Source organism: Diabrotica undecimpunctata, chromosome 8 (assembly GCF_040954645.1).
Source record: "Diabrotica undecimpunctata isolate CICGRU chromosome 8, icDiaUnde3, whole genome shotgun sequence".
Taxonomy (NCBI): domain Eukaryota; kingdom Metazoa; phylum Arthropoda; class Insecta; order Coleoptera; family Chrysomelidae; genus Diabrotica; species Diabrotica undecimpunctata.
In genome coordinates this window covers 52,450,583-52,594,761 of record NC_092810.1, presented here as the reverse complement: position 1 = coordinate 52,594,761, position 144,179 = coordinate 52,450,583, and the positions used below count along the sequence as shown (strand labels likewise).

Here is a 144,179-nt window from a genome sequence, read left to right as displayed (position 1 = left end):
TACTGATTTGGGATTTATATGACCAGTTACATTGGTTGTTCTGATAACTGCCTCCAGAACTAGGTTGAACATCCTAGTTGATATTGCGTCTTCTTGTCTCACGCCTGTCCCACTCCCATACTAATCTAAAACAAGAGGGTCAGTTCTTTAATTTTTTTTTTTTTTTAGTTTTTTTATTATCTGAACTACTTCATAACTCGGATTATAATATAGGGGAAGCTGACCCTATAATATTATGTTGTCTTATTTTGTTATATATTGTCATATATTGTCTTATATTTTTAATATCTGCGTTTGGGTTTTCTTCGAAGTATTCTTTCTATCTCCTTATCTGCCATAAGTGTTGCCATTTAACCCTGTCGAATGCTTTTGGATAATCTATAAAGCAAATGTATAGTGGTGTATTGAATTCCCTGGATTTTTTTATTATTTGTCTTATGTGCAGAAGATATTCTCTAGTACCTCTACCTTTGGTAAATCCAGTTTTCCGAGTAGTATAGTGAGAATTGGAGTAGTTTATTGAGATTCAGTTTAGAAAAAAGACACAACTACAAAGAATTGTCGAAAAAAAGGCATATACAATTCTTGATATTTAAAAATATTCAGAACATATAAATATTTATATATGACATATAATAAATATTAGTCTAATACTGCTAGTGTATGAAATGTATAAGTACCAAGTTATTATATAGAGCCATCAAAAAAGTCCTTCCTGATATTTTAATAAATGTAATACAACCCAGAAGCAAGGTTAGGTGTCCTTCACGTATTACGTAACGCAATTTGGGGGTAGGGGTGTTAAAAAACCTTAAGGTGCGTACAACGGGTTACGTAACATTGTTTTTTTACTTAAATAAAAAATTACTATGTCTTATCAGATTTTATTATTATCCCTTATTTATTTTCTTATAATATGTCTCTACCTCTGTTCCCCATTTGTAATGTCAATCACTCCTATTTTTCTGTAAATCTTCTTTTTTATATTTTAACGTCAAATATAATTTTCTGCCGACGCCATCTATGGTTGAAAATCTCAATATCTAGGACACAAGACGCTTCTGCATAGTTTCATCTCTCAGACGGTGTAACACATAACATGTAACGGTGATTTGAGGTTAAATTGTGATACGTAAACATTTTTATCAATAACGTTCTGTATTCATGAATTTATTGTGTTGCATGCCTGAAATTTGTTTTATTATATCTGTAAGAATATTGAGTGAATATAATTTTATCACATATTTGTTTTACATCGTAGATTTAACAACCTAAACTTCTTTGTACCTACTTGGGTACATTGGGCAAAAGAGTATGCAATATAATACATATTTTTTTAGGTCTGAAATTCTACGATGAGTCTTCCTGAAATAACCACGTCTGCATTTTATGGAAAAAGGTAACAAACGTTTGCAGCAACTGTAAATGATATTGAAAGTGTAGAGATTACCAATAGTGCTGAAATAGATCTGGTAATAATTCCACCAAATGTTGACTACCAAACGGATCAGGAGGAGTTTGATGAACATGATTTGATAACAACCCAAATTCCTAACGATGTTACTTGAAGTTATTATTGACGAGTCCGAAGATAAGGATTACTTTAGAACGGTGGATGATCCTAACTACAATGATTTTGATAATAGAGATGACCCAGATGAAACAGATGATGACATTCCATTGTCCAAACGAATAAAATCATCAAAGAAGGAACTTACAGCTAACAAACTTCCAAAAAAAGAACTTACTGAAGAAGCCTGGAGATCCCAAATGGTGTCGTTAAACAGTGAATACGAGCATGAATGGTACCAATGGAAGCTATAAATGAATGGAAAAGGTAAAAGCTGAGCTTGCAGAACTAACTACGTCACAAAACTAAGTTTTTGAAAAATTATTTGATGATGAAGTTGTAAATCATATTGTAGAGCAAACCAATATGTATGTAACAGCCTCCAAGAATCATCATTTTATAATTACAAAAGATAAAATCAAAATTTTTGTTGGAATTCTTCTTTTTACCGGGTACCATAAATTATCCAGTGAAAGAATGTATTGGAATTTGGATGAAGATCTGTATGTTCCATTTATTTCCAACGCAATGAGCAGAAATAGTACGACCGCTTATGTATTTATTGAATGCTGAGTTTCAACAATGGGGCATTTTTCATGAAAATTTATCCATCGATGAGGCAATGGTCAAATACTTTGGCCACCATTCGGCGAAGCAATTCATCAAATCATAGCCCGTACGTTTTGGCTACAAGAATTGGATGTTGTGCAGTTCTCCTAAGCCTTGAGCTAACGAAGAACAGATGAAACCGAAAAAGTCTAAACTGCCACTAGGATCACAAGTTGTTTTAGACCTCCTGAGTATGATTACAGTTCTAACTGATCACATAATATTTTTTGATAACTATTTTGCGAGTTATGAACTTTTAGTGACATTAAAATAAAAAAGTATCAGAGCTACGGGCACAGTTCGTGATAATCATATCAAAAAATGCCTTTTTATACAAGGCAAAGAGATGAAAAGAAAAGATCGTGAATATTACGATCATTGCTACGATGCAGAAAGTGCTATATTATTTGTAAAATGGAACGACAACAATGCTGTAACCATGGGTACCAATTACACCATAGATACCCCTTGCACAAGTGAAGCATTGGTGTGCAAAACAAAAGAAAAAAGTAGCAGTATCACGACCTCAGTTATTCAAATCCTACAATTTATCAATAAGGCGTGTGGACTTACTCGGTCAAGGGAGAAATAATTACAGAAACTTCATACATGGAAAAAATGGTGGTGGGTACTCTTCACCCATATCATAAATGTGACAGTTGTCAATGCGTGGAAACTATATAGGATTACAAATGAAAATGACAATATTGTCCTCCATTACTGCAGAGCTTTCAACAAAGCCATACAAAGATGATCCACATCTATCAAACCATCTGGTTCCCTGCCAAAGAGTATACTGGATACTCCTGATAGCCATTTTCCTAAAAGAACCACGAACCCTCGAAGATGTCGCCAATGCCACATGAGAGTTCGATGGATGTGTGAAAAATGCAATGTAACTCTTTACACTGAGCAGAGAGAGTGTTTTAAAATATTTCATTCATACTTGATTATGTGTTTTTCATGTAGGTATATGTATGTATTTTTAATAAATGTTCTTTTGATCTGTATTCACTTTTATGTTCATTATTTCTACTGGTTATATATAATTATATTTTATAGATTTTATACTAATTTTCCCAGTGTACCTACTTGGGTCCACCATTTTTTTTTTTAAACCAAATTTAAAAAATGTACAAAATATTTTTTTATATAATTATGATCATATTTAAAAGCAACTCCTAAAGGATTTAGGTATTTTTAGTTTCTCTTTTGGCGGTGGGCATTAATAGGTTAAGTTTTTTTTGTATTTTGTACGTTAATAGTCTAAAGCAACTTTTATATCCTATAAAAGGTATTATTAAATCTTTAAACTATTTAATAAATACAATTTCAAAACGTATATTCTTTATTTTTGCTACTAGTACTAATAATATAAAAGAATTTTCATTAGATTAATTAAGATCTAATCAATATAATATTGAAAGGTTAAATACAATTTCTTACAACAATATTGTTTTTATAGCAAACATCCGGCTGATGTTTGTTTAGTCACTTACGCTTAGTTATAAGAATTCTGAGTAATAAGAAAGTATTGAATAATAAAATTATACAAATAGGCCAATTTTGTATGAATATAAATATGTGTTTACTTTTATGAATAAAGCTAAAGTTCACATCCTTTACGGGATAAATAAATCAATGTTTTTATAGTAAATTGTGTAAAAGCTAGTATAGGTAATTTACAGACAAGCCTGTAGATTTCATTAGGGGCAAGAATATAATTACATAGAAAGTAAACTAAATATAACTATAACACAATTAAAGTAGTAAAACATGAGAAACATAACATACAATGTGTAAAAGCCAAATGGAATAAATTCATTATTTAGGTTACTGTACATATTTATAAAAAATCCCGAAACACGTCAAATTTAAATTATAACTTGACATTCTTTAATGTGAAAATGCAACCCCTACCTTCAATCCCCTTAGAATGACAGGTACAACCCCCAATTTTTAAAATAGGAAGTATAGGCTTGTGATATATCGTTTAAAAGGTATTTTCATTCTCCATTCAAAAATGTTGTCGCTTTCAAGTTTATTAAGATTAATTAAGATAAAATAAATTAAAATCATGTGGTTACCGAAATTCGCTAAAATATACTCAAAACTTATTTCCCGTTTAGGTCTTGATAATGAGAAAGTAAACAAAAACCATAGCAATGTGGTTTTTAGATGGTAACCATTAAAAAACTTTAAAGAATTTCCGTGGCAACGTTATTTTAACACGTATTAGTAAATTGTTTTATTTAAGTTATCAGTATTTTAATTTAAGTAAAAAGTTCGTTCAATTCAATTCTGAAAAATGGTTAGATTAACGGAAATGTATAAAATAACAGTTTTACAAATGATTGGTTACGGAGATAACACCCGAACACAACAGGAAGTAACTCGCCTATTTCATGAAAAATTTCCCAATTTACCGCCTATATCCCAAGGAACAATAAGTAAAATAGAGAAGCAGTTTCGCGAGTTTGGTCATGTAAGGCAGATAAAAAAAGCAGCTGCCAATGCACTGAGTAATGAACTCAAATTAGATGTGTTGCTTGAGTTTCAGGAAAATCCACATACATCGAGTAGACAGGCATCCACTACATTTAATGCTAGCCATACATCGATAGTAAACCTATTAAAAGAAAATAAATTGCATCCCTATAAGATGATACCTACTCAGGAGCTCATGGAAGACGATTTTGATAGGAGAACTTTTTTTGTGAGCAAATGATGGACATGTTGGATAACAATATTATCCAATTAGAAGACGTTATGTTTTCTGATGAGTGTACTATTTCACTTAACGGTCATGTTAATCGGCAAAATTGCCACTACTGGGCCACGGAAAATCCTCACTGGATGAGAGAAGAACACACTCAATACCCTTAAAAGGTTCATGTTTAGGCAGGGATTGTAGGAAACAATATCATTGGTCCCTTTTTTATTGAGGGCAACTTGAATGGCAACAATTATTTGGCACTTTTTCAAAATGATGTCATTCCAACGTTGGCAAATTTATATCCTGATCCAGGAAACCCTCAAGTTCCAGCGAATACGATATGGTTTCAGCAGGATGGAGCACCAACACATTACCAACTTAATGTCCGGCAGTACCTCGATACAATATTTCCCAATCGGTGGATAGGGAGGCGAGGATCGATTGAATGTCCAGCGCGATCACCTGATCTTACATTATTAGATTTCTTTTTATGGGGATATGTGAAGAGCTATGTGTACAAAACTAAACCTTCTGATTTAAATGACTTAAAAGAACGAATAACGCTTGCGATTAGATCGATCACGCCTGTTATGTTAAATAATGTTAGAAGACAGTTTTATTTGAGATTAGGATGTTGCCAAGACGTTCGCGGTGAACATTTTAAACATCTACTTCATTAACATTCATAGTTCTTTTTCGTGTTCTACATTTTATTACGTTTTGCATTACATTTTAGTTTTTGATTGTATTGTAGCGAATTTCGGTAACCACATGATTTTAATTTATTTTATCTTAATTAATCTTAATAAACTTGAAAGCGACAACATTTTTGAATGGAGAATGAAAAGACCTTTCAAACGATATATCACAAGCCTATCCTTCCTATTTTAAAAATTGGGGGTTGTACCTGTCATTCTAAGGGGGTTGAAGGTAGGGGTTGCATTTTCACGTTAAAGAATGTCAAGTTATAATTTAAATTTGACGTGTTTCGGAATTTTTTATAAATATGTACAGTAACCTAAATAATGAATTTATTCCATTTGGCTTTTACACACTGTATAGAAACATAAAACATTTGACACACACTAAATGGTTTGCTACTGATCATAGGCTGTGATGTGAATGCGCAACAGATCAGATGAATAGACCGATTATCGTAAAGCTCTAACAGAATACAATAAGAATTGCGAGAAGAATTGCAATGAGAGTTGTGAGAAGATAAAAGAGACTGCAAAAATGTCAGGGTTCTGTAAAGTTCTATCCAAGAACCCTCAGACAAGTACATTTCAAGGAGTCAAGTGAATACATTTAGAGTGGTGAATAGTCCATAACTTACCATTCTAGAAAAAACTGAACTAAGACCAAGGAAGTGGTAAATTGGGGCAAAATCAAATATGCCATAAACTCATTTGAACCATATTAATTATCGGGTCTCGATGGTATTTATCCAACAGAAGGAAAATGATCTTGTACGTTATAGGTACATATACCTCTTTTTCTTCTTATTTTTATGTAGACATGACTAATTTTTAATGTACCTCTAGTAAGTTGCCGTTCCATCGTTTTTGTGGTCTTCCTACTGATCGTCTTACTATTGAGGAACCGTCTCTTGCCATCTTTACCACTCTATTTGTTGTCATTCGACTTATATGATATTTCCATTCTACTCTTCTATTTCTTACCCAGTCCTTGATGTTCTTCACCTTGCATCTAGGTCGTATATCTGTACTTCTAGCTCTGTCTTATAGTGTTTTACCATAATTTTTTTATCTCTGCTGTTTTGTAAATTCTGCCTTTCATTTTTTTATTATGTTTTATGTTATTTATGTTTCATTATCTGACCTCCCAGCTCCAGTTTACATCTTAGTAAATTTGCTGTTAAAAGTTATGTTAAAACGATGCATTTTGTCTTTTTGGGGAAATTAACATATTAAATTTTCTGGTGGTTTTATTAAATTGGTGTAGCAGACGTTGTAAATCATCTTCACTTCAAATTGTTTTTCTCCTATTTGGTATTCTTTCTTAGTTCATACTTTTTTTATTATTTCATCCATAATCAAGTTGAACAATAGAGGACACAGGGAATCTGCCTGTCTTATCCCATTGTCAGCTTCAATAGGGCCTTTGTCCACGGGTGTTATTGAATATATATTTGTGTTGATTTTTTTTTGTGGTGAAAAAATGTGTTGTTTATTCTAATCATAGGTTCTCCATTTTCGTTAAAATCCCCAAATATTATCATTTTCTCTCTTATTTGATCTACTACCTGTTGCAATTCGTCATGAAACGTTTCCCTTGTTGTTTGAGGCTTGTTATTTTCTAGGCCGTATACTTCACGATGTTCAGATCTTCGTTCTCCATTCTTATCTTTGCCATATATACCAATCTGGAAAAATGCCCAAACAGTGGGTTAGATCAACTTTCATAACATTACCTAAAAAACCCAATATAAAAAATGTTAAGTCTTATAGACCACCTCCTGAAAACTTAAAAATTTTACAAAAAACAATATCTATATACAAGTACTGAAAAGGCACTTTTTGCAATACAAGTTCTCTTTTAACGATGTAAAGTCGTGAATTGTGATATTGTGTGTTTTGTTGATTTTAAAAAGCATTCGATAGAGTAAAATATGACAAACTGATGAAAATTTTAAGTTTGCTTAATGTTGACAGCAGTGACCGCCTTATAATAAGCAATATCTATTACAAAAAATAGCAATATCATTCTACGGAATGGAGTCATGGACGTTGAAAAAGATTGATACCAAAAAATTAGAGGCATTTGAACTGTGAATGTATCGCAGAATCCTGAGAATATCATGGACCGAGAGAGTCACAAATGTCGAGGTCTTGAGAAGAATGAATAAAGAAAAGGAAGTCATATTTACGATCAAAAAACGAAAACTGCAATACTTGGGACACATTACAAGAGGCGAAAGATATGAACTGCTTCGAATAATTATGCAAGGGAAAATAGCAGGAAAAAGGTCCATAGGAAGAAGACGAAACTCCTGGCTAAAGAATCTACGGGAATGGTATAGCTGTAGCAGCAACGAATTGTTTCGGTCAGCAGTTTCGAAAATACGTATAGCCCTGATGATCGCCAACCTTCGGAACGAAGATGGCACTTGAAGAAGAAGAAGAATTACGAAAAAACTGCAGCCCCAGATAAGGACCAATTAACAAACAACATAAAGATAAAAGTGATGTTCTGAGCCCATTATGAATCTATTGCTAAGTGATGTAGATTAGGGAATATTTATAAATGCAGAACGACTGAACAAGATAGAATACACTGATGACACTGTTCTTTTGCAAACAGTCTGGAAGGTCTTTATACGCTTGTCTCTAAGGTAGTAGAAGTAAGTACCAGGTTTCAAACTGATTTTAATATAAAAAAAACAAAATACATAGTTATAAGCAAAATTTTGATAGCACCGGGATAATTATTAAAAAGCCGACAACCTATGTTATATCACGAACCACCTATATGAACTATTACTATTTGGGTGCAAATTTAAACGAACACTAAGTATACTGGACAGATATTAAGATAAGATTTGAGAAGACAAGATCAGTTTTCTTCAAAATGACAAAAATCTTTAACAGCCACGATATAAAATTGGAAATAAGTTCGATTACTTAAATGCTACGTATTCTCCGTTCTTCTATATGGAGTGAAGTCATGGACCTTAACTCAAGCATCACTGAAGAGACTCAAAGTATTTGAAATTTTGTGCTATATATGCTTGTTGATAGATAGATCCTGGACATACAAAGTTAAAAACGAAGAAGTTCAATACAGAATGGATAAGAGAGCGAACTAGTGATGACCATAAAACGTCACAAACTGGGATATCTGCGGAATATACTGCGTAATGAAAAACGATACGACCTAATTCGGACCTTCTTCTAGGTAAGATGTATTAAAAAAAATATTCAGGAAGAAGAATATCCTGACTTCATAACCTACGAAAGCGGTTTAACTTGATCATAACGTAAAGTAACTGAAACACCAATTACAACGTGGGGTCGCTGGTGACCCAGTCTTAAAATTATCTTCGGAAAAAAATCGACTATATATATATATATATATATATATATATATATATATATATATATATATATATATATATATATATATATATATATATATATAAAGTAGTATCGGAATGTTTGACTGTCAAACATTCCGATACTACTTCAGCCCTAGCCCAACATCATATTCAAACAGGCCACAAAATAGATTTCGAAAAAGCAAAAACCATCGCCCCCATCCGCTCCTTAAAATCAAGAATCATTCGTGAAGCTATCGAAATCGAAAAACGGCCTAGCAGCTTGAACACGCGCGATGACGCGAAACGATTGCCGGCAACATGGCGACCCCTGCTTCAGCAACCTCCGGTCGCTAAGACCGGTTGTCACTTGACACTGAGGAGTAGGCAGATTGAGACCTCAGTGCCGAGAGACAGTTCTTGCAATACAGAACACGATACTGGTGCGTCTCGAATGAGGGGAGTAGGCAGATTGAGACCTCAGTGCCGAGAGACAGATCTTGCAATACAGAACACGATACTGGTGCGTCTCGAATGAGGGAAGTAGGCAGATTGAAACCCCGAACTCGAACCGAACCGTATCACTCTTGATAATGGCTCCAAAATGGGTGCCGAAACGTCGAGTAATAAATTCTCAACGCGGTTCTTCCCGAGAACTAAGTAACTTTCATTCATCTGACCGCGGAAATTTATCCGAACATATATATACATATTCAAACTCGGAAAGTCCAACGAATGTCTCCCAAAACTTCACTACAACAGTAGTTGGCTTACAAAGGCGCCACCTGCTTTGGCGGCCGTGAACGAAAACGATATGATAATATCGTTTTCTGTATCCTTTGCGCTATGCGAAATGTGTAAAAGATAAAATCTTTTAGCGAAAGCCGCTATCGCTTTATTAAATTAAATGGCCAAATATATGGCCTAGGAGGACAAATTCGTTGAACTTCCCGTGCTCGAATCGGTATCAATAAAGTGTTATAATCATTTCGGCCTATCCCAGCCTCATCAGATACTTGGGCTGATACAATACACGAATTTGTCCTCCTAGGTCATATATTTGGCCATTTAATTTAATAAAGCGATAGCGGCTTTCGCTAAAAGATTTTATCTTTTACACATTTCGCATAGCGCAAAGGATACAGAAAACGATATTATCATATCGTTTTCGTTCACGGCCGCCAAAGCAGGTGGCGCCTTTGTAAGCTAACTACTGTTGTAGTGAAGTTTTGGGAGACATTCGTTAGACTTTCCGAGTTTGAATTTGTATCAGCTCAGGTGTCTGATGAGGCTGGGATAGGCCGAAATGATCATAACACTTTATTGATACCGATTCGAGCACGGGAAGTTCAACGAATTTGTCCTCCTAGGCCATATATTTGGTCATTTAATATATATATATATATATATATATATATATATATATATATATATATATATATATATATATGTTCGGATAAATTTCCGCGGTCAGATGAATGAAAATTACTTAGTTCTCGGGAAGAACCGCGTTGAGAATTTATTACTCGACGTTTCGGCACCCATTTTGGAGCCATTATCAAGAGTGATACGGTTCGTTTCGAGTTCGGGGTCTCAATCTGTATATATATATATATATATATATATATATATATATATATATATATATATATATATATATATATATATATATATATATTTATATATATATATATATATATATATATATATATTTATATATATATATATATACATACTTGGAATCTCAAAATTGATGATAATTTTAATGACATAATAGGCAGTGTACCATTTAACCATACCCAGACAGTAAAAACAATATTTAAGTCACTTCATCAAAATATTCAATTCACTGTCGAGTGTGAATGAGGGCAAATGACAACAAAATCATATTAGATTGGTATCAAAAATATACTGCCTCCGACAGATTTATAAATTATTATTCTAATCATCCTAGAAATAAAAAATTCAACACAATTATATCTATGAAAAATTGAATAACGACCGTTACATACAAAAAAATACCATACAAACAAAATTTAACAGATCAAATTGTCCCACTTTTGAAAACATTTCCTAGCATCAAATTAATTAAATACAATCCACTGCTTAATTCAAATTTATTCTTAAAAATAAAAGATAAAGCTCCAAATTTACTAACGAGTAACATAATTGACCAAATAAATCGTAAGTGAGTGTTAAAATTGTTACATCGGTCAAAGTCAACAATGGCTCTTGTACCTTAGTAGATCACCATTTGACAGAACGTAAATTTGACTTTACTAATATAAAAAAGTTAATAATTATTATAAAAACCGATTTTTCCTTGAAATGGTACACATTAACAACTTAACTCCAGGATCTATCAATTATTAGACTCACACTAACCATTTGAGTAATATCTACTGCAACATTCTCAGTAAAATATGGCATGATAGAACCTAACCTTTAAAAACAAACAATTAATCTTTTAGTTAGTCTATCTACAATTTTATTCTATTTCTGAATATCAGTCTTACAACAACTAACTACGTACCAACGATTACATTTGATAGATCAATTTAACACGCTCGTTATCCTTTCCCATTTCTCTAATATTAATTGCAATTTTCTGCCTTACAATATCAATAATACTACCTCTTTTTTACTTCAATTGTTCTATGTCAGACTTCACTCTATAAAAATATAATACTATTATATTGCATTTACCATAACTCCTAAATATGCCAAAATCAAATCAATATTGTGTCATTTAGATTAGAAGCGAATTTTAAATTTTTACAATAAAATTATTTTTCCGTCGACCGTCCATTTATGATTAATTTTAACACTCTCAAAATCATTGATTAATGACCCCTATTAATGAATGATTTTTTATTAATGAACGATTTCATTATAGGCAATACAACATACATTGCTTGTATAAATTAATTTAACCACATTTAACGCTCTATGATTGGCAGTTACCTGTGGTGTAGGCAACCAAACATACCTATTTATATTCTCACTAAAAAATTATTTAAAATGAAGTAGCCGCTTTAAGTAGGCTGTCTGTCATTGTATGTCATTATTTATAGTTAAGTAAATAAAAATTTAAACTAAGATATTTTTATTTCTGAAAAGTACGGTCGACGGAAAAGTTTTGTAACGAACTCGTGAATTAAAATCGCGATTAACAATCTCGAACATTATCGCGCTCGCTTCGCTCACGCGTTAAAATATCTCAATTGTTAATCGCCCTTATTAATACACTTGTTGGTTAAATAACTATTAATTGTAAGTAATAAAATAAATTTTTGCTTCGTTAACATCTAATAATTCTGATGACTTTTTCTGACAATTATTAATGGAGTACAGAATCAAACTAAGTGTAAATTAAAAATAAAGAATTTATACAGAATATTTAGTAGACAGAAGGTTGAGAGACAACTATTTTTATAATTAAATAATAATATAATAAATAAAAAAGTTAACAATTTAATAAAATCAAAAGAAAATGAAATAAAATAAAAAATAACGAACATGAGACATTTATAACGTCACATCGACACTCCTCAACAATAAAAAATAATGGTGTTCCATTTATCCAATCGTGGAAGAAATGTTACTATAATACTTATAGTTAAAACAACAAATTAAGTGTAATTTGACTTTGCTTACTCAGTTACAAATGAATATAAAAAAGTAACACATAAATATTCTGAAAACAATAGAGAAATCTAATAAGCACTACATACTTCACTTTCCCCCGCAAATTTGAATCCGCTTGTTTGCTACTCCGTGGTTTTTAATAAATACGTTTAATAGAGTTATTATTCTAGTTTATAAAAAGGAGATATGGCGTATAATTATGTTAAATTTATTTAAACAACGCGTAAATTGGTAAAAATTTATTTTTCTCGTAATTAGCACTGTTTAAATACTCGGGGAAAGTATCATTCCCTTACCGATTTAATCTGAAATTAAATTGAGATTTGTTAAGTTTAAAAAAAAAGTAAATAAGATATATACTAATATAGATACCTTAAGCTAGCGGGGACAAATGAGCGGAATCTAATTTAACCTACGTAGTATTTTTTCATTCATTTTTCACTAATTTATTATCAGTAGTAATATCCCTAGGACATTGATAACAGACGAGATAATTTCATGACAATCGAAAGTTCGTTCCTTTCGATCCTTCTAGAAAGCAACGAGCTTGAGAAATTTGTCATGAAATTATGAGGCATTCATCAATGTCCGAGGGATATTCGGCGGATAATTTTTCGAAAAAAAAAATCATAACTCAACATAACGAAACATTTATTTATTAAAAGTACAGTTAGTGAAAGTACAATTATTATAATTTAAGTTAACATTAGATTCGTTGTTTGACATTTTGAAATTTATTTGGATGAAGTTGTCAAACTCGATCGTGTTGTCATAGGGATTGAAAATTGCACTGAATGCAATTATCAGTCCAATGTTGACATGATTGGGTGAAATTACCCTTAATGGGAGCAAACATTACAAACTACCCTTAATGGGAGCGATACTGCTAGCTTACGGTTAAAAAATAGTACAATTCCAAAAATAATATTTATGATATACCACAGTGCTCTGCTGGTAATTATTGGCCCATCAACTACTTCTTATGAGAAGTCAGTAATTCTGTTGGGTTAATATTTAAGGTGATAAAAAATCTATTTTTACAATTTTACTGTACTCCTCTTGTAACTGAAAGTATAAATTGCTTGCCAGGTTTTTACTGAATTTTATCCACCCTCATAATTTTTGACCCTTAGGCCACAGTTAATGGGAAACATTCAACAAGGTACGTATTCACGCTAGCTAAGTGCAAAATATTTTTGGAAATACAAAAGTGCTCTGCTAGATTTTTACTAGATTTTTACCAGCCCAGTCATGGTTTTCGTAACTACCCTAATTAAAAACATTCTGAAATGTTACTCTGTGCTAACTAATATTTATTTTTTAAATGTATAAATATTAAAAATATGAAAATACTTTATTACAATAATTATAAATTTTAACTGTTTTAAAAAACTGACTCTGATTATAGTAGTGAGTATATGGCTAAGAGAAATCGAATCGTGAGCCCCTATTATGAATATAAAATAACTGAAATCAAGTTGAGTTTTAGTAAATACAATGGAATTGTTATATTTCACAGAATAATTACCAGGTAAGAAATATTCAAATTGAAATAATTTTATTATATAGTGAAGTCGTTTTACCCTGTCGTATTTCGGATTAACGCCCGAAAAATAATTTATGACTCTAGTTACAGCCACTCTGTTATGCTTTCCCTTTTCTACCTGCTTTGTGGTACCGAACCTCCTACTGGTCGGCAGTAGTACTTGAGGATAAGTAGTACTTGAGCGCTACCAAAACAATTTTTTATAAATCGTGAAAAAACGCAAATTGAATGCACAAGGTATTAAAATCTCAATCAGAAATATCATTTATGACATATACAAAGCAAAAGAACATGTTACAAGAAAGACACTTATTCAAAAAATTAAGGACAGAGAACTTTGTGATATGGGTTTGACCAGTTTATCAAAAGTATTAAAAGCTATGGGTTTTAGATACAAAAAAACCAATAATCGTAAAGTGTTGTGCGAGCTGTCCAATGTTGTTGGAAAAAGGTGGAAATTTGTAAGAAACTATTTAAAAAACAAGAATTCCGAATTTGCCAGACAATTCGTGTTTCTTGACAAAACATGGATTTTTGCGAAAGGAAATAATACCAAATCATCCTGGCAAGATGATTCTACCAAATGCTATTCGAGTACTAGTGCGAGTAATGGCGAAAGATATATTATATTGCTTGCAGGAAATACGTAAGGGTTTATACCCAAAGCTAGCCTTATATTTTCTTCGACAAAAAAAAACTAATGATTACCACGGAAATATGGACGCCGTAATTTTTGAACATTGGTTTGAGGAAAAATTATTAAAAAATCTGGAAAATCCGTCATTAATAGTCTTAGACAATGCTTCGTATCACACCATAGAGGAGGAAAAGTTTCCCACAAGCAGCTGGAAAAAAGAAAACTTAAGAAAGTGGCTGTCGGAGAAAAATATAGAACACGAACATCTAGTTTTAAAAGCTAAATTATTAAATAAGTGCAAAGAACACATTACTGAGAAAAAATTTGTCGTTGACCAAATATGGCACTAAAATATGGTCATGAGGTCCTAAGACTACCACCATATCACTGTCAGTACAATCCAATTGAATTGGTGTGGGGCATCACTAAAAACTACTATGATAAACATGCATGTAAGACCACCGACGAAGCCAGCGTTTTACAACTCTGGCAAGATGCACTAAACCAAGTCAATGGGGAACAATGGCGGAAATGTATTAAGCATACTGAAAAAAAAATTTTAGAGTCATATGAAATAGAACAAGTTATTGATGAAGTAAGACCTTTAATTATTCGTAATGATGATAATTATATCTATTACATTAATTACCTAATTGTCAAGGAGGGTCAGTACACGTTGCGCACCTATTGTTAAAAGCGCCCCTATTGTGCACCTATTGTTCTAAAAGATTAAAAAATTTGTAAGAGGAAAAAATTTCACGTACAGTGCATCTGTGTATCCGCTTATACGTATCGTCTGTGTATCCGCTTATACGTATCGTCTATGTATCCGCTTATACGTATAAACGGATACTCAGACGCACTGTACGTGAAATCAAATCTTAACTGTCTTTTTTCCTTTTATTCCGATATACTCTGTACGAGTACTAGAAACCAATTCGCTAAGGATTTTTGCTTAGTTGAAGAGATATGTTGTGGAATGCAATTTTTAGATTCCCCATGTCTCTAATAACATCTTTATCAATGTCTGTTTTGTCTTGCAATTCTTAGAAGGCACAGATTAAAGCAAAAATCTGAATTTGGTTTCGAAAATTAGTTTACGGATTTTAAAAGATTTGTATTTAATGGGTCTATCCATAGACCTGAGCGAAGAGCGCCAATTAAAGAGTAGGGGCTGCAGTCTTAATCGGATTTTAGATTGATACCGCTTTCTTCACTATTATTTAACTTTGGCAATAAATTGCAAATATAGCGCCTATTTACTGTCCCTGTGTGTGTTTTATGCTGAGTACAATATTTTTTGAGTAATTTTTAATAGTGAACACCAGTGCACATTCATCTACGCAAGATCCCGTCTATAGTTGATTTTTAATTTTTAAAATATGAAAACGTGCATTTTTTATACCGGACGTAAAAGTACGACTTTGAACCCCCAAAATTAGAACGTAAAGTGCGGAATTTATGCCCAGTGAGTTAGGTGAAAAATATGAAAATAGCAAAAAAATAGTAAAAAGTTAAAGTAAAAGTACAGTAGAAAAAAATTATTAAAAATACCTTTTATAATTTCGTTTTATCAGTTTAAAATTCAACCTAGCAGAATTTTTGGCTTCTTATAGAGGAGTAAACAATTGTCTTCTTCTTCTTCTTCTTCTTCTTCTTTCTCTTTATAAGCAATTCTGCTTGTTCATTTGAGGATTATTACCTCTATGAAAGATTGTCACTCCATCTTTTGCGCGGTCGTCCGATACTTCTTCTGCCGATTGGGCACTTATTTCTTGCTATTTTGACGACATGGGTCTCCTCCATTCTGCTTATGTGGTTATTCCATTCTTTTTTGATATTTTGTGTCCATTTAGTTATACACTGTACGTTACATTCGTTACATTTTCTTCTCATGTCTTCACTTCTCTTTTGGTATCTCAGCGTATTTCCTGTAATACTTCTCAGTACTCTCATCTCTGCCGTTTCCAGTAGCTTTTGCGTTGTGGCTGTGTCGGGTCTTGTTTCTGATGCCTATGTCATTATTGGTCTTACACTGGCTTTATAAATTCTTGACTTCATCTCAGTGTCAATGTGTCTGTTTCGCCATATACATAGTATTATTAAGGCATCTTGTCAGTCTGTTTGCTTTTTGTACTTGATCTCTTACTTCTTTTTTCTAGGTCTCCATAGCTAGACAGTGTAATTCCCAGGTATTTTATTTCCATTACTTGTTCAATACTGATGCCATCAATTTCTATTTTACATCTTTAATGTTAAATCTGTGAACCAGTATTTGCAGGTTATCTTCATCTTGGTCTATTAATATTGCGTCGTCTTCGTAACAGAGTATTTTGATCTCTTTGTTTCCCATTCTGTATCCTCTTCCTTTGTTAACGATTTTGATGATTTTATCCATGATCATTGAAGAGCATGGGACTCAATGAATCCTCTTGTCTTGTTCCGCTGCCTATTTCTATAGGTTCTGTAAGTTGTCCATCTATTCTGACTTCCATTTTGTTGCTTTGGTAGATGTTATTGATAGTTTTTATAATATTTAGGGGAACCTCTCTATTGTACAGAAGATGGACTACATCTTTGAGTCTTACTCTTTCAAACGCTTTCTTTAGGTCAATCAGACACAGAAATGCTGGTCTATTATACTCTAGTGACTTCTCAGTAATTTGCTTTATAACGAATATTGCATCTGTGCACGATCTTTCACTACGTAAACCCTGTTGTTCATCTGCTAAACTTTTTCTCCGATTTATTAGCACTTGTAAAATTTTAGTTCTAAGTTTTAGCGTAGTATTTAACTAGTTTATACTTCTGTAGTTTTCTGGCTGCTTTTTATTGCCTTTTTTGAATAGTAGAATTAGTTTGCTCGTTCTCCATTTTTCCGGTATTTTATTGTGTTTTATAATTTTATTAATTAATGTTGTTAATTGTTCTGTTATTTCTGATCCACAATATTTCAGTAACTCGTTTGGTATCCCGTCTTTAAACAATTGTGAAGGTGGTAAATGAAGTTTTTTAGCATACAGTGGTATTTAAAATTACTTTTTTTATTTTAACCTAAGCTACCACATGTTAGTTGAGAGGCGAAAAATTAGTGGTAATAAATTCGTTAAAACCTAGCAAAATACTCTAATATTTAAAAAATATATTTTTCTCTAATTTCGCTGGCTCAAATATTAAGCTAGCAGGAACGTTTCCAAATAAGATTGGGTTACGGGTACAAGATTATCAGGGTGGTTAAAGTTTAGTAAACAATTAAAAACAGTTTTTATTTCAGTTCCCCTTAAGTTTTAATCTAGAATTATTAAATTTTCATAAGGGGTAATTAACGGGTGAAAAATTACTAAGGTGGTAATAAATTCATAAAAACCTAGCAGAGCACTGTGCTCCGTGCGTGACCATGGTAGGGGTACCTTGAAACGAGCGTAGCGGCGTAGCGACGAAATATAACAAAATTGGACCTTTTGGATTTTTTTACGCATAAATTTTATCAAAAATGGGTGCAAATACATGTTGCGTATTTAATTGTGCTAATAATATCAAAAATAGTGAGTGTAGTTTTTATGGTTTTCCAAAGATTACATATAAATTACAGAAAAGAAAAAGATGGATTCGTGTTATTAATATGAAAAAGTAAATATCACATAATTTCATTTTTATGCAATTGAAATAGGAAAAATTTAAATAATTTATCTTAAATGATAATTTATAAGGCTTCAAGCTAACTGCAGCTTGTCTGATGACTTTAGCTTTTATATCATAATTTTTTACTATTATTGTTTTTAATTACATGCTCTTCCATATGCAAAAACTTGATTTGCCAGTACTAGATTTTTCCCTTTCTTTTATGTTTGAGGTTGAAATGATAAAGTTGATGAATTTTTAGAAACCCAGTTTTTAATACTAAATTTATTTTGTACATAAACTGAAAAAATATATTTAAAAAACTAATTATTATTACTTGTCAATTTCGTATCTATTTAACATATGTTTAACCTCAAATTTGGAGGTCCAAAACTATCAGATTAATGCGGTAGATGTCGCGTCAGTTGCGCACGAAGCGAATATCATAAATATTTTATCTTAAATATTTTTTTTCTGGAATTCTTCTAGTTTTAACCTTAAGCAAGCAGAATCGCTTCCCTTAAGGTTGGCTTGGTGGTGAAAAATGATTAGGGTGGTAATAAATTCGTGAAAAATGGGTGAAAAAATATTAAGTAGGTTAAATTGGATTCCGCTTATTTGTACCCGCTAGCTTAAGGATCCTTACTACTATACCTTTGTAGCGTGTTTCAGACAAAAAAAAACTAACAAAAAACATAAAAAAGCGTTTCGGCCAACAAAAAACTTAACAAAACGCTAACAAACACCAGCGACAACAAAAAAAAGGGACCAAAAACGAAAAACCTGGGCACGTAGGGCCCAAACACTTAGGCACCTTAAACACAATTTAAACACTTAAGCTCCGGACGTAGTCCGGAGCGGAGGCTTGAGGGCCAAGCAAACAGTTTTAGTTCCGTGGATTATAGGAATAAAGCGCGAAACGAATGGTCTGGACCATTGGAGCCGGGTGGACTGACTCCTGTTTTACTTAAGTTAATACTGTTGCCGAGAGGGGGCATTTGGGCCTGTAGGACCCATCGCCGGCTCTGCGGACTTCTTCCTGTCCTCGGAATTAGACCGGGTGTTGACCATCTTTGCTTGTCACTGATAAAATGGTTTAATACTTCTACTGGTATAAAATAACGGTTACCGTGACAAGTATCTGTTATAGGTAACAGTTCCAAGGAGCAGTTACAAAATAACAGATCAAAAATAGAAAACAGAACAGGTAAAATAGTCTGACTATTTATAGTATTCCTTGACTTACGGAAGGAATAACTTAGTAAACAAGAAAAATAAAATGGTATAAAAGTACAATGCAAAGAAAATGTTTCTAAGTGTTTCTTGACTTACGGAAGAAACAACTTAGAATGAAAAGTAAAATACACAAGATAAAAGAATAGAAAAGTGCAGAAATATTCCTAAGTGTTTCTTGTCTTACGGAAGAAACAACTTAGGACAGAAATACAGATAAATGAAATATGTAAATATGAAACAAGGTATGGAAATATTTCTAAGTGTTTCTTGACTTACGGAAGAAACAACTTAGAGTGAAAACAAACAAGAGAATCAAATATGGAAAAATAAGAATACAAATACTTATAAGTGTTTCTTGACTTACGGAAGAAACGACTTACAAATACGAAAAATCAAATACAGAAAAGATGTGGAAATATTGCTAAGTGTTTCTTGACTTACGGAAGAAACAACTTAGCATAAAATAGAAAATGAAAGAGACAAATGTATTAAGTATTTATTTTCTTAACTTAAGGAAGAAAATATCTTAGATAAAATATCGGAAATAATAATGCAACAATGATTATGAAAATATTTCTAAGTGTTCTTTTGACTTACCGGAAAAGAACGGCTTAAACGCACAATTAAAATAACAAGTCAAATATTCAGAGAAATATTTCTAAGAGTTCTTTGACTTACCGGAAAGAACTACTTAGACAAAGTACAAATCAAAATATAAAATAGAAAAAGCAAGATAAATATTTCTAAGTGTTCTTAACTTACGGAAGAACAACTTAGACACAAAATACAAGAAAAATAAACAATCAAAACAAATATAGATCAATATATTATTCTAACCTGAAAAGGTCTGAATATACAATAATGCTAAAATAAAATGGTATATAAAAAAATCAGAAATAAAACAATAACTTAGTAGGAACCATAATAGCACCGACTAGGTCTACAGTAGAAGAGGCAAGCTCGACTGACTGATGAGAGAAAATCTACCTGCTTTTATGTAAAACAAATCCTTTGTTTTACGTAGCGAAAGTGGAATTTCCCTGCATCGAATCAATTAGAAATTTGGATTTGGCCAACCTTGGAATTCCCAAGTATTTTGACCGATATCCAAATTCCTTGATGCCTCCGGCACGGCTGTCGCACCTCCGGAGGACAATACACCTCGCTCCAATGAATTGTTACACACGAACGTAATTCTGTGAACATGTCTCACAGGCTGGGTTTAATTAAATTATTTAAATTGCTTGCTTGCTTGAGCGTGTTTCAGAGCATTTACTAATTGGCTATTTATTCCCTTCGTGTCTAAGCTCACCAGGTTTTGACCTCCGTCCTTCGCATATTTTGCATATTTATAAGGGTTCTTTATCTTTTTACATTCAAGACCAGGGCGGATCTGTGGAAAATGGACTAAATTTGGATGTAAGACGTGGTATTTGGATTTTTGCAAAAATTGTCAGGTGATAATTTCAGTAATAATGTGACTTATCCTCTCTCTTAAATATGTCGGGAACAATAATAAAAAATTAAAATATTTCAAAATTACTAAAAACGATTTTTTTCTACTTTTCTTGCTTATATCTTAAAAACAATTCATTTTGGAGCAAAGTCGTATTGAAATAAAATAGCGGCAATTAAATATTCTACAATATACGGCTGGTTATTAATGGTTAATTTATTGTCTTTGCTGCGAAATAGCAATAAATACAAAAAAAGAGGGAGAAACAAGGCTTTTCTTATGTAATGTTTTTCAACAAGTTAGATTGGACTTAGGACCCTCATAATTCGTCTGGAAATTCTTTATAACATAGTAAAACAATACACCAAATTTCAATATCTAATCAATCTAATAAATTTCGCACAATAATTTTGCAATTTATTTCTTTTAATTAAGGTTTTTTTAACTTTTGCACAAAAACTAGACAATATAGATGTTTGCCAATTTGTTTACTTATAAAAATACACTTAACCTGTCTAACGTATTTTATGGAACTGGAAACGATATATTTGGACAGTCTCAGGAAAATTTCAAATTATAAACATTTTTTTGCCTTATAAACAAATAGAATATCTCAGTCACTATTAGCTTAAATTAAATTCAGAAAACGCCGTTGGAAATTCCTTTGCAAGACGTTTCTTACAAAAGAAAAAAAGTTGAATTACGAGTAGTGTTGACTGGCATTTGCAACGGAGTTATAAATAATAGGATGATAATCTGTAAACCATTACCTTTTTCTTTCGGAGCTCTGTCTCGATAAAAATTGTCATATCTTAAAGATATTTAAAACATATATTATAATAATAAAAACCATCGTTATTGCGCGTGAAAAATGCGAAGAGAATTAGGTTGAAGAAAATTGAATTTCAAATATTAAAATCAGTATACATAAAAAAATATTTTTTACGGCCTTCCAATAAAGAAATTTTCTTCATTTTTGTTTTAAATCGGCATAAATCAAATAGAGCCGTCTAAAAAACGCATTAACAAATGCCAGAGATGCTTTAGTTTTGTTATAGATAAATTAATTCATTATTAGTCCACTCTTCAGTGGCAAAAATGCCACTAAACCGCTAAAAAGCATACGAGCATGCTGAATTTTTCTGAGAGTGTTAATTTTGGGACCTCAAAAATATACAAAAAAATTTGCTAGTCATACTCCTGGCTTCCCCCTAAAATCACCCCCTTTGTAGTGCAGAAAACGGAAAAAATAGATTTACCAAGAATCTGTTGTAGACGACAAAATAATTTCAAATAAATAATGTAGCTTTTGAACCCGAGACCAGTTTGAACCAAATCTTCATTAGTACTTTTTGAGTAAAATAATCCGTTCTCTCAAACATGTCGCTTAAAGCGACGCTGCTACCCGTTCAAAATCAGTTTTTAAATTTGTCTCAATTCGACATCTTTTGGTTAGAGTATCCAATCGACAAAAATCAAAAATCTTTTTAAAAGTAAAGGTGTAGTGTTCTTATGTTACTTTTGTATTTTGCCGCAATTAAAGTCAGTTTATAAAAATAGTGTAGTTTATAAAAACGTTTGTCATATGAAAGTTTAAATTCGGCGTTTTTTAGGCATATTTCAAATACCTCACATTTGTTGCCAAAAATCAAAACCGAAATTTCATGTCATAAGTTTTGAAGAACGGACTTTAAGAATTAAAATTTCGTAGTGACCGGTTAATGGAAAAGTGATACATTTTATTAATCTCATCAGAATCGTAAAAAATGGCAAAAACCGCGCAACGTTTATTTATTTAACACTTTTATAGAAAACAATTTTAATTTTGGCAAAATTAAAAGCATTCTCCCCATTCGAGGTTCGCAGAATAATAATGAGTACCATCTCTCACAAAGCCCCAAGATACGATTTAATCGATGGGAGAATCCTAAAGCATCTACCAGGAAAGCAGTTCTCATGCCTACTATTATCTACAATAGAATGCTGCAGTTAAGCTAATTTTCAATCCAGTGGAAATATTCTCATATTATAATTTGAAAGACTCCTGCTAAATAGAATAAGCGAAACTGCACCACTCGAGTACATAATACTCGAACATCAGTTTGGATTTCATCAAATAATTCAACAATCCAACACTGTCATAGAATACAGTATTTCTCGATATTCAGCAGGTTTTTAATAAAGTCTGGTACAAGGGTTTGCTATATAAATTAAAATCTTTACTGCATAGCGATATGTACCTTATCCTGAAGTTCTATATTAACGAACGTTCGTTCCAAGTAAAAATCAATAATGATTTCTCAACTGATCACTCAATCCAATCCGGAGTTTCTCAGGGAAGTGTCCACGGCCCTCCCTGTACCTAATCTTTACTGCTGATATTACTTCTACAAATGACGTCACAGTAGCGACTTTTGCCGATGATACAGTCGTTTTAGTTTCAAACAAAGACCCAGACATAGCATCTGAACAGCTGCAAAATTACTTGCTTACATTAGAGAATTGGTTGACAAAATGTAAAATTAAATTAAATAATGCAAAAACAATCCAAATTACATTTACTAAGTTAGTCTAAGCAATGCCCCCATTCTTGCTATAGACGTTGTGAAATATCTTGGGTTGTCAAGATATTTCACTATCACCTGAAAGCAACACATTAACGCCACGAAAACCCAGCTCAGTATAAAATTAAAACAAATCAATTGGTTACTTGGCAGAAAGTTACAACTATCGTTGGAGAACAAAATACTGCTTTACAAAGTCATACTTCAACCAATATGGACTTACAGCGTAGAACTCTGGACTGTAGCAAGCCTTCAAACACAAAAAATTTGAAGACCTTTCAATCAAAAACACTACGTATGATACCAAACGCCACTTGGCATGTGAACAATGCAACCATCCAGACTGACCTATGAGTACCAACCGTAAAAGATGTCATATCACTTCAAGCCAATAAGACCAAAATTCGTAATTTAACGAATCAAAGCCAAATTATCAGTGAATTATATCAGCCACAATGGAGGAACGAAGACTGAAGAGGACTTGGCCAGAAGACTTTTTTTCACTTGATATGATGTATGTAAATAAGGACTGAAAAACAAAAACTTACCTTCTAAAAATTTTATGTATAAAACTCAGTTGAAATTCGGCTAGCGGCATTGGCATAGTCTGGTTTGTCAAGAACATAGCGTAGGCATTTCGTACACAGATATCTACTGTGTGAAAAAATAATTTTTGTACCATTTTGTAGTCTTCCTCATGCAATAAATGCTAATTATCATCATGTCAGAGCGGTCGACTGACTCCATTTGTTTATTGTTCTCATTAACACAATCTAGTTTCCTTACTGGTTCTTTAGTAGTAGGATCAATTTTGTTAAGAACAATCATTTTATTTTCATGCATTGTTGTTACCATCATAACATCACTTCTGTCTTTTCATTTAAACACCAAGCAAATGTCAGAATTTCTCCAATCTATTTCACCTTTTTTCAATTTTTCTTGTAAAGAAGGCATGCGAAGCCTTTTAGATCTAAAAGTCCCACAAGAATTTGTTTTATGTTCATACAAATAATGTGACAAGATTAGACTGCTATAAAAATTATCAGTAAACAGTGAGTGGCCTTTGTTTAGATATGGTTTTATAAGCTGAGACACAACATTTCCAGTGGCACCCAAGCCTTTGATAGTTTCTTCGGTAGAATATGTATTCTTCCCAACATAAACAATAAAATCCAGAACAAAACCAGTCTCGCAGTCACATTTAACATAAAGTTTTATACCAAAACAGTTTGGTTTGGTAAAGTAAAGTTTGGTTTTTATGTATTGTTTATGTATTGTTTAAAAAGAAGTCTTTCCTTAAATAATATCACACTCTCATCAACAACGAGGTTTCCAAAAGTATAGAATTGTAACTGAAATCTTTGTTTTATTTGTGTCAAAACCTCCTTTATTTTATACAAGCAATCTCCAGCTTTAGCTTTTGCATGTTCATTGTTAGAGAAATGCAAATATTTCATAATTTGTAAAAAATGCGGAGTACAAAAGAGGATCTTTTGACCAATTCTCCTTTCTGCTTCTTCTTCAGGTGCCATTTCCGCTACGGAGGTTTGGCAATCATCATAGCTATTTTAATTTTTGAAGCAGTAGCTCTAAATAGTTGTTTTGAGCTGCATTAAAACCATTCTCTCAGGTTCTTAAGCCATGAAATTCGTCTTCTTCCGATGCTTCTTCTGCCGTCTATCTTTCCTTGCATTATGAGTCGCAGGATGCCATACTTCTCGCCCCGCATCACATGTCCGAGATACTGTAGCTTTCTTTGTTTAATTGTAAATTCAACTTCCTTCTCTTTACCTATTCTTCTTAGTACTTCATTGTTCGTAACTCTATCTACCCAGGAAACCCTAATAATTCTTCTATAGGTCCACATTTCAAAGGCGTTAAGTCGTCTCATTGTGTCTAGAAAATTCTCCTTTAGTTCAAGCTTTTTGTTTCTGGACATAAGCATAGTCAATACAAGAAAGGTAAAGAACTCATCTAAATAAAGATGTTTCCATTTTTTTTGCATAGCATACCTGTTAATTTCATTAATTATATATTTGGCTGTATCCTCGGTAAAAATTTTCAAAAAATAATCTATTGCCTTTGGTTCTTCCGTTAAGTTCATCATGTCCTGTACTCCGCTCTGACTATCATCAAATTTATATAACTTGGGGACGAATGGATTTTTCCCCACTGGATTTGTATGTCACTATAATCTTCCCAATATTATTTTGATCGTTTGCATCTAAGTTGTCACAATTCTGTCACTAATATTTTTTTATATTATTTTTATGGATATATTGAAAACTATTCAACCGATTTAAGTGAAATTTGGTATCTTGCTATTATTTAGTATGCTTAATAAGAAAATGATATTAGTTTTACCACTATATATGTATATACGGTATACAAGTAAGGTGATAGCACCGCTTCCTGTGGCACTCCTGCTTCCACTCCGACTTCGGACAGGGGGCCCCTATCCAAACTTTGAACCTTCTGTTAGCCAGGTATGACGCAAGGAGACATGTCATCGCCTCACAGACTTTGTCAAAGGCTTTGCTGGCGTCTAGAAAGGCTGTTGACGTATACATTTTTTCGTTGTAACCTTTGGATATGAATTCTGTCAGTCTTAATACCTGTAGTTCGCAGAAATGTTCGCCTCTGAATACGAATTGAGCTTGGGGAATAGTGTCTAAGCCCTGTGATTTTTCGTTGAGTCTTTTTAGGATGACTCTTTGTGCAATCTTGCTTATTGATGATAATAAGCTGATTGGTCGATAATTCTGTGGAAAGGTGCCATTTTTTCCTGGCTTTAGGAAAGTGTACTATAGCTTAGGTGTACTATAATAGCTTTAGCTAGTATATTTTTCAGTGCTCTGTTTGTTATATTGTCCTGGAGCTTTCTTTGGGTTTGTTATCGTCATAAGTTGTTTAATCTCTTCAGGGAAGGTATGCAATATACCTAGTCTGCCCTTTCTTCTTTTTAGGTTTCTGGTCATTCTTTTTACTTCCTCGGTGAAGTCTAAGTCTTCGTAGGGATGTTCGTTGTTTCTATATGCCCTTTCTAGTCCATCTTTCATGACTTCCGCTTTTTCTTCTTCCGTATGTACAATACCATTTTCACCATGTAATGGTGAAATTGGTTTTTTGTCTTTACGAAGTCTTTTATATAGTTTTCAGAACCGGACTCATTTGGATTTATCTCTTGGATATAGAAGTCCCAACTTTCTTTTCTGCGATTTTGGAGTTTTTTTTCACTTCCCTGTCTAATTCGTTTGCCATCCTTTTGTATTCCCTTGTTCTTGTTTAGTGAGCTCTTTTTTCTAATCTTTCCCTTGATTAGTTTTTTTAGGACTTCGCTAATATCCCTAAATCTTCCTCTCTGAGTAGTAGTAATGGTTTCTCTTTTGACACTGGCATCGATAGCATTTGTTATTGTTTGTTCTAATTTTAGCACACTTTCTTCGAGCTCTATTATGTTGTTGATTGTGGGTATAGTGCCGATATTTTCGCTTACAATTTTTTTGAAGTTTGGCCAACTTGTTTTCTTTTTATTATGGGGCTGCAAATACTTTGTATTTATTGCGCCCATGGTCAAGACTAATAGATTCTGCGTCGAATCGCCTTCATTTATGGAAGTATTTCATATTGTTGACAATGTTGACCCACGTTGTGTAGGATTGCAAATAATACAAACAATTTTTATTAGTTATACGGAATAATGGCGAACGTTAAACAAACATAACAAACAATAGAACTTAGTACATACATATTGTTCTGAAGCCTTTTTTTTGTGGCATCTTAATGCAATTACTATTTTTCTTGAGAATAAGCTACAATGTAAGTTTAAAATATGTTTGTTGATGTTTCAATTTTGACTTCGGAAATCGTTTTTGAAATACAAAACATTAATAAATTAAACAAATTTTGTTTTTTGTTCCTTGGTAAAATATCCTTCTAATATTTTAACTTTATCTGACTCCAATAATTAATATTACCAATTCAGACATATATTATACATTTTAAAGTAGACGACTTTAAAATAACATTTCCAATATTGTTGAATTACGTTCCTGGGACGACTTTATTGTAAAATAGTTTATTCGATTACATAAAATTAACTTTAACTTGAGAACTGTCAGAAAAGTCAGAGCATTTGATTCTGTCTTTAAAAAGACAACCGCATACAATAATGACAGTCAAATTCCCCTGTTAGTGATTCCATAGTAAATCATGAGGAAAAAACCAGAAAAAAAACCTTACACTACTATCCCGATATGGTAAGTATTTGGTCTTACATTTAGTTTACTCTCAATAAACACCAAAGTCTGATTTTACATGTATATTATTTAAAAACATAAATAATGTATCCATGATATGATACTGAATTACTAATAAAGGTATTTTTCTTTTATTGACTTCCCCCTTTCATATGGGTAACCAAATCCTACTGCATTGTGCAGAGGAAGTTGCGACGCAATTAGTATCATTTAGCATAATTGGAGCCGCTTCTTTGATTGTTCTTTTTTTATCATCTGTTCCTTTTAGGACTATAGTTGAGTCGTTTCGTTGCACTTAAGCATTGCAATTTAAGATTGATGTTCACTTATTCTAACATTTAATGGTCTTGATGTTTCACCTAAATAAAAATGATCGCATTCACAAGATATTTTATCAATACAATTACAATTCTTTGTTCTTTCTTGTTCATTGTTAGGTTTGGTTTTAGATCAAATAGATCTAAATGTGTTTGTTGTTTTGAATGTTATTGAAAGTTGAATTTATTTCCTATACTTTTAGTTTTTCTGATAATCTTTTTATGTATGGTATGGTTATTTTCCTCGTATTATTCCTTGTGTATGCTGTAGGGTCTCGTTCTAAGTTGTTTTGTTTCAATCGGTGAATTGCTGAAAATTCCTTATTTATAAACGGTAAAGGATAAACATTTTGTTTTTTTAAAACAGATGTTGAACAAATCTAAATCTTCTCCTCTAAAAACGAATTTCTAAACAAAATTTAAAACCCACAGTATAGTAGAGATATGTAGATGATGTGTTCTCAATATGGCCGTATGGATCAAAGTTGTTGGATACATTCCTAAATGATATAAACTATAAATAAGAGACAATAACATTTACCATGGAAAAGGAATATAATGACAGACTACTTTTCCTGGAGGTTTTAATCTCTAAGAACGATAATGGATATGGGACTCAGGAGTATATAAACTAGCACACATAAGTTGTCACAATTCTCTAAGCTTACATCTTCATCAATTTCTTCTTCGGCACTGCTTTCTTGATCACTTTCTCCAGTTGGCAAATATTCACTCCCACCATCAGAAAATGGCTCCTCTTCACTATCAGAAAACTCAAGTGTGTCCACTATTTTTAGTTAATTAGCCACTTCCTGTTGGGGGTTCATTCACAATACGAAGAATAATTATTTGTAGTCTCATTATCAACTTTAATTCTTTTGCTCGAAGGCCCTGCGTTCTCATTGCACTACATTTTAGTTGCTATAAAAACTAAAACACGTGGCGGGTTATACTAAAACACGTGGCGACGTAGCGACCGGAAATTTCAAGTAATCTGTATGCTGCGTGTGCATCTTTCTCTCTAGCCATATATATCGGTCGGTGACTGATATAAACGACACTCGTCTGTGTGGCAAATTATGAGCTCACGATATATCCGCCAGTCGTCTACCTGCCAATTTCATTTTAAAATTTTGGCTGATTAATCATACACTGGTCTTTGGAGACGGATAAACATAGTGACATATGTATCGGTCAGTCGTCCGTGTGGCAGTTTTCTTTCTGTCCAATATATCGGTCAACCGTCCTGAAAGGGTTAACTGGCAAGTTATAGTCTTTTAGTCCTTACGCTTTTTTTCTTATTCTTTAAAATCAAGATGGCGCAACTGCGAAACTCAGTCGCGATTTTAAATTTGCACTACTATTGATCCCTCTTAAGGTTAGAATAAAGAAAATTGGGGCAGCTTGCTGTGCAAGGTCAAATGCTATCCCGACTGGGCTATAATGATTTTGATGTAATGTTGTTGTAATTATGTAATGATGTAATGATGTTTGATGTGCTTTGTCCACAGCACTCACATACAGAACATTGGGGCTTTAAAATAAATAAATTAAGACTTAAATTGTTTGAATAATTTTAACGTAACTAACTATTAATAGAGTTTATTTGTGATATTATTGAGTATCTGATGTGTAAAGATAAATATTTGCTATCACTGTATAAATAAGATTAAGATAACAATATTTATTGTTTGGTCTAGTATACTCTTCAGTATCACTTAAAAACATTAAGTCAATTTGCAAAATGTAGTAATGAAAATATGCTCATATTATAAGTTGTTAGCAATGACGTTGATACTCCGAATTAAGGAATAAAATTTAGTAATTTCCGAATACTGCATAACCAGGCAGATGAATACAACATGGATAGATATAGAAGAAATTACTCTTAAAAAATTATAACGAATGAAAACAATACAAATCTAAACCCAATGTCCACAGAACGTGAAAACTATAAAGTTTCCTATTTCTTTCTTATAGTTTGCCATCTTTTTTATGGTCGTCCTACTGCTCTTTGTTCTCTATTTTCACTGATCTGTTTTTTTTTCATTCCTTCTACATGTTTATTTCATTTTATTGTCTGTTTTGGTATATGTAGATCTATTTTTTTCATTTCCTATTCTGCCTCTTAGCGTTTTATTAACACAAATAGCTTGGAAGTAAATGGGATAAGTGCAGAAATGTCGAAAGCAACTGGGCATCTACTAAGCAAACAACTATCCAAACTAATTGGGTATATTTAAGAAAAATTAATTTGTGAGTAAAATAGGCTGATGCACATATTTTCCCAATTAATAAAGCAAACAAGATCCAAAGATTGCGTATAATTTTCAGAAAGCAGTACTAATTCCTATCTTTTGAAATGTTTTAACGCTACTAACTAAAATTAAGGCATTTAAAAATTTGGAAAGGATAAGAAATGGGAAATGAAATGGAAATAAGAAGTAATGAAGAAAATAGTGTGATTGACTTTACAGTGGCACAAAATGTGCTATAGTAGCGGGGAAGGGAAGGTCAGACAGATTTTGTGCTGTGTAGAAGAAGCCAGCTGAAAGAAGTTATAAATGAGATATATGTGAGACGGAAAGAAAACCATGTAGGACACCATAAAGTAAAATGGTGAAAGTTAAAGAATAAGGATTTGGCAAAAGTCGTTAAGAGTAGAGTGCTGGAAGAAATTGAGGAAAACGATATGGTAAATGACTGGTGGAAAGCCAAGAGCAAAGTAGTGGTAGGAGTGGGAAAGGAAATACTAGGAAAAACGTCGTGTAAGGGTCCTCCTAAAGACAAAGAAACTTGGTGCTGGAACGATGAAATGCAACAGAAGGTTAGGGGAAAGAAAGAGGTATGATGGGTCTAAGAGAGAGAAAGACAAAGATATATACAAGGCAGCAAAGACGGAAGCTGTAGCTTCTTCTTCAGTGTCTTATCCGGTCCGGATGTTGGCGATCATCAAGGCTATCATGGTTTTGTTGACTGCTCTGCGAAACAGCTCCGCTGAGGTCATCCCAAACCATTGTCGGAGATTTTTCAACCACGAGATACGACGGCGTCCCGGTCCTCTTCTGCCAAATACTTTACCCTGCATAACGAGTTGAAGAATTCGATATTTTTCTTCGTTCCGCATCACGTGGCCGAGGTACTCAAGCTTACGTTGTTTAATTAAATTAAGCACTTCTTTTTCTTTTGTCATGCGCTGTAGGACCTCAACGTTGGTGACATGGTCCACATAAGATATCTATATAAGCTGTATAAGCTGTAGCTACTGCTAAGGGAAGATCGTTTGCACAACTGTATTAAAAGCTGGAAACACCCGAGGGGACGAAAAGGTTATACAGCATTGCTAAAGCAAGAAACAAGTCATCAAAGGACTTCACGCACGTCTGACAGATTGAGTTTGTATGGAAAAGTAATAAGAAATGATGCTGAAATTAAGCAAAGATGGTATAAGTACTTTAGAAAGTTGCTTAATGAATTACATCAGAAAAGAGACAGACAAGTCGAAATCCCAAATGAGAATATAATACCGGAGATACCAAGCTATGAGGTTCTCGAGACATTGAAGAGGATGAAAAATGGTAAGGCAGTAGGAACTGATGGAATACCTGGAGGTGGAGGTTTGGAAGAGTCTAGGAAAGAAAAGGGTTGATGTTTTGTGGCAAATGATGAGTGGGATATAAGAGGAAGAAAGAATGCCCAATGCATGAAGAGAGAATGTGATGATATCGTTGTGTAAAGATAAAGGAAACATTCACGACTGTAAGAACCATAAAGGGATAAAGTAGCGCACACAATGAGAATTTGGGAGAGAACTGTAGAGCGAAGGTTAAGGGGAGAGACATCGATAGGAAAAGAACAGTTTGGGTTTGTGCCAGAAAGGAGGACAACGGATGCCTTATTTGCTTTAAGACAGTTAATAAAAAATACACCGAGAAAAAAGGAGAGCTACATTTGGTAATTATAGATCTTGAGAAGGCCCACGACACAGTTCCTAGATAAGAGCTATGGGGATGTATAAGAGAGAAATAGGTTAAAGCGAATGTACGTAAGACTCGTAAAGGATATGTACGATTGAGCGTACATCAAAGTAAGGACTTGTGTCGGGTTTACCGAAAGTTTTCCAGTGACGGTTGGTTTGCATCAAGACACTTCACTGAGTCTCTACCTGCTTCATCTTGTTATAATTGTGCTGACAGAAAATAATAGAGGTACTTCTCGGTCAATGCTCTTTGCTGTTGATAGATTAATAGAGAAGAGCAAAGAAATATTGGAGAAGAAGTTAGAGGGTTGGAGAAGGGCTATTGAAGAAGGAGGACTTAAGGTTAAGAAGTCGAAAACCAAATATATGTGACTGGAAAGAACAGGAGTAGTTGGGGACATCGAACTGATGATTCAGGAAGAGAAGATAGATGTAGCTGAAATGAAAATGTTACAGAAAGAGAAATGAGAGAGAGAAAAAGAAATGGTATCTTTTTGTTCTTTAGTAATTTTTACGTATAATTTTCAGTTATTTTGATAAAAAACACAAAATTTTTAAAATACTTTTTCCCTTATAACCATAATTTCTTTCAGAAAAAAACAATTTTAAATCGTCGGGTATATCTGCTGATATACAGATAAAGTGAATCGTATATGAATTACCTTTTGATTGCAATTAGGGTATTAGCACCAAGGGTATCATTGTGGTTTTTTCCAAAAAAAAATCGATCTTATTTTCATCATCGCTTAGTTTTCAGCCAGAGGGATTTAATGCCTTTTTATTTCTGTTTAAAAAAAATGTTGTTTAATTTTTTGTTCCAATAATAATTTCAATCTGTAATAGGATATATCTAGGTTTCTATTGGGTTCACAACAAAATTAACGGATCTCTTCGTTTTTTATAAATTTTATTTTAACTTCTAACAGTTTTTTTGATAAAATAAAAGATATTTGAGGTATTCGTGAAAAGCCGATTAAAAACGTGATTTTTTTAAGAAAATCTTTAAAACATTTTTTGCTTAAAATGTGTTCCCCCATCCATTTGTGGAGATATTTTTTATCTAATAGTTTCCACTCCCGAGTAGAGGTGATATTTATCCTCAGGGGAAAAGCACACATAAGTATAGGGTAGATTTTGCTTGTTGAAATATTCCCTAGCTACTGTTAAAATTTCAAGAAAATTGGGGGTGAAAACCTTGATAAACTGGACTATTTGGTTAAATTATTTTTCTTGTAAGATATAGGTACCGTCATTGCAATTATAATTGTCATCTTTCTCGGCATATTACATCATAATCTTTAGTTTTACGACATACATTTTTAGGTATTTTTTATCTTTATTAAGTTTGTACATGGCTTAACTACAACACGAAAGTTTAATCTTTAAGATTAGTTTAACTAAGTTAAGAATATTTAAATTTATAGCACACAGAGTATTTGAAAAAACTAAATGATTTAAAGATGCATACAATAATTTTAGTCAAAATATTTACATTTGGCTTATTTGAGGTACATAAGTGAGTGAGGTACATAAATAACTGATATTTTTGTCAGAATATTGTCAGCTTGGAAATGTGGCATTAAGTTAATTAATTACAATACCGCTGAAAGACTGAGCTAAATGAGGCCTACCAATTAGCTCCCAAAGAAAGTTGTGAGTTTTATTGTTCTGCATTGGCTTCCAACTTTCAGAGGTAGTTATATTGTTACCCATTGGCATCCATCGTTTCTGATGGGTCGTTTAATGGTTACAAAGGAATATAAATTGAAAAACATAAAAAACATTTAAATACAAGAGATGATGTGGATAAATTGTGATGGAATGAATTTGGTAAACTAAGGAACTCTATTGGTATTTATTTAGGAGCGGTATTTATAACAAATAAGTTCAATGCGTCATTTTTTTTTTATTTTAATTATCTCTTTAATTCATGTAAAATTGAAGCCTTTTCTAAATTCAATTATGTAAGATTTGTATATTGCAGCGCACAAAATGATAACATGATCCTTATTAAACATTAATAACTTTTCATTGTGAATGACGAACAAACAAATTTTTTTTAGTGAAAAATAAATTATGCGTAAATATATTCAACTGAGACGGCTGGAAAATTTTCAGATTATAAATACACAAGCCTTTATCACTTAAAAAGAAAACCGTATTAAAAATTAATAAATGTCAAAGCGAGAACTTTCATAAATACTGGGTGTTCCAAGATGTTTTTAACAGCCCATAATTAAGGAAGTAGTGGATATTTTTATTTGAAAATTGGGAAATGTTAATTGGACGTACAATACTATCAATAGGGATGTTCACTAATTTTTAAATATAGTTAAATTCAATAGATTATAAAATATATAAAAATATAGTAAACATGAAATTGTTTAAAAATATATATTTTTTAAGATAAATCAATTCTTAATTTTAATTTTGATGGAGGCTAGAAAAACGGCTCCTCGCAGAGAGGCTACGGTGTGTGACGTCAGCAGTCGTATCGACAACTTGTTGTGTATACGTATTTACGAAGTGTAACCAGTTCTTTAAGTATTTATACAGTGATAATGAAGCCAAATAAGTGGTGTTTGCTACAAAGAGAGGGAAAAACTAGAAAAGGCAGTTATTATGCAAGTTAGAAAAAAAAATAAATGCAAATATCTGTACCTCGGAAGGAATCAACACTATATTTATTTTTAAAACTTTACAGGAGAGCAGTTTTAAACTTTTTTTCAACAAAAAGTATTATTGCTGCAGCTATTTATTGAGATATCGAAACAATATTTTAATAGAACATTCTGTTTATTGTTATTTACATAATACATTTGTTATAATTAAAAACAAATTTGTTCCTGTGTTTTTTAACCCTTTTAACGGACATGGTGTTGTATCCATCTAATAAAGTTATTGTACTGTAAGAATTAGTATGGGGTATTCAATAAAAACTACAATCCTATTTGACTTTTACTGATAAAATTTATTTAACCATACAATTTACCTTTACAAATACACATAATACATCTATGTATTTAACCAAAATGGCATTTTAGGTACAAACCACTTAGTCATCCTCAAGTAAGTCTCCTTCTGGATAGTCACTATTAGTATTACTAGTAGGTATGCTTTAAGTTTTGATAAAAATCATGGCAAAATGTAGGAACATATGACAGTAATGCCAATAGATCGTTATACTTTTGTTGTGATATAAGTATTGGACTTTGTGATACCAGTTGCAAATCTTTTGGCAATGTAAGGTGTCGCCTTCGAAACTTAACAAGGTCAATCTCCTGGTTTTCGTCATGAAAATTACTTTTTAAAAACAGAGTTCCAATGCTGTTTTATTTAACTTGCTGTTAAACACAGTTTGACAGAAGAACACTTATTGTTTGTTAATGTCTCTTTTCTATTAATCAAAAGCGGATTTTAAGATGTTTTGACATCATACAAAGACCTTAAATTTTTAAAATCTTCTAGTTTCATATTATGTACGGTATATTTCATTGAGGTTTGTCTGACTAACTGCTGCCAGTCCCAGGGCGTGTAAATAGAAAAGTTTTTTCTGTTTCTTACTTTTTAAACAAGTATTAATGCTAACATTTTTATTCTGGCCGTAACATTTGTAAGACCATAGTATGATTTCTTCTATGTTACTGTCAGGAATGACGGTATCTGCCCATTTTAGTAATGCAGATGTTATTTCATTTCCACTACGAATAGTTTATCAGAACTTTTGTCTATATCAGACTGATCTTAGTTATCAAAACTCAAGGCATCTCTAATAATATGCTCTTCATTTAAAACATCATTGCTTGGTGTATTATTTGATTCTGAAATTAAACAAGGCGTATAATATTGGTTGTAAAAGATTTAATAATATTGCTAGTCTAAGGTTGGTATCAAATCACTACATTACCCGTTTGAGGTTATGCTTATTAATAATTTAAAAATAATGAGCAAAAAGGTAGCTTACCTGTAAACGCAGTAGAAGATCTCGCAGAACTTTTTAGTAGGTACTTTAAGAATCTTTCTCCTACGAGAATTATGGTTCATTTTTCTTATTATTAGTAACAAACCACTGTAAACACACCATAAATGGCAAAAGTATTATTAGATCACTAACAGTCTACCTCTCATCATAGAGATATGCGCGGCGGTAATTCACATGCTTAGAGGGACAAAACATTAAGTCCACATGGTGTTTTATCCCTCTAAGTAAAAATGGCCTTGGTGTTCTTTTAAAGGCCACTTTCTTTATCAGCAAATGGTTTAGGACCTAGTGCTCTATTCCTTTAAATAAAGTTATAAAAGTTAATTATTAGTCTGTAAAAGTGTCAAAATTGAAAAAATGGACATAGTGTTGTATCCCTCCGAGGTACAGATATAAAAACCTGTGGTTTGACAATTTTAAGTGAATATGGTGTTAAATTGTTTGGAACTGTAATAAAAATCTTCTCAGAATTGTTTTTAGATGTATTTAGACATCCAGGAACAAAACACCACTTATTTGGCTTCATTATCGGTGATTAAATACTTAAAGAACTGGTCACACTTCGTAAATACGCATACAAAACAAGTTGTCGATACGACTGCTAACGTCACACACCATAGCCTCACTGCGAGGAGCCGTTTTTCTAGCCTCCATCAGAATTTAAATTAAGAATTGATTTATCTTAAGAAAAATATATTTTTAAACAATTTTATGTTTGCTATGTTTTTATATATGTTATAATCTATTGAATTTAACAATATTTAAAAATTAGTGAACATCCCTATTGGTGATACATGAGATCTGTAACGTCATCACGGGCACTGTGACGTCATTACAAGAAAAAATTAAATGAATCAATTGAGTGAAGGTTATGTCAGATAAAAGGGTTTTTTATTCCCAATTCAACGGTGTAACACAATGAGGGTATTAATTTAAATATGTACGCTAAATTTTTAATTTAATATTTGTTTTGAACAATAATCAACAACATTCAGAATGTGAAATATTTTAAGCAGTTTGCGTGTACATGCCGCGTGTATCATCATCATTATCATTCTGGCTTTACAACTCTGCGTGGGTCCTAGCCTCCTCAAAAATTTCTCTCCAGTTGTCCCTATCCATCGCCTTCCTCCGCCAAGCCCGTACTGCCATATTTCTCATGTCTTTATCGATGTTATCAAGAAACCTTGTTCAGGGTCTTTCCCTTCTTCTCTGACCAATGGATCTATCAAGGAGCGTTTTTTTTAGCTGGGTCATTTTGTTCCATCCGCATTACATGCCCTATTCACCTCATATAACCTGTCTTAATATATTTTACGATATCTGATTCCTGGTATATTCTATAAAGTTCTAAGGTGTATCGTCTTCTCCACACTCCATTGTCATTCACTGCTCCATAGATTCGTCTTAGTACTTTTTTTTCGAATCATCCTAACATGTAGGGACTGGGCGTATTATTGTTTTGTAGAGTTTTATTTTTGTATTTCCCGATATAATTGGATATTGAGCCCAAAATATCATTTGTTGGCTGTGAAAATTCTGCAGATTATCTCTGCGGTAGTATTATTGTCAGTGTTAGGGAGCACTCTCAAGTATACAAATTCGTTCACTGCTTTCATGACGTCGTTTTCCAACAAGTGGTCATAGGATTCGTGATTGCCTGCTTATTTTCATATACTTCGTTTTCTTGGTGTTTATTATTAAACCCATTTTTGTAGCTGATTCTTTTAATGCTACATACGCCTCTCATACAGCGTTTTCCGTTCTACCAACAAATATTAATATTATTAGTATAGAAAAGGATTTGCACTGATTTATTATAAGTAGGTATATTGAACCAATGGTTCAATATATAATCATGGTACCAATGACATGAATATTACTTTTTCCAGAGCCAAATTAAACAGTATACAAGAGAAAGGGGCTCAGTGGCGCAGCCCGTTATTTGTTTGTACCAACTGATTTTATATTCCTAGCCCTTTTATTGCTGTGAACATTTCTCTTCTATTTACAGAGTCGTGTGTTGCTTTGTAGTTAAAATCAATGCCATATTCCAGTGTTTTTTCTAAAATTTGTTTCAGGGTTGCATTCTAATGAATTGTCGATTTATCCCCACTGAAACCAGCCTGGTATTTTTCTACTATTCGTTTTGCATATGGTGCCATACGGTGACATAGTACTGTGAAAAATATTTTATGCGCTGAATTTAGAAGCGTAATTCTGTGGTTAGAGCATTTACAGATATTTCCTTTTTTGTGTATGGTGCAATGTATTCTAATATTCCAATCATTTAGGAGGAATTTCTTTGTTCATATTTCTTTTATAAATTAAATTGCTGTAATGCCATTGTGGTATCGTGGCCACTTTCTTTATATAGTTCAGCTGGGAGATTATCTATTCTGGATGATTTGTCTCTTGCTAGCTTTTCAATTGCATCTTAAACTTCAAGAATCGTTGGTGACTCCTCTTTCCTCTCGTCTGTTTCCCTTACCTTATCTCTTTCATCTTTCAGGTTTTCTTCTTCTTCCTCTATATTAAGTGCCTGGTTAAAGTAGTCCACCCATATATTTAATACATCTTTCCTTGTTGGTAATAGGTTGCCATTCTGACTTCTGCATTGTCTTGTGGTTGCCTTTTTTTCTATGCTGTTGATGTTAAGTTTCTTAAAGAATGCTCTGAATTATTTCTCTCTGTTGAGGTTTTCTATATATATTTAAGTTTATTATTTAAGTGGTTTGGTTTTTTTCTTTTGTGTGTCCTCTTTTCTTTTCTTCCCTTTGTTTGGTAATACAGTTGTCCCAGTTCGTCGGATAAACATCTTGCCGCATGTATCATCTCTGGTGTAATCAGGGTACACGCTTGTCTAATTTTAGTTTTTAAATCGTTTACATCTGTAGGTCCTTCATTATAAACGATTCTTTTTAAGTAGCCCCATGCATAAAAATCTAAGGGTGATAGCAAGGGCAATCTCGATGGCTACCGGACGGGTCCGTTAGTTCCAATCCATCAGTTTAGAAATGTGGCATTAAGGTAATTGATTACAATACCGCTGTTATGTGGGGTGCGCCATCTTGTTGCTATACCATAACTCCTCTTTTGCGTAAACGAATATTCTCTAGTAACAAAGCTCATTTTTCAGAAAATTCAGATATCTCTCACCATTTCAATATTCTTAAAAAAATATGGACCTATTAAACGCCCATTAAATAACCCACACCAATCATTAATTCCCCATCTAGTTTGAAAGCAAATTTCCCTTAACCAGTGCAGATTTTCCACTGACCAATAATGTCGACTAATAATGGGGAGTTAGGATGATTCACATTCCCACTGTTAAGGAAACGAGCTTTATCACCACAAAACTCTAGTTAAAAAGTCATAAGTGTCTTGCATCATCACTTTCATTGTGGCGATTAAGGTTAGTCTTCAATCCTGATCGGAATTCATAAAACAAACATAGTTTAAATTAATGGTAATTATGGTTTTTTAAATCCTTTGAACTGTAGTTGAAGACACTCCAGTTTCTGCAGTAATGGACCTTATGGACACACGTGCAATAATCGTTACGTATACCAAGAAAATTCACCAAGTTTTGTTCGGTCTGTATTGATTCTGTGTTGGTTCAGAAATGAAGCGTGCCGCATCTTGTTCTTAACTATAGCAGAAGTTACATAATTGTTCGAAACATTTCGAGAATTTTTCCTACATTCTCCATAAATCAACAACATATCTACGTATTGATTTGGTGTAAATAGTAAAGGCATTTTTACTACTGTATCAACTGACGATATTTTAAAATTTCGTTTTAAAACTACAATGTACGTATTAGTGAGTGAACACAAGAAATCACATTAGCTGTTATTGTAAGTAGTTTTCAAAAACGATTTAAATGAAATCTCAAGGACAACTTGCTTTTCTTGTAAATTTGTAAAAATTATAAAAACATGCTAGTTTCAGGTTAATTTGGAGATGGCAAATGCGCGATTAAATTGAAAATTTAGAGTATCCATTAACATTAATACCCTCATTGTGATTGAATTTGAGAAAAAAAGCCTTTTGTTTGATCTAACCTTTATCCCCACGATCCATTTAATTATTTTCATTTTAATGACAGCACAGCGCCCGTGATGACCTCACAGATCTCATGTACACACCAATTGAATGGTGGGCAGCAACAATGTTGTAAGCGACAGATTGGGTCAAAGTGAGGTTTTAATGTAATATTGTTGTATATCCAAAGATCAATGCGAGTATCTTTCAATCTGGCTAAAGACAGTTTGCCTTCCCTGAGTTTTTCGTACCGCAATGTTGATATCCGTGCAAAACGTTGTATGTACGTCACTGTCAAACTACTATCACTGTAAAAATGGAGGTTAACGTGTCGCTGTCTACCCTTTTGCACATAAATTGAGGAGAAAACGCAAAATCAATATTAACCAGTGGAAGAGAAACATCCGTAAGCGTCAGAGTAATGCAAGTGAAGCATATGTATCTGCTAGAAACGAGAATGTACCAGCAATACCCCTCCACATAAGGTGAGTGCAACAATGTTGTATATTTTGTTAGGAAACGCATTTTTTGTAGCCTTATTATTGTCATCAGCTTTGTTATGATCTGTTTTTTTTTTATTTATTTACGCTGCAACCACGAGGGTTATTAGCGACCTAAAAAATATAATACAGGTAAAGGTAGAAAAAATTACAATAATTGATACAGTTCTGAGTCTTTAAGATAACTTATTGTGTTTTTTAATATTCATGTTTTTTCCTAAGACTTGTGATGGAACAGACATGAAGTCAACAGTGATCTTTTGATCCTTGTATATTTTCGAATAGATCCACTACTTGATCGAAGCTTAACAATTGCTTTTCCCTTTCTACATATTCTCTAACTGGTTCCAATAATGTTTGGAGATTTGGTATATTTCTTAAGTTTTTGTCATCAGTTTTGGTTTTTTTCTTTAATTGAAGCTTAGGTTTTTCAAAGTTTTCTTCGGAGGGTGGCGTGATTGCATCTTCTAGGGTTCTTTTTCCGGTTGCTTTGTTCGAAGTTACTTGGGGTTCGTAAGAATTCAAATGTGTATTTTTATTTGGAGGTAAGTGTTGACTTGTTTCGGGTAAGGTTGATTTATGTTTTTGGGTATTAGAGGATGACTCGGACGATGTAGGTGTTGCGATTGTAGTGTTAACTGACGAAGTGGTCAAATGTATGGATGTATTTTGTAGTGAGCACTGTTGGGTTTGGTTTATTGATAAATTTGGGATTGCTACTCTTTGTAATGTGGTTTGAGAAGACGTAGTAAGTGTGGAGGGAGTGGTATTTGAGATTGCGGGAGTATTTTGTAGATTATCTTGTTGAGTATGATTTATTGATGAATTTTGTCTTATTTCTGTTTGCATTGCACTATCATTGTGAGGATGGTTAGAAGGTGAAATATTTGGACAATTAGCTGCCTAGTGTCCAGTTAATTTGCATTTGAAACAATTTTCGTTTTGGGCTATAAATATGCGGTATGATGTTTGTTCCAACTCGATAATAAAAGATTCAGGTAGTACAAAGTTGTCTGGAAAAAGTGAAACGAAAATTTGTCTTCGGAAGCTTAGAATATGACTAAAGGTAGGATTAGTTGCTCCTATCCGTAGATATGATATGTCTGAGAGAGGATTTAAACCTAGTTTTATTGATTCATCCATTATTATTTTAGAAGGTATGCTTGGACATACATTGGACAGAATTAAGCGGACTGATGAAGTTATTAATCTTCTCGCTTCTAGTATATTTCCATTTACTATTATTTTCTTTGTTTCTGCTATGAATTTATCTACTAGGTTTTTGGATGATAGATATATGCATATTCTACCGTTTGATATACGGGATGCGAAAATTATATTTTTCGGTTCTATATGCTGACTCAATCCTCTAAGATAGTCATTAATTGTACAATTCTCTAGAGTGTTAAACAAAATAGCTTGATCTCTGCTTGGGATTAATATACTACGTGGTTGACTAACTGCTTTTGAGTATGATGCATTTTGTGGTAGCTGATTGGAAGATGACATCTTTTAAATGAATTTTAAAACCCGACTAAAACCGGTGCTGTTTTGCAGCTTTCGTTGTGGTACCAGTTCATGTAAATTGGATAATACTTATAACTGATTGCAGTTGTTTACTTAAATATATAAATCCAAATAGATGAAAAAAGTATATTTTATCTACTCACGATTCCAATATTCAGTATACAAATCACTTTCACTTTTATACTTAATTACTTTTCTTAAGTTATTAAACCGCTATAAAATTAACTTCTTTGCGAGCTATTTTAGATTAGACTCGAACATGATTTTGATTTTAATATAATTCACTATTTACATGTTCAGAACCGAAGAAATAATCGTTTAAATATTTAAATTTTTAAGAGAAACTTTGAAATGCGTCTAAACACTTTGACAGTTTTTTGACGTTCTGTTATGATCTGTGCTCGTCCGTAATGAGTGTATGATTTGAAATTCGGCATCTTTCAATAATTTCGATAACTTAAAATAAGTATTTTTATATTTTAGGAGAGACTATGTAAGTGCAAATCTGTTTGCGAGGCTGCTAAAATTAAAGGCCAGTTTGAGATCTATTCACAACATTTCATAGGCTGGATTATAATGCGCACCTGGCCAGTTGTATGGAACTTCAAGAGCCACAACGTAGACGGACTCCAGAGGACATCTTCAGATGACAATGTACTGTACGATACCACATCCAGATTGGACTGAAGAAATTACCAGTGTGCTAAAAAACTATATGTCAAGTATTTGGAATAACACCTCGAAGAATCCAACACATTCAGCAGAAGATAGAAACAGAGATGTTGCTACGTAATTAACGTGGAAAACACAATAATAGGCCTAATAAAATTAACGAAACTGACAAAGAACGTATAAGAAGACACATAAAGTCATTTCTACATCAAAAAAATCATTATAGTCGCGCTGCATCTACGAAGAACTGCCTTCCTGCTGAATTAAACTTGAAAAAAATGTACAAACGATTTTGTGAAAAATATCCGCAATGCAATGTTTCCCGGCGCACTTACACTGCACATATTTCAATCAGACTTTAATCTGCGCTTTGGTCTCCCTCGCGCAGATACTTGTACGTTTTGTGATAAAATGTATCTCAAGCTTGTGGTTACTCCAGACGGTCCAGAAAGAAATGCTATTCTTGTTGATAGTGAATTCCACCATGCACGTACTGAGGCTGGATACAAAGCATTGAAGTTGGATGCTGAAAAGGCTAATCCACAACTCGTTGTACTCTTCACTGATCTTCAGCAAGTGTTGTACTGTTCAACATTGACTTATTCTCCAGTGTTCTACCAACGTCAGTATGCCACTTACAACTATGATATTCACGATGCAGGTTCAAACTATGCCACTATGATGTTGTGGCATGAATCTATTGGTAATCGTGGTTCTACAGATATCGCTTCAGTTTTCCTGTGTTACATAAAACTTAACTTTCGTCCATTGAACTTAGGAGAAATAAAAAAATAGATATTTCACTCAAGTAGAACAAAAGTTCTTAACTAGCGGTCGCAGCTGCTTACCTTGCGAGTGTGACTTTTTGCTCATAGAAAGAAAGAAAAAAAGAGCAATGGTGAATATTGACACTCTTCGACTGGTTGGCAGTGATTGCCAACTCACGTCCCAGCAAGCCCTTCAATGTGTACTACATGAAGCAAAAAGACTTCAAAGACTTTTCAGCTTGTGAGAACTGCTTATGGAAAGATCCCAAATGTAAGATCACTGAGTACCGTTGGTTCAAAATAGATAGCGCTGACCCTACGAGAATAATGGCTAGAACTTTTCACAACGTCATGCAACCTTGACAAACATTCTCACTTGTGAATAAAAAATTGGGTGCACAACGTATTAGAGCAGTCAACTACCAAATTGATGTGTTGCCAAATGCGTATACCGGGTCTATAAAAATAACAGAAGAAAAACGCAAAAATCTACTGGATATGTGTCAGTACCTGAAATCCGAATACCGAAAGTTTTATGAAAAATTAAAATTACATTATGAATTGATTAGAGTTTATTAGTAATATTAGATACTTTTCCTAAAACCTAAATAAGCCAAAACATCGCATAGTAATCAGGTGTAACACTGTTATAGTATCCATCCATTGTTGCCGGTATATTTGTTTCAAAAAATGTTTTTCTGCTTACTCTGTGTAAACCTGCATAATTTGTCTGTGGCGCACCCATGGGGGGGGGGGGGGTTTTGGTGGTTAAACCCCCCCCCTCCGGGCCATATAAAGTAAACAATATTTAAGGAACAGTAGGAAAATATAACTTGTCTTTCACACACAATACAAAAAATTCAAAACGCTAATTGAATAATTAAATTACCACTTTAAATATGTAGAACGCAATAATTATTGTATAAATACACAATAATTAATAATATTATATTTAGATATAGATACCTAATATAAGGCTTATGAAAAAGTAGACAGAACGAGTCTGTTGCGAGTAGCATGCGCCTACAGGACTGTATCTGCGGCGGCCTTGTGGACTATCACGGGTTGTGTTTTTCTGCATCTGTTAGCAGTAGAAAAGAGACATATCTATGAAAGAAGAAAGCATTTGACAACAGCTATAAAAAAAAGAGGAAAGAGAAATATCAATGGAAAGATGGCATGAAGAGTAGAACAACAAGGAAGATGTTGCCCAGTGGACCAAGATGCTGAACTCGAGCTTAAGGGACTGGGTAAAAATTGTCTGTTTTAGGGTGTATCTTCATAGGTTCAGAAAGACAGATACAGATAAATGCCTATACTGCTAATATTCCGACAATGTTACTCACATAATGCTGGAATGTAATAGATGTACAGTGGAGAGAAACAGAATGAATAAAGAAATAGGTATGAACCCTATGACTGTAAGACAGATGATCGTGAATATGACAGGAAATACGGAGGGGTGGAATAGTCTTCACAATTACATCCGAGCAGTCATTAAAAAGAAAGAAGAAGAAGAGAAACATTAACCGGGCCAACGACATAGATAAGATCTAATTACTATTTTAATGGGAATAAGTCGCAATTGAAGTTTAAAATAAGTTTATTGACGTTTGAATTTTTGATCTTTGATCTTGCACTGATAACTTGTTTATACTCCAACAATTAATAGAAAAAATAATAGCGGTTGGTACCGAAGTACATCTAGCCTTCATCGACCTAGAAAAGGCTTATGATACAGTTCCAGAACTTAAATTGTGGCAAGCTTTACAACAACTCAACATTAGTCCATATTTTTAGGAATAATCACAGAAGTATTCTTGGATAACACTACTTACCTAAAAATCGGATATAGACTATCAGAGCCAATAAAAGTAACTAAAGGACTAAAACAAGGATGCAGTATGTCACCCTTACTGTTTAATTTATATATTAAGGCACCCCTTCAAAATTGGAAAAACCACTGCCAGGGAATGGGAATCCCTATAGGAAATGACGTACTGAACTTTGCAGATGATCAAGTCGTCCTAGCTCAAGATTCTTATGAACTAGAATTTATGATAAAGCGTCTATACAGAGAATATTTAAAATGGGGATTACAAGTTAGCATAAAGAAAACAGAATATTTCGTTATCAATTCAGATGCAAGGTTTGAAGTGTTGATAGACGAGGACGTGGAAATCAAACAAGTGGAAACATTTAAGTATTTAGGTGCACTCATTGCTAAGAACGGCTTGGGAGAAACTGAAATTAAACACCGAATTAATCTGAGACGTAAAATTGTAGGATGTCTGAACTCCTTATGGTGGGTAACAACATTTCCAAAAGAAACAAAAAAAGAGTAGGGTAAACCATGGTTGAATCAGTTCTGTGTTATGGCTCTGAAGTATGGACAATTAATGCAGAACTGAAGAGAAGATTGATGGCAGTTGAAATGGATTATTTGAGAAAATGTGCTAGAACATCAAGGCAGGAAAGGAAGACCAACGAATCTATAAGAAATAACATGAATGCTACAAAAACGGTCATTGACGGAATAGAAACAAGAGAGAAGCCCCCTGGAAGAAGAAAAAGAGGTAGACCTTGACACTCACGGAATAAAGGAATTAGAAGAGCGATGGAATCCAGATATTTGTAGGAGGAGCATGCCTTGGACCGGGAAGATTGGCGGAGGAGAACGGGAATACGACGACAGCCGTCTCCAAAATGTATTGTATTTACAAGTTGGATTTATGTCAAACGTTAATAAACTTATTTTAACCTTCAATTGTGGCTTATTCCCATCAAATAGTAATTACAATAAAATGCCATAAGAAAATAGCTTTAGAACAATAGATAAGATCTAGATAAGAGAAGGGAGTGTTACAGCCTTACAGCGACCATCCCACTTTAGGAGTGCAGTATGTGCGACAGTCAACTGCGCACAAGTAAGAGAGGGTGATTTTAGTTGGTAGGCAGGATAATAGATACCTGAATCTTTGGCACTGCTATCTTTAGTACTTTAAGTTAAACTAAAACCCAAATTTTAGGAGCTCAAAATGGAGTTAGCATAAAAAAATTTCAAACCCCCCCCCCCTCAGACAAATTCTGGGTGCGCCACTGTAATTTGTTTACACATCTATAACTAACTTGAAGTTAAGTGAAATTGATTTTTTTTTAGTGCTTATTTTCATAAATAACTTGTCATTATGTTTTTTTCACCTCTTGCATAATGTCAATTCTGTCTCTTACGACATTGTTGCGGCACACCATTCAATTATGGATAGTATTATTGGTCCAATTGACATTTGCCAATTTTTAAATAAAAATATTTATTACTTTCTGCATTATAGACTTTAAAAACATCTTGAAACACACTGTATAAATAAGATCGCTCGCAACTTGCAACGTTTGTTTAATTCAAATATATTTGATGTAAAAACATACTCACTAACGTCAAACGTTGTAACATTCCTTGTTATTTATTGAACAGTACTTTTAGTCTTTATATTTTGTGAAGTAGTTATAATCTACTTCAATAAGAAGTGTTAATTATATAGACTTAACGTTTATATATTCACATCTCATACTGTTCAAGTCATCAATGTTTACCTAAAAAAGCTAAAATCATCTATGTTTGCTTTGCTTTGACTAACGTAGTTATCCACTTTTATGAATTTTATCATTTTTTTTGGGAGGTGTTAGGGGGAAGCGCGGGGCTAGGAGTGGTAAATTTTTTTGCATGGTGTTCCAAAATTGATATTTTTAGCCAAATTCAGCTTATTTGTCTCGTTTTTAAAGATCAAAAAATATGTTTGATTACATATTTTCAGTAGTTAAAGACTCTACTGCTCCACGGTTACTCATTATTTGTTTTTTAATAAAAGATTATCATGAGCATCAATAGAATATAATAAAACGCCAACTGGAGAGATAATAAAAATATACGGTGACGTTAATAGGCCAGTGTGTATTGACTAGACCAGCGGTTCTCAACTACAGTGTCGCGACACACTGGTGTGTCGGAAGAACCTATCAGGTGTGTCGCGAGATTTACGAATACGATATTTTTATTTATATTTTTTTACTTGTTATAATATACCAATCATGCATTCAACCATTTTGTTTAACTATTAGGTATATACCACGTTATACCAATCAATAAAGTGCCAATCCGTAATTGTTTGATGAAAAGACATTTGCAACAAAATCATCAAAGCGTTTCCCAAAAACCGCGTGAGTATTTTCAACGTCTACGTTGTTCCATTCAATCATCCTCAGTTATAATGGAAAAACGAATAAAACTCCCAGATAAGGCACTTTTAGCATCATATAAAATTAGGCCCGGAAGCTGTTGAACAAATATCAAAGGTACCTTTATCAAATGACACAGTCCATCGACGTATATTAGATATGTCAATCGATATTCAAAGTAATGTTAGGGACGTATTGGCAAATACACAATTTGCTTTACAACTGGACGAAAGCACGGATATTTCGGGAAAGGCCCAATTGATATCTTTTGTAAGATTTGTGCACGGACCGAAAATTATTGAACAGTTCCTATTCTGTCGTGAATTGGAAACAACAATCACTGGAACTGATATATTTTCTACTGTTGGCACCTTCTTTCAGGATCAAGGACTTAAGTGGACGGATTGTATTGCGATATGTACAGATGGTGCTGCTGCAGTAACGGGAAATGTCAAAGGATTTTTAAGTTAATTAATTTAATTTAAGTTAATAAAGGATTTTTAAGTCAAAAGATTTTTAAGTTAAAAACCAGTTAATATTAATTACTCATTGCTTTTTACATCGAGAAGCTCTGGTAGTAAAAACTACGGATGGAAGCCAACTGGGTGAAGTTATTCATACTGTTGTTTCTATGATCAACTATATCAAAACTCTTCCGGTATAATCAAGGGTGTTTGAGAAACTTTGTAAAGACATGGGCGCAGATCATAAAGTCTTGTTATTTCATAGTAAAATTCGTTGGCTTTCGAAAGGAAAAATACTAAACAGAGTTTTAGAACTTAAGGACGAACTACTCGAATTTTTTAAAACAGGAGATGGCCAAAGTGGTTTTTGTAAAACCCTTCTTTGGTGTGCTAAGTTGGCTTACCTTTCTGACATTTTTAATAAGCTAAATTCTTTGAATGCAACTATGCAAGGACGAAAAGAAACCATAATATCATCAACTGATAAAATAATTGCGTTCTTCAAAAAACTTACATTCTGGAACTCGGTTATAGAAAAAAAACGATTTGACTGGTTTTCCCGAAACCTCTATAACTTTAATTAATTTGAAATCTGAAGAACAAACTCTACTAAAGGAGAGGATGAAAGAGCACTTATGTAAGTTGCAAGAAGGGATAACTAAATACTTTCCCTCTGTCTTGAGTGCTAACTGTGAATGGTTAATTGCATTTGACGAGAACAACGTAAGAAACGCAGAATTAATCAGTCCTGAAAAGAAATACCTTATTGAAGTGTATTCTGACACAGTTTTAAAATCAAAATTTAGAGAAGTAGCTCCGGATGTTATTTGGATTTTAGTTAAGAATGAATACCCGGAATTAGCAAAGAAAGCAGTATCACTTTTACTGCCGTTTTCGACCTCGTACTTATGTGAATCTGCATTTTCTGCGATGAAAAATATAAAATCTAGCTACCGGTCTCGACTACTTGATGTGGACAGCGAGATGAGAGTGTGTCTGTCTACAATTCGTCCTCGGATAGATATACTTTGCAAAAGTCATCAGTTTCAAATTTCACACTAATTTTTTGTATTCTTTATGTTTTGTTTTGTGCTTGTTATGTTCTTACGAAATAAAAAATAATATGTTTAATATATTCATCTGTACTTACCTACCACTAGCAAAAATTTGTACATATAAGTGTGTCGCGAATCTGTAAGGAGTACGTTAGTGCGTCGCTGAGTAAAAAAGGTTGAGAACCGCTGGACTAGACGACGTGCAAGCACAGAATATTAATTTATTAGCATTTGGTTTATTTGAAACGGTTACCAAGATATGTTAAAATTGTGATACTTACAACGATTTGTATATACCTACATCTGAACCCCTAAAAGTCATACGAAAAAGCTGAATTTTGCTGAGATTGTCAAGTTTAAGACTTCAAAACTCCTACTTCTACCCCAGGACTTTTTTTCCTAAAACCGCTCCTCGTAGGGAGCGAGAATCTGTACGCCGTAGCAAAAAATGTTTTTAACAAGAAATCGAGCTAAGCTAAACAAGAATTTTGGATAAGAACGTTAATTTGCACTTTTTCTGTAAAATGAACTGTTCTCTCAGAAACAACGTTTGAAGCGACCGGCGATTTTAAATGTGTACGCGTGCAAAATCAATTTTTTAAATATTATTTATATCAACTCGATGGTGAAAATTTGATACCTTTTCATCAAAGTGTACAATCCACAAAAATTAAAAGGAGTTTTAAAAATGAAAGGTGCAGCGTTTTTAAGCAATTTTTGCATTTTGCAGTAAAAGGCAAAAATCGTTAAAAATAGAAAACTTCTTAGATCCGTATCTTGCTCCAAATTAGTCCTCGAACCTTCTAAAATAGACCGTTTTAAAGTTAATTATTTTTTCTTTCTTTTTAATTTGCCATTGCATATACCTAAAATTGCGTAGAAAATATTTTTAATAGACGTAATAGAACAATTTTTGCGAAAAAATATGAAAAATTACCCAAAAATGGTGTGAGTGCAAACTTTGAAAAATCGTATTTTGGATACTGTGAATCCTACAGACTTCTATCAAATGTCATTTTGAAGAGTAGGAATAAAAGTTTTTTTTTTGTACAGCAATGCTTAAGACTATATCCCCCTGCAAAAAAGTTATGGGACAAAAAAGAAAAATCGCATGTTTTTTTTTTGTTTCGTTTTTTTAATATATTTTTGTCAAAAAAAAATTATGTTTTACTTTATAAGTTAACATTTCGATAGAAAATTTAATTTTAAATAACATTTCTGTACATTATATATGTACGCAAACCGCATAGAAATTCATCCAAATGCATGTGCATATGGACATTGCACCCCTTTCTCAAAAACGCACCTCTTTAAATAGTAGCACTCCACGGATTTTTCATTTTTGGAGGTCCATTGACCAAATGAAATAATTAAACTCCTTTAACATTGTAGTTCTTTTCTAAAGTACATAATTAATGAACAATTGTCTTCCCATACCATAGTAACACTTATTGGCATGGAATATTCTTCTTTTGATTACTTCTCTCATTGTTCATAATAGTTGTCTTTAATACCTTCGACCGTATTTTCTGTTGGTGTGCTGGTATATTTTTAAACACTATATTTCTATACTTTCCTCGTATTCTCATATTTCATAAACTATTTCTGGCAGCGAATTGACATATCAAATTAAATTAGAAAACGGGGTAGAGGAAATTAATCATAAAATTAATGTTGTCTTTCACCGTTTAATGTGCATAAACGCGTCCTTCATCGGAAGATGAATGCCCCTCCTGAAAATGAATTAATCTGATATGATTGCCCCTCTATCTGTCTAAAAAGTTATCAAAGTTTACACAAAAATAAATTAAAAAATGAATCATTGACAGTTTGGGAACTGGAACTTACTACTAAAAGTATATCACCGCATATCTGAGAAATTCCCAAAGATTAAAATGGGATATTGACTTATCTGCTAAAAATCTTATTTGGTAAATATATAGAAACATATTGATTCACTGTTCATGCTTGTGTTCACGTTCTTTATCAGGAATTATATGCCAATTTTTTATATTGAAAATTTGTTAGATATTATACTCTGTATAATCAATGTGGTTCACTAGAAATATATAGGATGCTTAATAAGTTTTGCGGTTCGATAAGAAAAACACAATTTTTTTTATTTACAAACATTGTCGCATCAACCTCTGAGGTTAATTAGCGACATATAAACATATACATGAGATAATTGACTTATAAATATTAAGTTGTATATTAATCTCTTTAAGGAATTTAACTTAAGGAATTGTTCAATTTTACATTTTTCTTTTAAAATTTCACTTGTTGATTCGATGATCGGTGATTCGGTCTGTCTTCTCAACTGGTATCTTGGACACTTTACAATTTACAATTTACAGAAAAACACAATTTTTTTTATTTACAAACATTGTCGCATCAACCTCTGAGGTTAATTAGCGACATATAAACATATACATGAGATAATTGACTTATAAATATTAAGTTGTATATTAATCTCTTTAAGGAATTTAACTTAAGGAATTGTTCAATTTTACATTTTTCTTTTAAAATTTCACTTGTTGATTCGATGATCGGTGATTCGGTCTGTCTTCTCAACTGGTATCTTGGACACTTTACAAGGACATGCTTAACACTGAGTGGAACATTACCATTGTCAACAAGTTGAACTGTCCCACTGGTTTTGCCACAAATTTTCAACCTTCACTTTAACAAATGATTTTAAGTCATTTAGTACTACATCTCTCACTTCACTTGCAGTTTCACTGTTTCTTGCTTGTTGGGCAATGTGATCAGCTTCTTCGTTCCCTTGAAGTCCAATGTGTGAAGGAACCCATAGAAATTGTACAGTATGGTTGCTGTTTTATATGGTAGCTAGTTTTTTTTTTTTTTTCATTAGGAGGGCAATTGGATGTGTTGTGTAAAGCTGGTTAATGGTATTGATGGAACTGATAGAATCGGTAATTATCAGAGGTTTGAATATATTACCGGAGTTAATATGAGTGAGAGCTTGGTAGATGGCATATAGCTCGCCCGTATGTATGCAGCTTAAGCATGGAAGTTTATGCTCAATTATAATATTTGAAGTAACGACAGCTGCCCCAACTCCGGTAGATGTTTTAGAGGCATCTGTGTATACGTGATGGAAGTTAGAAAATTTTGTAATTTTTTTGATGAAGGTATTTTTGATTAAGGGGTAGGAAAAAAAACACAATGTTATGGTTTTAAATACACTTTGTTATTTAATATAGTCTTCCTGAACATTAATAGACTGCTTCCAACAAGATTCCAATTTTTGAATTCCATACCAGAAGTGAGAATCTGGAAGGTCTGCAAAATATGCTTTCACAGCTCTTAAGACCACATCATTTGATGAAAATCGCCTTCGACGCATAAATTTTTTAGGTAATAAAGCATATGAAAGTTGTTAGAGCTAAAATCTGCAACAATTTGAAATTTAATTTTTGGATTTTACCGATTGTCAAAATGCTCATATGACACGTGGTGCATGGTCCTGATGGAAAAGGTTTTTTTTTCTGAAAACCGGGACTTTTTCACTAATTTTTTACCTTTAGTTGATTTAAAAGATTACAATAATATTCAGAATTTATTATTTTACTAGTTTTCAAGTAATCAACAAAGTTCCTTTCGCATCAGAAAAAACTGATGCTAAGAGCTTTTTCGCCGATTTCTGGACACGAACTCGTTTCGGAACTGAAGAACCAGATCTCTACCACTCTTTAGCCTAATAAATAAAATATTTGTAACAATTTTATTATTTATAAAGATAGAGAGTGTCAAATCGTACACTATTTTCAAATAAAATTGGTCGAATCACGTATAACACTTAATATAAGGTAGCATAATCTGATATTGAGACAATTCTCAAGAACCGTTCTGTCGAACGCGTCACCCTGTATAATATTTTACTTACATTTACTTACCGTGTAAAAATGTTATATCTTTTTCTTTTTCTGTTTATAAAGACATACCTCTGTTTGTTTTTCAATGTGCCTCCAGTAAGTTGTCGTTCCATCGTTTTCGTGGTCTTCCTACTGATCGTCTTCCTATTGGGGAATCGTCTCTTGCCGTCTTTACTACTCTATTTGTTGTCATTTGGCTTATATGACCGTTCCATTCTACTCTTCTATTTCTTACCCAGTTCTTGATGTTCTCCATCTTGCATCTACGTCGGATATCTGTACTTCTAGCTCTGTTCCATAGTGTGTCTTGACATTAATGTTTTTAAGTCTTTTCATCTCTGCTGTTTCTAACATCCTTTTTGTCCTTTCTGTGTCAGGTCTTGTTTCTGCCGCGTATGTCATTATTGGTCTGATGACTGTTTTGTAAATTCTGCCTTTCATTTCTGTCCCGATATTTTTATTTCTCTATATTGTTTCATTCAGGCAGCCTGCGGCTCTATTTGCTCTATTTGCTTGATATTCCACTTCAGTTTCGAGCTTTCCGTAGCAATTTACATCTTAGTAAATCTGTTGTTGTAACCATGCATTTTGTCTTTTTTGGGAAAAATTAACTTGTTAAATTTTCTGTAGGTTACATTAAATTGGTGCAGCAGACGTTGTAAATCATATTCACTTTGAGAGAGTAGTATTGCGTCGTCTGCATAGCAGATTATTTTAAGTTGTTTTTCTCCTATTTGGTATCATTTTTTAGTTCCCTATCTTATCCCATTTGCCAGCTTCAATAGGGTCGGTTAGTTCTTCTAATTTCACTTTTATTGTGTTGTTAAAGAAAAGTGTTATATAAATAATATAAATAATATGATTTATTATGTGCACACATTTTTATAAAATGAATAATCGTTTTAGTATTTATTTTATTTATAATAAAACAAATATTGATATTGTAAACCTACGTCTTTAATTAACTAGGCTATATAAAATTTATCTGAAATATGTACTTGATTATGAATTTGTTTTAAACTATTTGGGTATAAAATAAACTAATAAGAAAGTATATTGTGCAACAACTGCAAAAAGATATAAAGGATCACGGCACTTTTCCTGTGTAAAAGTCAATTGTTCTTAAGTTAAGTGTCGGTTTTTAGTTCATTTGAATAATACGTAGGTATTTTTAAAATATACGGGATTTTAGTAAATATGTGCAAATAGCTTCGTGGAGTGATTCTGCCTGAAAAATAATGACAGTTTTACTAAATTGCTTAAAAAGTATTACTGTTTAAACAAATTACATGGTTTATTTAACAATTTAATTATTTAAATAATACATATTCGCAATGTACGCAAAAAGTACATACCAATTAAAAAAAGAATCGTCGAAATCCATAAACAAGAACCAGAGATACAGTTAACAACCCTTTTCCCCTCCAATTTTGAGGACCACATTTTTAAAGCTTTGTGAACGATTCCATTAGAATGCAATCTTTTTTGAATTTTGCACATTAAAACTTAAAAGTATGTTCTTTCAGATAACCCTAATAAAAGCTCTTAGTTTTTATAAACATAGCTGCTCTAAACTTAAAAAAAAGAGACTAACTTCGTCCCAAATTGTCCTGGCTCAACTTTTTTTCTTTTGAATTTTTAAAAAATGCAAGCTTTCTAAATATGAAAAAATTATTTTTTTGCAGACAATGATTAAAAAGTTATTCTAATTGTTTATAAGTAAAAAATCGACATGTTTTTGCAAAATTATTTTAGAATATTAAAAAAAAAATTTCGTTATTTTTTTTTTAATAATATTAATAAAATAAATCTTCTTCTTTTAGAAGTTGTCCGTACAATTGTAGCATTTCTATTTTCTTTTATATGTATTAAAACACCGAAGAATATTTTCAATGTATTTCTATTTCCTATCGTACATGTTAAAATACCGAAATGTTTTTTCAATCCTTTTGCATCGTTGGAATTGATAATATAAACATCTCTGGTCTGTGTACAATAATTTTTAATTGCCTTGTTTTGATCGTGATGCCGCCTAATATCGCGCGTCAAATAAACATCCACTTAGATTGCTAAGAAAGTATTGCGGGAAAGAGAATTACATCACTCTGCAATGGATCACCGAAGTGGTCACTTCATTGTTTCGAGTCCGGATTTTTTATAAATTCGTAATGGCTTTTCGCTTTTCGTTTTTCGTTTTTGTCATGCAAGACACGAAATAGAAATCAGTTGTCAGGAAGTAGAAATAGCCATAAATTCACTCAAAAATAGAAAGTCACCAGGACCAGACGGAATAACCAACGAGCTTCTAAAACACGGAGGAGAAAGTATAACCCTAGAGATGACAAAACTTATACAAAAACTAATATTGCACTGCAAGATACCAGACAAATGAAGAAACAGCATAATGATACCAATGTTTGAGAAAGGAGATAAAGAAGACCCCAACATAGAGGTATAAATCTACTAAACACCACACTTAAGCTTATTACAAAAGTCCTAACCTACAAAATCAATAAACTAACAACTTTATCTGAACAACAAGGATTCAGATCCGGAAGATCCTGCGTAGACGCCGTATTCAATGTTATACAAACCATCGAAAACATTTACTTCCATAATCGAATACAGGCAAAGGTAAATGAAAAACTAACACAGTGTATACCAGTACAAAGCGGAGTCAGGCAGGGTGACTCGTTAAGCTAACTTATATATATTTAGGGATTCTACAGTATTCACTGCCTTCCCTCGCTCAACCGTTTCCATCTCTCTCTGTTGTTCCATTCTCCATCGTTTAGTCCTCTCTTACTCATGGCGTCGTCTACTTCGTTCCTCCAGGATTTTCGGGGTCGTCCTCTTTTCCTCCTTCCTATGGGGCTCCATTCGGTTATTCTTTTTATCCATCTGCTGTCGCTAGCTCTTCTTACATGTCCATACCACTTTAGTCTTTTTTGTTCTATATATGTTAGTATGTCTGTTTCTATTGATGTTCTTTGCTTTATTTCGTCATTACTTCTCCTATCCATTCTTGTTACTCTGCAGCATCTTCGCAGGCATTCCATCTCTGTTGCTATTATCTTACTGCTGTTTTTCTTGTTTATGATCCAATTTTCGGCCCCATATGTCATAATACTTCGCACTAATGTTTTATAAATCTGCGTTTTTGTCTTCATATTTAGGTGTCTATCCCACCATACTGAGTTAAGTTGTCGGATTGCTGTTCTTGTTTGTCCTAATCTTTGTGTAATTTCTTCCTCTGTTGTTGCCTTTTTCGTGATTATAAACCCCAGGTATTTGAATTTATCCTTTGCTTTGATTGTTACGTTGTCATCAATCTGTAGATCTTCTATGTCTTCTTCACTTGTAGATAGGTACTCTGTTTTTGCGAGGTTAATATCTAGGCCAGCCTTGGTATATTCTTCTTGTAGTTTCTTCATCATGTAGCTGAGGTCGTCTTGGTCTTGTGCAATCACTACTTGATCGTCTGCAAAACTTAACGTATATAGGTATTCGTTCCGTACCGGTACTCCCATGCCTTCGCATTTTCTTTTCCATGTAGTTAAGGCTTTCTCTAAGTATATTTTGAATAGGGTTGGAGATGTGGAACAACCCTGCAGGAGCCCTTTTGTTGTGGTGAAGTCTCATATGATTCTTGTTCCCATTTTAATGGACACTTTATTTTCTTTATACAGAGCTTTTGTAGCTTCTATGAGTTCCGTCTGTATTTCTAATTTGTACATTGCCTCCCATAGTTCTGACCTTGGTACAGAGTCATACGCCTTTCTCAGATCCACAAATGCCAAGTGTATATCTCTATTTTTTGCTTTTTTCTTTTCCAACAGTTGTTCCAGTGTGTATATGTGGTCTATGCATGATCTTCCTGCCGTGAAGCCTGCCTGATCCTCCCCGATTTTGCCTTTTATCGCTTGCTCTATCTTTTCTCGCAGTATCTTCCCATATAATCTTCCTATTGATGATATTACGCTTATTCCTCTGTAGTTTTCGCATCGTTTTCTATCTCCTTTCTTAAATATAGATGTCATATATGCCGCCGTCCATTCCTTTGGGAGCTGTTCTCCATTTATGGCTTTCTGGAATATCCATTGTATCATCCGGTGTAATTTTTTTGATCCGTATTTTATAAGCTCAGGTGAGATGCCTCCAGGTCCCGGTGCTTTCTTATTTTTGATTGCTTTTATGGCCGTTCTCATTTCCCTATCTGTTATTTCTATTTCTTGTTGTAGGAATCTGCTTCGTCTTCGCCTGTTTTCTTTTCCAATGAATTGTGGTCTTTGTTCTGTTAATAGTTCCTTGTAGTAGTCCTTCCATTCTTTGTCCTGTATATTTCCCAATTTAGTTTTTTCTTTTGAGTTTTGTTTCAATCCTCTCAGTACTTTCCATGACTCCGAAGTTCTTGTACCTCCTATATATGTTTCAATATTTAAGCAGATTCTTTCCCATTCTTCATTCTTTTGCTGTGTTATTTGTTTTTTCACTTCTCTATCTTTTTCTCTATATTCTTTATAAACTTCATCGTTGTTTGTAGTCAGCCATTTTCTGTATAGTTGCTTTTTTTCTTCAATTATTCTTTTTGTTGGTTCATTTATTTCATTATAGTGCTGTTTATTTGTTATATGTTCTTTTTCCCCAAGGGCTTCGAATGCTGCTTGCTTTATACTCGCCTTTATATGCTCGTATATTTCTTCGATGTTGCCGTATCTAAATTCTATTAATTTTTGGTCTAGAAGTTGTTGGTATAGTTCTCTTATTGATTGTTCTTGGAGTAGTTCTATATTGTATTGTTTTTCTCTTATAGTGTTCAACGGTTCTTCTGTGGAGGGGGTCTTGTTATGTTTCCAATTAATGCCCATTTTTGCTGTCAGTAGTCTATGGTCCGTTCCACATTCTGCTCCTCTTTTGACTCGCACATTTTTTATCTTTATTGTGGTATCTTGTTTGATTATTATGTAGTCTATTATCGATTTCACCTTTCGTGTTTCTTGCGTCCATGTATATTTATGAATATTTTTATGTCTGAAGAATCCGTTGGTGATTTTAAGGTTGTTTAATTCGCATAATTCAATCAGACGTTCTCCGTTATCGTTTTGTTCATCCTCTCCAAATCTCCCCAATACTTTATCGTTTTCTTTCCTTCCGGTTCTGCCGTTAAGGTCTCCTGCTATAATTATCTCCACGTTCTTTTTAATTAGCTCTATTTGATTCTGGAGTTGTTCCGTGAAATGTTCTTTTTCTACTCTCGGAGAATCGTCTGTTGGTGCATATACTCCGAGTATCACTGTCTTTTTACCGTATATGTCTATATGCATTTTAATTATTCTCTCGTTGATTGGTTCCCATGTTCTAACCCTGTTCTTTCACTTGTTTTTGATTAGTATTCCTACTCCTGCCTTTGCTCTACATTCTTTATTAACTCCGCTCCAGCAGTGGATATGGTCTTCTATTGTTTCCGTTCCATTTCCTTTCTTTTTGGTTTCTGTTGTTACTAGTAAGTCGATGTTGCTTTCTTTAAACTCTTTGATCACTTCCGTCGCCTTTTTGTTCCATCCTTGTATATTGCATGTTGCACATATGAATGTTCTATCTTTTCTTCGTTTCGATTTTTTGGTTGAGCTTTGATAAGACTGGGTCTTCCGAACTCTTCGCGACATTGCCCCCCCCCCCGTATCCGATGGGGCTTCCTCTATCAGAGGTGTGGATTTCCACCCGGGGATGTGTTTCCGTATTTGGCTTTTTCATCTTGCGATTTTCGTTCTTCTTACCCTTACGTTTTTCTGTGTGTTAGGTTGCTAATTCCTAACGCCACAACCCCCGTTTGGAGGACCTTTTCTTCTTTTCTTTAAGCTAACTTCTCTTTAATATAATAATGGGCGAAATAATACAAGCAGTACGTAAAGGTCATGGCTATAGAATGGGGAACAAAGAAATCCAAATATTATGTTATGCAGACGACGCCGCATTAATCGCCGAGACAGAAGACGAACTCCAAAGATTAACACACATCTTCAATAGAACAGCCAAGAAATACAATATGATAATATCGGCAGAAAAAACCAAATGTATGACAACATCTAAATACCTACTACGATGTAAAATCGAAATTGATGGGAAGAGAATAAAGCAGGAAGCAAGGTTTAGATATCTGGGAATAGATGTAACTAGTTACGGAGATGTTGAAGAAGAAGTACGAGACAACAAAACTTAAATGCAAGTAAAGCAGCGGGATTTTTAATGACACAATCTGGAAGAACAAACACCTAAGAAAAGACACAAAAACAAGAAGCTAAAAGCAGCAATTAGCTTATATCCCTGGGCTAATAGGCTTAAACACATGTATTTTTAGTATTATTTAAATCTTCTTTTTATTAGTAAAAGCTTTCTTTACGTAGTATAATTAAGCTCTTACGTAGTATAATTTCAGTGTCATACCTATTCTGTTTTTTATTTCTAGTTGTTCTTTACCATCATTTTCTAAGTATACACCTAAATATTTTATACTATTTAGTTATTTTATGCTTATTTCATCGATTTATATATTTATCTGATGCATTTCTTCACTTACTATCATTAGGAAGGGTGGGGGAATCTTACGCAGAGGGTACTTATATCCAGAGTCGATTCAAATATACCGATCTTAGCTGGTATCATGTGCGCAAGTCCAAATGTATATCAGTTTTCGGACAGAGATGTCCTTACGAATTTCAATTGTCATAACTTTGTCAAGTTGCCTTTGTTAGAATTGATAGTTGTGGTCCCACTGCTTAAAACTGTAGTCATTACCAGCAAGAGATATATTACTGAGACTGTCAAAATATTCTTCAAACTGTCATTATGTAAAGTCAAATTATTGTGAGCGAAAATTTAGTACAATGGCCTCATACATATATATTGCTACACCTGACACCAGATATTAGAAATATTTTGCCATTGTTATTTCAGAGATAGCATATCTTTTAGTTCTTGTAATTATTAAATATATATTCAATGTCAAATCATTAACCTTGAAATTAACAATATCTTTTATTGTTTTGAAGAGGTTTCACCTAATTACACTAGATATAAAAGCACTTATTAGATAAATACTACATTTATTATAGTAAATTTATCCTGTTAAATAATTGCCTAGTAACGGAGACTCCATATTAAAATTGATACATATTAGGAACTAAAAAATAAAACCTTCCATTTTTCAGCCTAACAGTTCAGATTTTTATGTAAAAGATTTTTGATTTTGGAGAATTGTGAAAGTACGTGTGTCTTTCAGATAGCCAAGGTATCCAGGCAAAAGAATCGCATTCACTTTAATGTGAAATGAACTAGTGGTCGATGCATCGGGCTCTGGCCCAGAACAGAAAAACTAAAAGGCTAACGTAGCAGTTGAAAATTCTAAATGGATTTGCTACTTAGACTAGAATATCCTAGAATATGACGATACGTAATTTACTCTTTGTAGATTTACAAATAGAAAGTAAGTTAAAATAGTAAGAACTGAAGTTTACTTTGGATGGATACGAGCGGACCTGTTTGTAAATAAACGTTTGCAATTTATGGTCGATTTAAGTAAACAAAAACCTTTTAATAGTTGAGTTTTAAAAGTTCAATGATATAAAACAACGAGAATAAGACTGTGGGTAACATTTTTTATAATTATCTCATCTATACCACTTTTACAAATCAAATCCAGTTAGTTAAATATTAATCACCAATCCCAAAAAAACTCGTGTGGTCATTACTGAACTCCAACAAAAATTTTACTATTACAAATAAAATGTCGCAACCAACATCTAAAGACCAGTATTCATCCACCAGCATTCACCTAGATCTAGAGCAGCGGTTCTCAACCACCGTGTCGCGACATCCTGGTGTGCCGGAAGAACCTATCAGGTGTGTCGCAAGATTTACAAATACGATATTTTTATTTATATTTTTTTACTTGTTATAATACACCAATCATGCATTCAACCTATTTTTTTAACTATTAGGTACATACCACGTTATACCAATCAATAAAGTGCCAATCCGTAATTGTTTCCTCTCTGTTTTTAAAATTTAACCGACATAACTTGCGTTATGAATAGTTGCGCAAAGCGAGAGATCTTGTTTCTTATCTTTAAGACGGAGCAACACGTGACGTACGCTGACGCGATCTGATTAACCAGTTTTTGCTTTATGCTTTGCATTTGGAACAAAATCATCAAAGCGTTTCCCAAAAACCGCACGAGTATTTTCAACGTCTACGTTGTTCCATTCAATCATCCTCAGTTATAATGAAAAAATGAATAAAACTCCCAGATAAGGCACTTTTAGCATCATATAAAGTTTCTGAATTGATTGCCAAAAAACAGAAAGCCCATACTGTTGGTGAAGAGCTTATTTGACCGGCATGTAAAGAATTAGTTGCTACAATGTTAGGCCCGGAAGCTGTTGAACAAATATCAAAGGTACCTTTATCAAATGACACATTCCGTCCACGTATATTAGATATGTCAATCGATATTCAAAGTAATGTTAGGGAGATATTGGCATATACACAATTTGCTTTACAACTGGACGAAAGCACGGATATTTCGGGAAAGGCCCAATTGATATCTTTTGTAAGATTTGTGTACGGACCGGAAATTATTGAACAGTTCCTATTCTGTCATGTATTGGAAACAACAACCACTGGAACTGATATATTTTCTACTGTTGACACCTTCTTTCAGGATCACGGACTTAAGTGGACGGATTGTATTGCGATATGTACAGATAGTGCTGTTGCAATGACGGGAAATGTCAAAGGATTTTTAAGTTTCGCACTAAAGAAAAACCAGTTGATAATAATTACTCATTGCTTTTTACATCGAGAAGCTCTGGTAGTAAAAACTACGGATGGAGGCCAACTGGGTGAAGTTATTCATACTGCTGTTTCTATGATCAACTATATCAAAACTCGTACGTTGAAATCAAGGGTGTTTGAGAAACTTTGTAAAGACAGTGGCGCAGATCATAAAGTCTTGTTATTTCATAGTAAAATTCGTTGGCTTTCGAAAGAAAAAATACGAAACGATACGATACGAAAAAGACAAAAGGAGACCATAATATTATCAACTGATAAAATAAGTGCGTTCTCCAAAAAACTTACATTCTGGAACTCGGTTATAGAAAAAAACGATTTGACTGCTTTTCCCGAAACCTCTATAACTTTAATTAATTTGGAACCTTTCCCTCGGTCTTGAGTGCTAATTGTGAATGGTTGATTGCATTTGACGAGAACAACGTAAGCAAGGCAGAAATAACCTATTCTAAAAAGGAACAACTTATTCAAGTGTATTCTGACACAGTTTTAAAATCCAGATTTAGAGAAGTAGCTCCGGATGTTTTTTGGATTTCAGTTAAGAATGAATATCCAGAATTAGCAAAGAAAGCAGTATCCCTTTTACTGCCGTTTTCGACATCGTACTTATGTGAATCTGCATTCTCTACTATGAAAAATATAAAATCTAGCTACCGGTTTCGACTACTTGATGTGGACAGCGAGATGAGAGTGTCTGTCTACGATTCGTCCTCGGATAGATATACTTTGCAAAAGTCATCAGGGTCAAATTTCACACTAATTTTATGTATTCTTTCTGTTTTGTTTTTTGATTGTTATGTTCTTACGAAATAAAAAATAATATGTTTAATATATTCATCTGTACTTACCTACCACTAGCAAAAATTTGTACATATAAGGGTGTCGCGAATCTGTAAGGAGTACGTTAGTGCTTCGCTGAGTAAAAAAGGTTGAGAACCGCTGATAGCTAGAGAATACTGATAACTCCAATTTGAATAATACGAATACCTCCAAGCATACCTCTACATCAAGCTATAATCTTCAGCTCCGTTTAGAGTGCAAGACTTCAGGATTATCTACTCCAATTACGACCTCTGGTAAAACCAAAAAATATCATTTTCTGTAGAAGAATTCCACAGAACAGAATATGTATTTATCTAACAAATAAATCACTAGTTAATGAGTTCTTAACTAAACGTGGTCAAATTGTTGTAAATAATGAAATCATCAAAAGCATACAGCTAATTTCACCAGCGCATAGACTAGTAATAACAAATGAAAGCCCAACAATCCCATATGAACCTCTTGCAACCTTTCTAGAAAATATTTGATTAAAATTAGTTTCTACAATAAACTTTCTTAGAATAGGTGCATCAAAATCCGGAATACCAACGCATACTTAGCTTCAGAAGACAGGTTAACATCGCTCCTTTCTCAGAAGTTATTATACCTGAATCCTTGAACATAACGTATGAGAATCTATCATTTCGAATTTTTTTAGCCCTATATAGTCAACGTTAATTAATATGTAAACTGTCTGGACATGTTGCATCCCAATGTCCTTCCGATAATAGTAATCCTAATATTCATACATTACCACAACCCATACATGATACTCAGATCTCGCCAATATCTCTACTCGTCGGATCATCTTCTAATGACATATTCTAAGACAATAAATAATAGTTTGCCCAAAAGTTACTTATTAATAGAAAATTGTCCAAAAGACGATAATATTACTTTAAACACGCCAACTCTTGCGTCAAATTTAGATCGCACTGCTCAAACTGCAAATATCTCAATCAAGGAGAAAACTTCTTATTTAACAGCCTCTTCTCTTCAACAAAACGAACAGCTGAAAATATGTCATCAGCTACTCCAGAAAAAAGGCGCCACTAAATACTTTTACCTTCTCTCTTGCCAAAAAAGTCCATCGGAAAAACAAAACACCCAAAACTCCTGCTCTTCTCCCTCTATTATCAACAGCCAGCAGTTCAAACAAGTACTAGAAAGTACATAGGGATCAAAGGATGTTCTAAGCATTGCTAAAGACTTCATACAAGATATTCCAATCTTAATAGAAATGTTAGAAAAACCCACGTAAACACTAAGAAGCTAAAAACTCGTTGCACAAACCTAAAAAACAAATTACTACGGCAATCTGAAGAATTAAGTGATACAAAATCTGACATCATAAACCTAACGCAAGACACAAAATAAATACTTCTAAACAATTCCGAATTTTACCTCTTCTCAGTTATTTGGTAACATTCGAGTCATCCCAGTGGCACTTAAACGGGTACTATACCCATCTACATATGTTACAACATCTCATAGTCCTTTACTCTGTGGATGTATGCATTCTGGCAATTACACCATGTGCAACATATATATTCCTTCTGACCATTATTTGATCAGGGATGAATTACAATATATAATTAACCAACTCCCAACAACTTTCATTGTTCTATAGTAGAAGCCACGGTTAGAATGCAGTGTTGGTCTTACGGTGCGCAACGATGCACATCATGTCGGCACAGTGGTAGGTGTGTGGTAGTTTGGCAATAGATTGAGAATAAACAAAAAAAATTAATTCTATAAAAAATGTCCGTATACATAAAATATCTAATACCTCGTAAATACTTATATACATATAAACAAAACAAATACAAGTAGTTTACCCTATACGACACGATAAATATATATACATAAAATACACAAGATCATAACTAAAATGAACTGTCCGTACAGTACTAAAAAAACATCATCATCATCATCCAGCCCCATTTTCACATCCATTGTTGGATATAGGCCTCCTCCAAACGTCTCCAGTTCTCTCTATCTCTAGCTGCTGCAATCCAGTTTGTTTCTATTCTCCTTAGGTCGTCGGTCCATCGGGTGGGTGGTCTGCCTTGACTTCGCTTGTCGGCTCTTGGTCTCCACTCCAATAATCTCTTCGTCCATCTTCCGTCTTCCAAACTAGCAACATGTCCAGCACACCTCCACTTTTGTTTATTGATTCGCAGTATAATATCGTCTACGCCAGTTCGTCGGCGTATCTCCTCATTTCTCACGCGATCTTTCAAGGTCAGGCCCAGCATTGATCTCTCCATTCGCCTTTGTGTTACCCTCAGTTTTTCGGCAGTAGCTTTCGTTAAAGTTAGGGTCTCTGCTCCGTAGGTCAAGACTGGTAAGATGCATTGGGTAAATGCCTTCCTTTTCAGGTGAATTGGGGTATTTGTTTTAAAAATGTCTCTCATCCTTCCATATGCCGCCCATCCCAACGTGATTCGTCTATTTAGCTCGCAGGTTTGGTTGTCTCTGGTTATTCTGATTTCATGACCCAAGTATGTGTACTTATCGATTAATTCTACCTTGTTGTTATTGATCTGTATCTCTTCGCTGGGAACCATATTGGTCATCATTTTGGTTTTCTCGAAATTTATCTCCAGCCCAGTTTCTTGTAGTATGTAATTCAGTTCTTGGAGCATGTCTTTGATCTCTCCCAGATTATCTGACAGAAGCACGATATCGTCCGCAAAACGTAGATGGTTTAATCTTTCTCCATCGATGGATATTCCTTTCTGTTGCCATGTTAGTCTTTTAAATGCATACTCAAGAACGGTAATGAACAGCTTTAGTGACATGGTATCACCTTGCCTGACTCCTTTTTATCTTTATTTTATTAGTTGCTGAATGTAGACTTATGGTTGTTGTGGCACTAAAAAAACAAATGACCATTAAATCTGAGCAAGCGCAAGCTAGAATATCTTGGACATATAATGCGAAACGATCATAGATATAACCTGCTGCAACTAATATTACAGGTCTATGGAAAGAGGGGACCAGGAAGAAGAAGAATATCTTGGCTGTAGAACTTACGAAAATGGTTTTCCTTGACCACTTCAGGACTATTTCGAGCTGCGGACAATAAAGTTAGAATTGCCATGCTAAAATCCGTTCACAAACTGTTGAGAGCACGAAATGTGCCTCAAATTCATAAAACGGTCGTAAAATTTGTATCATCATATGCGTTCCTGAGGTGTTTATTCATTAAAATTAATGCGTTTTACATTTGTTTTCTTTTCCCAAATGTTTATCAATATTAATAATGTTTTAATACTAATATATTTAGCAAAAAACAATTAAAACTTTCACGGCTAATGTTGGTTATTATATTATATTAATAAAAATAAGAATTTAACCATCAACAATTTTGTAAATAAGAATACCTTATCTCTTTGGATATTTCAATACTAATCTTCTCGTTTAATCATTTTACTAGAAAACCTGGAATTCATATCCAAAGGTACTATTCGTTGCGAGATAATTAGGATGGAATTCCCCAGATTTCTAATAATGTAATGGGTATAAAGATGCCGGCTTTGGCCACGTGCCTTGTCTGTTCAGTTTATATTTGAAACTTAACTTGAAAGGGTGAAGTTATTACGAACGAAAACTTTTTTTGTTTAGTACGTTTTTGATCGCATGTAATTTACTTAATTTACTTAATTAACTTACTATCTCGAGAATATAACAAATTAACAATATGAACAGACTCTTTAGCGTCTATCTATTCTCTCAAAAGTATGTACACGGTACATCCTTTGGTTCAAGCTATTCAAAACTCTTTTGATAGTTTAATCTCAATGGGAGTACCCATAACCATGATCTGGATACCGTCTCATTTAGGAGTCCCTGGTAACGAACTAGCGGACCTCTTTGCAAAACAAGCTTCGTCTTCTAATATGGAGACTGAAAACATACAACTACATACAGATTTACAGTAGAATTTTAAAAATATCATCTAAATGTCTTGACAAGATCTCTTAATCCCTTCCAAGCTTCGTGATATCCATCCCAGCGTTAAAAAGCTTGAGTTTCCTTCCATGACACGAAAAAACAAAATCTTAATTCGCCGACTTAGAATCTGCCATACAAGACTAACTCATAAACATTTAATGACTTCCCAAGATCCACCTACATGTACACACTGTGGTAATATTCTATCTGTTAAACATATTCTTGTAGCCATTCCTCACTTTAACAACGAAAGAAAAAAGAATCTTTTGAGTCGAAACCTACAAAATATTCTCAGCTCGCCAGATCAATTCCAAATCCTTACTAATTTCCTCTATGAAACCAAGCTTTACCAGGAAATTTAGAAGAAAAACCATAGTTTCGAATTTGATATATAATAATTGTACCAATATTTTAATGTATTTAATTTAATGTACGTAATGTTACTGTATATTTTTGTAATGTACCTAATGTAAAAGTGTACGTAAAGCTAAATAAAAAAAACCTCTTTTCCAATTCCTTAACAAATGTAACTTAGGAAGTAAGATATAATGTGACTAAATTCATACTTTGTACACCTATTGTATTTTCTTTACCCCTTAATGGAAATATTATTGGAAATTATCTACTGTAGCAAAAAATTGATCTAAATTGCTTTTCATATTTTATGTAACTATAGGTTCTGCTCACACTACAAAAAAAAATCATAAAAGACTGATAATAAAAACAAGACATTAAGAAAATATTTTTATAAATTGAAATCTTTGTAATTAACTAAGCAAATAAATAATAAATAATGAAAAATGAGGTAAAATATGAAAATATTTGTTCATGTCTGTCATGTCAAAACACAAGGCTTAAATACTTAAAAAAATATTTTTCCAAAATCGGTTATTAATCTACGTATTTCTAAAACAATAATTGCTTAGCGACTTATTTAGCCGTTGATAGAGATACTAAGGTTAGTTTTGAAATCTCTTATTTAAGTGCGTTGTTAATAGTCTAGTCATCACCAATGTTTACCGAATAACTTTTCATCTATTACTTTCTATTGTCAATATAAAGTTCGATGACAAGCTTGTATATTTCCAACTTTTTTTGAGAAAGTTAATTAAGGAACAGTAGGCGGTACTGTAGAGTAGCGCGGAGCTTCATACTATGCTTTCAGTATTTTTAAAATTTAAATAATATATTTGTTATAATTGGTTTCAAATGAGTGTAGAGTAATAAATCATGAAGTGTCATAAAATTTGCCTGAATTTCGGTGTCTTTATGGGCGTAGGCAAATGGACGGATGTCAACTTCGTCGTCAAAAATTGATGTACCTCAAAATATCATATTTTGGATATTTTGTGATAACCAATTTTATTTAATTTTTCGATTAACTTATTCTTCAAACTCGTATTCCATTATATGGTCATTAAAGCTAATTACATTTTTATTTATAAAAACAAATTCACTTCCTTACTGAACGAATAAAAGCATTAGAGTATGACGCACCTCCTAATATTACTAAGAACTAAAATAAATCAACATGAAGACTAATAACGCGTAATGAGGTTTTACTTACACTTTCATTATAATCCCTCTTTTATTTTATTATTATCATTCAACATTCGACATTCGAGTTAGTAATTGTTACTACACCAATTAAACGTACAGTAATATTGTGATATAGAAATAGTGAAAAACAAAAAATAAAATGGCGACATTTACTCCAAAGAAAAGAGGTGTAAAAAATTCTCCGCTATCTGTTAGTGAAAAAGTTATAATTTTAAATGTATATGATTGCATAAAACACGATCACCCTAGTTTGTCTGTGCAAGAAAGTGTTGAGCGATGTGCCCGAATGACTGGAATTGGACAGTCCACGATTTTTAAATTATTGCGAGAAAGAAAGATATCAGGCCAGTTAAGTCCATGCAAGAGAAAATCAGGAAGACCAATAAAAATCTTAGGTGAAGACACCAAACGTGACATTCGAAGAAAAGTTCATTCGTTTTATTTTAAAAAGGAAATAACCACCCTTGACAAAATACTAATGGAGATAAGCCAAGATAACGATATTCCTTTGATATCCAGAAAACTTTTATGGAAAACTTTAAAAAGTATGAATATTTCCTGGGAAAAGCACAATCGAAAGACACTATTACTGGAAAGTGATGAAATCATTTGCTGGAGACGAAAATATTTGAGAACTATAAAACAGTACCGCAGAGAGCACAAGAAAATTTTTTATCTTGATGAGACGTGGATAAACGAAGGTTATATAGTCCAAAAAATGTGGCAAGATAAAAATGTAACAAGTGCTCGCCAAGCTTTCATAGAAGGCCTTTTGACGGGTATTAAAGTGCCTTCGGGAAAAAAGAAGAGGCTTATAATTGCTCACATTGGAAGCGAAGAAGGATTTTTAAAAGAAGGTTTGTTAAGCTTTGAGTCGTGTCGGACGGGAGATTATCATGAGGACATGAATTCGGATGTCTTCGAAGACTACTTCGGGGAAATGTTAAAATTTCTTCCAGCTGATTCGGTCGTGGTTATGGATAATGCAAGCTACCATTCAAGGCGCATAGAGAAGGTACCAACTTCAGCTTGGAGAAAGCAAGAAATTATTAACTGGCTGTCAAATAAAGGTATTCAGTTTGAGACGAATTCAATAAAGAAGGAACTACTAGCCGTAGTAAAACAACATAAATCTCGCTTCATAAAATATGCCGTAGAAGATGTAGCAGAAAAGTATAAAGTAACTGTGCTACGCCTACCGCCATATCATTGCGAATTAAATCCCATAGAACTTATATGGGCACAAGTTAAAGGATATGTTGCAAGGCACAATATCACATTTAAAATGAAAGATGTCAAGGTATTGTTTGATCAAGCCATTATGGAAATCACATCAGAAAACTGGCAAAAAGCAATCCAGCATGTTTTAAAAGAGGAAGATAAAATGTGGGAACTGGACAACTTGGTCGATCAGGTGGTTGACCCTATAATTATAACACCAGGGGATGATGACAGTTCTTCGGATGAAGACTATAGTGATGTAGAATTGTAATAACGTATCCAGTAAAGTTTTTGTAGTTTTTGTGAATAAATTGATTTAAACTCCCCACAAGTGTTTCAATATGTAAAGTTCATTCGTGTGTGTTTGTGAGTATTTCCCGATTTCGGTTCGTATATATTTTATTGTTACATTTTATATTTTTTTAATAACACTGTTCTGCTGTATTACATTTTTATTTCCTTTAATATGATTTTTAAGAATGCATATTCTTTTGTCAATTAACCCACTAGCGCGCCTCTGGCTCAGTGTTTATTTGTCGATAACAATGGACTAATCCCTTAAAACAGGGTGATACCTACCTGCTCTTTATGAAACGACAGAATTTTGCAATGCGGACGGAATTTATTGACGGATTATTGACGGATTACCCTGTAGCGCTTTTGAATACTTCATGAGATTTTATTACTCTACACTCATTAGAAATAGATTATAATACTTTAAGATGCTGTACTTTTTAATTTGGTATTTGAAACAATAATCGGAAATAGTCGAGTTAAAGCGACCGGATCCATCAATAATGAAGATCAATGTTTGGACTTAGCTGATCATCTTATTATTCTAACAAAAACAAGAAAAGAATTACAAAATGTTATAAAAAAATTAGAAAAGGAGGCAAAATATTTTGACCTAGAAATAATCCAGGAAAAGCCAAAGTACATGATACTCAAAAATACAGAGCAAAAAGAGAAGGGGCAGTTTATTGTCATATCTAATGAATCAAGGGAATAGAATTTCGAGAGATTGGTCCATTTTACTTATCTGGGAATTATTAAAGAAGAGAAAGGTCAGGAAGAATGGGAACTGTATGCCAGATTGCTAAAGGGAAATAAAAAGATGTAAAGCCTAAGACCACTGATGAAATCTAAATAATATGTATCGAGAAAATAAAGTTAAGGATATATAAAACAGTAATAAGGTCCACAGTAATGTATGGTAGTAAAGTATGGACAATAAAAAATGCAAATACGAAGAAATCGGAAAGATGGGAAAGAAAAATGCTCAGTGCTATATATAAAGGCAAAAACACGGTGGAAGGTTGTGTGCGACGAACAAACAGGTAGCTAGAGGAATTGTATAAGGAACCAAGCATCAGTCGCTTCATAAAAGCATAGAGAGTGAGATGGATGGGGCATGTGATGAGAATGGAAAGAAAGAGGATGTCAAAGATTATTCTAAAACGGGGCAAATCACGAAAAGAAGGAAAGGATGACCCAGACAAAGATGGTTCAGGAATTTCTCAGAGAAGAGAGAACTGATGGTTTGATATAAAGCAAAATATGAAAAAAATTCCATATTTTTCCTCATTTTTAGCAAATATCTCAAGGACGATTAGTTTAAGAATAATTTTGTATAGGACATAAAAATTTTGCATTTAAATTATACATAAGACAATGCTAGTTTTAAATCTTAAGAATTATTATTATTATTATTAAAAAAATAATAAAAACGCAAAAAACAGTTAAAAAAAAGGTTTTTCTTGTTATTTTATTTTTTAGACTAAAATCAAATTTAGGACCTTCATATTCCGAGACAGAAAACTCTTTAATTGTTTAATAATCACACAAAAATTCATTAAAATCGATTAAATAGTTTTTGCAAATAATTTTGAAATCTATTTTTTTTAATGACTAATTTTCAAAATTATGCAGGTCAAAAACCAAAAATTTTTAATAATTGAATTTTTTTACTATTGTTCTAAAGCTATTTTCTTGTGGCTTGTTAAAGTAATTACTATTTAAATGGAAATAAGCCACAATTAAAGGTTTAAGTACGTTTATTGACTTTTCAATTTCCACTTCGGAAATCGTTCTCAAAATACAAACATTAGTAAATTAACCAAATTTTGTTATTTTATTACTTGGTGAAAAATTCTTCTAATGATTTAATTTTATCTGACTAATTTATATTGACAATTCAGACATACATTATACATTTTAAAGTAGACGACTTTAAAATGATATTGCCAATATTGTTGAGTTGCGTTCCTGGGACTACTTACTGGGTAAGATAGTTCATTCGATTACATGAAATCATGGTTTTCCCTCATAATTTACTATGGAATCACTAACAGGAGATTTTTACTGTCATCATGGCATGTGTTTGTCTTTTTAAGGATGAATTACATGCTATAATTTTTTCTGGCGGATATTCTCAAGTTAAAGTTGATATAGTTGATAAAGTTTCATTGCATATTCAATTTCTTCTCGTATAATGTCAGGCCCAGTATCATCCTTAAATTCTTTTGGTGCTTCCGTTCTCTCTTTGTCTTCAAAAAGTTGTGCTATATATTATGTCCATCTCTGCATTTTTTTGTGTATATCTGCTTAAGTGCACCACTTTCATCTCTTAGTTGCCTAGTTTGAAGTGTTTTTCTCATTCCTGTTAATTCTCTAATTCTTTTATGCATGTTAAAAAAGTCATATTTTTTCTCAATTTCTTCTAGTTCTTGGCACTGCTCATGTAACATTTTCTCCTTAGCTTCTTTTATTCTGTTTTTAATTAATCGATCAGTTTCATTATCTCGATTTTCGATTTCTTTCATTCGATTTTCGATTTTCTTTCATTCATTAATCTTTTTATTTCTTCAGTCATCCAGTCTTTATGTTTTCTTTTCTTTGGTTTTAAGTTTTCATTTGCTGTTTTAATTATTGCTACTTTTATTTTTTCCCATTTCTGATCAATGTTATAACTACTTTTATTCAGTTCTTGGGCATTTGTTTGTTGAGTTTTTACAGTTTGTTCCTTTGTTTGTGGTTCCCTTTATCTCTTAATATAAATTCTACTTTGTGTGAGTTTTTTTAACCAGTTTCAATTTTGTTCGTAATGTGACTACTATATGGTTATGGTCTGAACCGATGTCTGCTCCAGGGTAAGTTTTGGCAGACAGTATAGAATTACGAAATCTTTGTCTAATGAGGACAAAGTCAATTTGATTTCGGATTATTCTATTCGTTGTATCACCCGGAGATTTTATGTATACAATCTTCCTTTTGGTAGCTTAAAAAGTGTATTAACTATTACAAATTCTTCCGTCTGGCAAAATTGTATCAAACGGTCACCACGTTAATTTCTATTTCCTAAACCATATTCCCCCACATATCCATCCACTCTTCCCTGGCCAACTTTGGCATTGAAGTCGCCCATTACTATTGTAGTGTGACGTTTCTTCATTGATTTTAAGACTTGTTCCAAATCATGGTAAAATAGTTCGATATCGTCGTCATCTTTATCTGCCGTAGGAGCATAAACTTGAATAAAATTTACTATACCTTTTTTAGACTAAAGTTGTATTGATAAGATGCTATCAGAATAAGGAGTAAAACTTCTCACAGAGTGATTGACCTTTTTTGCAACTAAGATAGCAACACAATAGCGATGATTGACCTGGTTGTTACCTGAATAATACATGGTTCCATTATTCGTAATTTGTTTGCCTGAACTTGGCCACTGTACGTCACTTATACCAAAAACATCAATTTGGAGATTTTAGTCTTATAAACAATTTAAATAACTTTACCAATTATCGATCGATTTTTTTACCTAAAAGGGTTTTTAAAAGGGAGTCTAAAAACGCTTAAAAAAAAGAAAAAATAAGATGATTCTAGAAGGTTTTTAGATCTGTTTTTTTAAATAAAAACCTTTACTATACAAAGCACTAATTGGATGTAAATGCACATTAGCTACAGACCACTAAAACTTGGTTAAAATGTCAATTAAAAGTAGTCCATCCGTCAAAAAAATTGATGGAAGAGCGGCCGTCGCGGGTAAATCGAACTTGATTTTACGCGTTCAAATTCCGTAGCGTTTAAAAATTTCAATTATCTCCGCTTCTATTCAACCAGTTTTAATGTTTTTTTAATTGAGGTCTCGCGAGCTAAAAAATTACCTATCGCACTTGCAAATACGTATTAATAAAATTGATAGGTCTTTTAAACAACCAAAAATTATTTACCATCAAACTAGCTTTATTTATCGCATATTATTAGTACGCTAACCACTACAGTGGCAAAGTTTTAGGACGCATTCGTTTTGGACTTTCCATGTTTGAATTTGTATCAGCTCGAGTGTCTGATGAAGCATGGATGCTGAAATGAGTCATAACACTCTATTGATACCGATTCGAGCACGGGAACTTTAATCAATTTTTCCTCCTAGGCCATATATTTGGCCATTTAATTCAACAAAGCGATAGCAGCTTTTGCTAGAAGATTTAATTTTTTACACATTTCGTATAGCCCAGAGGATAGAATAACACATCAGTGAAAACCTATCCCGGGGCTGACGCTCAATCGGATCACAACCCAGTGGTGGGTAAACTGGGAATCGAACTAAAACGTATAGAAGGGAAGCCTAACAAAACCAAGATAAACATTAGGGAATTAAAGGATCCCAACATTAAACAACAAGTACAGGAATCCTTAAGAAGAAACATTGGAAAGTTGAGTGAACCCGCACAAGACGCAGTTGCTACATGGGAAGAAATAAAAAGAGCTGTTGAAATGACAAACAAGACACTTCTGGTACAGGAGCGCGTAAAGAAGAAAGAATGAATGACGGATGAAATCCTTGATATGATGGAAGAAAGAAGACAACATAAATGCAAAAATCAAGTGAAGTATCAAGAAACAAATCACAGTATAAAAACAAAGATAAAGGAAGCGAAGGAACGCTGGCTGAAGGAGAAATGCGATGAAATCGAAGAGTGCGACAGAAGATATGACTACCACAACATGCACAAAAAGATCAAAAAATTAACTAAAAAAAAACCAATAATCCCCACCCGACACTAATAGACGCAGACGGTAACCTTATATCAGACGACTTGAAGCTCATTGACACATGGAAAGATTACGTAGAATGACTTTTTAACGATAAACGTAGAGCGACAGTGGACCAAGATGACGACATGACTGGACCCGAAATACTAAGGTCTGAAGTGGAAAAAGCCATTTCATCTCTAAAAAACGACAAAACACCAGGTCCCGACAACATACAGGGCGAGATCATTAAACTCCTATGCTAAACGGATGACCACTTCCTCGATTTTCTGACAGGCATTTTTAACACCTTTTACGACAAAGGGGAGATTCCGGAAGAATGGCTTCGATCGACCTTTGTAGCCATACCTAAAACACCAAGTGCAAAACACTGTGATCAACACCGCTTAATAAGCTTGATAAATCACATTACCAAAGTTTTCACCAAAATCATACACAATAGAATATATAACAAATGCGAAGCAAATATATCGGAGTCACAGTTCGGATTCCGAAGCGCATTGGGCACAAGAGAGGCGATCTTCAGTCTGCAAGTTTTAATAGATGCAGAGACATGCACAAGGACGTCCACTTGTGCTTCATCGACTTATCCAAGGCGTTTAACAAGGTCAAACATGATAAACTCATGGAAATGCTCAGGAAGATGCATATTGATGGCAAGGATCTGCGCATAATAACCAGTCTCTATTGGAACCAAAGTGCTGAGATAAAGATGGGCAACTTACACAGTGGGAAGATAGATATTAAAAAGGGTGTACGACAGGGATGCGTCCTCTCGCTGCTCCTGTTCAATATATACTCTGAACAAATCTTCAGAGAAGCACTGGGAGAAGTTTCGGAGGGTATCAAAGTAAACGGAGAGGTAATCAATAATATTAGATATGCTGACGACACAGTTATTATCGCAAATGACTGCAACGAGCTTCAAAGACTCATGCAAAGCATACACACAGCAAGTCAAGAATATGGTTTAGAACTCAATACAACCAAAACTAAATGCATGCTCATCAGCAGAACACAACAACCTCCGATGCAATTGACATTAAACAACCGAAAAATAGAACAAGTGGAGACATACACATACCTTGAAACCACAGTCAACACAAAATGGGACCAGTAAACAGAAATAAGATCACGAATTGAAAAAGCGCGAAACGCGTTTAACAATATGAAAAAGTGGTTCACAAGCAAAATCTCAATGGAACTAAAATTAAGACTGGTCAAGTGTTATGTCTTCCCGGTCTTGTTCTATGGAGCAGAGGCATGGACCACAACGGAAGCCACCCTGAAGAAACTAGAATCCTTTGAGCTGTTGATATATCGCCGTATTCTTCGGATATCCTGGACAGACCACATCACTAACGTGGAAGTAATGCAGAGAATAGGCAAAACCAAAGAAATAATCTTCGCCGTAAAGAAACGGAAGCTTGAGTACTTCGGTCATGTCATGAGGCATACTAAGTACCGGCTGCTACAGTTAATAGTCCAAGGAAGAATCGACAGTAGGAGGGGACCGGGAAGAAGACGACACTCATGGATGCATAACCTGCGACAATGGTTCGGACTAACATCGACCGAACTGTTCAGAGGTGCCGTAAACAAAGTCAAAATAGCCTTGTTAATAGCCAACGTCCGAAACGGATAGGGCAAAGGAAGAAGAAGAAGAGGACAGAAAAAGATTTTATTAAATCGTTTTCGTTCATGGCCATCAAAGTAGATGGCATCTCTGTATATAATATACAAAATTATTCTAAAACTCACGCATAGGAAATTCTCACTTGAAGTGATATTTTGGAGTGATTTATACAAGAAACTGTGCGATCTTATGCTTAACACCCAAAAATCTCTATTTTATGGAGATTATAGATTTAATGGAACAACGGTGAAAATTTAAAAGTACAAAAATCTAAAGAAACTTAGGTAGTTATTAAAACAAAAATTAGAAAAACCAAAGAAGAATAGATGATCACGGAAAGCAAGGAAATAGATGAAGCCTTCTGAAACGCGAAAGTAGAGAGTTTTTGTGTAAGCAAATACGTATACGTAACGTATCTTTTTGACATATAAGCATGCACATTAATGGTTGAAATAATGTATTTAGATACGTATTACCTAACGTAACGGGCTGGTACGTTACGTTCATACGCATCCCTATCGAGCCGAAAGTAACCGAATGCAAAAGGGGATCTTACCCGATTACCAAAATATAAAAACATCAACATTCAACATCCACATTTCATCAGCACACGTGGCAGGGGTTTTTTCCACATTTTCTGGTTAAGTATATTTGTTTTGATTTTTATAAATAATGGAAAGCAGTAGAAAATGACTTCGCTTCAGCAATGAAGATAATTTGCTTTTGTTGAAGGAAGTCGTAGGCCAGAACCCTTACGATCATCCAGAAAGGTGAAATTTAATCCAAAAGCGAAATAGATTTTTGCATTGTATATCAGACATGATATTTAAATTAAAGCGGCCGTATAGTCGTGCAAGATATAGAGAAGAAGCACATTTTCTATGTCCTGGTCTTCTTCATCATCAATAAAGGCACCTACATTTAATATCGCGTCCATCTACAAAATTAAAAATTGTTCAAAAAAATATTTGTTATTTATTTTGAATATCAAAAATAGAATTAAGTGACAAGGATAAAACTGGCACTGCAAATTTATTAGTTTATCACTAATTCGATGAGGGCAACACCATCGTTATGTTACGTGCAGAAATTAAACTCTCAATTTAACGTTCATCTTCTTCGATAAGTTAGTTCTTTACGTATAGAGAAATACGTTACGTTAGGTAGTTACAAAAAGTCCCTAGTAGGTTTTGTTGACAGAGCTGGATTCTATTTCTAGAACCCCTGGCTTATGCGGCTATTCTTTACGAAACTATCCATTGCAAATAAAAAGATTCTTTTATCTGACCTATACCTGTGTCAAGTTTAATGTCACATTTAGTTAGTAATATTTGAGTCGTTTAGTTTCAAAACCAGATACATCACTATTTTCACGAAATTAAGATTAAGTCGTTTTTGGCAAGTTAAAAGCTACATCCATGTACCTGATAAATCTTACGCTTCAAAAACAGATACTTCTCATTGATTTTAGCCTTTAAATTTTCGAGTTAGTTTCAAAATCAGATAAGTCATATAACGTCTATTTCAAAAGCAGATACATCACAGAAGTGAATATGGCTTGCGCACATTTAAATTACGTCATCCACAGCTGGATTTCTCAGCAATGTGTCAGTCATTATTACTCACAAGCTTGTGTGTGTTTGTGTTGCTCTTATCATCTATAAAGTGTTTTCTTCCTGTAAATTTAATTGCTTATTAAAATACAGTGCGAGAGTGAAAATAATGGAAGTCCATCCTTCAGAGACGGAAAATCCCCGGAAGAGAAAGCGAAATATAGATTCGTGGGCAAGGGAAGCAGTTAAAAAGCAACGGTAAGTTTTAGGTTAGGTTGTATTAAATTCTTTTTACTAATGTGGCTTTTGGCTTTCGCTCCGTAAAGGGCAATTAATTAGCCAGCATACTTCAGACAAGTTCTGCAATCGATTTATCTTACAGAAAATGCGTTTTTAAGTATTTAGGTTAAGTTAGCTTTTATTTGTTTACAGATATGGTCCTCCCGGTCCACCGAAGAATATAACTTGTCGACATGGAAAAAAAGGGTCAGCTTATCGTTGCGGCGAAATACAACGTTGTTATCAGTTAATATTTCACAAGAAATTTTACAGGACAAGTAGTGAGAGATCCTTAGACTTAAAAAGTAAACAAGACTCATTTGTATTAAAATACACGGATGCTTTCATTCCAAAAAAATCAAGATTTGTTACCAACACAAAGGGACCTAAATCAATGACTGTGTCGTATTTTATTTTCTGTAAAAATAAGAAAGACAAGATTCGTGTATCCTAAAAGGCATTTTTGCGCCGACACTTTGCGCCTATCAAAGAACGGGGTAACAGGTGTTGTAACTCGACATTCTAACTCTGGTACAATGCCTTCAGAGACTAGGGGAGGCAATAGAAAATACAAACTATATGAAAAGAAAAGAGAATCTGTAATAGCTTTTCGAAAGCCATTATTGCAGAAGTAAAACCTGTAACCGCATGTATTTAAGTTCGGATCTTAATATAAATAGGATGTTTAGGATGTATGATGCTGAAACGACTGACGGGAGTAAGAAAGTTAAAGATTCGTATTTTCGTCACATATTTCGTACAGTATTTAATATTGGTTTTGGGAGCCCAAGAACAGATGAATGCTCAACATGTATTTCCCTTTCTGAGAGGATAAAAAACGAAAAACATCAAAAGAATAAAGAAACACTAATGACTGAAAAAAGGTGCCATAAGGCTAAAGCATTTTATTCATTTTTAAAATAAAACCGGGAAGATCTCTTAATAATGTCATTTGATTGCCAGAAAAATCAAGTTCTGCCTCGAGTTCCAGATCAGAGTGCATACTATTCGCGACAACTGTACAAGTATAATCTTACTATAATCGTTGGTGATTCGAAATGTACACAAACTAAGGAAAATGTATACACTTATGAATGGAATGAAACCGATCATAACAAAGGTCCCAACGAAGTATGTTCTGCTGTGTACCATTGCCTAACGAATATCAACATACCAGAAACTATAAGAGTTGTTCGTTTAGTATCAGATGGGTGTGGGGCACAAAATAAAAATTTCTACATGATGGGTATGTTGAGTTTCTCGTTTTTGAAACATGCGCCGCAAGAAATCAAAACTTTAGAATACATATTTCCAGTTGTTGGACAATCGTTCTTACCCTCTGATAGGGTTTTCGCGCGAATTGAAAAAATAAGTAAAAAATCTGATGTTTTAATAATTCCCGAAGAGTACACCAAACTGTTTTCCGAATTTGCAACTATTATACCACTAACAGGAATAAATTTTGATTGGAAATTCACCATTGGAATGTTTCTGCGTCCACTAGGGTCGTGGCATTTTCAATTTAACCCTGCTAAAAGATTCATTTTCAAACGAAATATCGCAAACAATAATATTCTTGTTAAGGGTGAAGTACATTACAGAACGGATTTGGGTAAATACCAATCTGTCTGCAAGAAGGGAAAGAAAATCAAGGATATTACTCCTCCAAATCCTGTTAAAGTTGGAGTAAAAGTATCACCTTTGAAATTACGAGACGTATCTGCCTTACTTACAAAGCATTTTGGAAAGGACTGGCAGAATTTGGTGTCGCTGTCGTACTACAAAAGCATAATAATTCCAGGTCAGAATGAACAGCGAAGGATGCAGCAGGAAAATATGGGAGATCAACAAGAAAAAGAAGAACAGTGTGAGAATCCTTTGGAAGTTTCCAATCTAATTGTTTAGTTTTAACTGTTTCTTTAGTTTATACCCTAGTAGCTATTTGATTGAAAACATTAAACAGAAAGATTTTTTATTTTAAATAAGACATTTTTTGATATGTACCAAACATTTTCCTTATTTTTTAAAAAGTATTTAAATGTGTATATCTAAAATCTGTATTTAAAGTTTCAAAATAAAAGTTTAAAATAAATAATTTAAAAAAACCCTTTAAAAACCAGATGTATCTACAACGTTTGGTTTCAAAACCAGATTCATCCAGCTATAATAAAACACAGTCATAACTTCTTTTATAGAAACATTTCATGACCCTAAATATGGCAAAAAATACTATCCCCCACCTCTAACTGTTACCAAAATTTAGATGTTTTAATGTTTTATCTTCAAGTCCTAATCAATTTTCGTGTTTCCTGTAAAATTTCAATTTTATGATGTATCTGGTTTTGAAACCAAACGACTCATTTAGTAGTTACACATTTATTTAATTCTAAGAATCTGCTCAGAAATATGACCATTCCATGTTATGCAACGGATATCCTTTATTACATTAGCGTAATAACGGTGTCGAAATATTTTAAAAATAGTTTGATAAAAATTCGTTAATGAACATGTACCAAAATTACCTTGGCTCCTCTTTTTCTTTTTTTTTTTTTTTTATTTATATAAAAATTCTTAAATAAATATTAATAGCCAAATACGGATTTCTGGTACCTTTTATATCTACTAACTACTCAATTAAGTAATGGCATTTTTTATAAGCAAAAGGCGATTTATTTCATATAAAAATTGAAGCAATTAAGTGAATGAATATAAATTGGATTTTAAAAGATTTATGATATTATTGATTACATTTTGACGCAATCTTAAAGTCCAAAAACAATTATTAATACAGGAAAACCATAAAAAGTAAAAATATTTTTTAGGTTATCAAAGGATCAATCTAATAATGACTTACCTGTTTTTATTTATTTATTTTTAAACTCCTACAACAATCAATTGAATGTTTTGAAATGTATTTACAGTTTATTGCGGAAATAAATAACAGATCTCAGAATCTAATTTAAACGTTCAACTTGTTTTTAAGTCAATAAAAAATGTGCCTGAATAAAAAAAGTACGGTGATCAAATTTATTATACTTGTTGATAAAAAATCCGTTAATCGATTACTCTATACTGATTCATCCGTAGTGTTTACGTTTCTACTTCTAGATATATATTTTTTTTTCTCTTCTTCTTGCTTATTGATTTAGGTAAACTATTTGTTTATAAGGAAAGTCAGTTAAGATTTGATTGACGTATAGTGCGTCTGTGTATCCGCTTATACGTATTTCAACCTAAAAGGTATCTTCAGAGCGGCTATTCACAAACGCTCTGAACGTGAAAATAATCTTTTCTGTCATAATAGAGGCAACTATAAAATGGCTTCGATCTGGACACAATAGCGACATCTGATAAATAAATCCGTAAACTGATTTTCGAAACCAAATTCAACCCGATTTCTGCTTTAATCTGTGCCTTCTAAGAATTGCAAGGCAAAACAGACGTTGATAAAGATGTTATTAGAGACATGGGGAATCTAAAATTGCATTCCACAACATATCTCCTCAACTAAGCAAAAATCCTTTGCGAATTGTTTTCTTGTACTCCTAGAAAGTATATCAGAATAAAAGGAAAGACAGTTAAGATTTGATTTTACATACAGTGCGTCTGTGTATCCGCTTATACGTATTTCAGACGTATAAGCGTATTTTTATATACATTTTATAGTTACGTTTATTATGACAGAAACGATTACTTTCACGTTCAGAGCGTGTGTGAATAGCCGCTCCGAATATCCCTTTTAGGGTGAAATACGTATAAGAGGATACACAGACGCACTATACGTGAAATCAAATCTTAACTGTCTTTAATTTTATTCCGATATACTCTTTATAAGTACAAGAAACCAATTCGCTAAGGATTTTTGCTTAGTTGAGGAGATATGTTGTGGAATGCAATTTTAGATTCCCCATGTCTCTAATAACATCTTTATTAACGTCTGTTTTGCCTTGCAATTCTTAGAAGGCACAGATTAAAGCAGAAATCTAAATTTGGTTTCGAAAATCAGTCTGCGGATTTAATTTTTTGTTTATGTTCATGCATCTCTTCGTGCTTAGTTCATTATTTCGTGCTAACACAAAGCAGATATTTATTATTCACATTTTCTATTGTCTTCTTGTGTATTTTGCAAATAAATCTCGAAATGACTACAAGAAACCATATATTGCAAGTTAATATACTAGGTGTTTCAAAAAGGTATGTCATAAATTAAATCACGCATTCCGGGGAAAAAAATAAATCGATTTAATCCAACTTACCTTTGTACAAAAGTGTACACAAAAAAAGTTACAGCCCTTTGAAGTTACAAAATAAAAATTGTTTTTTTGCATTATCTCCTAAACTACTTGACATTTTGTAATAAAAATGAACACGTTACTTCCTTGTTCTGAAAGCATTTTTCATACAAAAGAAACAACAAAATCTAAGTGCACAGAAAAATTTTAAGGGGAGTGTGCAGCCCTAAATCTCCCCAAACTTTTGAGTACGTACGTTCAAATCAAATGAATTTTGCGGCATCGTTAGTTTAACACACTATTTTTAAAAAAAATTTTTGCTTTCCATAATTTTTTTAAAAAACACTTTTTATTGAGTTACGGCCCTTTTCATTAACCTTTAAAAAATTAAGTGCAACTAAATAAATGGCTTAAATAAATTAACAAGTACAAAAAATGTCTATAACCTATATAAATATGATATTGCAATAAATGTTCAAAATGACCCCCATTTTCTTCAATACACATTCAGTATCGTTTTAATAAAGAAAACCGAATACGCTGAAAAATCATATTTTTCTGACGAAATTGATTTGCAGCTTCAATTATTCTAACCCTCAATTGTTGTTCGTCCTCTATTGTTACAGAATACACTTTCTTTTTCATAAACCCCCAAAAGCAAAAGTACATTTGGTTAAGACCTGGACTTCTGGGTGACCAAGAAATAGGTGCGTCACGACCCCTTCCAATCCGCCGACCACGATACTGCCTGTAAAGGTATTCCTGGACTTCATTACTGTAATGCGGTGGAGCGCCATCTTGTAGAAACCAGATATTTTGCCTTATTGCAATATTCACTTTCTCCAAATACTCTTGTAAATCGTTTGCCAAGAACTGCAAATAATTATTATCACCATTTAAATTGTTGGGAAGAAATACTGGACCTATTAGATTGTTATCCACAATTCCTGCCCAAACATTAACTTTGAAAGTTCTTTGGTGATGAGTCGTTTTTTGGCGTGAGAATTTTCGTCGGCCCAAATGTGCTCGTTATGATGGTTTGTTATTCCATTTCTACTGAAGGTAACCTCGTCGGTAAACAAAATATTTCTAATAAAATTAACATATTGAGTGTTTTCCAATAACAACCAATCACAAAATCCAATCCTTTTAGGATAATCTTAAACCAATAACTCTTGAACCGTTGTTAAGTGATAGGGTTTAAGCAGCCTTCAAAGGCCTTCAAACCCTTATATGAGGAACATTTAGTTGAGCAGCTATTACCCTTGTACTTGTTCCAGGGACTTCTTCAATGATTTCTAAAATGTCTTCATCAGTTGCATCCATTATTGGACGACCACTATTATCAGCAACTTGTGGCTGGAATGTACCCGTTTCTCGTAAACGACGTTCAATGGTCAGAAATAGTCATCTATCGGGTGTATTTCGATTGGGGTATTTTACTGCATAACGCCTTACGGCTGCTGCACTATTTCCTTGACATTCACCTACGATATTCCCGATAGTTTATTGAAATCATACTTTAATCTGATCCAACTTACCCAAAGTTAAATGCATATCTGCCATTTCCTGAAATGTGTAGGCCATTGTAATATTAAAATTTTTAATATTAATCTTATTCACACAATAAATGATAGCTTGAAATTATTGACTATTATTGATGAAACTGTTTGTAATAATTATTGTATACGTAAAAACTAATTGTAATTTTATGGCCAACTAGGAAAAAACTAGTTTTTTGAAAAAGTGATAAGATGCAAAAAAGTTTTAAAAATAATGTGTTAAACTAATGCTGCCACAAAATTCATTTGATTTGAACGTACACAAAAGTTTGGGGAGATTTAGGGCTGCACACCTCCCTTAAAATTTTTCTGTGCGCTTAGATTTTGTTGTTTCTTTTGTATGAAAAATGCTTTCAGAACAAGAAAGTAATGTGTCCATTTTTATTACAAAATTTCAAGTAGTTTAGAAGATAATGCAAAAAAACAATTTTTATTTTGTAACTTCAAAGGGCTGTAACTTTTTTTGTGTACACTTTTGTACTAAGGTAAGTTGGATTCAATCAATTTATTTTTGTCCCCGGAATGCGTGATTTAATTTATGACATACCTTTTTGAAACACCCTGTATACGCCAGTAAATGACCGTTTTGGAGTGTAATTCTCCTCGACACGACGGATTTGCTTGATAATTTGGATTTAGGTTCCTTTTACTCTCTACTTCACTTTTGGACATGACCCAGGGTTGTTTTCACTTGGGGGGTGAAAGCCACACCTTCTCGGAGTTATAAAAGTAAGTCTGGAAATGGAAAAATTAACTAATTCCAAGCAACTTTTGTTCCATAGAGTTTTTTCACTACAGAATATTTGAAAATGATTGATAGCACAAATTTTATTGTACGTGAGATGATAACCCAATGTAACATCATAAAATAGTGATGACGATTTTATTGGATTTCTAAAATAAAATATTCAGCAATGTTCTGAAAACCTACACAAAAGTAAAAACTTCAAAATTTGTATATTGATATCAAAACTTTTTTATTAAAACTTGTTAAAAGTGTTAAAGTGCAAAAATTAGAGATGCATAACGTTTTCGATCTAAATCAGACATCTTTAGTGCATTCTGGTAGTACTTGTAGCTAACAGTAAAATTGCAGTGGAGACATCAATATTATAGTTTACATATTAATATTTAAAAATAAAATGCGACGCTAGTTCGATGACAATGGTTGTAAATGTAAATACTTAAAGAGCAACATGCTTCCTTGGTCGACTGGAACACGTGGTTCTTGTCAGTTAAAATGACACAGACCAACTGGCTGAAGTGACAGGAAATAAAATTCAGAATGACAGCATTAACATGACGAGGTAGTAGTCGATTTTTGGGTATGATCGAAAACTAATGTATTTTTTTTAAATATAAAATTTGTAATAGTACCTAATATATTATTAATAAATGTCTTCACATGAAATTAATTGTATTTAAATAATAGTATTTAGAGAAGGTCGATTTAGGGTAGTTTGACGGTTGACACATTTGGGGCTAGTCCTCATGTCTCTAGAGATCTCAAGGTCCTCATACAAATCCAACCGCAATGTGTTCCTATCTTGGATGTTGTGAATTAATTTGACACCGTCAGGAATGTTGAGGTGATGCTTGTTAACTTTAAAGTGATGAGAAAAAGCTGATGTATTATCTTTTAGAGTATTCTGTAGATCTAGTTGAGAGTGACCTTATAAGTCCTGCCAATGTAGGAGGCATCGCAATCAGAACAAGTCAGTCTGTAAACTCCACTACGGTTCATATAGTGTATTGTATCTTTAGTATTTGTCAAGAAGTGGTTAAGAGTATTTCCAACTTTAAAAGACATATGTGTGTTTTCTGAAGAATTAATTATAATACGTTTTATCTTTTCAGATAATGTGGGGTTGTGATATGTTAATGACCTGTAAATTGAATCAGAAGAAAAAGCTTGACTAAACCATTGTTGACAGTTATTTGTTTTATGATGTTGAGTTCTTTATTAAAGAAGTCAGTTGACATAGATGTGGAATCTGAAGAAGTCTGTGGAGGAAACTTCTAAAAGCAGCTAATTTGTGTGATAGAGGGTGATTGGAGGAAGAATGAATGACATGATCGGTCTGGGTGGGTTTACGAAAGATACCAAAGTCGAATTGATTGTTGAGTCTGGTAATAGATAAATCTAGAAAGTTAATGGCTTGGAAAGCTTCTACTTCCGTCGTAAATTTGATATTTGGGTGGATTTGATTAATTTTAATGAGTAGTTGTTGAGGTGAGTCATGATAACCTGAAATGAAGACTAAACAGTCATCAACATAACGAAACCAATGTAAAATTTCAAGATTTTTTATAATGTGATTGGATTCTAATAAAGACATCAGCCAGGAAAGGGGATAAGCAACTGCTCATTGCTAGACTATCAGATTGTTTCTTAAATTTATTATTGAATTGAAAGAAATCGTGAGATTTACATAATTCAAGGATATCTAGTATCGGTGAAATCATGTTGGACTGAATAGACTTGTTAACTAGGAGTGTTTTTACCAGACTAAGAGTTTCAAGTTTGGGCACTAAAGTAAATAAGTTGCTAACGTTAAAAGAAAGCATAGTAATGTCAGGATTGAGATTAACGAGTTGAAGTTTATCAACCAATTGATATAAGTTTATTACAGTAAAATGAGGAGTAAAATTTATTAGATTTTTAAGGTATTAAGTATGAATTTAGATCAAATAGATACTGGAGTGTTAATGAAACTGACAACGGACGAATGGGAATTCTAACTTTGTATATCTTAGACAAACCATACAACCTCGAAATAAGAGGGTTACCAGGTAGTTTGCTATAGGGAGCATCATGATTAGAAACAAAATAAGAATGTTCTTTGATATTATCTTTGAGTTTGGATATAAATCTCTTAGAAGCATCAGTTGGTATAAGAGTGAAGTGATTGTTATCTAGAAAAGATGAGACTTTATTGTTGTAATCACGGTCTAGAATAACCAAACAATTACCTTTATCAGCCTTAGAAAAAATTAGGTTGTGTCTAGAAATATTATGTTTGATGGATTTAAGGGTCTTAAGATGTGATTATGTTTGCTTGAAGAAAAGATTATGAGGAAAAGAAGAGTTTAGTTTATTAATGTGAAAATGTTTATTTTTAAAAATAAAAACCACGGTTTTTCACAAATAACGCAAAAAGTAAGTATTTTATCGAATAAAATATTTTTAGCAAAAATGTAGCTTATAAAAACAAAAAAAAATAGTGTATTGTAGGTACTTATGAAATCTGTAGATCTAGTAGAAGCAGAGTTGTAGTTTATAAAAAGTAGGTTCTTATTTGTCAAATTCCAAATCAAAATAATAATAAAATTTGGTTTCAAAGTAAACAAGTAAACAAATTATAAAAATTTTTAGAAAATGTATTTTTTTCAAAATAACAAAGAATATTAATGACACGAAAAATCTTAGAGAGTAAAAAAATATGGGTTTTGCTTTTTGGAACATTTTGGTTTTTTTTTTGTTTTTGTTTTTTTTTGGCAAAAAATCGTTAAGATATGGTTGTTCTATGTTTGCATAACTCGTTATTATTGACTCGTTTAAGCGCTTTCAACCAACACCCTTTCTTAAATAAGGGTAAAAAATATTTTAAATGATCTTATTTCCCTTAAAAAACTTGCAAAATAGTTTTTTTAATTACTTTATAACGTGCAAACAAACAAAGTTATAAGTGAAAAATCAATCACATATTTTAAGAGATATTAGAACGCGTATACTGAAGCATTGTAAGATACAAATAATGTGATATACATACAGACATACTTTCACTCATCCTTACAAACTGTTGTTTTCTTTGTAATCTCAAAATCTTCCAATAAATCCAACTCCAAATAGTTTTTCTTTCTACTAATGCCATGTAAAATGGATGAACCAGTATTGATGTTAAAATTGTGTTTACTAGATAATAAGTGTTGACCAAAACTTGAAGAGTTTGGTCTTTTCAAATGTTCTGAAATTCTAGTGGATAATTTCTAATGGTTCTACCTACATAAGAGGCATCACAATCATCACACTTTAATTTATAAATACCACTTTTGTCAAGTGTGTTCATCCTATCTTTGGTGTTGATTAAAAAGGAACCGAAAGTGTTGTGTGACTTGAAGGAAATTTTGATGTTTTCAATTGTAGAAGTAAAAAGTTTAGATATTTTATTGGAAATGTTGCTAATATAAGTAAAGGAGAAATATCTGATGTTGTTTGAAGCATTAGGTTGAAGAAAACATTGTGATGAATATGCAAGCTTTTCTGCAATTTTGAGTTTAGCTCTATTTAGAAGCTTATAATTAATGTTGGGATCATAACCATTATTGAAAGCAATTTGCTTGGGAGTGTTAAGTTCTAAATTAAAGTTATCATTAGAAAGTGGCAATTTGAGTAACCTATGAATATAACTATTGAAAGCAGCCATTTTATGTTTGGTTAACAACCCAACTTGTAGGTCACTTCATGTGTGTAAATAATGTACTTTAAGAATTATGAGATTTAAATTTTGTAGCCTATATTTATTATCTCCCGATTTTTCATTAAAGTGACACAATGACAAAGAGGAAAACACTCTAGAGAGTTATAGCAAAATATTGTTACAGATCAATTACATAATTTGTTTTAACAAATAACTGTTTTAACAAAAAATAATTAAGATAGCTAAGAAAATCAACATGGTAGCCCATATTTCTACATTCTACTCTACAAGTTTCAATATTGTTTTCATCTTTTTATTGTCTTTTGGACTACTTATTTTGTGAGGTCTGATTAAATGTAACTTATCCAATCCATTGCAACAATACTGACTTTACAAAAAAAATGAGAAACTTATTCTACCAAAACTGGTAGTACCGCTTATATCTTCTTATTTTAAGAACAATTCAAACTAAACTGCTTATAATTTTCCTATAGCATTGGCTTCACTGAACTACATTAATGAATAATAAATACTTGTACCTGCTAATGCATTCCAAAAATAATGGGATTCCAAAAACAAATAAATTAATATGTGCCATTGAACCTTGTTTTTAATTATATTTTATTGCTAAAAAGTATTTATTTTGTAAATTGTAAAAACGTATATTTCCGACTAAAGGTGTAAACATTTCTTGAGTGATATGATTATTTTAGTAAACGTATTATATATAGGGTGGTTTAAGGCTGGTAATGGACCTCGGAGACAGCTTGGGGTACCGACACTCACACTGTAATAAAACTAAGAAATGTCCACTGTTTCCCGAAGAATAACTCGAGGGTTCTAGGAATTGCACTCAGCTCTGCCAGCAAATCCTACTCTAGCCACCTCGAAGACATTATAGCGCACGTTCAGTTCTATATAGGGACGTAACTTCGAAAATTAACTTTTGTAAATGGCGAAAAACACTGTCAATAATTTTGTTTTTTTATTTAACGTCATATAGTAATACCTTGTGAATGGTTCGGGTGTAGTTCGATTGAACTTTTTAGGCGCGCTGCTAACAAAGTCGCAGTGGCCATGATGATTTCCAATCTCCGATAGGAGTGGCACGAGAAGAAGAAGAAGAAGTAATACCTAAATTATTTATCCTAGCCTAGGCATGGAACAGAATCGATATTGCATTAATTATTTGCACTTTACATTGATTATAGTGCAATTATATTATTGTAATATCCGGCGTAAAAATCTGGAATCAGATGCCTTGTCAGTAAATCTTTAAGATCAGTTTTCTTTTATTCTGACAGGGGAAGTATTTCTGTATAAGCCCGTTGGGCTCAGGGGTCGTGTTTCCGCTCCGGGCCTCCGATGTGGGACCTCCAAATTGGCATAAAAATTATAAACCAAAATTAGGAAATAAAAAAAAATATTTTAACATATAAAATCACACTCTGGTATATAACATAAAATAGTTTTAATGTTTACTTTATATTTTCTTTTATAAAAAATTAGAACGCATTGTAATACACGTTGCAGTCACATAAAAAGCTTATTCAAATATTGAATATGCAATGATATTGCAAATGCACTGGATTAATGCACTGGAAAATGATGGATTGGATCTACAATTGTGTAGGAGCCAAAGCTATGTTAATGAAATTCACTATGTCAGGCATCCATAGGTTTGTCCAAGCAAGGATCAAGGAAAAAAAACGCAAAATCATGCTTGTGCCTTGTGCAAACCAAGTCTCTCAATTTGTGTGGAGTTCATGCTTTGCAATCAACCCTAGCTGTGTAACGTTTTTTGCAACTTTAGAAAGTGTATATAATTTCTTCTTGCCCTCTCCACATATATGAAGGATTTTAATGAAAGGTGTATCTGTAAAACAGCTATCTGACACTAGATGGAGCTCCAATCACGAAACTGTGAAACCTATTTTAAAACATTTTTTATAAAATAGTTCAAATGTGTGATTTCAAATTTCTTGGATACCTTCATTTATGGGGGTACATTTTGCAAGAAGTAAACAGTCCAGAAAGGTATTTACACACGGAGTATTAAAGCCTTTAACCGAAGTTTAAAAGTCTTTTTGGAAGACAGTCGATATTAGTTGGTCACGAAGTCTCTCCACTTTGCTTCGGAGAAATGTGATGAAATGGGAATCTCCCTTGACAAAAACAGGAGACGTTTAAAAAAATAATGTCTGGACACACAGCCAAAGATGCTGGACTATCTCTCGAAAATAAAACTAAAAGATGTATACTTAAATGTTTAGACAAGCTACACCAAGAGCTTGGAACTAAAATGTAATGAATGGAGACTGTATTCGAAAAATTTAAAATCGTTCAGGTCGAGTATTTACTTAATAATTGTACACAGAATTCGATAAGCAAGAAATTTTTGATGAAATCAAAAGACTTTGCCACCATATAAAAGCTGCAAGAATAAATGAAGAGGCCAGAAATTGGACTACATTGAAAATGGCACAATTGATTCTTGATATGGACCTGATGGAATTTGTCAAAATTTCTTTGAAACTGTATGTGTCTCTATTGCTTCTAATGAAAGGAGTTTTCAAAATTAAAACTTATAAAAAGCTTTTTACCGTCCGCGATGAGCTCGACTCGGCTAAATAGTTTGGCAATGCTCTCGATTAAAAGTGAAGTAGCAAACAACGTCAACTTTTTTTTTCTGAAAAACACCCAACAACGTAATTAAACAATTTTCAGAAATAAAAATAAGAAAAGAAAATGTTTGTAAGTAAAAACTCTGAAATAAATTAAAGTATGAATATTAACAAAATAATCTTGTATTACCAATATTAACTCATGCTTTAATGTTTAAATAATGAATAAAACCAAACAAGAATAATTTATTAAAAGTAATTTTTAGCAGAGCAAAGGTAAAAATTATATTATATTTTATCTTTAGATTTCAAACATGTTGTATTTAGGTAGTTTCTATATGGAGGTAAGTCTTGGCTTTTTCTTATATTGGGGAGATGGGTCTCTTCGGTTACTTCCGCCCCGGGCCTGTTGAATTGTCGTTGAATAGTTTTCATTATGATATGAAAGTTTATAAAAAAATTAAGGAAAATAGTGTTTTTCCTCATAAGCAAGGATTTGTCTCTTCCCCTAAAACTACGTCTAGTTAAATGCTACATTTTCCCGATCTTACGCTCACGAGAACGAGACGCTCACGAGAAAACTAAAAGCATTCGAAATGTGGGTGTAGCATTCTTCGTATATCCTGGACCGAACATGTCACCAACATAGAGGTACTCCAAAGAATCGGAGAGGAGAAAGAAATCGTGAGCGCACAATAAAACAAAGAAAGCTTGAATATCTAGGCCACATATTGAGACACGATAAGTACCGTCTACTGCAATTAATTGTCCAGGCGAAATTAGACAGTAAGCGAGGGCCAGGCAGGATAAAATACTCGTAGCTCCAAAATCTGCGAAAGTGGTTCGGGCTCGCATCGGTCGAACTTTTTAGAAGCCCCGTAAACAAGATCAGAATTGCCATGTTCATAGCCAACGTTCGCAACGGACAGGGCACTTGAAGAAGAAGAAGAAGTGTTTTTCCACTTTTATTTCGTTCCATGGCACAGGCATACCTTCCTTGTCTTTATTGAAATTTGAACCTTTGCTGAAGATTTTTTAAATCACGAAAATCTGCATTGGACATTTCGTGTATAGTAAACACTTTTCCATTTTTTCTGTAGTGTTCTATTATAGATACAAATTGGTCAGGTGTGTAAATATGACCAGGTTAAGTTTCGCTTACCTGTTTTTCTATCAGGCTATGTACATTGTCCGCTTCCTTTCTTGTATGCCCTTTAATCGAAAATCGTGTGCTATTGAACGAATATTGAAATTTAAGACGGCATACATGTTTGGCTGTAACAATGAATTTATTTTTTGCTGACCACAGCAGTTGTCAGAATAACACGTCACGTCAACGAGTTCTTCAGCAATATTTTAGATATTCTAATATACACGAACCAATATCATTGGCTCCACGTCGCGGCGAGCAGTTATTTTTGTCAATATAAAACAGTAAACGTCATTGTAAGCATAAGTAGGTACCTGTGGCGCACCCAGGGGGGGATTTTGGGGGTTAAACCCCCCCCCCAGGGCATATAAAGTAAACAATATATGAAGAATAGTAGAAAAATGTAACTTGTCTTTCACACACAATACAAAAAATCCAAAACGCTGATTGCATAATTAAATTACCACTTTAAATATGTAGAACACAATAATTATTGTATAAATACGCAATAATTAATAATATTTTTCATTATATTTAGATATAGATACCTAATATTAGGCTTATAAAAAATTAGACAGAACGAGTCTGTTGCGAGTAGCATGCGCCTACAGGACTGTATCTGCGGCGGTCTTGTGGACTATCACGGGTTGTGTTCCTCTGCATGTGTTAGAGCAGTAGAAAAGAAAAGAGACATCTCTATAGGAGAAGAAAGCATTTGACAACAGCTATAAAAAAAAAAGAAAGGGAAAGATCAATGGAAAAATGGCAAGAAGAGTGTAACAACAAGGAAGATGTTGCTCAGTGGACAAAGATGCTGATTCCGAGCCTAAGGGACTGGGTAGATTGTCTGTTTTAGGGCGTATCTTCATAGGTTCAGAAAGACAGATGCAGATAAATGCCTATACTGCGAATATTCCGACACTGTTACTCACACAATGCTGGAGTGTAATAGATGTACAGTGGAGAGAAACAGAATGTATAAAGAAATAGGTATGAACCCTGTGACTGTAAGAGATGATCGTAAAGATGACGGGAAATACGGAGGGATGGAATAGTGTTCACAATTACATCCAAGCAGTCATTAAAAAGAAAGAAGAAGAAGAGAAATGCCAACCGGGCTAATGACAGAGATAAGATCTAATTACTATTTTAATGGGAATAAGTCGCAATTGAAGGTTAAAATAAGTTTATTGACGTTTGAATTTTTTATCTTTGATCTTGCACTGATAACTTGTTTATACTCCAACAATTAATATAAAAAAGAATAGCGGTTGGTACAGAAGTACATCTAGCCTTCATCGACCAAGAAAAGGCGTATAATACAGTTCCAAGACTTAAATTGTGGCATGCTTAACAACAACTCGACATTAGTCCATACCTTTTAGGAATAATCACAGAAGTATACAGGGATAACACTACTTACCTAAAAATCGGATATAGACTATCAGAGCCAATAAAAGAAACTAAAGGACTAAAACAAGGATGCAGTATGTCACCCTTACTGTTTAATTTATATATTAAGGCAGCCCTCCAAAATTGGAAAAACCACTGCCAAGGAATGGGAATCCTATAGGAAATGACGTACTGTTCTCCCTAAACTTTGCGGATGACCAAGTCATCCTAGCTCAAGATTCTTATGATCTAGAATTTATGATAAAGTGTCTATAGAGAGAATATTTAAAATGGGGGTTACAAGTCAGCATGAAGAAAACAGAATATTTACTTAATTATCAGTTCAGATGCAAGGTTTGAAGTGTTGATAGACGAGGACGTGGAAATCAAACAAGTGAAAAAATTTAAATATTTAGATCCACTCATTGCTAAGAACGGCTTGGGAGAAACCGAAATTAAACACGAAGTAATCAGGGACGTAAAATTGTAGGATGTCTGAATTCCTTATGGTGGGATCACTACATTTCCAAAAGGAACAAAAAAAGAATAGGGCAAACCATGGTTGAATCAGTTCTTTGTTCTATGGCTCTGAAGTATGGACAATTAATGCAGACCTGAAGAGAAGATTGTTGACTGTTGAAATGGATTATTTGAGAAGAAGTGCTAGAATATCAAGGCAGGAAAGGAAGACTAACGAATCTATAAGAAATAACATGAATGCTACAGAAACGGTCATTGACAGAATAGAAAGAAGAGGTTCAAAATGGTTTGGACATCAATTGAGAATGTCTGACAAACGTTGGCCCCAAAAACTTCACAAATCGAAGCCCCCTGGAAGAAAAAAAAGAGGTAGACCTCGACGGTCTTGAAATGAAGGAATTAGAAGAGCGATGGAATCGACAGGTTTGGAGGAGGAGCATGGCTTGCACCGGGAGGATTCCCGGAGGAGAATGGGAATACGGCGATAGCCGTCTTCAAAATGTATTGTATTTACAAGTTCGATTAATGTCAAATGTCAATAACCTTATTTTAACCTTCAATTTTGGCTTATTCCCATTAAAATAGTAACTACTTTAAAATGCCACAAGAAAATAGCTTCAGAACAATAGATAAGATCTAGATAAGAGAAGGGAGTGTTCCAAAAATGTCGTCAGCCTTACAGTGGCCATCCCACTTTCGGAGTACGGTACGTGCGACAGTCAACTGCGCATAAGTAAGAGAGGGTGGTTTTAGTTGGTAGGCAGATACCTGAATCTTTGGAACTGCTATCTTTAGTACTTTAAATTAAACTAAAACCCAAATTGTAGGAACTCAACATGGAGGTAGCAAAAAAAATTTTCAAAACCCCCCCCTAAGACAAATTCTGGGTGCGCCACTGGTAGGTACTCTGACTATACTAAAATCACAATCAAGATACACTCTCGAAGTCTCGAATCATGATTTACAATGTATATACATACATATATAAATCCCAAATCACGATTTACAAAAGTTATTACTTGTAAATCATGATTCGGGAGTGTTCCTCGTAACATTTAAGTGTCTTAGTTTGTTTATTTCTAGTGCATCTTGATTGTGATTTTAGTATAGGATTCTCAACTTGTGCCATCGTAAAGTTGTAAGCATTGGGTTTGGATTTATAATAAATAGCCAAAACATTCCATTTGAGCATTGAAGAATCGCCTGAAGATTATAAACTGCAACTTTACGATTTGTTTAAACCGAACATTTCGTTATGACGAACTACCGCATTTATTATATTTAGTTAGTCTTGTGCGTGCATTAGGACGCTATTATCAGCGTACCCATCTATGCTGGTTTCGTTAATTTTGATTCAACCTTGAACCTCGTCTAATGCTTTTTTGAATATAGACTCCGAATGTCGATTAAATAATAGCGGTGATAAGATGCAATCTTGTCGCACTACTCGTCGGATTCGTTTATCTTCGGATGTTGTGTGCTCTATTTCAATTGTTGTCGTTTGGTGCCAATATAGTTCTGAGATAATTCGCAAGTCTTGTTCGTCAATTCCAGTTGTTCTCAGAATTTTTATCATCTCTTGATGGTTAACATGCAGTCAAATCAATAAAACATGCATATACATATACATTCATGTCTCTGCATCGTTGTGTTAATACATTTAAGGCAAAAAGAGCTTGTCGTGTTCCCAATCCATTTCGAATTCCAAATTGAGTGTCACTCATCTGAAACTCACACTTCTTGTAAATTCGTGTATGAATGATTCTGAGAAAAGTTTTAAGGGCGATACACGACACGCGAGATATATAGTCCGATCATACGTAATATTCGATAGTCATCGCAGAGTGTATGTCATCGCAATGTAATATTACGAATGTTGATTATAGCCAGTCTAGTGGTGTTTTACCTATGTCATATATCTTATTGAATAGTGCTGTTATTAAGTCGAGGCTTTTAATTTCGTTGTCTGCAATTCATTTAAGTATTTCGACATTTATATTGTCTGGACCGGTGGCTTTTCCGTTCTACTGAGCATGTACTGCGTAAATAACTTCTTCTTTTGGTATTTTTGAATTTTTTCATTTATTCGATCATCCGTGGATCAGAAGAACAACGCCCATTATCGTCAAAAAGTGTCTTTCCAGTTTGTCTTCTGTACCTACAATTATCTCGTTATTATTATTTCTTAATATTGTTTCTTGCCTTTTTCTGTGTCTACCTGTCATCTCTTTCAGTTTTTTATGGACTTTAAAGGTGCCTTATCTTTCCTGAAGTTATTTAATTTTTAGGCATTTGGTTGATATCCAGTTTTCTTTAGCTTCCCTGCATTTTTTCTAATAATTTTATTGACTCGTTTGTATTCTATTGGGTTTGTTTTATGTTTTGTCATAATGTCGTCTTCTTGTATCTTTGTTATTTTCGTTTTTAGAGCAGTCCATGTTACTTCGACGTCTGTCTGTACAAAGTTCTCTAGCAGTTCTATTTCTTTCTCAACCTTGATACTTATTTCATTTTGCTTTTCAGGGTTCTTTATTAGTGAGACGTCTATTTTTTTTGACACTTTTTATCTTTTAACTTTAAGAAATCTTTTTAGTCTAAAATCTATTATAACTGGATTGTGATCGCTATGAATGTCAGCTCCAGAATAGTTTTTAGTAGATGTTATGTACTTCTTAAAATTATTATTAAGCAAAATGAAGTGAATTTGATTTCTAACAATTTTACTTTTTTTGTCTGCAGGCGATTTCCAAGTGTATAGCCTTCTAGAATGTTGTTTGAAGAAAGTGTTGGCTACTAATAGGTTGCTGTCTATGCAGAATTGTACCAGTCTATCTCCCCTATTGTTTCTGGTACCTAGACCGTATGCTTCTATGTTGTTTTCTTCGGTACCACCAATTTTAGCGTTAGTCACCCATAATCATCGTTATCTCGCTTTTTTTTGTCAGTCGTATTATTTCATCTATATTGTTAGAGGAATGAAATATATGACTGACTGCACAATTTTGTCCGATACGCGACATATATAGTCCGATATAATTTTGTACGGACTAATTGTCATCTTTTAAGCACCGACATGTGATAACTGTCAGACTTCAGAGGAAGTACCTACCATAATTGGCATCTTGTACCTGTCATCTGCCAAGAATCACAGGGAAAACTTAGAAGTTGACAAAGAACTGTGATATTTATTTAATATGTTGGGAGAGTTAAAAATATGAACAATTGGAATTTATTGTTATTGTATTATTAATTGGAAAATATTTATTAAAGAAAAAATTATGCGTGGAAAGTTAATCATTTTCAACAGGAAACATTTACTATTTTTTTTATTTTGAATAAACTGTAATTATAACTTAATATTAAGATTTTAATATTAAAAAGATTGAGATTTCTGTTTTTTTTTTTCAAGCATGAACAGAAAAAAGTAGATCTCACTAAGATTTTGAATGTTTGATTTTTTATTAATTACATGGTCTTCTTAAGCAATATATGCTATTTCTAAGAAAAGCCTTTTCTTCAATTTGTTTTCTTTTATTATAATTTTGAGAGAGAGCATCTTTCTGCATAGGGTGTAATATCACTTTTATGAGGGACAATTCCATCTTTTAGGTATCTCAAGGATTGACCAATATATTTTTTGTTAAAACCATTACATGGTATACTATACACTATGCCAAACTGGAGCTCTTCAGGAGTCTTGTCCTTTAATTTAGAGAAAATAGAATTTACTGTAAGTACTGTTTTGTTCACAACTAATTTCTAAATATGGTTTTAATATCTATGTTAGCTTAGGTTCGATCATCTGTTTAGTGTAAATACCTAAGAAAAAATCTAAAATAATAAAAGAATTTGCGCAATCCGTTAATCTGTTCACTGCTGTGGATTCTCCTCAGTGCTTCGATTTTATTGAATAACACTCGTATGAATGATATAATCCTTGCACTTTGTTGTTTTTGGCTCTCTTTAGAGCTTTAGTTATATCTTCCTCTGTGATTTCGACTTCGTCTATTATTGTTGTCACGGGGTCTTGTGGGATATACTCCGGTCTATTTTCTTTTAATCTTGGTAGCATATTCTGTATTATTGCAACCTAGATAGCATATTCTCTCTACTCTTTCTAACGGTGTATACTTAATTGTAATTTGTGCGGTTATGTTGGTGTTTGAACTAGTGATCATTATTGTTGTCTTTTCAAAATTTAGTTTTAGGACATTTTTGGATCACGTTTCTACAACATTTCTACATCATCCTTTGAAGCCCCTGTGCACTATCTGCCAGCAATACGGTATATTCTGCATATCTAATATTATAGTTTTTAAGCTGGCCATTTAGTGCAATACCATCATCTGATTCGTCCAAAGCTTCTCTAAAGATGTTTCCAGAGTGTATGTTTAAAAAAAATCGGTTGCCTGTAAAGTCGGTTTTACGGGCGAAGATTTTACGTGAGTAGTCTTTTTCTCGGTAGAATATTTATTGATATGAATATTATTAAATTGCACAATAGGAACAAGGAATTGCCGCTATAAACTCAGTTTCTCAACTTTTGTGTCAATCTAACAATTAATCAATCAATCATAGTTTACGATAATGAAATATTAGTGTACAATTATTTACCTTTATTGTTGTAGTTGTTGTAAATGACGAATCTACTCACGAATTGAAAATCTCACGATCTCACGATTAAGGTCTTACATCTTACGATTTTTAAATTTTTTTTAAATTTCAAGTGTTTCTAATAAAATGCATGGGAGGAAATCAGCTTTTTTTAGATTGTCACCTTGAAATATCCATAAATTGACTGTATTTTTGTATCAAAGTGGGCTACTCCAATTAAATCAATCAATATACACAAAATAATATAAACGTATATTAAACGTAAATGTATATTTTACCGCCTTTAATAAATATGAAGTATAGACTAAATTTTGTGTAAAGAACAAACATTCAACAGACCTAATAGTAAAAACATATTGATTTAAGTGTGAATTTGAGATAATGTGCTGACAAAATGTTAAATCCTAAGAAAACAAAATTATGTTTTTATGTATATTCATTATACTTAATACTCTTGGGTAAAATACCTCATATCATATATGTCTTTAGACACAGTTAATAATTTTCATTGAAGTTTAAACTATAAAGAATGTTTACAATCATTGCTCAATATTAAATGGATAAATCCATAGCAATATTATAAAAGAATATAGGTCCCTAGGTAATTTCCTAAAATTATATCTGATACTGGTGGTTCCCCCTAAAATAGGACACTGTAAGCACTCCACATTTTCATTACAGACACAGCTGACGATACTTTCAACGATTTTCAACTTTAGCGATTCAACGCGCCTAATTCTCTAGTGCCGCGCGTAGCGGACCGATCATGTTTGAGTGGGAGAGAGACGCAAGGCATTCGCCGGTCCGGCGGGCCTCTCTCTTGTTCGGTGACTCACTGTAACAGACGTTGTCACGTCAATAATACTCGTGACAGTATACAACCCTGTCGAGTGTCGAACTCCTTTTCCGACTGTGAAGATCTCGGACAGGTCATTTTCAAACAGCACTGTTGCTTTTTGTTTGACATATAAATTTGGGATAAGTGCTATATCCTTAGCATCGAGTGCTGATGTTTTTAAAATATCGATTAGTTTCCCATGTGGTACCGTTCGCGTCATAAAAAACTGGTACAACTCTTATAACCAAAAATCGTGTACGTTGTGTACGTTGTGTACGTTGAAAAAAGTTGTGTACGTTGATCTTGTCACATGTGTCATTCAATTTCTAGGGAACCGTTGCCAGTTCAACGAAAATATTATATGAAACCAGCTAAAAGCAGTGCTGTGCGACAGACCGCCAGTTTTGAGTATACTGAAAACTAAAACATCATCTCAATTAAGTACCCATATATTGATTTGTGTTTTATTATAATTTATGAAAATATTTCAATTCAAAAATAATGATAGATAATCAATCTAGACATAACTATTATAATAAAACATTATAGTCGGATATTGGATTTTAACTGTCACGTTTTGAAAAGCGTTTTTTCGCCCCGGATATTTTATAGTTTAGGTATAATACGTAGGATACAGTATAATATTAGTTTTTCACATTTATCGTTATTGTAATAAATAATAAATTAATCTTGGTAGTTTGCCTGTTACTTAACTTATTAACACAAAATACAGTTCGTGTTCGGTAGGTAATTGAAGTATAAAATTACAGTAGACGCATTCCAATGTTCCCTGTGCCAATACCCTATATAGGTTTAAAGATCCTTCAAACATTTTGGATATTAACTCAACCCTATCTCTGGTTATTAAATTTATTAAAAACGGTTTTTTGTTGTTAATGATAAAAATAATACCTATCTAAAAACTTTATACATTTTTGAATGTTATTTATTTTTATTTAGATTTGGTGCAATTCCGTTATCTGTGATGGCAACAACGAATTGATTCACGGACCGTTGTGTCCAGTCTGAACACAGGTTTACATTGGGAAAAAAAAAGTGTACCAGTTTTATATGACGGGAAGTGTACATTGTGAAATACCTTCTCTAAATTAATGAAACATGCATACCTACACGTAGCAGTTGACATCCCTGGCTCCCTGTATTAGAAATTGGAAACTGAAAAGTGCGTCCCTCGTTCCGAGTACGATTACGCCACTAACATATATGAACAATATTCAGTTATCCAAAAATTTATTATTTTGAGTTTCATGGTTCAGAACATAGGTGAACTTTGGACACGCATTGTATATCAAAGTTTTATTCACGTAAATTTAATTTGAAATTGTTCTACTTAAACTTTATTTCTACGAACTTCTTCTTTTTTAATATTACATCACAACAAACGATCAACCTCACGTATTAATGACGTTACTGTTGTATTACTCAAAGGTTTTTTTGTATTATTGTCTGTTAAAATTAAAAATGACCCTAATTTTGCCATTTTCATTGACAAACTAACCGCAAAATATCGTTGACAAGTTAATAGTGATGTTTATCGTGGCAGAAGGTAAAAATTGGGAATACGATTTAGTTCTGAGAACGTTGTAATAAAGTAGCAGTAAAAACTATGTAACAATTCTTTGTGTCGGTAAGCTAGTTATGTTACGCAAACCTCACTGTTATATATCAACTGTTATTATTGGGCAAAATAGTTGAAAAGAAAATATACCTTAAAATGACAGAGTAAAAATGACAATGAGTGTGATACAAATTTAAAGTATGTTCTGCACTACAATGTCCGACAAGTGTTTAATGTAGAACAAGAAAATAAAAGAGACAGTATTTGCTAATACTGTCTTTGGACCATGTGTTCCAAAATGTTTAATGGTCTTCCAGTGGCTTAATGCAAGAAAGTTGCCTATGACATGGCAGTAAATAAATAAAATAAAATATCCAATTTCATGGGACGCTAAAAAATCGGCATGACAAGACTGGTTCCATGGGTGTTTAAAAAGAAATCCATCGGTCAGTCAAAGAACGCCTGAGGGATGTAGTTTGTCCCGAGCTACTTCTTTCACAAGGGCAAATGTAGAAGTGTTTTTTGACAATTTTCAAGCAGTGTACAAAAATCCTTGCTTTGCACGAGTATTTAATCTAGACGAAACATGCACATGCACAGTTCAGAAGCTTCAAAAAATAATTACCGAAAAAGGAGCTAAGCAGGTCAGCAAGTGCACTAGTGCTGAGAAGGGTACTATTGTGACAACCTGTTATTTTCCTTGGTGCAGGAAGGCCCAATTGGTACTTGGTACTCTTAGTTTGGCAAATCCATCAGGCTGGATGACTTCTGTATTATTTGTTGAAGTTATTAAACATTTCATCAACCACTCAAAAAGCAGCATGCAATCGCACACTCTGACATTATGCGTCAATCACCAAAGTCATTTATCATTGGAGGCACTTAATTTGTGCAAAGAAAATGGAGTAACTATGTTATCTTTTCCACCACATTCCACCAATAATTTACAACCGTTAGACGTTGGAGTGTTTAAGTCATTCAAAACTACAATGCTGCAATAGATACTTGGACGATGCAGCATCCTGGACAAACAGCAAATATTTATAATGTTGCTGGTTTTGTTAATATTGCTCACAAGAGAGGAATGACTATATCAAATATCACCGCTGCTTTTAAGAAAACAGGGATTTACCCATATGACATACATGTTTTCACCGATGCCGATTATTTATGTAATTACGTTACCGATCGAATAATGGCGGACTTGCCAGCTACATTTCAGGAAAAAGAAAATCCATCGTCAGGTGATGCTCCTGCTGAAAAAATCAACAACTCAACAATGGAAATTGATGCAAATGCCAACTCCTCATGTTTCAATAACAACTCTCAAGACCAAAGTACTTCTACTACCATTAGTATTGTAAAAATTTCCTTCTGCGGACCTGAAGATTTTAGAGAATTTCCCAAGGCAAGGAGTAGGAAAAACAATAGAAAAGGTCGAGCAAGAGGAAAAAGTATGATAGCAACCAATATTCCAGAAATGACTACAATTGCTAATAAAACAGCGGTATCAATAGCAAAAAGAGAAATGGTTAAACGAAAAATAACACATTTTAATAAGGACACTAGGAAGAAATCTATCCAAAATAAATCGAGGAGGTTCAGTCTTCATCTCAAGAAGAAGATGTTGTCAATTATATTGAGACTAATGACGACTTGCACGCCATTGAAGACATTTTCATTCTTAATGAAGACAAATTCATAGATCTGGATAGGTTATTAAAAATGATTATGTACTGGTAGAATATAAATTAAACAGCCATAATAGTAAGTTCTACGTTGAACTTGTTACCAAAGCAAAGAATACGAGCGGAGATTTCGAAGTGAGGTTTTTCAGAAAAAAAAGGACATAACACCTTTGTAGAACCACCAGTTCCAGATGTATCAATAGTCGCTGAGAATAGCATTAAGATGATTTTGGAGAACCCGGTTCTTGCGGGATCAACCCAACGCCAAAAACAATTTATTTCTTTCGGAATAGACTTCACTAATTTAAATATTGGCTTACTACTATATTCAACGTTTGAATTATTATTCGTTTGATTTTATATTATTTTTTTTATTATTGGAATAAAACTATAGCATAGCACTTTTACTGGGCATAAAATATTGGCATCTTAAAAAATTGGGCATCTGTTCCTAGTACCGAAGGGCATCTTTTAAAACACATTTTAAACTGATATACCTACATGCAAAAACAGGAAAAATAAAATTCTCTATTCTTCCATTCATTTCTATCCATCGCATTCAACTTTCACCTATTCTATCTATCTACAATGGAAGACACGTGAAGCTAGACGAAACTAAACCGCATACATGTTAAAAAGATCATGAAAATCATGCCAAGATAAAAGCAAGTCTTCGGAGGTTTGGAGATGCATACAAAATCTAAGGAGGAAGGACATAAATACAACAAACCTACAAACTGTCAAAATCAATGTATTTAAAAGTCACTTCTTCTTCTTCAAGTGCCCTGTCCGTTGCGAACGTTGGCTATTAACATGGCAATTCTGATCTTGTTTGCGGCGCTTCTGAATAGTTCGACCGATGTGAGCCCGAACCACTTCCTCGATTTTGGAGCCACGAGTGTCTTCTCCTGCCTGGCCCTCGCTTACTGTCTATTTTTCCCTGGACAATCAATTGCAGTAGACGGTACTTATCGTGTCTCAATATGTGGCCTAGATATTCAAGCTTTCTTTGTTTAATTGTATTCACGATTTCTTTGTGCTTTCCGATTCTTTGGATTACCTCTATGTTGGTGACATGTTTGGTCCAGGATATACGAAGAATGAGTCGGTACACCCACATTTCGAATGCTTCTAGTTTTCTCATGAGCGTCTTCGTCACCGTCCAGGCCTCCACACCATACAGTAAGATCGGAAAAATGTAGCATTTAACTAGACGTAGTTTTAGGGGAAGGGACAAATCCCTGCTTATGAGGAGCTTTTTCATATTGCTAAATGCTGCTCTAGCTCGTTCTATTCTCGCCTTAATTTCTGTGGCCTGTTCCCATTTTGCATTTACGTTGGTGCCAAGGTACACATAAGATTCTACATAGTCAATTAGTATGTTACTTATCCGTAACTGTCGAGCAGGCTGTTGCTTCCTGCTTATCAGCATCCACTTTGTCTTCTTGAAGTTGAGACTCAGGCCATATTCCTCACTAACTGAATAAACTCTTTCCACTAGAGTCCACTGAAAGTCACTAGGCAAAAGAACTTCAAGAGTCCAGACCTGAATATCTCCAACAAACAACCAGAAGATACTAAATCTATGGACCAGAAATTAACCTGAAAGACAGTCTAACTGCCAAACTTATAAAAAACATGAAAAATAAAAGAGCAAAACATGGAATAAAAATTTCAGAACGCTTTCATTCTTATCAGACCATCAGCAGTAAAAACATCATTATCAATTGAAACTAATATAGTACGGTCTAATGACCCTTATATTACATATTGAATTTATTAAATTTTAAAATTAATGCGAGTTTGCTAGTATCTTTCTCGGGACTTATCCTTGTCTTTCATCTTATCATCTTTGTTTTGAGTAGGGATCTGTATGTTCCCTTAAAGTGAACATCGACCTAACGATACCACTATGGTTGCAGATGCAGAGGAAGGTCTAGACGAAAATAGTGGACGAAGTAGAATATAATAACATCAATATATGTGAAGGTCTGGAACGTGCAAATGCAGAGATCTTTCAAGAAAATTGGGAAATGACAATGTACATAATTTCATGCAAAATTTAAATGTGAGTAAATCTTGTTTATTGTACAGTTTGTTCAATAGATATATTTAAATTTTTATTGATTTAATTAACTTATAACTTTATTCATCACACCCGCATAACTAAATATTTTTATGATTATTTATATGATGCGAATATAAATATCTAGTATATTTTTATTTCTTTATTTTCATTTTGTCATATTATTATATAAGATTTTTAATATTTTATATCTATACACACGTGGATTGAATTTAAGATAAATTTATTATAAAGATATTATAAAGAATTTAGAAAGGAATTTAGAAGGAGGCGTAACTCAATCTCTTACAACGGCGGATAGATAAGCATGTCACCGACAATTGAGTGAACAAACTAGTACACGGTGTATTACGGATAAATTTAGGGCAGAAGATACTACGTATTGCCTAAATGATTACGGATCAGCAAAAGAAAAGACTGTAAAAATATACGTAGAATAAATTAAGGAAGTAGAATAGAAAGAAGAGCAATAAAAAAAATGTGTGTGAAATATTCAGATGTTTTTTAAGATTACAGGAACGATATCACCAGCTTACACAAAGTCATACGGATTATGTACCACACGGACAAAAAAACCGAAAAAATGTAAAAATAAACAAGATGTTAATGAAATTATTGAAAACGCAATATCCGAATTTTTATCACCGCCGCTTACACCAAAGAAAAGTAACGAACAAGACAGGAAATGGAAAGTTAGAGACTGTGGACAATTTCTTCTTTTTAAAGTGCTTTCTCATCAATGGAGGTTGGCTATTACAATTGCAAACCCTTCTCTGTCTTCAGCTGTTCAAAATTTAGCCCCGTCCATTGTCGAATGATTATTAGTCACGATAGTCTTTACCTTCCTAGTCCCCTCTTTCCCTCGATCTTTCCTTTCACTATTGGTTGAGCATATTGGTACTTCATATTGGTACTACATATCGGTGTCTATGAGATCTTGGGGATTCTCTGGTAGATCCACATTTCAATTGCCTCCAATTTATTTACGTTTGATGTAAAGGATCCACGTTTCAGCTGCATAGAGAAGAGTCCAGACGTAGAATTTTAATAAACATAGTCGAATCTCGAGTTTTATTACATAATCACATAGCATTCTTTTGATTTTTTCTAAAGACTTTCTGAGTCATTCTATTCTAGATCAAAAGTTAGGTTGCTATCGATCCAACATCCCGGGTATTTGAACTTGTTGAACTGCTCTAAAATGTGCCCATTTATTATGCAACGTTGAAGTACATTTTGGTTTTTTCAGATTGGCATCACTTTGATTTTCTTAATGTTGATTTTCATACCACACTGTTCGCAGACCGAGTTGATCCTGTCGATGAGTCGTTGTAGACCCAAGTCTGAAACCGCAATCAACACCGTATCTGATGCTGTTGATATTTACGCCATTCACCTGGACTCCATACTTGGAATTCTTCAGTGTCTCTTTAAATAGAAACATAATAAAAATTAAATAGTAGGGGTCATAAAACACTTCCTTGTCTAACTACTCACCTAATTTCTACTTCTGCGGACGTAGCCTGACGGACCTTTTATGCTTAATTAAAATGAGTGTATATGAGTGACAGTGCATCAGTATTCAAGTGATTTATTGACTAATTGACTAAAGACAGAAAATAGGGTTTTTTTACCTATATTTAATGTTTACTCTCTCGCCAGAGTCCTATCACTATGTATCCTAATTATACGCAACTTAAGGCCCCCGTATCCCGTTCCTATGATAGTTGGCCGCCTTTTTTTGGTTTACCCTTTCTCTACCTTAATTAATTTAATTTGAATACCGTCGAAGATTTTGTATGCATTTTCGTCCATCATTCTTATGATCCTTTTTTGCCCTGAGTCTGTGAATACGTACCTTAGTGGTAGGTATGTAGGTATTCCTATAACCTGTCCTATTAGATAATTTTGGGCTGTTTGTATCTACTTCCTATTTTACTAGCAGGTATGTTCACATGCGACAGAGTTGTACGTTAATGATGGCAGAATTATTATGTTGGCCATTTTGATTTTCGTCTTAGATCTTAATTTGCTCTTCTTGCCTATTAGTGAAGAAAGTTGACTTTTTAACGCCTTACCTTTAAAGGCCGATTGTTTCGATTTGTCCGAATCGACGGCCGATTTGTCAAGTATTACTCCTAGATATTTTGCTTGACTGGTCCATTCTACAGGGGTGTTTGCTATATTTATCTTTCTGTTTAATCTGCTTCTCCATTGTTATTACATGACGGCTAGTGTTTTCTCCGGGCTTAATGCGATTTTCCACTTCTTGCACCATCTTTGGAATTTATTTAGTACCCTTTGTACGTGGCCAGTTGCTGTATCCGGGTCTCTGTTGCTCGATGCTATCGCAGTGTTGTCCGTGTATAGGCTTAACAGTAATCTGGAATCTTCACAGGGTTCCGACTTCGGACAAGGTTGACCCTATGCGCACTCTAAACCTCCTGTGGCTAGATATGATGCAAGAAGACATCGCCTTACTGTAACCATGTTCAATAATTTTGTACGGCAAGCCTTTGTGCCAAATTCTGTCTAAGGCTTTACTGATGTCAAGAAAGACTGCTGCTGTGTACATTTTTTCACTAAGTCCCTTTGTTATGTATTCTATCAGTCTCAGTACCTGTAGCTCGCAAGTTCTGATCCAAAACCGAACTGTGCTTATGAACTCTTCCTTGAATCTAATTAATATTACTCTTTCGGCTATTTTGCTCATTAAAGATAGTAGGCTTATTGGATTGTAGTTTTATGGTAGATAGTAGTAAAAGTATCTAAATCGTAGCATGCTGTTTATTATACTTGTTATATGTAGAATTGCTTTCGCCGGCAGATTCTTAAGTGTTCTCTTTGTGATGTTATCCGGTCTTGGTGTGTTCTTCGCTTTTTTCGTTTTTATTAACTGATTAATCTGAAAAGGTATGTGTTAAACCTATTCTGCCCCTTATTTTTATATTTCTAGCTATCCTCTTTACCTCTTCTGTGAAATCTAAGTTTTTATTGGCATGTTCGTTGTTTCTACATTTCCTTTCTAGCATTTTTTTCATGATTTTCGTTTTTTTTTCTTCTTCGGTGTACACAATTCCTCTTTGGTCGTGTAGGGGTGGAATTGGTTTTTTAATTCTTGCGTAATACTTTCGAAAGTTTCCAAAACGCATATTTATTTGCATTCAGCTCTTGGATTAAGTTGTCCCAGCTTTAATTTCTATGATTTTTTAGTTGTCTTTTAACTTCTTCTTTTTCTGTTCTTTTCTCTTTTCAGGTCTTTTAGTTTTAAACTGATGTCTACGAATTTTATTTTTTATATTATTATTATTTCTTCTTTGGAGCTGGCATCAATAGGATTATGTATGGTTTGTTCTAGTTTTACAACATATTCTTCAAATTCCTCTATGGTGTTTATTGTGGATACTGCTCCGATATTTTCGGTTACGTTTGACCAACTTGCTTTCTTCTTTTTGTGAGGCTGCAAATAGTCTGTTTCTATTGCGTCTAGGGTCGCCTTCATTTACTGAATATATTTCGTAATGTTGGCTCACGTGGTGTGAGATTGCTATGTCTAGGTATGTGGGAAGAGCTCCGTGGTATGTTGGTGCTGTTGGTTCGATTATAATAGTGTTCTTTTTTTCTTCGAGATAGCCACATAGTAGTCTTCTATTTCCGCATGTCGTTCGGTTTAACCATGCTCAGGTCTTAGTTGAATATCGGATCACTCAGTCCAACATATACTAAGACGATTTTTAGTGTTTTATTTTCTGTGATGAGCCGGAGTATCGTAGGTCGTAACCAGACCATGCATTGTTGTTATTACTTGGTGTTTTATTCCTTTTTTAATTATGATGGCCGTTCCTCCTCATGTTTGCTCTATGATCATTTCTATAGATATCGTAGCCTGGAAAATTGGCCTTCTTTCTTTTCACTAATTTGGTCTCTTGAAGTGCTATATCTAGCTCGAGTCTGTTGGAGAACTAGTTCAGAAGATTGCATGACTCAATTTAAAGATCTCCCGACTGATGTACTAGCATTGCTGACGATCTTTCTTGATGGTGGTATTGCAGCAGGTTTTCTTTTGGCTGCTTTGGAACAGCCGCTGTAGTTAGCGGTATGAGTCACGCCACAATTTGCACATTTTGGGTCGGTACTACGGTCTTTTTTTTCATTTGCTGCTGAGATGTTCCTCACTGCATTTTATGCATCGAGCCGTAATGACTTACTTGGTAAACCGTGGTAAGATCCTTGGCAGGCAAAATTTTATCTTCGATAAAAATTCCCATGTTACATAGGTTACTTATGCTTTTTAGTTTTCCTTTATCTTTCTTCTTTTATTTTTACTACAAATAGCGATAGTTTCTTTTTGTCTGGTTTTTGCAATATCATATTCGCTACTTTCATTTCTACTCCTTTCTGTTGTAACTCTTTAGCTATTTTTTCGGGATTTGTTTTTTCGTGCAGTCCTCTGATCACAAACCTTTTGGATTTTTCCTGGTCGATAGTCTATGCTATCCATTCGATTAGATCTGTTTCGCTGTATTTTTCTAGGGTTTTTACCATTGTTAGGTCATCCTTTCTGTTGTTAGTTTAAATCATTATGGATTTACCTGATTTTCCAAATTTGTTGTTTGAGATGACATCTTTTTTCCACATTTTTCTAATATTGCTTTATGTTTTACTACACTCATTTTAATATTATTGCCAGTGTCTTTGGTTTTGCTGTTTTGGGTTGATGTTTTGTGTTTCCTGTTGTAATTTTTTTTTTGCTTGTCCCCTGCTTTTTCCTGTTTTAAAGCTTGATTGTGGGGTTCTTGCCTCTGTTTCAGTGTCTCAAATATGGCTTTCTCGTTTTTTTCCTGTATTATTTTTTTGAGTTTGTTTTTCAGCAAACATGCATGGTTATAACAGCAAATTTATCAAGATGTAAAGTGGACATCGACAACTTACTGGAGGCACATTGAAAAACAGACAGAGTCACGTTAACATAAAAATAAAACGAAGAAGAAGAGTCAGAGATATAAAGCAACAGGCGACTTGATTTACAGAATGGACTTCTAATTAAGGGCTTAACACCCATTAAGGGAAACTTCAGATAGATCGAAAACTCATGAGTGGTACATAATAATTACAAATGTCTAGCAGTCTATTTTTATATACTGAATGAACTTTTTCAATGTAAATAAGATCTTGTTCAACTGAATCTGCTTGTTTTTTAATATAACATGTAATGGGTCAACAGATTTTTTTACAAAACTAATTCGCACATTTTAAAACAAATAATTAAAATAGATCACCTTCAACACCTCACTTGCATAAAAAATACTTTCAATGTCGACCTTCGTAGTGATTCATAATAACTCGTAATGTTTTTAAATATAAAATTCGTGAATTGAAAGGTAATCGCCGCTCACCATTTCCAACTTAATAACAACGTTAGATATTTGGCACATTTCGCCTTGCACTTAGTTTGTTGACCTAAACTTTCGCAATCTAATAACCAACCAGTTTAGAACAACATCATTGCGAAAAAAATATCTGCTAAGAGGTATAGACGACGCATATTATTATTTCTCACGAGTTAATATTATTTTATTTTTTAATCCATTGCTGTTTCTCGTATTACTTATTCTGAACGACTTTTAGCGTTGGATCCTAATACTGACATTAAAGGCTTTCTTCAAATCTCTTGCTTTCACGAATTTATTTTTTATTTTAAAAACGGATACCCTTACATTTTGATCCTTGGTATCGGTATACCAAAAACTGTAATACATTATTATTTGCATGTTTAAAGATATAACTGTAAATTTATATATGTGATGGATTCGACCGTTACTTGATGGAAGTTCATTTTATATAACAATAAAACACTGAAAACTTCGTTTTCAAAACTTCCACAAAATTTATTATAATATCTTTTGACTACAGCTATTTCGGCAGAGGTCTTTCTTAAGTGACCTATTTTTGGTATGTGTTTACACTTCATAGTCTTTAACAGAATAGGTTGAGGAGGGGAAAACTGTTTGTCTCAAGTTGCTCATTCAGAATTATGTATGTGTTTATTAATTTATTAATTTCTATAGATTCTAATAAAGATGGCTTAGGGCCTTTATTTTGGATTTAAAGAATTTGAAATTCGTCATATGATCTAGAAGGTGATCTGTTTTTCTATTATTGAAAGCCCTTTTATGTTCTGCTGTACGTTTGTTAAAAATTCTACCAGTTTGACCGATGTAAGTTTTTGGGCAGTCGCCACATTTAAGTTTGTATACGCCACTGTGTAAGTGCTTTTTAATTTTGTTTTGGCTCTTGTTGTTTTTAGTATATTTGCTTAAGTTGTTATTTATTCTAAAATTTGGTGCTATTTCTTTCTTTTTTATGTGTTTGACTATTTTTGTTGATGTCTTGCCTATATATGTAATCGAGCAAAAGTTACTGAAATTAGTATTTCCACCACCAGAGAAAAAAACTCAGAGGTGCATTACTTCGCCATCGTCAGGGGATTATTTAGTTTTCATTTCTAAAAGTGTCGTTTTGACTTCGTATGATGTTATTTCTGGCATTAATTTTCATCTCTGGTTTGTGATTTTGGGCAGGAACTGATCTTGTTTTTCGTTGGTGCTCTCACACATTTCTCGATAAAAGGATTCGACAACCTCAAGGATTTCGGTGCTATTCGTAGTATCATTTCCATATTTGTTTCTTATTCTTTGATATTTTGGCTTAGTTTTTCTTCATGGGTCAAGACGGTCGGGTAGCACTTCCTTTCCGTTTCTTTTGGTGCTTTTATTATGCCATTATTTGCTTATTGAATATCTTTTATTTCATTTTCAAAGTCTTGTATATGTCTGGTTAGGGTATCTTTATATAGGTCGTTGTTTTCTGGGGGATTCCAGTTCTTTTTGTCGTATTTTTAATATAAACTTGGTCCTTTCATATTTGACATTTAATCGTATCTTTGCTCGAATTAATCTGTAGTCTCTTTCTATTTAAAAAATTATTGAGTACTTTGATGTCTTTGATTATTACTTTTATATTGGTTGTGACATAATCTATCTCATTTTAACACTGCCATTTGGGCTTATCCATGTCCATTTACGCTGAGACATATTATCGAAAAAAGAACCTATTGCTACTTCTGTATCATCTCGTTTAAACCTAATATTTGCATTAAAGTCGCCCATAATTTTTTGTGTAATATGCTGATGTAGTATGTAATGCTATTACTAGATAAATTCTCCAATTTTTTATCCGAGTGGATAAAAGTCGTTGAAGCATCTGTCCGGATTACCTTAAGGTTATATCTTGTATTTAGTTTGAAGATGAGATATACAATTCTTGGACGTATGCTGTTAATTTTAAATACATTTTGTGTATACTTTCTATATACAATTGAACCATTTAGAATGCCTTCTGCTCTTCTAGAATGAAATAAGTGTTCTGAGTAATTTGGGCTTGTCGAACAAGTCTTATTTTGCTGATGTCGATAATGTCACATTTTATTGTTTTCAACTCTTCCTCGAGTTCCTCGGGTGTCCTGATTTTATAATAATTTGGACTTGTCCTCTTCTTCTTATTTTTCTGAGGCCGATAATGTCCCATTTTATTGCTTTCAACTCTTCCTCGAGTTCCATCATCTTTTGGTTCGACAGAAGAGACAGAACATTGTTTGAAGTAATATGCATTTGTCGCTCTGTGTAGCCTGATTTTTTCTGGGTAAATTGGATCATAGCTATGCTTTGCGCCCTCCAATTATTAAAAACTGGCAGAACCCTGGTCTTCCTGGCCTTTCGGCATACGACCGTTAGCGCCTCCACTGCCCCTACGAGTCCGACACCAAAATGAAGGTGGCGCGTTGCATAAGCATCGCGGAGCTCCACCTCCCCCATATTACCTGTGTTGCGATTACCTCACCCATCCGTTATCCCCTTCAATGGGCGGACAGGTGACGCAGGCAGAGGAATTTCCACCTTGCACGTAGACAGGTCGCCGCCGAGGATCTCCTCTACCACTCTTAAATCTCCAGGCGGGTACGTGCCGAGACATCGACACCCCTCTTGGTGGTGTAAGGCCAAAAGAGGTGTGTACGGGCCCAGCTCGTTCAACCTCGCCTGGTTCTCTTGGAATGAGAGTAGAGTGGTGTCATGAGAGTCTCGTCTCGGATACTAGGAGTGGAGACCGGTGACCGTGACGTCTAAGCGCCTCGAGTGCGTTTCTACAGACCCCATTAGTAGCCTCTTACGACAGGCAGGGCCTTCTGACCTCGGCCGTATTCTTATCTCCGCGAGCCGAACGGAGGGTGAATTGGATCAAAAGAGCTGTTCTCTTGTAAGTTCCATGCTACACTGATCAGTCAACGCTCTACACTCTAGGCGCGGAAAACCAGCGTTTATAATGGCCATATCATATCATCTGAGTCAGATAGTCACCCCAAGAATCTGAATCTGACTACCAGCTTTTACCAGTCTTCATGTTGTACGTACCATTTAACTCTCACTGGAAAAAATACCCGTTCAAACACATGGCAAAATATATATATTGAATGGACATATGCTAATAGGATTGAAGTACTCTGCAAAATAAGCAGGAATCAGCTTAAATATTAAGGTTTCTAAGTCATTAGAGGCGGCAAATACTTTATGGAGACTACTGAGTGGGTCCAAAAACATACGGTACCCACCCTCTAGAACTGTATAAGCTGATACACGGTTCCCGTAGATTGTGACGTGACGGAAATTTTTTTTAATTGATATTAACAAAACATAGGCATTATTTGGACTTTTACAAGGTGTACCACTTTCAGTACACTTATACTTTTTCACAGGAATATAGTTGGTATGAAAAAAATCATAGATGCTTGAATTCTCCAGCAAAATACTTGTCTAATGACGTACCACACATGGCATTTAAAGGTTTTTGCGTACAGGAAGGGAGGGAGTTCACAAATGGCAGATATGTATATCATTAAAAGATATTTCCTTTTGAATAAAAATCGACCTGTCTTAGCATTTTCACAAAATTTAATGAATATTGCCAAATATCAGGATGGATTTTTTAAGTGGCCAACCCTATATATTAGCTTAAAAAGTAATCAGGAAAGCTGTCTCCTTATATGGTAAAGATTGAAGGAAGTACTTCATCAATGTATGTATTAACAACTTTAACACAATCTCGTTACTTTCGACGAAAGCTGTTATCTTACTAAAATAATTTGGGTTATCTTAAAACACATGCCAAAGTTTTATCTTTATACTAGGGATTATTATACAAAAGTAAGATGAAATTATTACGCGAAATTATATGAAATCATTAACACATTTTTGTTTCAATTGTTTATGACTGTTTACCAAAAATTCCACTTAAATCCTTAGTATTGCTAAATTTGTTTGTTATTAACATTCATGGGTTTTTCAACCTCTATTAATCCGTTTCCCGTATTTTTAAAGTATAAAATTAAAAGTATTTTGTTTTTAAGTTTATCTTTGGGTTTTTTTACCGTTCTACTTAGAAATGTGTACTACAATATAGTAGGTTTATTAAGTTTGGTTTATATTTATTGTAATAGAACAATGAAAATAAAAATTAAGTTTCAGCTCCATTCCAGGTACACAGATTCCCGAAAGGACGACCCACCAAACCAGAGAGTGATGCTTAACAAGATGATTAATCCACTGCAAGATACAAGCGATGACACAAAATAAATAAAATACCAGTAGAAAAAACAAAGCAAAGATAATAAAATATTAAGCGCACAAATAAAAGATTTGAAGGCAGAACTTAGGAGAAATGTAGGAAATAACTAAAGGAGCTCAAAACATAGAATTTTCAGAAGAGGTCGAATAATTAATAAGTTTAATGATTGAGTACAGGAATTAGACGATGACAAAAGAAGGCAAACCATTGTTTTAAAAAGGCTACCCAACCACGAAGAATCCCTAAAGTTTACGTTAAAGCAGCTCTTCTTCATAAATTCGGCAAAACTTTTTACAATATATTAAGCTCAAGAATAAACTGTTAACATAGGAATTTCTGATCACCAAGTGGTAGTTATTTGCTTAAAAAATTCGTGTAATCATTTGTACAAAATAATCTTTTTGTTAAAATCTTAGAAAAATAACTTAAATTTCAAATTTTAATTAATATTAATTTAAATATGTAAAGTTTAAAACAAAATTGAGATGTTAAATAGTATGCTTTCTAAAATAGGAGCAATACTCTTTATACTGAAATTTATTCTTTTCTTTTACCCAGGGGCGGATAAACGGTGGATGGGGGATTCGCCCCCCCCCCCACAACAAGGTTCAAAATTAAAGAAAAAAAATTGTAGAAACAAAAATATATTAGCTGACATGAAATAGTTACTATTTTCATGTGAATAAGCCACAACTGAAGTTTAAAATAAGTTTGTTGACGTCTCAATTTCCACTTCGGAAATCGTTCTCAAAATAAAAACATTAATAATTTACACAAATTCTGTTTTTTGTTACTTGGAAAAAAATTCTTCTAATAATTTAATTTTATCTGACTCATTTAAATAGACAATTCAGGCATATATTATGCATTTTAAAGTAGACGATTTTAAAATGATATTGCCAATATTGCTGAGTTACGTTCCTGGGACGACTTTATTGTAAGATCGTTCATTCGATTACATGAAATTAACTTTAACTTGAGAATATCCTTCACAAAACATCATGGCATGTAATTCGTCTTTAAAAAGACAACCGCATGATATGATGACAGTAAAATTCTCCTGTTAGTGATTCATAGTAAATCATGAGGAAAAAAACAGAAAAAAAACCTCATAAAAGTATCCCGACATTGTAAGTATTTGGTCTTACATTTAGTTTACTCTCGATAAACACCAAATTCTGATTTTATATGAATGTTATTTAAAAACATAAATGATGTATTCTCGATATGTTACTGACTTACTTATAGTGGTACCTTTTATTAACTTCTCTTTTAATATGAGTAACCCTATCTATTCTAGATATATAACTACTGCATTCTGCCGAGGAATTTGCTATCCAATTGGTCTCATTTAGCATAATTAGAGCCGCTTTTTTGATTTTTTTTACCATCTGTTTCTTTTAGGACTATACTTGAACCGTTCCATTGAACCCTATGTTCATTTTCCCATTCGTGTTTACATATTTGAGATCTATCAAATTCTCTATTTTTATTATAAGATTTATGTTTACTTCTTATAACATTGAATGGCCTTGATGTTTCACCTAAATAAAACTGATCGCATTCACAAGGTACTTTATAAATACAATTCTTTGTTCTTTCTTGTTCATTGATAGGTTTAGTTTTAGATAAAATAGATCTCAATGTGTTTGTTGTTTTGAATATTGTTGAAATGTTGAATTTATTTCCTATTTTTTAAGTTTTTCTGGTAATCCTTTTATGTATGGTATTGTTATTTTCCTCGTATTATTCCTTTTGTATGCTGTAGGATCTCGTTCTAAGTTGTTTTAAACGGTCGATTGTTGAAAATTCCTTATTTATAAACGATAAAGGATAATAATTTTTTAATAAAATAGATGTTAGCAAATGTTTTTCTTCTAAGAACAAATTTTTGTTAAAACAAATAATTGTGGCTCTATCGTATAAGGATTTAATGATTCTCTTTTTAAAATTATTATTGTGATTTAATTTGTAATTTAGATATCTGTGTGTGTATTGGTTTTATATACAGCTAAGTCTCATATCCAGTATTGCTCTTAGAGATTAAAACATCAAGGAAAGGTAGTGTGTTATTGTATTCCTTTTCCATGGTAAATGTTATTGTCTCTTCTTTATCGTTCATATCATTCAGGAATGTGTCAAACAACTCTGATCCATGAGGCCATATTGTGAGTTTTAAATTTTGTTTAGAAATAATATTTGTTTTAAAATGTTTCATAAATATATCGGCTAATAATGGAAATAAACTAGAGCCTATTGCTAGACCAAAATTTTGTTTATAGAATTCAATATTTAAATGAGGTATAGGTAATATCAGTACATAACTACAATAACTCCATGATAGCTGATACATTTAGTCTTGTTCTAGTTGCGAATGTATCATCACTCTCTAATTTTGTTTTGATTATATTCAAAGTCTTATCTAATGGCACATTTGTAAATAAACTATTTATGTCAAAACTTACTAAAATATTATTTGAATTAATTTCAATATTTTAAAAGCTGGCAGAAAACTTAAACCATAGACAGGCAAATTCAACTTATTATTCTATATGTAATGGTGATATTCGTCAATATGATATTTTATGTTCGTTAGATATCTTTTTAACCATGCTACTTCGTAAAGACGTATCTTTATAGTCTAAAACTAAGCGAATCATAACTATGTGATTATGATAGTAATGTTAAATGATGTTGATCATTAAATGTTTGGATGTATATATAAATAATGATGATGCAATTAGTTTAATGCAAACTCTGGCGAGAACAAATTCTTCTTCATATGCCATCTACTCCAAAAAGGTAGGTAATTCGCATTTACGATACTCCAAAGAGATTAATAGAGGTGCAGTTAAACCAAGCTCTTAAATTGTTCAACCAGGAGATGCGTCTTCTTCCTAGGTGCTTTTGTCCTGTATTTTCCCTTGCATTATTAATTGCAGCAACTTATAAAGATCGCCCCGCATAATACCCATGTCCTAAATATTGCAATTTTCTAATTCTAAAAGTACTTGTTTTTCTCTTTTTCCATTCTTGTCAAATCAACCTCGACATTCGCGACTTTATTAAAACTTGTTTGGAATATTCTTCTGTATATCCATTATTTAAAGGCTTTCAATCTGTCTGAAATATCTTTGATGTACTCTGATGTTAAGCATGCACTTTTATACTTCCTCGGTACCTTGACGTTTTTTTTATGTAGAATCGATTTTTCGTGGGTACCAAGCTGAAAACCCCGTCAGAAAATTTGTTATTAACAATTTAATTGTTTGAATTATAGTATCACCTAAACTATTAGAGATATTTAATTTTACCAAAATAAAAATTGTTACTTTTAACAATTGAAAAAAAAATGGCATTTGATAAACTTTGATCAGATTGTTAGAATTCTAGAACAACAAATTTCGTGAAAGGCAATTGTAAAATAGGCATTCGATGGGGCTTTCCCAAGTTTAACTCAGCTTTGATAAGTGCGATTAACTTTCAAAACCCCCTCATTTTAAAGATAATTGGTTCGGCTATAAAAAGAACTTTACAAAATTACTTTATCTTTATTAATAATAAACTTAGAAAACGAAAAGAGAGAAAGAATAAAAACCAATACATACGTAAAATACATGTAAACTCAGAGATGCATATTACTTTATCATTATAAATAAAAAACGTTTTAGCAGTTTATAGTTAAAAGTTTGGTAAAAAGTGGTGAATTAATTTGTTTATAAGAGTTTTAAACAAAATTTAGCCGTAAAGGTTGGCAGTTTGGTAATGGAACTTATAGAACATATCAAAATGAACATTTTAAGTTTGGTAAATGTTTTTACCAGTTTGCGCACAGATGACTGTGCGCCTCAAAGCGCGTTATATTAATAATTTACTAAAGCTTAAAATGTCCATATCTTGAGTTGTTCTATAACTTCAATTAGCCAGATTTTTCAAGCTTATCGCTTATTTTTGTTTAAATCTCTTGCAAAGTTCTTTTTAAAGCTGAAATAATTATTTTTCAAACTAGTGAATTTTGAAAGTTAATCGTACCAAAATCTGAGTTATATGTACTTGCAAAAGCCCCATCGAATGATTATTTTACAATTGTTTTTCACGATATTTGTTATAACTTCGATTCTAACAATCGGATCAAAGTTTACCAAACGCCATTTTGTTCATTTTTTCAAAAGGAATAATTTTCATTTTGATAAATTAAATATCTCTAATAGTCTACGAGATACAATTATTTAAACAATTAAATTGTTAATAACAAATTATCTTACTGGTTTGCAGCCTGGTCTCTCTAAAAGTCGAGACTACACACAAAAAAGCCAAAACCGGTGAGGTACTAAGAACGCATAAAAGTAAATACTTAACCCCCTTTCTGACTCCTAAACTATAAAATTTACAGAGAATAGAAATTTACAGAGAAGTAGAATCTCAGAAGTCTTATCTTTTAAGGAATTCTAATGTCTATGCTACAAAATATTTATTCAGTTTGTTGAATGCAGTTCTTGTCGGTCTTATTTTTACTTTATTCTTTTCTATATACTTATTATTTTCATTATTTCTCTATGTCAAGCTTTCTTGGCGCTGTTGAGCTTTTGTAATAACCATAAATTGTCTTTTTTGTGTTTAGAGTTCTTTTGTGTTTACCTTTTACATATTCTTCACTAATTTCTATCACCCTTTTAGAACAAAAACCTTCCCCTAAAATCAAACAACCTTAGGGCTTTCTTGACGAAATCATAAAATAAACCAAATGCTTTGGGAATTTTTACAAGTAGAAAAAATTTCATGAGAAATGGATGATTCGGTATAAATGTGTTTAGTTATTCTTCCTCCAGTATACCGTTATGATATATTACTTTCCTTAACGTGAAAAGTATCCTGTCTAACTTTTTATTTAATATTCTAGTTATACTGGTGAGAGCCCCTTTATGAAGAATATACTTACTGCTATTGAAGTTGATGTTTACACCTATAATGTGTTTTTTTATTACACCTACAAACATTTTTATATTTATTATTATACCAAACAGTACAGTGTCGTATTAATTTGTGAATCAAGCAATTTTAAAGACAATAAAAAGGGGAGCTAGCATTACTATGGAATATTTAAAAATGATAAGGGAAGCAATAAGAAATTTTCCGCAAATCAAAATGAACATCACAGTAAAAATAAATTAAGCAACGAAACTGGGCAATAAAGTGTATTTAACATAAAAAGTAAGAAAATATTGTAATACAGTATTGTACACAAAAACAATTTAGACAGTGTGAAGATAATCGATCATCTGAAAAAATTAAAAAGAGCTTAAGGCTAAAAATAAGATAAAACTGCGAAAGAAAAGAAAGCTAATGCAGAACACGTAAAAATCAGAAATCATAAACTAATTGTAAATAATAAAGTATGTAAGTGAAAACCTGAAACAGAACTGTTGAGAAAAGTGAAAAATACTAGTCTCAACAATAAGTATAAATCCAAAGAACTTACATATTAATCAAAATGACACAACAAAATAAATTAAGAAGTTCTTTTTACATGCAGAAAGCTATGCAAAAAATAAACCAAAATTGGTTATCTCGATTGATTTACACAGAAGTTTGATCAAATAAAATTAAAAGAAATAAATAAATCACTACATGATATGAAAATGTGCTCAATGGTCATAAAAATGATATGGCACTTACTCCGACGGGCATAACATACTGGTTCGCTTTGGCGGTCAGATTTTAATACCGTACAGAAAAGAGTCACAGGTAAATTCGTTCCAGCCATATATTTATTAGAAAAGGTAGTTTTAAAATGCATTTAATAGGTACACAATGAATAGCCAGGGTCAGCGTAAATAGAGAACGTTGTATTCAAGCAGGTAGTTTGATACATTTTATTAAGAAATTTTTTTATAAATATTCCTCAAACTTTGTAGGTACCTAAGTACAAAATTACTTCTTACTTAAAATCTTATAACTATCTTATATACTAAAAGGCTAAGCCCTTTTCTTGTGCGCAATACTCCTCCTAAACGGTTATAGATAGGAGAATAATTTTTTCGAATAATTAAACAGATTGTTGAGTAGATTCCCCCTAAGGTTTAAAATTTAAAAAATTCGAACCGGTTTAAAAATGGCGGCCATAAAAGGAATTTTTCCTATAGTAAAGTATAGTAATTCAATATTATACACAATGGAACAACGCGTCAGTTCTCGAATGCTGGAATGCACCAACAAGTGTTTCCACTTAAGGAATAACGATAATGACCACTCAAAATTAGGGATCTTCCTGTCTCCGATTTTAATTTATGGGGTCTGTTTTACACTATCTGATGAGTTGGTATTTTTTTATTTTTATGTTTAGTTAGAAAGTATTCTGTTTCCAACAAGTGCAGCGTGTGTGAGGTGTTGTGATTGATATTTAGAGATTTAGACTACGTTTTGAGTTTAATACTTGAAGAATTAAATAACGAGGTAAGCATTACTTTGTTTTTAATTTATTAGTTAGAAATATATTATTAATTTTGTTGGGAATAAGCCACAATTTTTCTTTAAATTAGGTTTATTTTAAATAAATAAATAAAAAATAAACTTATAAAGTAAAATTGTGGCGTTTTCTCAAAAAAGTGGAACAGTAGGCGGTAGTGTAGACTAGCGCGGAGCATCATACTGTTTTCTGTATTTTTTAAATTTAAATAATATTTAAATATAAATTTAGTTAGTTAGTTAGTTAGAGTTCTCAAATCGACTTCTTTTTCTTAAACGTGGCATTTTACAATCTAAAATATGCAAAAAAAAAGTTACTTCCGGTTTTACTTCCGTTTTTTATTTAAGAGGTGCGGAGTCTAACAATCATATTGTTTCCGTTTCCTAATGTAAATCTTCCTGAAAATCCTTAAAAACTACTGTATCGATTTTCAACTTAAAAAAATTGGCGTCGATACAGTTTATTTTTAGGATTTTTGGAACATTTACACCAGGCGACGGAAACGATGGATCGTTAGACTCCGCCCCTCTTAAATATCAGCAAAACTTACATCAAAACTCGATGTCGAGTTGGTCCGCTAGTATTATCACTAAAGTATTATGATGTTAGAGCTCATATTCTCTTGTTCAATATTTGATTGGATTTTTTCCGTGTCAGAAATTGCAAGTTAAATATTTCATGGAAAAGATTGGTAATTAGTATTCTACCTGAAATTTTATTATAAGAAATAGGAATGGTGCGCATCTCAATAATATTAGTCTAGTTGCGGTTTGATTGTCTTTAGTCCATCAGGGAGAAATTTGAAATAAGTGAAAAAATATTAAGCGAAAAGGGCAAGCCTATGCTAGTTATTGACAGTTACAAGTATAACTTCCATAAAATTCTTGCCAATAATATCAAACGTTGGCATTATGTAGAAAGAAGGTGAAAGGGATTTGTTAAAACTAAATATTTGTAACACTGTAGTTGAATGTAGTAATAACCACCCTTACAAATAGAAGACGTACATTTGATTAGAAAAATTATTTATAATGACAGAAAACAAGTTATTCTCAAAATTCCGAAGTATGAGCAGGAAGTACATGACTCATTGAACTCCGAGGAAGTGACAACCAATCAAAAAGAACAATTTTTATTAAAAAATGATCCGGTACAAAAATTTGTTGTTTTTCTTGTGTATCCAAATAACATTTTTAAGTAAATTAGAAGCAATTTATGTTGATGGAACTTTTAAATACTGCACAAAATTACTCATTTATTCACAGTTTACGGTCTCGAAAATGGACACTATGTATCGTTGGCATTATTTTAGCTTTTAAATAAGTAAACAAATTCATACGTGACTACTATAAATTGTTTAAAGACGGAGTGTCAAAAATTTAACCAAAATTTTAATCCCAAGGATAAGCCTATTTCGATAAAGCAATCCACGCAGCTGTAAAGTGAATTGTTTCCATCTGCAAAAATAAAAGGATGTAGATTTCATCTAAAAAATTCCAAAAGTTGGACTGGCTACTGAGTATTCAAAAGACAATGACTTCGGGCAATACCTTAGATATATGTTTGGTCTACTTTTTCTAAATCCATGAGACGTAGGTGAGTGTTTTGCTTTAGACTTTAGTAAGATATTACCGTATGACAATTTGCTGACTACTTGGTGGACAACTATATTTCTGAAGAGGCAGACTTCCCACCTGAGATGTGGGAGGAAAACTGGTCATCACTTGAGTGTACAACCACTGTCTGTGAAAGTTTCCATTATAAATTCAATTCGTTATTTTACAATTCGCACCCTAATATATTTTAATTTTTAAAAGAAATTTACATTGATACATAAAATTACGAAAAAAATTTAGTTCTGTAAAACGAAACAAAAAAAAAATCTGTACCGAAAAGTAGTTCAAGAGCGTCAAAAATTTGTTGATCACAAAATAGCGCAAAGATTTGATTTTGTCAAATGTATTTAATTTAGATTTATAGCAAAATAAATGCCTTGTTTAATTTATAATTGTTTAATTTTGTAGAGGTAGAGGATATCCTAGATATTTTTACACTTGTATTGCTTTGTCTCGTATATTTTCCAATTAGCACAAATTATTTTAGTAATTTTTAAAAACAGAATTAATATCAAAATAGCTAATAAAATTCTTAAACCAGATCAAAATTTCTAATTCAACCACTAACATTAAAATCGGGACAAAAATGAAGTGAATATAATCTAAAAAATCTATATGTATCAATCAATATTTTATAAAATACAAAAGTCACAGTACCAATTTTGCCGATATTAATTTTCCTAGAACTTAGTGGATAAATATTTAATCCGCTTAACCATGAGAGCGAAGTAGTATACGGTCTTCGGAGTGAACTAATATATACAATTAAAAGGGTTTTTTGACCACAGGAGCGAACTAGTGTTAGTGTGCTCAGACTACGACAGGAAACAAAGTCAAAATGAACAACGTGAGAATCGGAAATTACAGGTCAAAGTAGGTGCGAGAAAAGTTAATCCTCTGTCTTCGATTCTGTTTAGAATTTTACTAGAAAATGCAGTAAAAGAAGGTGATTACACATAGACCAGTCAACGTATACCTCAAAAAATATTATTTGTTTATAGTTTATACTTTATCCCCCAAACAAAATTGTTTGGGGATAAAGTTTGTTGACCTTAATTTGATGTGAAAAGAACGAAATTTTTTATGTCAAATGTTTTATTTGAACGATAGCCTTAGCTGTTGACAAGCAGTTTGTATACCGATAATGCCCCTGTCTATTCAACGAGTCATTAACCCTGGATAGCAAATTCAAACCCAAATTTATGCTATTACCGAAAGTCTACACTTAGCAATAAGATATTGTCTCCAGTTTATTTATATATACATTAGATTATACAGATAACATTTTAAGTATAATAATTATTTTAAATATTTATTAAGCATGTGAGATGAACACTTAAAGAAGTTTTTATGTCAAGGCGGTTGCTAGGGAGCGTCGGAGGTTTCTCTGATGTGTTAAAAATTATCCAGTCATGGAGCTGATGTGTAATTTAAAAATTATAAAACTAATACATTCTGAGTAAACGATAGATTTACTAAATATTTGGGGATAATTCCTTACAAAAAATAAAGTACTTCAATATATTGTCTTCCTAATTTACATTTATAAAAACGAAAACGATAAATTTCTAAAATTTGAATAACGGAAAATAGTTGCGATAAAAACAAATTTACATATATAAGCATATATGTATATATATATATATATATATATATATATATATATATATATATATATATATATAAAGGTCTTAATCTCAGTGACAGAGAAAGCTCAACTTGTATTTTCTTGTTAGGGGCCGAATACTTGCCAGCATAATAATCCTCCACTTACTGGCCACTTACAACTTCGGATGGACAAGAAGCTTAGAAGGTTAGCTTAGAAGGTTATTACATAGCGATTAACCAAAACACACTATAAAACGTCATTAGAAATCAAATTAAGTGAACAAGAGATTCACAATTTCGATAATATTTGTAAAAACATACATTGGTGTGGACCACAATCAAGTCGAACCGCAACTTATCATCAGATGGCGCAACAGTCCTTCTTGAGCCTTGCCTTACCCCAAAACAACCTACTTTTCTAACCTGTCGAATGCCTGCCTTCTCCATCTTCTCACCCCAATCTCTCCGAAATTTTCCACCACATCGTCCATATATCTAAGCTTAAGTCTTCTTCTCGTTTTTTCTGCGACGGTTTATTAAGTATAGTTATTTATAAGGGTCATTTCCATCCATTCGCATCACGTAGTCCATCCACCTCTGAAGGTCTATTTTGATTGTTTTAACGATATCTGCATCACCAAAAAGTTTATAGAGTTCAAAATTAAATCGTCTTCTCCATAGATCTTGTTCTTTAACTCCGCTATATATGGTCCTCATATATTTAATTTTCTCTTCCTCTATTTAAGCTTTCCATTTCTTTAAGCTCTTTTTGATTGATTGTTTCTTTTTTGTTTAAGTTTTTGATTTTTCTCTTTCTTCTTTAATCTATTATCTTCAATATTGTTTCTAGTCTTCCTGAATTACGGACCATAAATAACTCGCCGGCAATAATCATTTTAAACTTAAGAAACTCCAGAAACCAAAACCTATGAAATAAGAACTAAAACAATTTAGAGATAAGTATACCAAACTAGAAGTATATAAATATCTAAAAAACAACAAATTGCGATAAGAAACAAAAAACTACGTAGAAGTATAAGTAAATAACCTAAAGGACGTTAATAGAAAAATATTATTTCAATTGTCTCCGGTCGAATAGAACAGACAGGAAAAACCCATTGAAAAAGAAGAAGAAAATAAATGAAAAAATAAGAACAACGCGTCATAACAGAAAATTGATAAAGGAACTAAAAAATTTAATTAGAAATACTAAAAACAGAAAAACGGAAGAACAATGTGACGAAGTAGAGAAACTATATTGCAAGCATGATTCTTTTAACCTCCAAGACCATGGAATGAGTAGTTTAAACCACAAATCCGAAATATTTACCAGACATTTCAAGAAATCCGGTAATTTCCATTCTTCCGTGGGCTACTCTAAGCTTGGTTGCTGTGGTCTGGGTTACGAAAAGTGTTTTGGCACCGTAAGTCATGAATAGAAGCACACAATAGTCGAACGTCTTTTTTTCAAATAATTGGATATGGGTATGCTTTTAAAGATGTCTGATAGAGCTCCATATGCGGCCCAAGCTAAAGTAATTCTTTTTTGCAGGTAAGCAGCGGTTGATTGTCCCTGACAATTTGGATTTTATGACCCAAGTATTTATATTTATGAACTAATCCTATTTTGTTTCAGTCGATTTTTAGATTTTCCCATAGTACCAGATTTGTTATCTATTGTGTTTTTCCAAAATTTAAGTTATTTGTTATGAGAATAATGTCGTCTGCAAAACGTAGGTGGGAAAGCATTTAGCCGTCGATATTTATTCCCACTCCAAGCTTTTGAAAGCTTGTTCCAGACAAGCGTCTATTCATACCTTGTTACAATATTCGTCTTCGATGCTCGCGCATCCATGTAATGTCAAATATTTTATTAGGTTATACCAGATTTGATTTGTTAATATTTTGAAATTACAGGCTACTTAATTTCATTCGTTTAAATCAAAGTTAGAACGATAATGATAGAAAATATGCGATTAAAAATATTGCCTAGATTTTACTAGAAAAGTTCAATTGCGATTTTCGCAATTTTTGATATTACATTTTTACGTTGTTGTTTTTTTATGAATATTTCCTATGGTTTTGTGTTCGATTTTTTTATCGCAGACTTGGGAAATCATAAAAATAAAATCGCAATTGTTCTAACATGAACTCGGCTTATTTGCACGGTGCAAATATTAAAAATTTATTCTGAAGCTATTTTCTTGTGACATTTTAAATTAATTACTATTTAAATGGGAATAAGCCACAATTAAAGGTTAAAATACGTTTATTGACGTTTCAATTTCCACTTCGGAAATCGTTCTCAAAATACAAACATTAGTAAATTTAAAATTTAAATTAAGACTGACTACTACTATATTCTATCCCTTTGGTTAAAATTTTAGATTTTCAAATTCAAATTGTTTATTACTGAAGTAGTAAGTATGTAAGTAATGACTGTTTCCCCACTTTCCTCTACTTTAATAAAAATGGTGGACATTATTCAATGTCTAAGTATTTATTGTGACTGTAGATTATGATAAATAATGATAAACAATAAATAAAATATAAGTTTATTTCAATTTCAACAAAAAAAATAAACATAACAAGAAATATGCTTTATTGTCACTGAAAATTGTACAATTTTATGGACAAAGCTTACAAAAAGTAAAAAAAAATAATAACAATTAAAATTTACTAAAATCACATAAATCGTCAATATCACAAAATAAAAGATAATAAAATAACCAACTACTAATGACTACTCGACTAGAAATTCAAGCTTTGGTGTGTATTTACCAATCCCGTCCACTGAGTTAGTAAGGAAATCTATATTATATTCGGCAAAAAAATTATACAACCATCTCCCTTTGCAATTTAAATCTACAACTTATTTCCTTAAGTTCCATAAATTGACAAAAGCCTATTCATCTGAAAGATCATATTATTCAGTGGAAGAGTTTCAATAATATGATCTTTCAGATGAATAGGCTTTTGTCAATTTATGAAACTTAAGGAAATAAGTTGTAGATTTAAGTTGCAAAGGGAGATGGTTGTATAATTTTTTTGCCGAATATAATATAGATTTCCTTACTAACTCAGTGGACGGGATTGGTCAATACACATCAAAGCTTGAATTTCTAGTGGAGTAGTCATGATTAGGTCTTGCTGGAAAAACATATAAACATACAAAATATAAAAATATATAAAGAGGTAAGAGTTAAAATCCCGTGATTTTTGAAGTAGTTTCTGCAATGTGTTATTCTACTGAGGTCAAAATGATACTGTATTGCTCTTTTTTGGAATTTAAAAATAACATCACATTGGGCAGCTGTACTAGAACCTAAAAAAGGAAGGCCATATCGAAGATGAGACTCGAACAAATAAAAATATGTTATTTTGGAAGATGCTTAATTGATTTCCTTCGAAACAGATTTTATTGCATAGCAGGCCGAGACTAATTTCTTACTTAACAAATCGATATGACGGGGTCATTTAACGTTGCTGTCTATAAAAATACCAAAATAGCAAACAAGAGAGTAAATTAGAGTCGGACTATGTTTTTATTTAAAGTAGATCAGAAGTTATAATTGCAATATTAGAGTTCCTCCAGGTGATACTGGTATAATCAGAAAAAGAAAAATAAGTTAGTGATGTATTTACAAATATAAGGAAAAGTAGAGGACCCAGTACTGAACCTTGTGGTACTCCACATACAATGCTTTTGTGACTAGAGTTAGTATAATTTGCTCTAACTAGTTTCCTATTCCTCAAGTAAGATAGCAACCAATTCAAAGAAATACTTCGAATTCCACAGAAATTTAGTTTTTTTATCAAAATGTGATTTACACAATCAAAAGCTTTGGCATAGTCACAAAAAACAGTGGCAGTATAAAGATTATTGTTTAGTGCTTGATAGACCTCATGTAGTACAGAGAACATAGCATCTCTGGTACATTTATTAGATAAAAAGCTAAACTGACTTTGTGATAAAATGTTGTTTTCAACGAGAAAGGGCATAAGTCAGGCTTTTATAAGTCTCTCAATAATTTTGGATAGGACCGGTAGTAAGGCAATAGGTCTATAGTTGCAGATTTTTCACCACCCTTAAGAAGAGAAATAATAATGGCTGTCTTAGGTACTCTGGAAATATACCTTTTTAAAGGAATGGTTAATTAGCGAAACCAGGATTTCCAACACATTTTTTGGGAGATTTAAGAAAATTTAATGGATAGTCCATCACTACCACAGGAAGATTTGCTTTTATAAGTACTACTGATTGTTTGGATCAGTTCAGATTTATTATACCTTTTTCAAAGGAATGGTCAATTAGTGAAACCAGGATTTCCAATACATTTTTTGGGAGATTTAAGAAAATTTAATGGATAGTCCAGCAGTACCACAGGAAGATTTGCTTTTATAGGTACCAATGATTGTTTGGATCCGTTCAGATTTATCAACTGGTCTTATAAAGAATGAATCAAGATATTGCATTTTTTATGTGAAAGTTTTTTTATCTACATAAGTATCTAAAGAAATCTAAATAATAATATAAATAATTTAAATATTAATAATCTAAAGAAATAATAGGTACCTACATGATAAACAAATGAATTTTTGATATAAAAATTACTATGACTTAGGTATTTACAGTATTTAAACTATTTATGAGAGACATAGCAATATTTTGAGATTCAAAAGGAGTTGGTTTTCCTAAGACAGGCTTTTTAGATTTCTTTGATTTTTTATTTTTTGCATAAAATTGTCTTTGAGGTAATATTTTTTTATTAACTGGACTTGACTTTAAACATTTATATGCAATTTGGGATGAGCAGGCTTCTAAAGCTTGCAGTCTGGGTTTTATTGGTGCAATACATTTTTTCACTACCTCAACTTAGGCCATCGTTTTAATATCTTTGAGTGAATCCAGAAATTGCTGCTTTATTCGCTCTAATTCTTTAGTAACATTAGAATGTCCTTGGTCTGTTTTATTTTTTGTTGTAATTTGGGATGCTAAAAAGTCTGATTCCATTTTTGCCTTATCATCAAATTTTATTTCCAAATCTGTGTTATCTTCCTGGATTGGTTTTGAGTTTTTTGTATCTGAAAAAATATTAAATTAAATAAAAATGTATCCATAATATGTTTACAAAAAATTGATAGACAATACATCTTTCCATATCCTCAACAGTAAATTATTTCTAACATAAAAATCAAGCATCATGCAAATGTAAATTTAACTAATGGATATTTTAAAATATAAATGTGCAACAAAGAGGAGTATAAAGACAAAAAAAATAAGACTGGAAATTATTAAAAATATTATTTTATTATTAAATTTCTTACCAGAATAATTATGTTCCATGTGAGGATGCATGTCGGTAACAAGTTTTCTGCCAAGAAGGTGAATATGTTTACAGATAATCCATTTTATTGATGAATCAATGCAAGAACAAGAGTATTTATGCAAACACACATTACATTCCTCACAGGTTAACTGGCATTTGCAATCTCCGTTTACCTCTTTTATGTGGTAGATTTCTTGACTTTTTGAAAACAACACTTCCCATCCATCTTGAGATTGAATCACATGGTCAGGATTTAAAATAAAGGCTTGTTTTGTGTCTATGGCGAATATCTCTTAATTTGCTTGTAATTTTGCCTTTATTTAAAACAACTATTCTATCAAATAACTTATCTCTTATGAACTTCATTATTGCACATACAGCTTTATCCAACCTTTTTACACGCTTTCCATCAAGATATATATGCTTTAAAGTACGATGCATTCTTTCTAGATGCATATTGGTGTTGATGCCAGACCTTAATCTACAGCAATAAGCCCAAGACTTACAATTATTTCTATAATAATTTATAAAATACTTCCCAAATTCTTGTGTATCTAAATCTCCTAATAATGAACTACAAAATTCATCTATCATTTTAGAAAATGCAGTTACATCTCTTTCCTCCATAATGGTCCTCAAAAACTTATAAACTTCAATCTAAAAAATACATATACATAATAATTTTAATTTTTGTACATAAACCGTAACTTGATAAACATACCTGTTTATCCCTGATTATAATTTTGACTAGATTCTTACGCCATGCTTGGTCAATATGCCAGGAACAATAAAGTCTGTAAAAAATAAATATACTCATATTATTAGATAAAATAAATTAAAGTTCAAATATTACCTCACAACTGGTTTTCCCATTATGTCAACCCATGCATTGTAAAAAGACTCTTCAATATCTGTCATGAAGACATGTGGAGTAATAACATTAGAATACATTCTTACATGGGAAAAAAATACTTTTAATACTTCCTTGTCCAACCTGTTTGAAATTAAAGAAGCACATGGAAACCCTTGACGCATGTCATCAATTATCATCAGTGTGGTTAACTGAAAGTCAAAAGTATTCATGCCATGTGTACTATCAAGGCATATGCAGTCGGAACCAAATTTCTTTAATATCTCACACTGAGCCTGATTCATTATAATTAAGATAAAATTATCTTTTTTCAGTTCACAGTGTTCCTCAACAACTGTATCCTGAGGTTTGTAAAAAAGTACACACATATTATCTTCTTGCTTCATTTCATTTACCCATGCCTCTACACTTGTAGCATAATTTTGATGTCTCACAGCTTCAGAACATAAACTATAAGACTTCTCAATATTATTTAAGTCCTTCCTTGTTAGCAGGTGTAATCTATCCAATTTTGAATCACACACTGAATCTCGAACTTGATCCAAAATATCACTGAAAGGTACTTTTGAAGCAATTTTTCCAGCTCACATTTTTATTTCTAAAGGACTTAAGTATATATGACCTAAATCATTGCTATGTCCTATGTAACTTTTTGTAAATTTGCACGTACATTTTCGGCTTTCAGTGCTTTGAAGAATCATTGCTGCAGGGCAAAAACTATTAATTTTATTAGTACCTTGGGTTTTCAAATATCGAGTACGATTTTGAACTGAAGGACTATGGTACCCAGACCTGTTACATACATATTTGATAGATTTTCCTGATGATAAGTGTAATAAATCAAGAATCAGTTTCATTTTCTATACCATATTTCCATATTTCGAATTCTTCAAAAGTGTTAAAGTTTAAAGTTTCCTGTTTAACATCAATGTCATGTTTACCCTTAAAATGAATGATAATATCTTTTTCAAATGAACACTTAAAATTACATAATGGACATTTTTGCTGTTTTTTTTCATTCTTACATTCATTCATTCTTTCATTTTTACTTTCTGCGTGCGATTTTAAATGGTGAGTAAACATGTTTTTTTTTGAAAAATTTTTACCACAATTGCAAGTGTAGGAATACAGATGTTGTACCTTATATTTTAATTGCATCAGTTTGGGATCATTTTCATGATTTTTTTTATATGCCGCCTCAAATTAGAAATATCGGAAAACGTTTTATGGCATTCACCACATTTTTCCCTCTGTTTCTGATTTTCCATGCCTGTAAGTCAAAGGAAAAAGAATGATAGGTATTTAATTGTGATAGTTCTGGTATATCTACTTATTGCTTTATTTTATGTAATAAACTAAATTCTTAACTTTACTTTAACAATAAATTTGTTTATTAAAATTAAACTTTAACAATAAATTTTAGTTACAATAATTACAAAACACAAAAACGAATCATATATCAGAACCTTATCTAGGAATAAATCATCGAGTATTCTAACTCGATGGAATAAATCCTATGAACAACAAACCTTTGACCCCAAACAGCACAGTACGTTTTGAGTACGTACAATTTTGGTACTGTACGTACATGATGTAAAATGTACGTTTTTTAAGTACGTACACTGCGGTACATACAAAACAGGATATACTCCATCAACCTTAAAAGCTAAATATTTTAAAAGTTTCCGTTGTACCTTTTCAATCTGTTGCATATAACATTTATAAATGGGATACCAAATTAAGCTACAATATTCTAGTTTTGTTCGCACCAGCTATAGATACAGCAGTTTAATCGGTCTTATATCGCTAAAATTTCTACAGTTTCTGATGATAAAACCGTACATTTTCATAGCATCGGATACTTTCTGCTCAATATGGTTGTTAAAGGTTAATTTTGAATCAAATATAACTCCTAAATCTTTAATGCTATTACATTTTTCAAGACCTGACCTCTGAATTACATAATTAAAATCAACCTTATTTTCCCTTCTAGAGTAACTTACTACTTTACACTTATTGACATTAAGAAAAAGTTTGTTTTTTACACACCAAGTATCTATATAATTTAGATCGTTCTGTAAATCTATACAGTTAGCAATTGTTTTAATTTCACAGTATATTTTAAGATCATCCGCAAAACACAATTTTCTGTTATTGATATCTAAAAATAAATAATTGATATATAATAGGAACAACAATGGACCTAAATTTGATCCCTGTGGAACACCGGATGTAGTACTGATTAATTCTGATATGAAACCATTATAGGATACAAATTGGTTCCTACCTATTAAATAGCTTTCCAGTAACTTAACCTTATCAAACGCTTTAGAAAAATCAGTATATATCACATCTACTTGACCTTGTACATCCAAAACATCTGAAATATATACAGCTAAGTTTGATACAGTAGAACGTTATCTATAAAGCCATGTTGATAAGATGATATCCATCCCCTAACAGAAGTGTAAATACGATTATATAGAGTTACTTCGAAAACCTTTGAAAAATTGGATAACGAAGATACCGGTGTGTAATTGGATACATCAGATTTCGTTCCGTTTTTGAATACATGGCATATTTTTGCATTTTTCCATAATTCGGGATAAGTTCCCGTTTTTATTAATAAGTTAAAAATTTTTTGAAGTGGCTTTACAATTACCTGAGAACAATCTTTCACTAAAAATGCTGGAATATTATCCGGTCCGGACGTCATTTTATTTTTAATTCTTTTAAATGCTACTAAAATTTCGTTTTCTTGAAATTCGTTAAAATTAATAGTGGGTAGGTAGATATCATTAAATTCTTGATTATTTAATACATTGTTGTCGACAGGTAAATAAACTTTTTCAAAAAACATCTTAAAAGCATGGAATATATCGCGAGGATTATTAAATGTATCGCCGTTGTAACACATTTCACCTGGGATTCTAGAAGTTTTATTCTTTGCATGAACATATGCTCAGAAATTATTAGATTCGTTAGAAATACTATTCTGAATTTTTTCAAGATAAACGTTATATTGAGTTTTAATCATTTGTTTAATTATTTTTCGCAACCTTTTAAATTCATGCATATAAAGTATATTACCTGTTTTCTTATAATTTGTGATATTGTTTGATTTCAACTTTATCATTCTAATTATTTCCGCATTGTACCATGTAGGATATTGATGTTTATAGTTTCTGTATATTGGTACACACATATCAAATAATTCAAATATTTTAGCATAAAATAATTCTAGGACTGTATTTACATCATCAGACATATCTGAAAAATTCCAGTGGCAATTAAGAAATTCTGAGTACAGTAAAGGAAAATTTGCTTTTTTAAAATTATATCTTTTAGTTTTAGAATGAGCCACAAAACTGGTTTCCTTTTTCAGAAAATCATTAATATTTATCATTAATGCTGGATGATGTAAATCTTCTTGAACAAGTGGTGCATTATCGCGACTTACATGACATGTATCTGATAATATAACTAAGTCTAACAATCGATTTAAATTATTATGATGTTTAAGTTACAAAAGGAATTAATCACATGGCAACGTAAGACTCCACTGGGGTTGCTAGTCCTTTGAGTTAACAACTCAGTTGCCATTAACAAGTTCTCATACACCCTTCTTCTAAGGACTAGCAACCCCAGTGGAGTCTTACGTAACTTAAACATCATAGTTTTTAATTATCAAAGATGTAACTCAAAGTTAATCAAAATACATTTAAAGGGTTTTTATCCATATGTTTAGTGGCTTTAAATATGTACATCCAGATAGCACTGATGATGGAATAGTTATTCTTAAAACATTCTGTGATGTAGCTTGTTATAATTATTATTATACCTTTTATCATGACATTTTTAAATAAAATCTTTGTGATACATGCTATACAACCAGCTACAGGAATTTAGTTTCCTTGTGGATATTCTTCTTAATCACAAAAAATCCACTTCAAAATTTAAAAGAATACTTAAACACCCTTGTAGATATTGTACTTTACTTTACTAGTTATTTTAATTATCAATGCATACTGGGACATCCTATATACGTATATCAAGTAAAATTACACCCTTCTAAATTCGCGATATGATGTATCGTATAATAATTAAGCATCAGCATTGTTTCATTGAAGATGAAGACAGGACCTTGCGCCACGCAAAAAGAAGAAGAAATGGCTGTTTCTTATTGCGGTAGGTCACGGCGCTCGACCATGACATAAGAAAGGTGAAACTCGTTCTAGACTCGCTAAAGAATCACAACGTTGTCAGATGTTAGAAATTAACTATTTTTATGGATAGTTTAACGGTTGTTGCATTAAAATTTTACTTGGTAATGATTTAAACATTTTTTATGTACGCTTTCACGCAATTATTTGCTTAATATTTACATTGTTAAAAACGAGTTGGAGATTTGTATTATTAGTTTAATATACTTTATAAAAAACTGTATAATTAGAAGAGAAACGCTCTAGCCTAAAGAGATTTTGATCGGATTAGATGTGATTGAGATGAGAGGAACGAAAAGCAGTTCAGGTGTTAGGTAGTTTACATGCTTTAAATATAGAATATAAAAGTGCATTAAAACAAGTTATTTCTTTTTGTTTAGTGTTTCGTTATCAAGGAATGTTATATCTGATGAGTAGAGTAATGACAGAGGGGACGTTTGTAAAAAGAATAATGTTGAATATGGTGATATTGTACGGTGAAATGCTGAGATTGCAATACGAGTCGAATCAGCCGATATCAAAATTGCGGAAAATAAAACTAAAATTACTAAAATTCAAGTTTGTTGACAAGTCTGTTTGTTTTTAGACAACAGAGCCAAAGAGACAAAGAACCTGTTTGTTTTTAATTGATATCCAGCAATAGAAACCATTTATGTAGGGCAAAAAAAAACAAGAAATTATTTTTATCTTAGAAACGGCCAAGAAGTTTTATTTAAAATTTTTGTTGTAGTAGTTTGTACGATTCCCAAAAATTTTAATATTCCAAAGCTGTAAGTGATTCATATTTCATTTTAGTTTGGTAAATATAATATGTCACAGATGAACTGGATAATATGTCACCATCATCAACGTTTATAACAATTGGTTCAACATGTGTTTCAATTATATTGTCCAGCCGCCACATTTCCAGTTGTGTAAACCAACAGTTCCAACATGTAAAATGCAGTTTTTTCATATTTCTATATAAAACAGATTTTTGGTATCTGAAAATCTGAAGGTGGTGTTTTTTCCTGCACTATTATTTTTATTATTTGCCCAGATAATTTATGTGGGGTTTAACTCACACTGATACGGAGGAAGTCTCAATACCAGTTTATTCTGGTTTTTTACCAGTTCATAAATTACGTATTTATCATGAAAATTTTTATGTTTTTTTACGATTGAAAGAAGCTGTACTTTAGTTGCACTTGTTGGTATTATCTCTATTTTACGAGAATGGTACGGTGCGTTGTCAAGAACAATGATAGATTTGTCTTCCAATATTGGTAAGACATTGAAAATTTTCGCCAATTTTCAAAAGATTGACCTGTCTCTGGATCTGACCATCTCTTCACAGTAATCACTTATTTGACTCAAATGCCCAGAGGGCTGATAATGTGATAAATAATAAGTCTTTTACTTTTCCCTAAAAATTTAAAGTATGAGTAAGTTTTGAGATTTGAAATATGAATAATGTAATAAATTATTTATAGGATTTTTTTATTTCGTTGTTAATCCATCCAAAAAGCTTGTTTAGATGATTTGACTGTAGTATCTACCCATATTTTGTATGCCCAGCGTTTAGCCATGCTCATCTAGATCATAAATTTTAAGCTTCTCTCCTCTATAAGTCCTTATCTGTTGAAGATATTCTCGTCGTCACACCACAATGTCGTCAATGTCTAATAAAAGGGCGTTTCTTCCCCTGCATTGATATCGAAAATTAAGTTTTTATAATATATAAAATATGGTTTTTGTATAATTTGGCAAATTAGGGTCATCATTCACCTCCTTTAAAACCCCATCCTCATGAAAATCTATCCCTAATATCTTTTATACCCCTAATCACAGTAAATACACTTCTATCACAAACTCCAACTTACTCGCCACTTTGTCTACAATATCTTCAACCTCTAACCTGGAATATTCTATTGTTTCATATTTAAATACATTTAAAATTATTTCTTTCATTTCAATGCTAAAAGGATTTCTTGTAGTTCGATTTCAAGAAGGACTCAATGTATTTTAAACTAATTCATCAGCAGAATCAGTGGACGACGTTATTGTTTTCAACAACAGTTTCAATTTGTTATAGAGAAGAAGAGTTTTCAAAAAATGCTACCTTTTCGAGTTATTTACAATTTTTTGTTGAAAAAATGTGATTTTTAGAATTTTTTATTGACACAACCAGTTTTATTGTTAATATTTGTACCATATTAACATTAATTATATTGTCTACAAAGTTGTAATATGTAGTACACGGTTGTTTCAATAAATTCTAAAATTAAAATTTTACACTTTTGTGCATCTTAAAATGTTTTTATTTTGCATTTTTCAAATGTATCCATAATATCAAAATAAATCAGTAGTATTTTTGGTGTGACGAAACAAAAACATTTTAGTAGAACATCATACGTTTTAGAATACGTTAGAATCGGGCCACATTTATTGTTATGTATAAAAAAATTTGAATCTTAACCTCCTGGGACTTAGTGTCGTACCTATATATAAAACATAAAAATAAAATATTTCTAGTGACGACATCTCACATAATTCAGCTGAACTTATCAACTAATATCAAAGAAAAATGCTTTACTTAGTGTTGGGGACCTTTATAAGTAACTGTGAAATATGCTAACATGCTAAGTTAAAACAGTGTATAACAAATGGAGCATGAAAGATGGCCGGCCTACCGTCCTCGTCCACACCATAAGTAATTATAAAATATTATTGTTATCATATACTTTTTATAAATATTTTTTATTTATAGTGTATCTAGATGATCAGTTTTTGTTACCCGATCTTTATTTTGTAAATTTGTAACGATTATTTTGCCTACCACATAGGGTATTACTATAAGAGGTTGAAAATTAGTGACAGAAATTATGACGCTAGAGATAGGGTATGCAAAACAAACCGAAACGTTGCGAACGGCTACTCAGGGTTTCTCTGGAGAGCTGGATCGTGGATAAGTGAATAACAAGATGGGATTGGATTGAGGCAACTACAAAAAATAAAACAAAGGGGTACTTACATGAATCTCCGGGACAAACAAAATACAAGAAACAAATACATAAATACAAAATAACAGAGAAAGACATTTACTATGTTTTATCCATTTACAAACTCTAAAAGTTAGAGATACAACAAACTTACAATTGTTAATGGGCGACAATTTGTAACGGAAAAAATTAGAAATGAAAAATAGCTTTTAAATGGAACTATGCATAGTGGTTAACCTTTTTTAAAAAACAAAAACTGAGAACAATTAATATGATAGCTAGGCCACAACCTAACATCTACAATTTTAATTATTACAATTTCTTAAACTGTTGTGGAAGCAATTATTATTAGAAAATGTTTATTTATCCTTTAAAAGTTCAACAAAAAAAGTTACCTGGATTTCACTAAAATTTCTGGGGTTAGGAACTGGACTTAAACACAAATGCACCTCCAAACTGCGGAAATATTCAAATATTCTCAAACGGCTTAGGACGAACAAAATGAGGCTGGAAGCTCTTGACTGGGATGCAAAATTTGACACTTGGCTTCTTAAATACTGGAATACAACAGGAATGCAACTGGACACAATGGCAACTTGTGGTTATCCTTCAAAGTTGTTGTAAACGCCACAAATCTCTTAAATACTTAGAAACATAGAAACAGTGATTACTCTTTCAAAACTGACAAATTACATTGAGTATAAATCACTTTTTCAAAACAAATTTGCCGGTTCTTGACGCCCACACTCGCCTGCGTCTTTTCTATTCAAAGATTCTCCCACACCTCTTTCACTTCACAATAAGAAATATGCAACTCCCTTTTCAACTGCTCACTAACTAATTCCCGATAAAAAACGAATAACGAAAAAACATTTGCGAATTTGAAGAAAATTCGGACTAACACGGACACCAATTGCCTTTGACAGTGGCTCCAGCGACAGTGATATAAATCTCTTCCCTGGAAAACCTTCTCAGCGATTTAAGTGGATGTTTATTTCATAGCGGCTTAACGATCAAAGAGAATACCAAGGAAATACTCATCTGTGATATATAAAAAAAACTTTAAATGGTGTTTATTATCGACTCCAACGATGCAACAGGATTGAAAATACTTTATCGATGTTTTAATACATACGGGGTGATTTTAATACATACGAAAGAATATAAAAACGCTACAAATTCATGAGGACATATTTTGAATGTGACAGGTACTAATTTTATGTGATACAGTCTATCCCAAACCCTTCTTTCAGTGCGTCACTAATTTTGACGTCATATAGGATTTTAAAAATGTCGAGAATTATTCCATGACATTTTAGTTAAATCTGACAGTTGCAGGATTGTAATCGGCTAAATGTGAAAAGATTATTTTTTTTTAAATGTGATGTAAAAACTTTAAGAATTTTTTTTTACTTTACATATTAGAGGTCCCGTCCTGTATAAAAATTTTTATTGCGCATTATATTGGAACGGCATTTTGTCATAATTGCTATTATATAGATTCCAAAGAAAGTGCTTAATTAGCTAAGATTTATTTATGGATTTATTATTATTTATTATAAACACTATGGAATTGGAATGTTTGTTTATTTAAAATAATGCTTCCTCCTATAGAATCTTTTAAGAGTTGACTGCGAGATAAAAAAAATACTGGCAATTGCAAGGCACCAAAGCAAACATTCCTGTGATAAAATAGCATCGATTGAAATCAGTCATAGTCAGATTTATCATAAAATCGTGAAAATAGTTTAAATAGTGAGTTATTCTACTAGATTGGGTGTGCAAATGAAAGAGTGTTATGAAGTTTAGGTAAAAAAACAATGGACAGTTTAAATAGTAAAGCAGTTGATTTTTGAGTTAATCTACCAGTTTCGGTATGCAGATGAAATAGTGTTAATTGAGTTTAGTTAAAAAACAAGATACCGAATGTAAGTTTATGTAAATAGTTTAAATATTGAAGCAGTCGATTTTTGAGTTACTCTACCAGATTCGGTATGCAGATGAAATAGTGTTAATGGAGTTTAGTTAAAAAACAAGATACCGAATGTAAGTTTACCTTCTTTTTTTATGAATAACAAAAATGAATATTATATTTCAAACAATCCACAATCCGATTCAGAACCTAATTCATTAAAATCAATGATTACAGGGGATATGTGGCTGGCATCAATTATATCTTATATTTTAATAAAATGTGGTTCTAAAAAGAACCGTTTTAATACATATGAATATCTTCTAGTTGAAAATAATTTAATAATTTTAATATTAGGCTTTGTTCATTCTCGGTATATCTCGGCATATTTAAAATATTTTTATGACAATAAATACAAAATTAAATTTTCACTGTAAAATGTCTGAAAATACTAACCTGGAATGACAATTATCATTTTATCAGTTGACATTATCATAGTACTGTCACTATTGAGACCATCTGCGTCAAATTATATTTATGCGCATCATTGATTGGATATCTATTTAGCGCATTCTAAACTCCAACCAATTATATATCCGTAAGTAGAATTCGCTTTAATATGCAAATTTTCTAAGTTCTATGTATAATAATCACAGACTTACGTTTTTTTCTGTCACTTCTAGCTTAATGCGTTAGAGAGAATTCGATCAACTATGACGCACTGAAAGAAGGGTTTGGGATGAACTGTATAAGTATTACGTGGGGCCTCAACCTTTATTGTTAATTTAATTTTATGTCATATAGGTACTACATAAGGTATTAATGTATACTAATAATTTTGTACGACTTTTCACAAAGTTAAAATTTTTTATTTGTTACAACACTAACTCAACAAGAATTCGAATAGCCTCTTTACGAATCGAATTTAAACCTTTTTGATGAAGAAGACCCCTTATTTGTGCCCCCAAAATTGGATAACAATTCCGACTCCATAAGTTCTTTACACAAATCTACCAGAGTAGGTTGTAGTTTTGTTGTGCCAAAACAAGAGTAAACGTAGAGTAGGTCGCCGTAATTGTACTCCAGTAAAGGTTTTAACTGATGCATGGACCGCTTATTTCACTTCCTTAGAAAGAACCCTTTACCAGTCAAGGTAAAAAGTGTTTTTTTAGAGTTATAGAAATGTAAGTTGGTAACATTTTTTTAACTGACGGCCATTTTGGCAGCTGTCAAGTGATTTACGTTAACTTTGGTTTGGCATTTCAGCATGAACAAACTTGACGCCTGAACAACGCTTCCAAATTCTACAAATTTATTATGAAAATTGTGGTTTTGTTCGAAATACGTATGGCGCACTACGTTCATTTTATGGTCGACATAGTAGTCCATCAGAGCAAGCAGTAATTCGATTCCCCATGGAATGTTTTTGAACCACGTTTACTCTAAATGATAATATGCATCCACAGACACGTCGTACAGTGTATACAGAAGAAATTGTTGCTGATGTAGAGCGTAGCATACAGAAAGACCAGAATCAGTCTAGCTGCCATCGTGCACAGCGGTTGGATACGTGTCCATCAACTTCATGGAAGATTTTGCGAAAAGATTTTGCTTTACGTGGTTACAAAATCCAACTCATGCAAGAATTTAAGGTACATCGTCATCTAGCAAGGCGTAGATTCGTAGATTCGGTGAGTGAGTCCAAAACGAGATTGCCGTTGATTCCGATTTTCATAAGAGAATTTTATTTAGCGATGAAGCATACTTTTGGTTAAATGGCTACGTAATGGCTCTATTTGGAGTTAAGATCATCCTTAAATGTATGTTGAGAAACCATTAGATTAAGAAAAACTGACTATTTGGTGTGCTTTGTGGTCTGGTGGAATCATTGGACCGAACTTCTTCAACAACGACGGTAGCCAGAACGTTACAGTCAATGGTGACCGCTATAGAGCCATGATTACTGCCTTTTTCATTCCCCAATTAAACAACCATGATATGTAGGAGCTGTCATTTTAATAAGACGGCGCAACATGTCACACAGCTCGTGCCACAATTGATTTATTTAAGAAAACGTTTGATAACCGCAATGTTTCACGTTTCAGACCGTGAATTGGCCTCCAAGATCGTACTATTTAACACTGCTAGACTATTTTATGTGGGGATATAGGAAGATGCTAGTCTAGGCCGATAAGAATGAATCAATTGACCACTTGGAGGACAACATTTGCCCCGTTATTGCCAATATACGGTGACAGATATTGGAAAAAGTGATCAAAAATTGGACCTCCAAGTCTCCAATTGATAAAAATCATCTTTGTTTTACTCAAATTCAAAATTCTATACCTCTAAAAAATACCCTTTATAAAGATGTGGATTGTCAGTTATGGATTTGCAAAGATTTTTTAAAGCAATATATTATTGACAGCATGTTGGAAACCATGATTGTAGCAACAAATAGAACATACGTTGAAAGAAAGGGAACAGAGCTGAAATTGACAATTAAAGAGTTAAAAACATTTATTGGTGTCCTATTCGTTGCGAGTGCAAAAGAGCTCCCGGAAAGTATGGTGTTTCAATTGTCAAAAATTCTATATAAGACGAACGCCTTTTTTATAATCAGAATATCTCTAAAGGTTGTTTATGATGAAGAAATCGATGATCAACAAAGAGTAAACAAAATTTGGAAAGTCTTACCTCTGTTCAACAGTATATTTATTGGTTATCATGCTCAAATAAGATCTGATGATATAAGCATAGATAAAATGATAATACCCTTCACCGGTTATTGCGAGTGCAAAAGTCGTAGTATGCTATATGACAGTATATCTAATCAGCCACTTATTTGCCATAACTGGCTGATTAGATTGCAAACCTCTTACTATTTTGTCCACATACCATACTGTTAACAACCCGAATCAATGCAGAAGATGATCAAAACGTAAAAAGGAATACAAAATGATTAATAGACTTGAATTGATCAAGAAATATAATCAGTTCATGGATGAAGTTGACCTTGTTGACAGAATGTTGGCAGTCTGTCCGGCACGAGCATGTACAAAAAAGTGGTCAATTCATTTTAGCCACATACTAGATATAGCAGTTTGCAACTCTTGGTGTTAATACAAGCAATAATAAAAAATCATGTACTAGCCAAAAACATTCCTTAACTGAGATTATTTAAGTTAGAAATGGAAGAACAAAATGATTTTGGACAACACTCACTCTTCCCATTCTGACACCTGTAGTGACTACGAAGACATGGAACTAAAACAGAAAAAACAAAGAGTCGAAATTCAACCCACACATGTTGAATTTAAAAGTCTTTATAAGGCTGAACATTTAGTGGACTATGCTGATAAACAAAATAGATGCAAAACGGTCAATTGTAAAAATGCTACAACTGCATTTTGTATAAAATGTAAGGTATTTTTATGTAGTACACGGAAACGAAATTGTTTTTTACAGTTTCACAACACAGACTGACTCAATACATTGTTCTGTGTATAAAAATAATTATTAATAAAAGGTTTCTAAAATATAAGTATTTAATTTTAATGTTTCTTTCTTATGTTTAAGTTTATTTTGGTAACAGATACACCCAACATCAATGTTGCATTTTTCTTTTGTCAATTTTTGCTGTAAGTAGCAATCATATAAAAGGACAAGAACCCAAAACAGTTCGAAAATATTTAAAAATATACTTTGGGCCTCAGGAGGTTAGTCAAAACGAGATAATCTTGTTGTTTTTTCAATTGATGAAAATTACATATTTTTATATATTATACAATTAATGGTATGACAGCATGACATAGTAATAATTAGAAAATATAAAATAAAGAAAATATAATAATGGAAAAGAGTTTATGAACGATATTAATGATTATGAATATACTGTTACGTAAAAATATGAGTCATAGTTTTTAACCTTTAAAACATGTTTTTATTCTAATATGTTGTAGAGATTACGAGAGGCCTCGATTTACCTGAGCGACCTTCCAGAACCAGTGCGAGGGAAATCCAGTTTGCCTTTACCGTTTCGCCATCGAAGGTTTTGGATTTTTCGAGATAACGGCACTGGTATATAATAACGGAACTTTATTTGGAATGGACAGTTAATTCGGACGACGCGCTCGCGATAAAATGTTACGTTCGCTTTTTAATAAATTATGTATGTTTAGTGAAAATAAATAAATATCAGTCATTGTGCTTTTTAATGAATTAAGATAAGAACAAGACATTATAAATTAAAGACTTAACAATTAATAAATTCACAACAAATGGTGTCAGAACAGTGGAATACTTAAGATAAATTGCGAAAATAAATTACAAGTGAATATAAAATAAATTGTGAAAATGGCTACGATTTATGAGCTGACAGTGACTAATTTAAGAAGACATCTTGAAGACAGAGAATTAGCTTCTACCGGAAAAAAGGCTGAGTTAGTCCAACGACTAAAGAACGCTTTGCTAGAAGAGGGACTAGATCCAGAGACCTATATATTTGAAGATGCTGTCCTCTCG

The 144,179-nt window shown here is 32.8% G+C and overlaps 1 protein-coding gene and 1 long non-coding RNA gene across 2 annotated transcripts; both read left to right on the top strand.

Annotated features, from left to right (window-relative positions):
- The first annotated feature begins 48,105 nt into the window (after positions 1–48,105).
- Positions 48,106–48,417, top strand: LOC140448820 (zinc finger BED domain-containing protein 5-like). Its single transcript, XM_072541940.1, has one exon. The coding sequence runs from the start codon at positions 48,106–48,108 to the stop codon at positions 48,415–48,417; it is 312 nt and encodes a 103-aa protein (XP_072398041.1).
- Positions 48,418–95,196: 46,779 nt separating this feature from the next.
- LOC140448409 (uncharacterized) lies at positions 95,197–114,984 on the top strand. The gene is made up of 3 exons (XR_011951707.1): positions 95,197–95,303; positions 104,807–104,952; positions 114,560–114,984. It is a non-coding gene; the product is annotated as an uncharacterized lncRNA (long non-coding RNA).
- Positions 114,985–144,179: the final 29,195 nt, after the last annotated feature.

What these genes read in the sequence shown, in the direction of transcription:
- LOC140448820 (XM_072541940.1), top strand. Translation starts at nt 48,106, where the DNA reads ATGTCAATCGATATTCAAAGTAATGTTAGGGACGTATTGGCAAATACA.